This window comes from Neomonachus schauinslandi, chromosome 1, assembly GCF_002201575.2.
Source record: "Neomonachus schauinslandi chromosome 1, ASM220157v2, whole genome shotgun sequence".
Taxonomy (NCBI): domain Eukaryota; kingdom Metazoa; phylum Chordata; class Mammalia; order Carnivora; family Phocidae; genus Neomonachus; species Neomonachus schauinslandi.
Genome location: NC_058403.1, coordinates 97,504,143 through 97,648,321, shown reverse-complemented (window position 1 = coordinate 97,648,321; position 144,179 = coordinate 97,504,143). Strand labels below are relative to the sequence as shown.

Below are 144,179 nucleotides of genomic sequence, written 5' to 3'. Positions count from 1 at the left end.
TTAGAAATGATTATCAACAACTATATGCCAATAAACTGAGCAATCTGGATGAAATGGAGGCCTTCTTGGAAACCTATAAGCTGCCAAGACTGAAACAGGAAGAAATTGACAACCTGAATAGGCAAATAACCAGTAACGAGATTGAAACAGTGATCAAAAACCTCCCAAAAAACAAGAGTCCAGGCCTGATGGAGTCCCTGGGGAATTCTACCAAATATTCAAAGAAGAAATAATACCTATTCTATTGAAGCTGTTTCAAAAATTAGAAACAGAAGGAAAACTTCCAAACTCGTTCTATGAGGCCAGCATTACCTTAATCCCCAAACCAGGCAAAGACCCCATCAAAAAGGAGAATTTCAGACCGATATCCCTGATGAATATGGATTCCAAAATCCTCAACAAAATCCCAGCTAATAGGATCCAACAATACATTAAAAGGATCATCCACCGTGACCAAGTGGGATTTATCCCCGGGATACAAGCGTGGTTCAACATTCGCAAATGAATCAGTGTGATAGAACACATTAATAAGAGGAGGGAGAAGAAACATATGGTCCTCTCAACTGATGCAGAAAAAGCATTTGACAAAATACAACATCCTTTCCTAATTAAAACTCTTCAGAGTATAGGGATAGAGGGAACATTCCTCAAGTTCACAAAATCCATCTATGAAAAACCCACAGCAAATATCATCCTCAATGGGGAAAAGCTGAGAGCCTTTCCCTTAAGATCAGGAACACGACAAGAATGCCCACTCTCGCCACTATTGTTCAACATAGTATTACAAGTCCTAGCAACAGCAATCAGACAACAAAAAGAAATAAAAGGTATACAAATTGGCAGAGAAGAAGTCAAACTCTCTTTTTTCGCAGATGACATGACACTTTATGTGGAAAACCCAAAAGACTCCACCCACAAATTACTAGAACTCATCCAGCAATTCAATAATGTGGCAGGATACAAAATCAATGCACAGAAATCAGTTGCTTTCTTATACACTAACAACACAACTGTAGAAAGAGAAATTAGAGAAACAATTCCATTTACAATAGCACCAAAAACCATAAGATACCTCAGAATAAACCTAACCAAAGAGGTAAAGGATCTATACTCTAGGAACTACAGAAGACTCATGAAAGAAATTGAAAAAGACACAAAAAGATGGAAAAATATCCCCTGCTCATGGATCAGAAGAATAAACATTGTTAAAATGTCTATGCTACCCAGAGCAATCTGTACCTTCAATGCCATCCCGATAAAAATTCCAATGACATTTTTCAAAGTGCTGGAACAAACAATCCTAAAATTTGTATGGAATCAGAAAAGACCTCGAATCGCCAAGGAAATGTTGAAAAAGAAAAACAAAGCTGGGGGCTTCACGTTGCCCGATTTCAAGCTATATTACAAAGCTGTGATCACCAAGACAGCATGGTACTGGCACAAAAACAGATATATAGACCAATGGAACAGAATAGAGAACCCAGATATGGACCCTCAACTCTATGGTCAAATAATGTTTGACAAAGCAGGAAAAAACATGCAATGGAAAAAAGACAGTCTCTTCAATAAATGGTGCTGGGAAAATTGGACAGCCACATGCAGAAGAATGAAACTCGACCATTCTCTAACACCATTCACAAAGAAAAACTCAAAGGGGATGAAAGATCTCAATGTGAGACAGGAATCCATCCAAATTCTAGAAGAGAACATAGGCAGTAACCTCTTTGACATCGCCCACAGCAACTTCTTTCAAGATACATCTCCAAAAGCTAGTGAAACAAAAGCAAAAATGAACTTTTGGGACTTCATCAAGATAAAAATCTTCTGCACAGCAAAAGAAACAGTCAACAAAACAGAGAGGCAGCCCACAGAATGGGAGATGATATTTGCAAATGACACTACAGATAAAGGGCTGGTATCCAAAATCTATAAAGAACTTCTCAAACTCAACACCCAAAAAACAAATAATCAAGTCACAAAGTGGGCAGAAGATATGAAAAGACACTTCTCTGAAGAAGACATACAAATGGCTAACAGACATATGAAAAAATGTTCATCATCATTAGCCATCAGGGAAATTCAAATCAAAACCACACTGAGATACCACCTTACACCAGTTAGAATGGCAAAAATGGACAGGGAAAGAAACAACAAATGTTGGAGAGGTTGTGGAGAAAGGGGAACCCTCTTACACTGTTGGTGGGAATGCAAGTTGGTACAGCCACTTTGGAAAACAGTGTGGAGGTTCCTCAAAAAGTTAAAAATAGAGCTACCCTATGACCCAGCAATTGCAATCCTGGGTATTTACCCCAAAGACACAGATGTAGTGAAAAGAAGGGCCATATGCACCCCAATGTTCATCGCAGCAATGTCCGCAATAGCCAAACTGTGGAAAGAGCCAAGATGCCCTTCAACAGATGAATGGATAAAGAAGATGTGGTCCATATATACAATGGAATATTACTCAGCCATCAGAAAGGATGAATACCCAACTTTTACATCAACATGGTTGGGACTAGAGGAGATTATGCTAAGTGAAATAAGTCAAGCAGAGAAAGTCAATTATCATATGGTTTCACTTATTTGTAGAACATAAGGAATAACATGGAGGACATTAGGAGAAGGAAGGGAAAAATGGGGGGGGGATTGGAGGGAGACATGAACCATGAGAGACTATGGACCTGAGAAACAAACAGGGTTTTAGAGGGGAGGAGGGAGAGAGGATTGGTTATCCCGGTTGATGGGTATTAAGGAGGGCACATACTGCATGGAGCACTGGGTGTTATACGAAAACAATAGATCATGGATCACCACATCAAAAACCAATGATGTATTGTATGGTGACTAACATAACACAATAAAATTAAAAAAAAAAAAGAAAAGAAAGAAAGAAAGGGAACAAACCATTTAAAAAAAATAAATATCTCTCAAGAGCTATACAGAGAACATAGATACATTCACAATCACAGTTCAACAACTGGCCATACCTGTGTTCTTTTAGCTTTTCACATTTACTATGTGGTCCCTGTCCCTATATTTTCTGTTCACAATATTGACACAGAAGCATAATTAGATCCTGAAGGGTCTTCTGCATTAAGTAATCAATTGACTCACTTAACATGAAAAGTGTCTTCACCATGAGCCCCAGCACTGAATGGTGACAGAAGATTTCTGATCTTAAGATACACATATTTTTCAATATTTGGAAATTCCCTTTGTCTTTCAAAAACCAAAGCAAAATATCATATTTATACAGGGCCTACTTTCTAAAACACAAATTTGACTAACCCTTTGAGTTAAACATATTTAGAAGCTCTCTGTAATTTTTTGGGTTAAGCAAAAAGTTCATAGTTCAATGCATAAGACCATTAATGATCTAACTCAGCTGCTCGTCTACATGCCCTCCTCACTCCAGTTTTTGGCCTATCTGCATCCTATTGGATGCTATAAGTAACTTCATTTCATTTACCAGTTTCCACAGAAATTTCTTATGAATGAAAGTCAGAGGGATTCTTTTCAGGAAACAAGGAAATTTTAATGCCTGTGTTTATCAGTACCACCTAATACCTGGATTTTTTCCTTTCTTTATGCCTCTGTCATTGCCTACCAATTCACACATGTTCTTTTTCCTTTTCTTTTTCTTTCTGTTTCTATATTTTATTTGAAATGTATCTTCCTTTCCCAGCAAGAACAATGAGGATGTACAAGAATAAAGAACCTTATAAAATCAGGTACAGAACACTGGCACACTCTGGAGAGTACACATTCCTCCTGACATTCCTAGTAGCCAACCTACCATAATAGCTAGACTTCTGAATTTCAGTATAATTTGCAATGTAAGAAATTCAAAGATGTCAACAGAAAAGATTTTACAGTTGTGGATTCTGGTAAAAGAAAGAACATATTGAATTTTTTTCTGTTTTGAAAGTCTTGGAGTTTTGAATATTTGACCCAGGTAGTCTACTTTCAATTAACCATATTAAGTGGAATAATGCTATGGCTCCCCTAAATGAAAGTATTAGGCAATTCATACAATATTATATATAGCTTGGTGCTATTCCAGGAAAACAGTTAATTTGTGTTGTGCATGCTCTGAAGGTGATCATATCATGATAAGGAAATAAGGTAGAGATATTCATCCTTTGGAGCCAAGCAGTTATTGAGGGAGAATAGGCAGAGTAGAGGTAAAAGTAAGTCATAAATAATGCACATATATAAAATCCAGAGTTACTTATATATACTTTATAAATATTAAATTGATCACATGCTTTGAGAAAATAATATTATCCTAAACGGTCCTAGGAAAAATTACCTTTGAATATGTGGTCTAGTTTTTTTTTAATAAAATTATTACATGTTTATTATAGATTGGTCTAGTTTTCATAAATTATCTCAATGGGTGAGTGAAAAATTCCTAATCCTAATAGAGCTTGGTTTTCCTTCACACCAAATATATTCTAACTGGTCTGCAAGCATACTATTTTTACACCTGAATAACGATTGCTGTAATATATAAAAATTCATGTAATATTTTTTGAGATCCCAGGAAATGATTCTTGCTTATTAAATTTTGATTTAAATTAGTATACCCTATCACCCGAAACTGTGTTCACCTCTTGGTGGGTGTCCGGCCAAAAGACACAACCAAGCCAAAGAATAGGAAAAGGAAGGGTTTTACTTGCAACAAGTAAAAAAGAACACCAGGTGTATTTCCCAAAGCAGCGTGTCCTCAAACAACAAAATTGGGGAAGTTTCAAGTTAAGAGGGCATACATATTCATGAAGGGGCTTGCCCAATGGGGAATTCATCATGGAATTGGGGCAAAATTATCTTAAGGTGAGAGTCCAGGTCAGAGTCATAAGGGCCCACAAGGGTCTATGTCATCAATTCTCTGGATTTAGTTGTCTGAGTGCTCAAAGGGGTTTAGATCCTACAAAGATAACTCAAGAATATGTCACAGGTCAATCTTCACTTTTGAATTAGCCCTGGGAGTTTTACCACTGATTTATTGTCCTTGATATGATTAGGCTATCTCCTGGCTTGATAGAGGCTCTTTGTTCTTAACTTTTTTCATAAGATGGCTGGCTGTCTAACATGACTTTTCTGCCAAGAAAGCTATGTCTGTCTTTCTTCTTCTGGGAACCCCTAACTCTTTCTGCTTACATCACCTTTAATGGGTCATGTTTTAGTTCCATTTACGTTCATTCCAATCATGAGCTTTCCTTATGTCAGATTTCTTTTTTTTAACTGTCAGCCTAGATTTCATCACAAAATAATTTCAATATGTGGCCTCTAAAACACCCTTGTGATTCCATCTTCTCAGCTTTCTCTCTCAGAGTTAAATTAATATGTGAAATTATTTGACACAAGTCATGCAGTGAATTAGTGAACCGGGCCTAAATCTATAGCTCAGATTCCTGATTCATTTTATCTAACCTTTTAAGCAAAACTTAAGTACTTTAAACTTCTATTTTTTGTTCCACCTTTTATCAGAGCATTATACTAGTTATCGTCCCCAAACATAATCTGTCCCCTATAATTAAATGCTGAGATAATGACTACTATCTCCAAAAGCTACATTTTACTGTTTTTAAAGAACATTCCTTTGTGGTTATATTTGATTTTCACTTCTGTGACCTTGTTCTTTTTATCACAAATGTGCTAGCTGTCATAGGTCATTTTATACCCTTTTCACCAAATGTATTGCTGTCTTTCTAATTTCTTTCTATTGTCAAGGACATTTCTGAATGTCCTCGACAGTCATAACAGACTATATAAATTACTGAAATTAAAGTGTATATAAATAAATACTTTCAACTCCAGAATTTGCAAGTAGTAAAAAGACATAGAAACTTATTTTAAGCTATGTATATGTCTCAATATTTTTTGTTTTATGTTTATATTGAGTAAAGTATATGACCACTTCCCTAATTTTTCAGTGTGTAAATACCAAAATGTATAGAAACAAGCAGATAGTCCATAATCAATATGAAGTGGAAGCTTAAGGAACTTAGGACGACTTGAACTTATCCTGCATCCTTTGGCCTCAATTCATAGGCAAACCTAGAGCAACATGAGTCATGCAGAATATAGTTTAACGGTTACTTTTTGGTGTAGAAAGAAAAAAAAAATTATGAAAAATTGGTAGTAGGAAGAGAAAAATGAAGGGGGGCAATAGGAGGGGGAGACGAACCAGGAGAGACTATGGACTCTGAGAAACACAGTGGGGGTTCTAGGGGGTGGGGGGGGGGGGGGACGGGTTTGCCTGGTGATGGGTATCAAAGAGGGCACGTTCTGCGTGGAGCACTGGGTGTTATATGCAAACAATGAATCATGGAACACTACATCAAAAACTAATGATGTAATGTATGGTGACTAACATAACATAATAAAATAAAATAAAAAGAATTGGTGCAGAACACCAGTTTACAAAGTGTTTTCTTCTTATTATTTTTGATGCCAGCATTTTTTTCTATTAATCTAAAACTGCTTGAAGGTAAAGGTTATCCTCATTTTTTCCCACCTTCTCTAAACATCCTTCCACTATCACAATATGTACTCTCCATTTTATCAAAGCCAGTTTCTAGACACTCCCTACCAGTACACGACAGTGAATTTATGGTACTTTTCATCCCCCCAGCATCCTCTCCATTTGAGAACTTCTTTTTCTCTTTGAGCTATCAATCTCATGAACCTATTGTTCCCAAGAACTGGGCTGTCCACTTGGCGAAGAGTAGCTATCAGCAAATTCTGTCCACCTGATCACAATGATTGGTTCAGGAATAGTCAAACCACGGGAGTAAATCAATCAATACTGCGCTGGTGCCATTAAAAAAAAAAAATGTGTACTCTCTTTTCCCTGAGATCATTAATCATAAGGATAATAAAAACCTTGAAGATATTCGTGACTTCTTTTTACTGTCATGCATAGAAAGCTTGACTGAAATAAAGTTAAGAAAAATAGGAAATCCTTCTGTTCTCAAGAGGTACCGGGAAAAGTATTCAATATTGCTGCCCTACCAGCTACTTCGTGTAATAGGCAGTTATGTTCTGACCTATGTTATGGCATGAAAAACGCATAAAATCCCAGATGTCTCTGGGAAATTATAGGGTGGGGAGAAATTATAGGGAAATTTCTATATGTCCTAGAAAACAGAGGCTCACAGATCAGCTGTAGAAACTATAAAAAGTCTGAATATTCTTCAACTGTTTACATTCTGCAAAGATTTATTTTATTGTTATGAAACATTTCTGTTAAAAAAATAATAATGGTTCCATGATCATTGTTTGCATATAACACCCACATGCCCTCTTTAATACCCATCACTGGGTGTTATACGCAAACAATGATCATGGAACACTACATCAAAAACTAATGATGCAATGTATGGTGATTAACATAACATAATAAAAAAAGAAAAAAAAAACAGACAAAAAAAATAAAATATATTAGAATAAATGTTACTTGGGGAATGGTAATGATTCTGTGAAACTGAAGTTATAGGGAAACTATTTAAAAATGCAAAAGGCTTGACGAACTGATGAAGTTATCATGCCATGAACTAAAAAATGTGATTAACTCAACAATCTGTAAAGGTGTAAGGGTATAAAGGGGGAAACAAAGAACTGGTTTTATATGTTTGGACACAGAAAAATATTCAAGTTATGTTGTTAATTAAAGAACAATATGCTTTCATTTAAAAAAAAATAATAATAATGGTTCAAAATGAGTCTTCACTGAAAAATCCAATTCCATGCTTTTGCAGAATGTAATTTTGTGAAACAATGGAATCATGAATAAAGAAAACTTATTTGAAAAGTTTAGTCTTATATAAAATATTTACTGAAAAGAAACTATTCTGAGTGGGGGCAAAAAGTAGTGCCTGTGGAAATATTTGAGCTAAAATATTTACACATTTCAATACAAAATAATGGACTTAGGTGTATACTCCATTTAGCAGAATTGGCTCTGAGTTTACAAGTTCCTGAGAACCTGTAGGAGAGTGTTTTAATTAAAAATGCTATTTTCTACAGAGAAGAGTCTATGAAAGGTATGAACAATTTCAAGTTTAGAAAATAAAATGTAACATTAAAAAAAATTGTAGAAGGAGCACCTGGGTGGCTCAGTCGGTTAAGTGTCCAACTCTTCATTTTGGCTGAGGTCATGATCTCAGGGTCCTGGGATGGAGCCCTGCGTGGGGCTCTGAGCTCAGCAGGGAGCCTGCTTGAGATTCTCTCTTCCCTCTGCCACTTCCCCCCAATAAATAAATACATCTTTAAAGAAAGAAAAAGATTGTAGGAAATTTTATGAGAAACTAGAATGAGGCTTTGATGGTTAAATTTATGTGTCATCTTGTCTAGGTTATGGTGTCCAGATGTTTGGTCAAACACTTCAAGTGGCATCTAGTCCGGATGTCACTGTGAAGATATTTTATAGCTGTGACTAACATTTACAATTAGTTGACATTATGTAAGGGAGATCACCCTTGATAATATTGGTGGACCTCATCCAATAATTCAAATATTGGATTGAGACTTAAAAGGTAAAATAGTTTTACTGGAGAAGACATTCTTTCTGCCTCCAGACCATAGTATAGAAATCCTGTGCTAATTTTCAGTCTGGTGCCCTGCCCTACAGATTCTCCAGAAAGCTTCAAGAAGTAGTTGTATTTAGAACATGGCCTAAGAGAACCTTATAGACATTTCCTATTGCCCAGTGTAAACTGAAAGGAACAGAAAAATTCCCATATCCTCAAGCATAGAAAGCTATAACAGAAACTGGCCAGAACTCAATAGGCCAAAAGAGAGAAATAAAGGATGCTGAGGAAAAAACTGTCCTTAGTCAAGACCAAGGGAAAGTAGATGACTGGGCTGATGGCTAAAGGGATAGATGGCATCCATTATCAGACTGAGCTACGTTCATAATATGAAAGGCCCCAAAACTTAGATGTGATGTTGGAAAACTTAGAAACCGAACTTGCTGAGATAATTGTTCTCAACTGATAGCCAAAGTTATCACTTAAAACAGAAATTAAACTAATTTATAGATAAAACATTTCTATGTTTACATGTATTTGTAGACAAAATTGATGTAAAAACTGTAGGCTCTATTCAACACCCACTCATGATAAAAATTCTCAGAAAACTGGTTATGGGGGGGAATATCTTCAACTTCATAAGAAACACTTAAAATAAATAAATAAATAAATAAAATAAAAATAAAACCTGCAGGGAATGTCATATCTAATGGTAGAAAATAGATACTCTCTTACTAAGATCAGGAAGAAGGTAAGGATGTCCCCTCTCACCACTGCTATTTAATATCATATTGGAAGTCACAGCTAATGCAATAAGGAAAAAAAAAAAGGAAAACAAAGTATATAGATTGGGAAGGAAGAAATAAAATTGCCTTTGTAAGCAGATGACATAACGCCTATGTAGAAAATGCTAAAGAATCAACAAAAAGTTTACTGGAAATAGTAAGTTCTGCTAAACATTTAGAATTTAGTTGAAAGCAATTAAGGATCTGCTAAATGCTTTTAAGGATTACAGTATGTGAACACTGTACTTATGACATACATTATGAAATTATATGTAACTACCACTATATATTTCTCACTAATGCTTCATATGTAAATTGGAGTAGAATCATCTTAGTCTTTTTTTTTTTTAGATTTTATTTATTCTATTCATTTGAGACAGAGAGATACAGAGAGAGAGAGAGCATGAGCAGGGAGAGAGGCAGAGGGAGAGGGAGAAGCAGGCTCCCCACGAAGCCAGGAGCCAGACATATGGCTGGATCCCAGGACCCTGGGATCATGACCTGAGCCGAAGGCAGACGCTTAACCATCTCAGCCACCCAGGCGCCCCGGAATCATCTTAGTCTTATGACACAATTATATTTTTTAGCTCTTGGAGGATACTTAAGAAATTCTTCCACTTCTTATTCTTTCACTCTTTACCTAATAAAGGGGGAAAGAACCCAAAGGAAAATACTAGAACTATGAAAAGAAACAAGTTTTGATATTTTTTTAAAGATTTTTATTATTATTTATTTATTTGACAGAGAGAGAGAGCGAGCGAGCAGGGGGGGAGCAGGAGAGGGAGAAGCAGGCTCCCCGCTGAGCTAGGATCATGACCTGAGCCGAAGGCAGCCATTGAACCAACTGAGTCACCCAGGCGCCCCAAGTTTCGATATTTTGACTGTACCAGCAGGCATCAGTTCTCTTCCTTTTAGTATTCACCTCTCAGTTTCTGTTCTTCGACTGTCCACTGTTACCCAGATTCCTGTAGCCAAAGGTACATGATTCCTTTTCTGCTTTTCAATGGTATAACAAATGTTATACAAAAAAGTGGTGTGCAAAACTATGAGAAACTATCTTATAAATGATGGAAGATATAAACATGATCTGATTCAGAAAATGTATATTTCTGATCTGCTTTCCAGAAACTTAAAATGCATTAATTCCTGCCTACGAGGAAATTAAAAAAAAAAAAAAGGTGGAATGAATGGATGCAGATTACTCCACTGAGATGAATTTCTGGTACATTCTAAGTAGTTATTGGGGATAATGGGAGATTCCTTGAGTGGAAAGTGAAAATCTTGTCACTGGTACAGTTAGACATTTGCATAAATACAGACATTCACATATTGAGCCCTGCCTCATCACTTCTACAAAAAGAAGAAGGAATATTTCACCATTCCAAGCTTTAGGACAATACTGAACATAGTAGGCCCTCAAAATATTTTTTTTATGTCAGATAAAATATAAAATTTTTTTGATAACTGGATAAGACATCTAGACAACAATAATTGAGAAATAGTATAACTAACATGTGGTTTACTTACATTACCTTCTATGATTTATGGCAGCTACTAAAAGCGACTGATTCCTAGATCATATCTCCAAAATAATAAAAAATGTAATCAAGGGTTATAATCTAAATGATGAAGGCAGGCATGGAAAGAATAGGGAGAGCATTAAAATAAACTGTTAGTGCTAAAAGTCATGGTGCCTACCTACTTCCTCTTAAAAACACATTGTATTAGTTTCCTAGGGCAATTGTAACAAACCAAGTAGCTTAGAACAGAAACTTGTCCCCTCTGGTGGCTAGAAGTCTAAGATCAAGGTATTGATAGGCTGAGAGGGAAAATCTCCGTGTATCTCTCCTAGCTGCTGGTCATTTGCTGGCAATCTTTGTCATTCCTTGGTTTGCAGATGCATCATTTTAGCCTCAACCTTCATCTTCAGATCACTTTCTCCCTCTGTCTCTTTTATGGTCTTAACCTCTGTGTGTGCCCTTTTCTGTGTCCAAATTCCCCTTTCGATAAGGACACCAGTTATACGCATTATGTTCCTCCCTAATGACCTCCATTTAAAAAAAAAAAAAAGAATATTTATGTATGTATGTATGTATGTGTTAACATAACAGTGTTATGTTAGTTTCAAGTGTACAATACAGTGATTCAACACTTTCCCTATATTACTCAGTGCTCATCAAGATAAGTGTACTTTTAATCCCCTTCACCTCTTTCACCCATCCCCCCACCCACCTCCTGGTAACTATCTGTTCTCTAGGGGCGCCTGGGTGGCTCAGTTGGTTAGGCGACTGCCTTCGGCTCAGGTCATGATCCTGGAGTCCTGGGATCGAGTCCCGCATCGGGCTCCCTGCTCGGCGGGGAGTCTGCTTCTCCCTCTCCCGCTCCCCCCTCTTGTGCTCTTTCTCTCTCTCACTCTCTCTCAAATAAATGAAGAAAATCTTTAAAAAAAAAAAAAACTATCTGTTCTCTATAGTTAAGAGTCTGTTTTTCGTTTTTCTCCCTCTAATTTTTTTCATTTTTTTGGTTGCCTAACAGCCTCATTTTAATTTGATTATTTCTATAAAGACCATATTTCCAAATAAGTCACAATTTAAATGTATCAGGGGTTAGTACTTCAGCATATCTTTTTGGGGGGGAACACACTTCAACTCATAATAATATCATTTATTGTATCCTTATATTTGAGGAAGCAAAGCTAAATTAACAGTCAAAAGAGTAGAAAGGGCACTTAACCTGGAGCCTGTTCCTGACAAACCATAAACCACAGTAAGAACTCAAACCAGCAAAGTGTCATTATAAAGGTTACTCTAGAATGTATAAGAAGGCTAGTGATGGCAAGAAATGTTATGGGGGTAAAAGAATTAAGCAATTCAAACTTTAATTAGGAGGGCCCATGGGGTGCCTGGTGGCTCAATGGGTTTATCATCTGACTCTTGATCTCAGCTCATGTCTTAATCTCAGGGTCATGAATGAGTTCAAGCCCAGGTTGAGCTCCACACTGGGAGAAGAGCCTACTTAAAATTAAAAATATATACATATAAATAAAAAAGGGAGGGCCAGGAAGAATGGCATACATAATATCTCTTTGAGATAGAGTCTTAAGCTGCCTCACCCAGCCAGGTATCGAGGCAGAGCTGTCCCCCAAAATTATAGAATTAACTTTTTCACTGGAGTGAAGAAAACTACTTGTATCCTCTCCTCCAATTTATATATTTAAAGTCCAGTGACATTTATGTTCTTTTTTGATTTTTCACATATTCTTTATGAAAATTATTCACATACATCAAGTTCAATCACCATTTCCCCAAAATTCTGCTAATTCTTTATAAAGAAAACCTCAAATTACCATTTTTTAATCCTTTTTGAGAGTTAATATCTGATTTTCTATACGTTCTAACCCTTTAGCCACTTGCTTCCCAAACCATGGTGTTATAACATCTGTTCAGCCCTGAATCTGCATTCATGCAGTCTGTTATTACTGGTTACTCTTTTGAATTAAAATTTTGAATTTTATTGATATATCACCAAATAACTTCCTTACGATGGCTAAATATTCTTCATATTCTTTTACAATGTTGTTTATCAGATGTCTATATATTTTTACCACAAAAATAAGGGAAAAAATGTGTCATAAACTACCTCAAAACTCTATATACCCTTTTCCAGTTATTTTAAGCAGATAATAAAATTATTTATACTCACCTTAATTTTCTTTGTATTAATTTACACAGGCATTTCTACTTCTTTATCATTCTAATTAAAATAAGAAAATTCAGGAAAGGGGCTCAGGCAGTGCAGGCCCTGGGGTGGGGGAAGTGGGGCAGCATCCACCTCACGTGCACAGGTCTTGGGGCATAGTGTGTGCTCAGCTGGTTGGCCATGGCCACCAGAAAAAAAAGAAAAAAGAAAAGAAAAGAAAGAAAAGAAATTTTTAGACTACTCAGATATTATTTATTTTTAAGATTTTATTTATTTATTTGAGAGAGAGCACATGAGGGGGGAGGGTCAGAGGGAGAAGCAGACTCCCCGCTGCGCAGGGAGCCCGATGCGGGACTCGATCCCAGGACTCTAGGATCATGACCTGAGCCGAAGGCAGTCGCTTAACCAACTGAGCCACCCAGGCACCCTCAGATATTATTTAATTGCTAAGAAATATTTTCGGTTCAATGATGAATTTTTTAAACAAGTATGAAAAATAGTTATTTTTTTCCTGTTGAGTTGAATTTGTGGACAATACCGATAAATGAGGAATTATTAGGTAAAAAAAACTCACCCATTTATATGCTCCTTTTAAGGAAAAGTCATATTTCCTTCCTACATCTGTACATGACCTGAGTTATTTTTATAATTTTTAAATAAGTGATTCTGCTTTAACTCTCAAAAAAAATTCAGCATTTTGTATATTTTTTTCAAAGGTCTAAGCAATAATCAATGTAGTGTTACTGTTTTATTTTATTTTTTAAGATTTTATTTATTTATTTTTGAGAGAGAGCGTGAGAGAGAGAGAGCACAAGCAGGAGGAGTGGCAGACAGAGGGAGAGGGAGAAACAGACTCCCTGTTGATCAGGGAGCCTGACGTGGGGCTCGATCCCAGGACCCTGGGATCATGAGCTGAGCCAAAGGCAGACACTTAACCGACTGAGCCACCCAGGCGCCCAGTGTTACTGTTTTAAATATGAATCAGCTCATTCCCTCTCCTGTTAACCATTATTTTTTTTCTTTTCAAATTTTTATTTAAATTCTATAGTTAAAATACATGGTAAAATTGGTTTCAGGTGTAGAATTTAATGATTCATCACTTACATATAACATCCAGTGCTCATCACAAATGCCCTCCTTAATCCCCGTCACCCATCTAGCCCATCCCCACCCTCACCCCTTCAGCAACCCTCAGTGTGTTCTCTATAGTTAATAGTCTCTTACGGTTTGCTTCCCTCTCTTTTTTTTTTTCCTTCCCCTTTGTTCATCTGTTTTGTTTCTTAAATTCCGCATGAGTGAAATCATATGGTATTTGTCTCTCTGACTTATTTCACTTACCAAAAAGACTCTAGCTCCCTCCAAGTAGTGGCAAATGGTAAGATTTCATTCTTTTTGATGGCTGAGTAATAGATAGATGATAGATGATAGATAGATAGATAGATAGATAGATAGATAGATAGATAGATAGATAGATGATAGATAGATAGATGATAGATAGATAGATGATAGATGGCTGGGTAATATATATCACCTCTTTATCTATTCATCTATGGATACATAGGCTCTTCCCATAGTTTGGTTATTGTAGATAATGTTGCTATAAACATCAGGGTACATGCATCCCTTCGAGTCTGTATTTTTGTATCCTTTGTCCTGTTAACCATTATGGTTAGGACACATACATTCTTGTTACTCCAACCCAAAACACCTTGCCTGAAATGGCCTATGCCTACCTTTTCCACTATCCTTCTTATTCTCTGCTCCTCACTCATTGCTCACCAGACACTGTGGCCTCTCTCATTCTCAAACACCACATGCTGGTTCTTTCCTCAGGGCTTCCACACATACTGTTCCAGATTCCCCTCAGGTTGTTGCATGTTGTCTCTTTCCTATCATTTATTTCTCAGTTCAAATGTCACATTCTCTTGGTAGTTTCTCTTATGAGTCAGATCTAGTTTCTGAAGCAGAGATGGGAAATTGACCCCACACCATTTTCCAGGTTCTGCATCTCTTCAGTACTCTATTCTTTTTATTTTTTATATTTTTTACTTTTTTAAAAGATTTTATTTATTTATTTGAGAAAGAGAGAGAGCGTATGCATAAGCAAGAGAGCACAAACAGGGGGGAGCCAAAGAAGGAGAGAGAGAAGCAGGCTCCCTGCTCAGCAGGGAGCCAGTGAGGGGCTTGATCCCAGGACCCTGGGATCATGCCCTGGGCTAAAAGCAGACGCTTAACTGGCTCAGCCACCCAGGTGCCCCTCATCTATTCTTTTTAGACAAGGTTTAGAGAACAAAACATATTTGTAGCAAGATTCCTTGGACTACCAACTTGCCATTTCAGGATAAAATAGGATGTTTTGCAACATGGGAAGGATCAAAACAATGGACACAATTCAAATTTTGATTAAGAAGGAAATGATTAAAAAATATGCAGTCACTAAATATCAAAATGTTAATGATGATGAAAAATAATCATTATATTGTAAATAAAAAGAAACAACATGATAGGATGTTTCTAGTGGCTGTGCACAAGATGTAAAGAAAAACAAAACTATCACTACCTACAGTGTGGTTACGTCTATATGAAAGAATTATAGATGGCCTTACATTTTATTGCTCTTTGCTCAATTTTTATTATAATAAGCATGTGACACATTTAACCTAAAAATGCTTAGACCCTTAAAACATAATTCAGCTCAAAATAGTTTATATATTTCTGCCAATCTAATAAATGTGCCTATATATGCATGCTTAAGTTAAATGTTTTATTTTCATTCCAGAATTTATTCAAATAAATGAGTTTTAATTATTGTACACATAATATTTGTGAGTTTTTCTAAGCTCTAAATATCTTTAGATATTACTATCCTTTTTAATACTGATAATTATTACTTAAAATTTATTTGCTTCAGGGGTGCCTGGGTGGCTCAGTCAGTTAAGTAGTGGACTCTTGGTTTTAGCTCAGGTCTTGACTTCAGGGTAGTGAGATTGAGCCCTGCGTTAGGCTCCATGATCATCACAGAGTCTGCTCCAGATTTTCTCTCTCCCTCTCCCTTTGCCACTCCCCCTGCTCACTTATGCCCACTCTCTCTCTCTCTTTCTCTAATAAATAAATAAAATCTTCTAAAAATTTATTTGCTTCATATTCTTATAATGAATTTTTAGAAATGGTATTGCTAAAAATACAACAATCGTGTAATTTTTATGTCCCTTAAAAACAGGCTCAATTGGACATTTCTCTTTACCACATGGCTTGTGCCTTTTCCAACTTCAATTTCTACCCAGTTTTGGCTTGTCATCATGATGACTGACATCTTCACAATCTTTTCTTTATCACAACATTGTTTTGAGTGAGAACTCCCTCTTGCCTGGAAAATTCTAAAAGTGTCATTTCTATTTGAAATGTTGTGTAAGGTGCCCCTGCATTATCCTTAACGTCCTATTTTAAGCATACTGTAAATTATATTTTATCAGCATGCATAGGGTTTCTTTGTAAAAATGTCTTCTTAGCTGATATTTTAATGCCCTCAATTTTATCCCCCATCTCAATTTTATGCCACCAAATTCAGTTTATCTTCATTTGTAAATTGACATTACAATGTATGAATTATTTTTATATTGCTCTCTAATGACTATCCCAAATCTCTTGTTTTTCTGCTTTATATCTTTCTTTCTTTTCATCCAAATCAATAATTAAGATGGGAGGGTTCTATATTTAGTTCTTTCTTGTGTGCATCTTTATAATCTTTTCTTTTGCTAAAATTATGAGAAGTTACTACCATATGTTAATTGATTCATTCATTTGGTGTTTTTTGAGTCCCCATGTGCCATTTAATGTTAGTTCTGAACTCATTTTAGTCTGTGTTCACTACTTCAGTTTTTATACATACTGTTCTAAACCTCAAATTTCCTTTGAATTTTTTCTTCATTTCGTCCCAGAATACTTAGTTTTAGTTTTCCTCTTTAACAAATAATTATCTGACTCTACGTCCATCTTCCTATTTTCTTCTATATTCAGCATACATAAACAATAATCAATATACCTGGTATCATATTTCTGGTTCTTTCACTTTATTTGTAAATATTTATAAGTATTGATATTTTAGGACCCTCATCAACAAGATGGATTTTTTCCTCTGGAAATAACTGTTTTAGATTTGTAGAAAGTGAGGAAGAATAGAATTTATAAATGTTAATAGATGAGTTTGTGAATTATCATTTCAAGATAAATTAAAAATCTGTCTCCTTGATAAGTGTACTCAACGATATGGTTCCTTATTATCATAATTTAGACTGCACCATGTCTATTCAACATATTTCTTTCTCAGAGGGCTTTGAGTCATTAGCATTATATGACTTAGGATTCATAAAGCCAAATCCTTTGTGTTTATAACGAGTTTCTAAACTCTTCATTAGTTTTATCTTCTAGTCTCAGTAAGTAAACAATGTAGAAATAAAACTAGTCTTATACACTTTCATAGAGGTTCCATGTAGAGTTCTGCAAGGTAGATCTTCAACATAGTTCATCTATAAGTAATTTCCATAGCACCTAAGCTCACGTACAAGCATACACACACACAATTTCTGAACATAAAACAGTACACAATTTTCCATGGCTATGAGACAGAATAGTTAGAATTGACAGTTCCTAAACAATGCTATTACATTACGGGAAATTAAACTAAATAGTTGAATTAAATTAAAACCCATGTATATTGTTTTCAAGAACAATGCAGTCGTATTTGCCAACTCACATTTTTTTCCCATAACCCAAAAGAATGTTTCAGTTTATTTAAGAAGTACCTAAACCAATATGATTCTATGTTAAGAAATATTTTACTAAGTTGGGGCGCCTGGGTGGTTCAGTTGGTTAAGCGTCTGCCTTCAGCTCAGGTCGTGATCCCAGGGTCCTGGGATTAAACCCCGAGTCGGGACCTACTTCTCTCTCTCCCTTCGCCCTTTGCTTTCTTAATGTGTCCTGTAAGAGATACTGCTTTGGAGATGTGCTCCTTATAGAGGGAGAAGGAAAGAAGAAAGAAATAACTTGGTTAAAATATCCTGGAATCAAACACATGTCATAGATGTAAGATAACATACTCATTCCTCTCTGAAATCCTAAAGTTTAAAAAATGTTTAATCATATAAAATCCATTTTTTCTCTTGTTGAATAAAGAAGCAATACTGAGGAATATACACACCTGCCCAGTGCATATGACTCTTCATAGATATCTTATTGTAACAGATTCCCATAACAATATTCAAAGAATCAGAATAAAGTAACAGATGGAAAGCACCATCTAGTATTCAATGGCAATGAAAAAAATCAATGTTAATTCGAAGTCTTCTAATAGTTTGCCATGTTACTCTGAAATGAGAAGTCTTAGCTTTCCATCTGTAAAATTGGAAAATCATAATATTTTTACTAAAATATGTTATGATCAGTTTAGAAAATGACACTCTGAATCATGATGTAATTATATCTTATAGGAAATCATAATTGTAAAGCTAATCAAATTTGGCTATGAAAATAATTTGTGTAATCTAGGAAATAAAAATAGGAATTTCAGAAAATAGGTTACCTTGCCTCCACAAAATTGGTATGGTACAACCCAAATCTAGAGAGAATAAGTAAATTTTAAGAAAGGGACTATACTAATACTCTACTAATTATATTATTTGGAACAGTAATCCCACTGTATGTTAAAAGATGTTTTGGAAAATAGATTTGATGGACATGTAAGTTGAAAATTGCTGTGAAAACTAATTTATATAGGTTTTAATATTTCAGGATTTCATAGTACATTTCATATGCTAATAAAATTTTAATTACCATAAATAATTTATGCATAGAATCTTTCCATTTTTTTCTAAGTTCATCTCCTAAAACAAGAATTGTGATTAATCATTATTTATCAATTAATCATTATCTATCAATTCTATCAATTATATTAGGTTAGATAATTAATCCTATATATTCTAGAATCAAAAATTGAAAACAATTGCATTTTACTACAGAATGAAAATGAGAAAAAGATATTTGGGGCCCTTAACTATTTTAAGAAATAGACCCTATATATCTAATTAAGCTCTATATAAGATTTCACTGCACATAAGAAACCATATATGCAATGATTATAAGTTAATGTTATTGTAAAACCTTATCTTAAACATGACAGATACTGAAATAACACCCCCAACATGGGATAACCATTTTGATTTTCAATCATTTTTCACTATGAATGAGTAACCTAATTATTACTCCATGTTTGCTAACTGGCAGTTTACTCAATACTATTGAAATTTTATAAACTTATAAGACCTATATCTATTTCTAGTAAACATTTGTTATATAGAACAAAATCAAACCTCATGGGAGTAAATATTGCTAACATAATAACCAGAGGAAAGAAATCACCTAAGCAAACAAACCAACAAAAAGAAAATGGAGTCTGCCTCTGAAAATTTCAGTTATTTTTCCTTTTTCTTCATTAGAATTTCTTTAAATTTTCCTTTCTTTTTTTTTTATTGGGTAAATGAGCATTACAGGGCAAATGGTATATTTATATTGAAATAAATTAACTACACAAAGTAAAAGAAGATGTTAACAATCTGGGATTGGCTATATAATAGCTCGAATTTGAAGTTAAGATGGTTACTCATATATTTTAGCAGTTCTCCTATTCCTTAATGAAATTAAATATAAAATGTTTACTTTCCCTAAAGAGATATCTTGAATTCTTCCTGGGTTATTATAAATTTGATAAGAATGACCAGAGTGTTTTTGTCTATAAACTGCTCATTTGGGGTTTGAAAATGCGGAGACTCAGAGAAGTTAGTGATCCTGCTGGAACTAGATTGCATGTTTAGTTTTCAGTCCACTTATTATTCTTTTTCACACTATACCATTTCATTATTGAAGTCAGATAAAATGTTTTGTTTTCTTGTTTCATACACCTCTCTGATGACTTTTTCTCATTTGAAATGAGATTGTTTACTTTCTTTGACTTCAGGAGATCACTGCCTCTGTTTTTTATTATCACCCAGACTAATCCTAAATGATCTTCCAAAATTTATTTTCCTTTCCCAAATATTAAATGTTCATCTTTTTCAGAGTTCTATCTTTATCTTATTGTTTTCTTATGTTACATGCCCTTTAAGGATTATTTCATTTACACACATGATTTTAACCAGTATACTGGATAAGATACCGACTTTTGAGCTAGAAAAAGGTGAGTTTGAATATTTAACTTCACTTCCTATAGCTGAAGGACTTCGGGCAAGATGCTTGATTACTTTCTACCTGATTCTCTCCTTCCTTGCACATCCAAAAAAAAAAAAGGTTTGCTAATTTTAGCAAATGCCTGTGGACTTATCTGCCCAGCAACTCTTCTGCTGTACTCTGGAATTCCCCCCTGTTTTCTTACTTCATCATCTCAATATTTCAGTTGATGATACTACCATCTTCCCAGTTATCAAGCCACATAAGAAAATCACATAAGCATTTGCTGAAACAGCTTTTCTCCACAGTTACTCTTCCTTTTGATGCTCAGCTCCTGCAATAGAACATCTGTGTGCTGCAATTCTTTACACCACTGAAATTCTCATTTCTGCAAAGTAAAATGTAGAGCAACTATGTCAAAGCGGTTTATAAAAATTCAAAACATCCAGATATTATTAATCTCAGAGCTAGCAGACTTTATTCTCAAGCACAATAATAAATTTATCTGATGGTTCACGTTCCTAAAATTTAAATGCACATTTTTGAGATCTCTAGTAAGAAGAAAGTTGGCCTCTTTGCCCCTGGTGATTCAGAGAAATCACTATGTGTAGGCACAAGTGAATGCTGCCTTGAACTATCCAAGAACCAGAAACTGCCCAGCAGTCTTGCAAACTCAAGAGAAAGAATTTTATCAGGTCACCAAGAGTGCATGTATTTTTCTCAAGCAGTCTGAAAAGTCAGAGTTATAGCTTTCTTTAAATAATTCAAGGCAACTTCTTGAAATCAAGCCAGAAGTACAAATATAAATATCTGTAATGAAATGTCATAAAAACTTTCATTTGCATTCTTGGTTCGGACAATTCATGAATGACTGGGAAAGTCTATGGCAATTTGCAACTTTCAAGTAGAACAAATTCAATCATACACATGCTGGAAGACTTATATGTGGAAAGGAGACATTTATCTAGGAATTGAGCTTAGCTTATGACACAGCATTAAAAATTCAATGCAGTTTCCTCTTCTACATGTGTGTCTGCTCCCTCATTAATCTTAATGTGAGGCTGAAGGGTATTACCTAAAGATTACGTTGATAGTTTGGATGTATAAAATTTGGAAATTTGAATCCTGGGAATGGGCTTACAAATGTTTGGTTCTTAATAAAGATAAGAATTTTTAAAACCCTTCTCTGAAAAAAAAATCAAATCTCAATTAGGAATAAAAATTTATTGTCTATAAAAAAAAACCCTCTCTGAAAATACCATACACACACATACACACACAAACACACACACACACACAACATGTTGTGTTAGGAAAACTGTAGTCTTTTGGTCATTTGAAGGTAAAATCAAAGTTAAAGTGAAAGAGATTTTTTTCTTTTCATAGAATAAAAGAATACAATCTTATCTTTTCTAACACCTTCTTAATGACAATCTAAACATAATCGTTTAAAATGACAATTTCAAATAAAACTGTGGTGTGGTAACTTCTATAATTACAAGATTATACATTTTTCTAAGAGAGTACTAATTATAAAAGGTGTAAGAACAGAAAATAGGATATAAAAGCTATTGGAGTTTTTATGTTGCAACAGTAACACGGAAAATTAAACATTCTATAAAAAAAACAGTTTTTGGGGTTTCTCTGTACATATAAATATTGAGATTTCTAGAATGGTGGTCATCAAATGTAAATTACAGTCATTTTGGGGTGGTGTGATTTGGATAATTTAAAATTTTTCTCTCTGGTTTTATGCTTTGCTTAATTTTAAAAATGGCAATGCAGTGTATTTACTTGAATAACAGACAATTAAAAAAAAAAACAGAAACCCTTTCTATTATAGAGTCATTCTAAAGATGATTTCCTTTATTGTATGATTTTATCATGCACTAAATACAGTAGGAAGCCCAGATTTCAAGTCAATTGAGTTCAATATGAGATAGTTTTCTTATTGAAATGGGGGTAGGAAGAAAAGTGTTCTTCATTAATTATTTCTTTTAATGTTCCTTCTCAAGATAAACCTAGGCTTAAAATGTAATCACATGCCCTGTTTTACATTTCATATATTCCTATTCAGCTTTCACTTACTGATGGACAAAACAAATTAATTTGTCTAATCAGAAGATATGTATTCATTTTAAATGTATTATTTGTGATAATAATTATTGATAAATTGACCTCAATATATTGATCACTTAATGTGCCAACCATGTGTTATCTCATAGGTGAATGGGTCTACATCTTATAGCTGATGAAAAGAAAGGCTAGAGGATTAATTTAGCAAATGTCTAGAACTAATAAGTGACACAATAATCAGAATTTAAATCCATGCCCACTCTTGCATGTATTACTATTTTAATATTTTCTTCTGAAATTAAAACAAGAACAGCTAAGCTATATTAAGCTTTTTCTGTGTATCAGATTTCCTTGAAATTATTTCTAAGGATCATTTTCTTTAATCCATACAAATATACAAAGTAGATATTATTATTATCCCCTCTTTACAGATGAAAATAATTACATTATTTGCCCAGAGTCATACAGCGAATATTCCCAATAATGCTTATTCATATTCACTTCCACTCCTGTCTTTCTAAATTCTCACCACAGGGTCATTAGGTCTGTAAACATTTCCCAGACTTTGTTGTCAAAGGATTCCTGTTAGAAGAGTTTGTATTTAATACAGAATCCAAGAGAGAAGTAATTATTCCATAGTGACAGCTATAGGCTGATGCATGGACATCTTCAGAAAGTACATGCAGGATTCTGCCCACAGTGATTAGACATCTTCCTGAGTCAAAGTTACAGGCTAAATTCTAGATATATACATTATTAGCATTTCTACTCTAAAATATTACACATAGATTTGAAAGTTCTATATATGAAAACAACAGTTCTGAGTGTCATTTGAGGTTATACCTTAAATATCAGTGTATTAGTTCTTTACAGCTGCTGTAACAAATTATTACAAACTTAAACTTAGAGTATTAAAGTGATAAAAATTTATTATCTTACAGTTCTGGAGCTCAGAGGTCTGAAATGAGCCTTACCAGCTAAAATCAATTTGTCAGCAGATCTTCATTCTTTCTGGAGGCTTCAGGTGAAAATAAGTTTTCTTACTTTTTTCACCTTCCAAAAATTGCATGTATTTCTTGTTTTGAGCCCTGCTTCCATCTTTAAGGCCAAAAATGGCCAATCACATCACTCTCTTCTGCCTCCCTCTTCTACTCATAAGAATCCTTGTGATTACATAGGGACTACTCAGATAATCCAATTTTTAACTGGATGATTATCTGATTTTTGTGGTCTTATGCTTGGGCAAATATAGCAACTTTTTCCAAAAAATAATGCATTTGCTGTGGTAATTCTCATGATGGTAGCTGTCTGTGGCAGTGTTTTGTAGGGATTTCAGTATTATAAATATAGAATGTAGCATGAAGTTTCCAAAGTTTTCATTTCATAACATAATTCCTAGGAAGGAAAATTTTATTCCTGTTAAACAAAAGTCTATTTTAAAAGTTAACAATATTTGAAGAGATAAAACACATTTCTGAATCCCATTTTAAACCAATTTACACCTATTAGGATGTGTTGAACTGAAAAAGGAAGCATCCATATTTTCAGTGTGTCGAAGGCAAATATTTCCTGTATTTTGATGTTTCAGGGGTGAGAATGCTTCTCAGGTCAGCTAAATTTTACCTCATACATGACTAATTAAATGTAGAAACCCATCAGTGCCAAGGTAAATAATACTGATTTCTGTTTTCTTTTAAGATACATAATTTAAAATGGATAGAAACAGGCAAATGGAGTGCCCAGGAATGCCCATGTAAAATAATCACTCTGTTAGAGGAAACACTTGATTTTCCTGATTCATGCAAGTACACATGAGGGCATCAAATCAGAATGTTTAGTAGCCAAACAGCTGAGATTCTAATCCCTGTTCTGTCACGTTCCTGCTGCCTGACCTTATCAGTCAGCTTCCTCATTTTAAAAATAGAGGTAAAAATATAAACTTTGAGTATTGTCAGGGGGAGTTAAATAAGATCAGCTAATTCCTCCAAAACCATTTATTGAGTGCCTACTCACTGGCAGGCAACCTTCTAGGAGTAAGGGATAAGGCAATGAGCAAATAAGCAAGCCCTGCTCTCTAAGAGCTCTCATTCTGGGTCAGGGAGGCCAGGTAATACATGGATACATAAATAAAATATATAGTGTGTCTTATGGCAATAAGTGCTGAAGATGAACCATGGAAGAGGGACACAGAGAAAGTGTGGTACAAACTCACTGAGAGGCTGATGCTTGGCAAAAACCTGAAAAACGTGAGGACGCTAGATATGCTATTACCTGGAGAACAGGATATGTCCAAAGGGAAGAGTATGTTCAAAAGTCTCAAGTGGGAAGAAGCATGGGATTTCTAGAAACACAAAGAAGGTGAGTATAGGGTGCCTGGGTGACTCAGTTGGTTAAGCGACTGCCTGCGGCTCAGGTCATGATCCTGGAGTCCCGGAATCGAGTCCCGCATCGGGCTCCCTGCTCGGCGGGGAGTCTGCTTCTCCCTCTCCCACTCCCCGTTTGTGTTCCCTCTCTCGCTGTGTCTTTCTCTGTCAAATAAAATAAATAAAATCTTTAAAAAAAAAAAAAGAAGGTGAGTATAATTGGAGCAGGGAAAGTAAAGGAGAGTCTGACACAAGGTAAGTACGGAGAACTAAATCGATAACAAATCCGAAAGACTCCTGGGCTCGTGTTAAGGGTTTATTTCTACCCTAAGAGTAAAGGGAAGGTAATGATAGGTAAGCATGGTGGTAATGTAACTGTATTTGCGTTTTATTAAAAATCACTTTGACTTCTACCTAGAGAATATATAGGGAGAGGGCAGGAATTGAGGAAATTGAAGAGGTGGAGTAGTTAGTGAGCTCTTGGGGTGTTCCGGATGAGCATGAACAATGGCTCGTACTATGATGGTAGCAAGAGAGATGAAGAGCGGGAGACAGAGTCAAGAAAGATTTAGGAGCTAGAATTGACAGGATTTGGTGACACATTAGATCTGAGATATAAAGGAAAAGTCACTGTCAAAGATGACCCCCAAATTTGGCAAGAACTACTGGAAGAGTGGTGGGGTCATATTTTGAAATAAGAAGGAGTAAATGAAGAGCTAATTTGGCGATTAACTTATTTTATTGCAATCTCGTTTTTAAAGTAAAGTGTTAGTCACTACATACTGTTAATATTCATATCAAAAGTAAACCAATATGCATCCCCATAGTAAACAGAAAGCTACATCAAAGAACCTTAAAATATTTACTAAAGTGACATTAAAGAGCATGAATAACATATGTCATAGGAGGAAAAGCTTAACCAGGCATTTGGCAGGAACATAAGGCAGGGATAAAATGTGAAAGCCTGAGTGACTAAGGGAATAATTACTTGATTGAAAAGCTGATAATTTCAGGTCCTATACAATATGTTGAGTTTAAAAAGGAACAAACCTATATCCAGCTATTTGGAGAATTGCCAGAATTATTGAAATACCTAAGAATATGAGAAGGAGCTATAAAAACAAACAAGAAGCAGAAGGAAAACCATTTTATTAAAGAATACTTTTCAAACAATTTTTCAAACTAATTAAGGACTTGGAATAGAAAGTACAATTTCATTAAAAGAAAATGTAAGGAGAAAAATATTTAAATTTTGAGAGAACACTAAAGATATAACAGAACATACATGGGCAAATAAGATAATTAATAACAGTAATTAATAATATTAATTTAGAAACATGCATCCATAAAAAATTTAATTGACCCAAATACAAAAGCACCTCAATCTCCTCAGTGATTTGTCACCTGCTCAAAAGATGAGTCTCAACATTTCCTACTAGTTGAACCAAAAGAACTCCAAGGGAGAGTCCTCAGTGTGCAGTGTGCATCTGCTCTCACATCTTTGATGTAAGTAAAAACATTAACTTCACATAGACTAAGTTAAACATATTTTGTTCCCCACAGAGAGTATAATACTGATTGGTTTGCTCCTCCCTTATTCTTGGATTTCTCCTCACCTAGCATAACTTTCTGAAATCTATGCAAGCAAACAAGCAAAAACCATTGTCTCTTTTTTAACTTATTAAAAATCCCATCTATTTTTTCCTAGTCCATCTACTGACCAACAACTGTTTCTATTTATGTCACATGAAAACTTGCCATTTGAGTGACCTGGTAATCAGAGGAAAATACATGAGATATAACTTAATTTCATGTTGTGTATGAAGGACAATCAGAGGAAACAGAAATGTGCACAGTATTTACATAGCTCAGATTTAATTTCCATATCATTGCCTCTTTTACTTTGTGTGTGTGTCATTCTAATGTTTTTACCCTCAAATTACTTAAGGAGATTACTGATAATTAGAGTACAAATTAATTTGCTAATAGTGGAATCTTGCTTAATATATATAATGCCCTATGTAATTTCTCCTAAATATAAATCCCAGTAAAATTAATACTGAGAAGGCAATGAAGATTTTCAGTGCCAGCAGTGAGGCAAAGAACAAAAAGGAGAAGCTGGAGGAAAGAATACAAAACTCACAGATCTGGTAGCTTAACAATTTGCCACTCCAACAGGGAAAGAGTATATTCTTTCAACTCCTTAAATCTGGTCTGTGACTGTTTTTACTAATTGTATTACTTCTACCCCTTGGAGCTCTGAGCTTCCATATAGGAAATCCAAGCAACTCAATTATAAAGAGAGGCCATGAGGATGAACAATGAGACACCACATGTTAGTGAAGGTGTCATCTTGGATTTCTCAGCAATTGAGCCTTCATATGACTCATGTTCCCACCTATATCGATGTACCACATGACACACCCAATGCAGGCTCATAAAACTGTGAAAGATACTAAAATTGTTTTTTTTTTTTTCAATCACAAGATGTTGGGGTGATTTTTCACATAGCAACAAATAAACAAACCAGTGGGCAACACCATTTTTTCTTTGGGATTGAAACCAAGAGAGAAGTTGGAACATAGAAGTCATGAGTAAGCAGAGGAAAATGAGAATTGCTAATTTTAACCAAGGCTATACAATGTACAGATATAGAGTGTGGTATCTAGAGTCAGATGGATTTTATCTCCAATATTTACTAGATATATGAACTTGGGCAAGTTACTTAACTTTCTGTTCCTTACTTTTCTCATTTACAAAATTAGGATGATAATATCATGTACCTATTAAATATTAACAGAGAAAATTAAGATTTATAAAGTATCTCATACAAAGTAAATGTTTTAACTATTAATATAGCCTATGATCATACATCTAGTATTGTGTAATATCAATGCTAAAACAAGAATTCTGACTTCACAGCCGACAGTCCTTAACTTCCTATGCCACAGTTTCTCGGATTGCAGAAAATCTTTCAGGATAGGCTAACAATATTGACTTTAATTCTCTTGGGAAAAAATGCAAAAACTGTCAAATATGCTGAGAAGGAAACAGAAATTGTGAAAGTGACGTTTGGGAATAATTTTTCTTAGGTGGTGTCCTGGATAGATTACAGGATGGAGAGATTGAAGGCAGACAGACTACAAAAGAAGTATTTCAATAATATAGAGTTTGAGGTAATGAGGATCTTCATTAGGTGATAGTTATTGCAAAGAAAAGAAGGGACAAGACTGGCAAATACCGTGGCGTAAAAGAAAAAGAAAAAAATAGACAAGTCTGGAAAGGTGAGGTGGAAGAGATTATAGAAAAATAAAAAATGGTGTCAATGTTTTCAAATATCTGAGTACAGAACTGTAACTCATTCAATGAAAGTAAGTTAGGAAGGGGGACTTTTGGGGGAAAATGTGGGAATGTATATGCTTTTTGTCCTGTAAACATCTTTCCAATACTCATTTTGTGAGTTACATATGTTATGTGTTCAAATTTTAATTGCGTGAGTTTGAGAAGAGCAAAGTACCTACCAGTCTGACCACTTCCGTACCTTAAAAGGTGGTGGAGGTGGGTAAAGGGTATATAAACAAATGTGCTTCTCTCTCTATAAAATACCCACAATGGTTTATTTATTTGTTTATTTCTTTTTAAAATTTTTTTTAAGATTTTATTTATTTGACAGAGAGAGACACAGCAAGAAAGGGAACACAAGCAGGGGGAGTGAGAGAGGGAGAAGCAGGCTTCCCGCGGAGCAGGGAGCCCGATGGAGGGCTCGATCCCAGGACCCTGGGATCATGACCTGAGCTGAAGGCAGATGCTTAATGACTGAGCGACCCAGGCGCCCCCCTACAATGGTTTATTTAAAAAAAAAAAAAAAAGCTAATACATTGCTTGGAGGGGAAATGAGTAGTTAGTGCTGGGTATTTGAGACTAATTTCACAAATTATGTGCTTTTTGATTTTCAAGCCATATTACTATATAAAACTACATTAAAAAAATATACCCCAAAGGCAGATTGAAATTTGAGTTTGGGACTGAGCAGAAAAATGTGTGCTCCCAGATACGGTAGTTGATCTCATTGAGAGGATACTAAAACCAAAAGAATGAATAAGATCATCACGAGAAAGAATCATGAAAGAGACCAGCAGAAGACTATTAACTGAAAACACCAACATATTTGGAACAATTAATTTATAAAAAGAAGCTCTGCCGGGATTGTATTGCATGTTTTATTGTATGTATATCTGTATTCTATAGTTATTGCTGTAAAATATTCCTTATCCTAGGTAGAACAGTTCTGATTATGTAGGATTATGGATCAAGCCTTTTTCACATAAGACAGAGACTTCTCTAAGAAATAAAATATAGGGGGGTGCCCGTGTGGCTCAATCAGTGGGGTGTCTGACTCTTGATTTAGGCTCAAGCCATGATCTTGGTGTTGTGAGCATGAAGCTCAGTGAGGAGTCTGCTGGAGATTCTCTCTCTCCCTCTTCCTATGCCCCTCCCCCTGCTCACACTCTCACTTTCTAAATAAATAAATAAATAAATAAATAAACTAATTAATTAAATATTCTTTAAAAAATAAAATATAGGAACTAAATCAAAACCATCAAACATGTTTCTAATTATCTCATCTGTGAAGTCCTTCAATTTTTAAAGTCAACTATTGACAGGTACATATAAAAATACAAATAAAAAGCTAAATGTAGAACTAAAATAATTTCCACAAAATTAAGTCACCTTTGGAACTAAAACCTGACTAAGCAAAAGAACATTAGCAGCACCCAGAAACCACATTTATGCCCTTCTGGTCACAATCCCCACAAAAGTTACCACTATCATGGCTTCTATCACCAATTGATTGGTTTTGCCTGCTTTTTGATTTTTATATACTTGCATTCATATTTATATTTACTTTTGTATATGGATTCTTTATTTATTATGGTAAAATTTACCCTTTTAAGTATGCAGTTTGCAACTTCTCAGAAATACATACCTCATTGTAACTGTCACCAATTTCATTGAACATTGAACAATTTCATTGCCCCAAACTAATTCTCTGTGTCTCTTCGTCCTTCCCCCACCTCATGTCCCTGACAACTCTGGTCTGACCTTTGCTTCAGCTTTGCTTTAACAGAATTTCAAATAATATGAATTTGTTTGAGTTCCTATACTTAGTATAATGCATTAGAGTTTCTTCTATGATTTAACAAGTCTTAGTCATTTATTTCTTTTTTGAGATACATATAATTTATTTATGCATCCTGTAGTTGAGGTATATTTGGGTATTTTTCAGACTTTGGTAATTATGAATAAAGTCACTGTAATATTTCCATACAAGCTTTTTGTGGACACAAGTTTTAATTTAATTTGAATAAATATATAAGAGTAAGATTGCTGGGTCACATGATAGGTGAATACTTAACTTTTAAAGAACTCCAAACTGTTTTCCAAAGTGTCTATTCCATTTTACCTTCTTAACAGCAATGTTTCAAAGTTGCGGTTGCTCTTCATTCTTGTCTGCATTTGATGTTGTCAGTTTTAAATTTTGTCATTCTAACAAGTGTGTCATGGTATCTCATTGTGGTTTTAATTGCATTTCCCTGATGACTAATGATGTTGGGCATCTTTACAAGTGCTTATTTGCCATCCATATACACCCTTTGATGAAACATTGCTGAATATTTTGTTTTTGTTTGTTTATTTATTTATTTTGAGAAAGAGAGTGGTGGGGGGGGAGGGAGGTGCAGAGGGAGAGGGAGAGGAAGAATCCCAAGCAGTCTCCATGCCCAGTGTGGAGCTAAGATGTGGGGCTCAATCTCATGACTCTTGAGATCATGACTTGAGCTAAAATCAAGAGTCGGTCGTTCAACTGACTCTGCCACCCAGGCACCCCTTTTTTGTCCATTGTTTAATCAGCATGTTTATTTTATTGTTATTATTGTGTTTTAAGAGTCCTTTAAATATATTTGAATAAAAGTTCTATATCAGATACATAATTTCTAAATATTTTCTCTCAGTAGGTAGTTTGTCTTTGCATTCTCTATACAGTATCTTTAACAGGGCAGAAGCTATTATATCTTCATAAAAAGAAATTTGTCAATTTTTTTCTGTGTTATATTGTGCTTTTTATGTTATATCAACAAATATTAGGCTAATACAAGGTGACAAAGTTTTTTTTTTGCCTTTATCCAAGAGATAAATTGGATAAATGTGGTTGGCAATTGTTCCAAAACCATTTGTTAAGAAGATTAACATTTTTTTGAACTGTACTTTCACCTAAATAAAAAATCAATTGCCCACCTACTAGTGGGGCTATTTATTCGCACTTCACTTGTATTAATACTTTATATACTTTTGTGCACATATGTGCATACAGTCACATAAGTGACCTAGACTTTCTCCAAAGATGTACAAATGGCCAATAAGCACATGAAAAGATGCTCAACATCATTTATCATTTTGGATGCAAAACCAAAGTAAGGTACTACTTTACACCCCCCGCAAGATGGCTATAATCAAAAAGACTGTATCAAGTCTTAGTGAGGATAGGAAGAAATTGAAACCCTCATATACTGCTGGTAGGAATGTAAAACGGTTCAACCACTTTGGAAAAATTTTGAAGTTTCTCAAAATGCTAAACATGGAGTTACCATATCACTTAGCAATTGCATTCTTAGGTATATATCTAAGAGTATGAAAACATATGTCTTGTACACAAATCTGTATGTCTTTATTACGGTAACATTACTCATGATAGCCAACAAGTGGAACTAATTCAATGTCTGTCAATTGAAGGATGGATAAACAAATGTAGTATATCCATAAAATGGAATATTATTCATTAATAAAAAGGAGTAAATTGCTGATATATGTTAAAACGTAAATGAACCTTGAAAACATTATATGAAGTGAAAACAATCCAGTCACAAAAGATTATGTACTGTATGATTCTATTTATATAAAATGTCCATAATGAATAAATCTATAGAAAGCAAGTAGATCAGTGGTTGCCAGGGGCAGGAAGGGTAGAATGAAGTGTGGATGCTAATGTGTAGGGAGAATTTGGGGGATGATAAAAACAACCTAAAATCAGATACTGGTGATGGCTGCCGAATTGTGTGAATATATAGTAAAAACTACTGACCTGTACACTTTAATGAATTTTATGGTTTGTGAATATCTCAATAAAGATGTTATAAAATGTATCAACATTTGCAAAGATGATATACATTGAAAATCAATAGATTTCAAATTAATTTACTATTAATATTCTTTCAATCTCCAATATTTATCGTGTAAGAAATATGCAAATTTCATCTCAGAAAATAAGAGATTTATTATGGATTGCTCTTTAGTCTCTCCCCTAGACATAAGCAAACAGTGGTCGTTCAAGGACAGAATAGCTTGCTTGCTGATATGTACTTTCTCTTTCATCTGTTTCAGGTCCTGAAGACCCCTTAGTTTTGCCGGCACATGAGTCTCCTTTGTGTCTTTGTCTCCTTACCAAAGCGGTTCCTTCCATCGGCTCTGGTACTGATGTCTCTGCCTAGAAGTCTTGGATTGAGTTTCCTTTCAATTGTGTCACTGGGCACAGTGGGACAGTTTTATTACTCAGAAACTAAAAGAATCTCAGGAGTGCAAGCCGCGTATTTGCTTTTCAAGTCTACAGCTTCCCATCCCTCATGTCAGGCCTCTGCTGAAAATCAGTTTCCTCCCCAAATTCCCAGTGGGTATGGAGTGAGGAATTCTTCCTTCTTTTTTCCTTATCTCACAGTATAAAATATCCTTTTCTTCACTCTGAGTTTTTATGATACTGTAGTTGGGAAAATGGCACAAGACTGCTCTTTTTTATTTTCTTTTTTTAAACTTTGTCTTTTTTATGGGCAATTTTCTGGATCTCAAAAAAAGTAAGACATCATATAAAATCTTCTGTATCTTCTTTTCTGATTCTGGACATAGGAAAAAGCCTTAATAGATTATTTGTTTATCTTCTCTACCATTCAACTATTAAGAGCTTAATAACATTTTTTACTTCCTTTTTTTTTTTGCCTTTATTCAACACATTTATTAACTACTATGTAATGAGTTAGACAGTAGACGATGGGAGGCAATCCCAGTTCTTTGGCCTCAAAAGCCCATAATCTACTTGGAAAATATAAATAGCCAATTTCAATTTCAAATTAATGTGATACAGAAAGTGCTATGGGAACATTGAGGGAGAGAGAACTAACTTTCCTTCAAGGAGTTAGAAAATCATGCCCATTAATTTAACAGTGAAGCTTAACTATAACCTAACAGGAATTTGTTAAGAGAATAAGGCAGAAAGAAGCAACATGCTAGGTAGTGAGGGAGGAAGAAACACAATGAGTATGAGAGATTAAGATAAAATTAAACCTCTTTATCAAAAATAAGGTATTTCTTTCCAAAACATTTAATTTTTGTCATGTTCTTTAGTAGAACTTTACATTTTATTTAACCTTTCAGTTTGAACCTTGCATATGACAGTTAAGAGTTTTGGATTTTATCTGAGGGGAATCACTGAAGAAGTGTGATCAAGAAAGTAAAATGATATTTGTAGTTTAGATTTTTACTGTATTGTGTGGTAATTGGGAAAGATTGGAGGAGATTAGAGGAGACGCAAGAAGAGATATTTAGGAAGCTCTAAAAAAAACGTTTCCAGATTAGAAATAATGGGGACATGAACAAGAATAGAGGGGAGATAATAGACTGGAGAAGGATTTGAAATATAAAATATAAGGCTTTTTAACATATTGGTCATTTTATTTCGGATCACTACAAAGTAAGTCTCCTTCATGTAATCACCAAATTAATCTTCTTAGCCCCTTAAATCAGATTTACAACATTGATTTTGTGAATCACTAAGGAAGATAGTGAATGTCATGTATTTTCTACTTTATAAAATAACTTGTATGTTTTGAAACACAGCCATTAGTCCCTATTTATGAACAATGAAGATTGCCAAGATTATGCATCAGATACCACCCACTACATGTGACACCATTAAATGTTGGAAGCTGAATTTAAACTCATCTGTTTTTAAAAAATAAATTAAAAAAATAAACTCATTTTTTTGACTCACAATTTTATGTTCATTGGGTAGCCAAATGCACAAGTCACATAAACCGGAGCTAATATGAATGAAATGTGGATGGAGTAGAAGATTTAGCCTGCTAAATCTTTCTCTATTTATCTGGAGGCTTTACAGAAATGTTAGGGTTCGGGGCGCCTGGGTGGCTCAGTTGGTTAAGTGACTGCCTTCGGCTCAGGTCATGATCCTGGAGTCCCTGGACCGAGTCCCGCATCGGCTCCCTGCTCGGCAGGGAGTCTGCTTCGTCCTCTGACCCTATCCCCTCTCATATGTTCTGTCTCTCTCATTCTCTCTCTCTCAAATAAATAAATAAAATCTTTAAAAAAAAGAAAAAGAAAAGAAATGTTAGGGTTCTGTTGGGGACTGCATTTCTAAATCATTAGTCTATACTTCTCTGTATTTTGTATATTACCTCACTGGCAGGAACATAAAGCAAGTAAAGTTACTTTAAGTAGATAAAGAATCATAATTTGAACATATTATATATTCAGTGAAACAGTTTTTAATTGCAGAACACTCATTTTGAACATTTTTTTCAGTGTTGATAATATGTGCTGGTTTTCTAAGGAATAAGGAACTGATTATCAGTACATGTTAAGTTTCTATCTCCACCTGAAATTTGGTTCTAAATGCCAACATGATGTCTTATGCAGTTTTGTGTGTAATCAGTGCTGCAGAAATACTTATTAATTGATTATGATAGTGCTTAATATAGTTTGTTGGGTACGGACATACTTGTCTTTAGTGTATGGTTTTTAAATCCTACTGGATTCTTATTTCTTTCAGTTTGATAGCATTCTGTTTGGCACATGGATGAGTTTAGGAATGTAGCAGGCAGAATTTCAGATGACTTCCATAAGCATCACCTACTGGAATTCACACCTTTGTGTAATTTCCTACCCTTGAGTGTGGACAGGGCATGTCATTTATTCTAATCAATGAATTATGGCAAGTGGATGAGACATAATTTCAGTGATTATGATATGTCACACAAGACTCCACCTTTACTAGCAGACTTCCTCCAGAAATTCTCCTTGCTGCACTAAGTTAAGTGGCAATGTAAAGGAAGCCTACATAAGGAACTGTGGGTGGCCCCTGGGAAGTGAGGTTAATATCTAGAAACTGAGGGCAGCCTGTAGCTGGCCACCACCAAGAAAGTAGCTTCTCAGTCCTACTGATGCCAGAAAATGAATTTTGCCAACAACCTAACTGAGCTTGGAAGTAAATTCTTTCTCAGTCTAGTCTCAGGATGAGAACATAACCCAGCCAACCTTTTGATTTCAGCCTTGTGAGACCTGAGCAGAGGCGCCAACTAAGCTAGGACCCACCTCCGGACTCTTGCAAACTATGAAATTATAAAACTGAATTCTTTTAAACTGCGAGATTTGTGATAATTTGTTACAAAGCAATAGAAAACTAATGTGCAAAAAGTTGTTTTGATATCCTGAAGTTCCCCAGAGTAAATTAGTTCTTCCTTGCCTAGACAAGAGGAAGTTAGCGTTTGTGGAGGATATTATAAGGTGAAACAGCAGTGATGCAGAACAGAGCCATAGATGGTCTCAGGTTGTTTAGGAGAGGCAAATATAGGCATCTCGTTTTTATGTGAACGGCTACAAGTAACTTACCATTGCCTCTTAAAATGTATACTTGGAAGCCTCCACACTCTCATATATGAAATATGACATTGAGAACTAAACAATTGCTGCAGGAATAGTTACATTACACAGATTAGCTTTATATTTAAAGCTAACATACTTTGACTGGTTTCATCATGGGACCAAAATTTCTTCTTACAAAAAGTGACTTAGGATCCGTAAAAAGTATTGTCACTAAGAACTCCACTAGGACAGACACTATCTCTACTTCTTTGCTACCAGAGTCAAAAGTGATGCCTTTTATATTACTGTATTTTTTTTTTCTCTAGGACGTGGAAGGAATGGAATAGGACTGCAGCTGCAATTGATTTAAAAAAAAAAAAATCAATCATATTAGTCCAGAGAAGCAGGTGTTGGGTATTTTTGTGATTTAGAGAGTGTTTTGTTTTTTTTTTTTAGATTTTATTTACTTGACAGAGAGAGACACAACGAGAGAGGGAACACAAGCAGCGGGAGTGCAAGAGGGAGAAGCAGGCCTCCCGCAGAGCAGGGAGCCTGATGCGGGGCTCAATCCCAGGACCCTGAGATCGTGACCTGAGCTGAAGGCAGATGCTTAACGACTGAGCCACCCAGGCGCCCCTAGAGAGTGTTTTTATTGTTTTCTGTCCTCAAAAATGATGATGGAGTAGTCTTGTTTTTGTCTTGCTCCACTGTGGTTTAGTGTCTGGGAAAATGTTTATTTTCAGTAGAAAAATATCATGGCTTAATTTTTAGAGCCAAACCAACTCCAAGCTGACAGCTGGCAATGATGATTTTTTTTTTTTCTTTTCAACAACAAGCAGCAAATATGCTTGTATGTACCTCTTTGTTCACCTCTTTTAAAGTATCTCAAGATTGGAACTCTGAGTCAAAGGGGATACATAAACTTAATTTTACTGAATACTACATGATTGCCATTCAAAAATGGCTATGCTTATTTATAATCACATCTTTGGTGACTGGATTCCTTGCCAGCACCTGATTTTATTATTTATAATCTGTTTGTAAATTCTCCTCAATTTCTATAATATTTCTTAGCAGTAAACTTAATTTACTTTTATTGTTGTTATCATTATTATTGCCATTATTATCATTATTATTGTTTTCCCTGGTCCTTGTATTCTGAGTTATGAATTATCTTAAATATTCCATAGTAACAGTATTCTTTTTTTTTTAAAGATTTTATTTATTTATTTGACAGAAAGAGACACAGTGAGAGAGGGAACACAAGCAGGGGGAGTGGGAGAGAGAGAAACATCCTCAGGGAGCCCGATGTGGGACTCGATCCCAGGACCCTGGGATCATGACCTGAGCCGAAGGCAGACGCTTAACTGACTGAGCCACCCAAGCACCCCAATAGTAACAGTATTCTAACATTTTTCTTTTCTATAACCTTTGACCCTCCTCTCCCATTTCTCTTATCGCCCCAGGTCTCCCCCACCTCTGGCAATCATCAATCTGCTCACTACATCTATGAACTTGTTTTTTGTGTGTTTGCTTGTTTTTAAGGTCCACATATAAGACATTATACGGTACTTGTCTTTCTCTGTATGATTTCTTTTACTTAGTATAATGTCCTTGAGGTCCAACCATGTTGCCACAAATGGCAAATAAGATTTCATTCTTTTTTATGGCTGAATAATATTCTGTTGTGTATATATATATCACAATTTCTTTATCCATTCATCCATCAATTGACACTTAAATTGTTTCCATATCCTGGCTATTGTAAATAGTGCTGCAATGAACATGAAGTGTATATATTTTTTGAGTTAATATTTTTGTTTTCTTCAGATAAATACCCAGAAATAGAATTGCTGTATCTTATGATAGTTTTATTTTTATTTGAGGAGCCTCTATACTGTTTTCCATAGTGACTACACCAATTTACATTCCCACCAAAAGAGCACAAGTGTTCTCTTTTCTCCACATCCTCAACACTTGTTATTTCTTCTTTTTTTTTATAATAACTATTATTGTCTTTATTATTGTTTCACCAGTCTGTATTCTGAGTTATGAGTTGTCTTAAGGATTCCATTATAACAATATTTTAATTTTTAATTAGAAAAAATTATATCAAGTTACAGATATTACTTAAGTAAATTCGAAGAAACCTAAGTGTTAAAAATACTAATGAATACTATTTTATTTTATTTTATTTTTTTAAGATTTTATTTATTTGTCAGATGGAGAGAGCACAAGCAGAGAGAGCGGCAGGCAGAGGGAGAAGCAGGCTCTCCACTGAGCAAGGAGGCTGATGTGGCACTCGATCCCAGGACCCTGAGATCATGACCTGAGCTGAAGGCAGACGCTTAACCAACTGAGCCACCCAGGCGTCCCATGAATACTATTTTAGACCATGATTTAGAGTCTTCCAACCTACATGAATGTGCTAGAATGTTTTATTTAACCAAATAAATAGAATAAACTTTAATACATTTTCTCTAATTTAATAAATTAAATATTTAATATTTAATATAATTTAAAATTAATATTTTTTAGCAGAGCTAAAAAAGAAATTTGAATTTCTGCTATGGACTGAATGCTTAAGTCCCTCCAAAATTCTTTGGCTGAGCCCCTCATCTCCAGTATACTAGCATTTGGAGAAGACACCTTTGGGAGGTAATTAGGTCATGAGGGTGAACCTCCATGAGTGGGATTCGTGCCTGTAAGAACAGACAACAGGGAGCTTGTTTCTTTTCTTTCTGCTCTTCACCATGTGAAGATAACAAGGGGAAGATGGCCATCTGCAAAACCAGGAAGAAGGTCCTTCCCAGACACCAAATCTGCTGGCACCTTGTTCAGACTCCCGAGCCTCCGGAACAATGAGAAATAAATGTTTATTGCCCAAGCTACTCAGTCTATGACAATTTGTTACAGCAACCTAAACTAGGACAATTTCCTTTTGGAAAATAAAGAGAAATGTATACTTTCTATGCTTATATACATTTTATTTTCTGTTTTTTTAATTAAATGCACATACTAAGAATTAAATCTGATGACAACTATTGTGACATGACTTAAATTTACTAAGCATTGAAGAAAATATTGTATACAATTACACAAAAAAATTCATTTAAAAATCACCTGTTCTAATGTCTTAGTTACACACATATATATTTAGTACCTAGTTTGTAGTTTTGGCTGATACTTAGCAAGGTAACTAGAACTATTTAAATCCTGCTCAATATGTTAAAAAACTGGATCCAGAATACATTAATATAATAAAATTAGTATTAATATTATTGTACATTGTGGAATAACTTTAAATAGATGTTATGAAATTCATATTTTATACAATGTAAGAAACCAACAAAAAGAGAAAACTATAAATACAGTGAAACTTAAATCCAGGTGTTAATTTCCCTTTGACAACTGGAGTTGATGGTGATCTCATAACCAGATGATTTGTATTGGTTCATCTAGAGTAACATTATTCACTGTCAGATCAATATTTAATATCTAAAAACAAAGTAAAATGGTAATTATTGTTTAATCAGAACAGTGCTGTTTTTTAACAAAGATTATTTCCATATATAAATTCTCTCTAATTTACAGAATAGTCTGTTTCTCTCTTGTTGATGAATTTTTATTCCAGAGCATTCGCAACTATTTCAGTAATAATCTCACCCAACCCACTCATTATACAGATAAAAATAAATCCTAGAGAGGTGGAATGGTTGTTAAAAGACTGTGAAAACTAAAACTATTAACCAATTATCTTGATTTCTATTATTTTATTCTTTCTTCATATTCCTAAACATGGAATTATTTATAATCGCATTACATAAATCTCTATGCTTCTTGCCCTCAAATACTAGGGCACATTTATACACAAAAATTAGACTGGAAATATTTCTTTCGTATCAGTCCCAAAATGCTTTAGGATGCTGAATTTATTGCTAATAATTTCAATTTTGTTGTGTTAGTTTCTTTCACTGGACAGAATCTCAATTAGACCATGTAGGGACTAATTATGGAGGTGACTAATTGAGCAGCTGTAGTCAATCATCTGTAATATTTTTATGATATGATGATTTCATTAGACTTTACCATTGCTTTTTCTCCAAAGCACTCACATGACTTTCTTTTTTTTTTTTAAGATTTTATTTATTTATTTGACAGAGAGAGACACAGTGAGAGAGGGAACACAAGCAGGGGGAGTGGGAGAGGGAGAAGCAGGCTTCCCGCTGAGCAGGAAGCCTGATGTGGGGGCTCGATCCCAGGACCCTGGGATCATGACCTGAGCCGAAGGCAGACGCAACTGAGCCAGCTGGGTGCCCCTCACATGACTTTCTGTGCCTTAGCTCAGAAAATTTAGATTCAATTATCAAATATGCAAGAGAAGAGGAAGAGAATCAACATTCCTTTTCTGCTTACTGAATACCAGGCACTTTCTTAGGGACTTTATAAAATATACTCTTCACTAAAGCACAACATTCTAGGATTTATTTCCCACACTGTAGAGTAGAAGAGTTGAAAAAGTAAAAGTTAAATAATTTTTAAAAATACATATTAACCAGATTTGTAACTGACCCTCTTACACCAAAACCTAACCTAGTTCCTTTATATCAAAAGTGAAAAGCAACAAGTACATCAGATAATTTTAATGCCTGCACATAAGGCAAAAAAAATAATTGTTGCTAGGAACATGTTTTAAAAATTCTATCAGTAGAGGGGCACCTGGGTGGCTCAGTTGGGTAAGCATCTGGCTTCAGCTCAGGTCATGATCCCAGGTCCTTGGATAGAGCCCAGTGTCAGGTTCCCTGCTCAGTGGGGAGTCTTCTTGTCCCTCTCCTGCTGCCCCTCCCCCTGCTCATGCTCTCCCTCTCTCTCTCTCTCTCTCTCTCATAAGTAAATAAAATCTTGTATCGATCCAGCAATTAAATCATGCTTTGCATGTAATTCCCACACCGATGGAGAAGGGCAACCAGGATAAAGAAGTTGACCACTCTCTACTTTTAGCATGTATCTATAAAGGTTGGGAACACTAGGTGCTCATAAATACTTGTTTTATTAAATGAATTTAAGAAGGAACTACTCAATTGTTAGTAGTTAAAATTAATATCTTCTTTTGGAGTCACTGAGGTAATAAAATATCATAAAAATTTCTTCTTAATACTTAAAATTCTTTGTGAATTAGTTTGGAAGCAGTGGAATGAGCTTTTTTCTATAAATGATGTGTTTTTATATCAAGTATCTGGTCAAAATGAACTTGAAATAATACTTGATATGTTAAAATATCTAATTTAACATTGTTCACCTGATTGTATTCAGTTTATTTTTATAGTAAAAGTTAGGAGCTTTATTTTTACCAATGTAGTACTAAATAAAGAGAAATAAAATATATATAGCAAATTATCCTTTTTAATCTGATTAAATTTGGCCAGTTCAAAAACACTGATTGCTAACTGTGATCGAAAACCATTGACTATCAATTCCTGGAGAATTAATTTTTCCCTTTGAAGGACTCAGTTTCTTGGTCTGCCATATGAGACCCCTGGACTAAATTAGTGATTCCCTTACCTTGCAATTTTATAAACCGGTGAAATTTTAAAAAGAAGAAAAATGGGGGTAAGGCACTGAGTTATCAACTTTTATTTTACCAAGGATGGACATTAAGGACATAAAGTATACAAAACTTTAACTTCCCAACCTTGATACAATTTAAAGAAATAAAAGCATTCTGATGCCAATATAGTAATGAAGACATAGTTCTATATTAAAGGGGAAATAACACTGGCCTACAAAACAGCAGTAACAATAGGACAGCTATTAAGTTTCAACTGGATGGAATGACCTTTCAGGTGCTGTTCACCTCTCACATCTGTAAAATCTATGAGGACCTAAGACTGTGGTCCAAGATACAATTATTAATTTTTTAAGTTAAAGTCAGTCAAACAACTAGCTGTTTTATAAGTTAGGTATCTGAAGTGACTGCTGATTAAGAGCTAGGTATTTTTATCAAGCTATAAACCCTACCAGGTACATACACACATACAGTTTTAGTGGTAGAGACATAGCCTTGTACTTGGATCATTTGTAACAGTTAGCTGTTGACTAGAATATATGTTATTTTAAATCTACCTTTTTGGGACACAGATTCCAGAATTTAGAATTGGAAGGAGCTGAAGAGATTGTTCACTTGCATATTCTTATTGAATTTGAAAGGAAAAGGAGGCTTAAAATTATTTGTTCTAAGTAAAAAACTAATTACCAGCAGCAACTGGACTTTAACATAAAAATCCCAGTACCTTGTCTATTGTATGAATCATACCCTTATACACCTGTATGTGAAATAATTCATGAGTGCCAATAGACATTTCTATTAATTGTTCAAGGATTCCCAAATATATTTTATCCAAGATGTATTAAATATTTAAATGTAAACATTCTATAATTGAAAAATATATATATATTTTGAGGCACTTTACCATATAGGGATAACAATGACTTAGAGGCTTAAGGTAAATTTAATCTTGCTTTGATTATGTCAGGAAAATTGTAACACAGATGCCACTAGGTTGATTCGTATGACAGGTTACTAAGGATGATAATATGGAGATCGATTTGGAAGTTTAAGGAAAATGAATAAACAACAACAGAGGTCATAGGCAACCCATAATTATGTTTTGTTAGGGTTAGGTAATAGAAGACATCCATATAGATGTTTTGAAAAACTCCATTAAATTTTTTTTCTCACGTCACTTACCTCTTTGTCTGGTTCTTGAGTAAATTTAACTACTTCTGTATTTCCATTATATATGAGTTTAACCTCATTAACAGAAGTCCTCCCTTTCCCCCATATGGTGATGAAGCCAAGCCTCATTTCATTTTTGTTTATGTAACCATTTTTCAGTATAGTGCTTGTCAAGGTATTCTATAAAGAAAAATAAGTAATTTAAACCTTTCACTTTCCAAAAGCAATTAAATCTTTTAAAGCATGTATCTGTTAACCAAAATGTATTTCATAGTACAGCAAATTATTTATTCATATATTTGAAATGAGGTATGTTATACAATAAATATAAAATATGGAAATATAAAATATGGAATAAAACTTCAAGTATTATTTAACACAATTGCATACAAATGATCTGACATCAATACATACCTGGTTTAAGTTAAATTGTGCCGAGAAATATAAGCCTTTTTCATAGGTGTCTGTAGAGAGAAAAAAAGGTAACATATTTATATTTCCAAAGAAGAAAAATAGTAAAAGCAAGAATATTTTGTTTCTCTTTCCTAGTATAAAGGGTATCAAATACCATCAAGTCATATCTCATTTTTCTCTAAGTTTACTTAACTTGTTCAAACATAGTCCAAGGAGCACTGAAATATGAAGGATGAATCATCAGAGAGGTCCCTAGAAGGACAGGGTAGGTTGGTGTGTGTGTGTATTTATGTGTAGGAGGGTAACAAGAAGGAATGATAGGTCTAAAATCACCTTAACACAGCTCTGGGAGAGTGAAAAAAGTCCAAGAATAAACAGAATTGGGTGGTGATAGTGGTGGACACTTACTGGCCACTTCATTGACACACAATATAATCATATCTAACAAGCAAAATGAACATGATGGAAACTTATTCTAGTGTCATTTGAGAAAAATATTCAGTTGCTAGGGATTATTATAGGTCTACTGAAATCAAACTGATAAAACAGAGTTTATATACATTTCTTTAAGTATAATCTTGCCATATTTAAAATCAATTTTTAAAATAATTTTACAGCTAAAATTTAAGTGCTTACTATTTGTCAACTTTTAAGTACTTTATCACACTGCTCTAAAAGGTATGTCCTTTTATTGTTCTCATGGTTGAAGAGGAATGTGACTTCCAGAGAAGTTAAATAAATGGCTGAAAGTGAATCACATAATTATTAACGAAATCTGGACTCAAGTGCAGCTTTCCCTGAATTCTAAGACTGTGTTTGTATGTAAAACCAAACAAGCATGGGTAAGGCAGAAACAAGTGTTAAAATAACATTGAGGGGCACCTGAGTGGCTCAGTCGGTTAAGCATCTGCCTTCGGCTCAGGTCATGATCCCAGGGTCCTGGGATGGAGTCCCACATCAGGCTCCCTGCTCTGCAGGAAGCCTGCTTCTCCCTCTCCCACTCCCCCTGCTTGTGTTCCCTCTCTCGCTGTGTCTCACTCTGTCAAAAAATAAATAAAATCTTTAAAAAAAATAAAATAAAATAACATTGAAAAAGTAACAAATTTTAATTGTCTTTTCCAACTTATACATGCCAGCACTGTATTAAATAATTCTTTGAAAAATTGCTTAATCTGCAACTAATTTTGCCTACACTAAAAATTAAATTATATTCTGCCTAAAACCTTTTTTTCTATACACTAATGTATGCATGGTTTATTTGATACGTGTTTTAAGGCAAATATTTTAGTCTAATTTTTAAATATACAGTTATAGCTTCAGTTTTTAAGAGCAATTTTTTAAAGTATATAACTATGAGATAAAAGAACACAAAAGTGAAAGCTATTAGGAGGATATGGGCAGTTTTGTTGTTGTTTTAATAAATAAGCAAAAAATACCACATATGATCTCAGTCAAGGGTACACATATATCTATTTCAAAGACAAGTAGGACAAAATAAGATTTTACCAATCTACAACATTATTATCTAGAATGGTCAAACTTTACTTAATATACACAAATTTCGAGATAAGTTTACAATAGTCTCCCTTTAGGTGGGGGAGGTTAGATTCTAAGACCCCCCCATTCGGTACCTGAAACTACAGACAGTACCAAGCCCTGGATATACTAAGCTTTTTCCTATAATACTTACCTCTGATATAGTTTAATTTATAAATTAGGCACAGTAAGAGATTAACAGTAACTAATAAAATAGGACAATTATAACAATATACTGTAATAAAAGTTATGTGAGTGTGGTCTCTCACTCTCAAAATATCTTAGTGTGCTATATTCATTCTTGTTGTGATGATGGGAGATGATAAAATGCCTACATAATGAGATGAAGTGAGATGAATGACTTGGGCACTGTGACGTAGCATTGGACTACTACTGACCTTCTGACACTATCAGAAGGAGGATTGTCTGTTTCTCCACCGTGGTTTTCCACGGGTAACTGAAATTGCAGAAAGCAAAAGCATGGATAAGGGGGAACTGCTATATTTTGTCTTTGATTCTCTTTGAGAGAAAAAAAATATGTCAGCAAATAATATTTTATAAAATGTGAATGTACTTAAAGGAGGAAATAATCCCATGCCTATCAACTAGATTGATGGGCTTGCTGAGAGAGAAAACTTCTTTGGAGATTCTGACCTGCTGAATCAGACACTCCATAAGCATTTGTTGTATATTGTTGTTGCTATTTACTCAAGAAACTTCAAGGGATTATCTGAAATCTTAGTACTTAATTACAACAAATATAATAAGTTTGTGAAATATAATCAGAAAACCCCAAACTGGCCAGAATAATTTTGTATGCTTACATGGAATGATCATAAATAAATATTTGAAGTATGTTGTTACTTTCCAGTGATTAAAAAATAAAATCTCCCATGAAACTTTAATAGGGTAAAGATCATACCAAGTTATTTCATCTGTATCTTAGTTTAATAGGGAGAGCTGGAGAAAAAATTTCTAAGAGAAGCATTGTCTCCCTTGCTGTTCAAATGAATTAACTCAATTTATTGGATAGGTAAATTCAAAGGTTCCAAGACAAGGATGCAAATTATGCATAACTCAACTTTACAACCCTGGGAAACTGTGAGCAAATTCAAAGTACAGCCTGCTGGGCCCAGGTGAGAAAGGCTGCAAACTTTGTAGAACCCCAGTTAATGTGTTAACAAAGGTCAGGACTCTAAAAACATAGGATTTTAACTGATAGAGGTTGATTCTTCACCTTAAATCACAAAACACTGGGAAAAGGTTTTTGTTTTTTTTAAGAGTCTTGCTTTTTACCATATGATTCTTGTATCAACCTTCTGATATACTTTATTTACTAATAAATAGATTCCCGTTTCTTAGGGTTGCAAAATATTAACTATGATTTACCTAAAAAGATGAAAAATACATTTCTTGCCTAGTAATGAAAGATCTGTCTTCTGTGGATAATTTATTTAAATTGCACTGAACTGCCCCATGAGAACATCAGCTCCACACAGATGTTAGTTTTTATGTTAGTATTTATGTAGTTTTATTGTGTTAAGAGAATGTTCAGAACTCCCATCTAGTAGAGTGGCATTGTTAATGACAGTCAATAAACCTAATCCACAACTCGTGTTTACTTAACAACATAATAATCACCTGAAGGTGATACCTGGGCTTCTCCCCAAATTAATGGAAATTAAATGGTTCTCAGAATCTGCATCCTTAATAAACTACTCCAAGTGATTCTGATGGCAATGGTCAGCAAAGCACACACTGCTGCAAGCCTAGCAGTTCTGTCTGATCTTAAGAAACAGTCATGGAGTAAACATAGATCTAAGTTTAAATCCTTAAACTTTTCATGTAAAAAATATTGAATTTAAAAAACAAATAGGAATGAAGTACAGAGACCAAAGTTGAGTCTTGTTTCTAGGCTATCTCATATTTTAGAGGCACCCTTTATGCATTGCCACGTGCGCGTAGCATTTCAGCTCAGATGACCTCACACGTACTGAATGTCTGTCATGTGAATGGCACGGGCCACCTTCTGGGAGTAACAGATGATCAATATACATTCTCTGTCCATATACATCTCTTAGTTATTCCGACATTTACCATAGGGATTAACTACACTTAGGGTAAGAGGAAAGTCTTTGATGTTTTTAAGTTGATTTAGCTAATTATTCAGCTACTTCACCTTTGGATAATATTATTAGCCTTTCATTCAGCTTCCAATGTACTAAAGTAGATAACATAAAAGCAATGTGAGATAATATGTATGTCATCAATTACATTTATTTACTAAATGGGACACTTACCTATACTTTCTCCATCATCCCAAAACAGAGATCCCTGTGCCATCTGATTAGTATCTGCAGCAACAATGAGCTTCATGTAATTTTGTCGACTAAAAAAAAGAAATATAATTTTACCTATGTGTATAGAACAGCGTATGTATAGTTATGATATGGTATCCATATAAGTATCCAAAGGAAAACAAATAAGAATATCAACTAAGGAGAATACAAACTGTTTTAGACAAAGAAGGCCTTCCCTTAATAATGAGTTACTAGGAATGATATAAACCGTAAAATCCTTCATATTTAATAGAAAATATCATGCATGTCTTTTGATCTCAAGAGATCACCTACTTAACAGATCAAAAGGGGACTCATTTATAATAGTTAAAGCCATATTAAGTTTATTGATATATTTATTTATTATTCTCTCTGCTAATCCTGAAACTGACCATTAAACATGAAACTATATTAATAGCGTTTTTTATCTATTATAATTTAAGCCTTTTTCACATTTCCATACATAAATCACTGAGTTATCATTGGAAATTATCAATAAGAATGTGAAGAGTAGCCTGCAAGTTGTAATTTCTAACCTTAAAATGGGCAATACCTCCCAAGCTTTTGCCTACATAGGCCCATCTGTGAACTAATTATCAGCTTCCTTCCTCACTGTACGAGTGATTCGGTTTGACAGCCTCATATTGCTAAGGAAGGATTTCTCAGACAAATTATGCTTAGATATAATTGCCTTTTCCAGTCACAAATGTTGAAAGTTGTACTGCCATGGAAGTTCCCTAAAATATCCAGAACATCTGGAGTTCAAATCTCTATAGCAACTTGGTATTGTCCATGTAAAGATGTTATCATGTCTCAGCATGACTACATACATATATGTATATGTATGTATGCATTTCAGTTCATAGTTGCAGGGTAAAAGATAAGTATATCTTATTAGCAACATTAAAAATCTGGTTTAACCTACAATTTTCCAACATATTTAAAACTTAAGATTAAAAAGTGTTTCACAGTTTACATTCTACCCTATCTATATACCTAATCCTGATATCCTATTTACTTTGCCCCTCTACATACACACACACACACACACAGTGGCCTCTCTACTTGTCTCTTACAACAAAAGGATGCTTCAAGGCCCAATTTATAAATGGTCTCCTCCACGAAGCCCTCACTTCTCAAATATAATTATTTCTCTCCTCTTTAATTGATATCAGGGTAGAATATTGAAAGAAATGGATCTGGATTGTTCCAGGAGATAGAAAAAGTCCATTCATGCCAAATGGGGCTGTCAGCATGTAAATCACCAAATGAGTGGATATAGCATGAGAAGAAAAGAGGAACAGAGACTGAGTCCTCTAGAATCTGAATGTCTAAGCCAGGAACTTAGGCCACTCTGGTAAAAGGATTTACTCTTACATCAATCACAAAAAATCAGTGGACCCATGATCTCTGGTAGGTTGGGCATATTGCTGAATGAGAGGGAGAGAATACCAGGTAGGGGTCCTAGGGCAAAGAAGAGAAGGTCTTAGCCAGATCATCAGTTATGAATGGTAATGTGTAGAAAATATGAATTAATATGAATTATCTTTCATCTTTATATGGGACAAGACTACAAAAAACAGGTCTGGTTCTTCTGTGGACAGCAGTGGACTTGTAGTTTGAAGAAGCAGTGATATTGTCAATGGATACCTACATTTTCATAGACCAAAGTGAGTTGGGAAATACTTCACAGGACTGACAGAAGAAGGTAGAAAGGGGGAACAGAAAAGGTGGAAGGAAAGAGAAATCTTCTGAGCAATATTGGCTTAAAGTTTATAGAAAGGTTCATTTAAGAAATCATGTTTCAATGAAGTACATAATATTTCTTTCCACATGTCAGAGGCATCAAAAATGATGAGTACTTTGGTAAAGCAGCCACTCAAAATACAAGACATTCATTTATCAATATCTTTGCATATTTATACAGAAGACATGAAGTTTTAGTTGGTATTTTGATCTGGGGACCTTTCTTACTATTAGAAGGAATATCATGTTGGAAGACAATTTTTCGTGAGTCTCAAATATCTACATATCCTTGCATATGGGTGGGGAGAGGCAAAAGGAGAGGGAGAAAGAGAATCTCAAGCAGACTCTCTGTTGAGTGCAAAGCCCTATGTAGGGCTTGATCCCACGACCCTGAGATCATGACCCCAGCAGACATCAAGAGTTGGATGCCCAACTGACTGAGCCACCCAGGTGCCCCTGAACTATATTTTAATGGATGTTTTTAAAGCAAACAGTATTGGAAGATAGGGCAGTGTTTGTTTTTAAATTAATTTTAAAAATTTTTTATTGGCCCATATAATAAAGATAAGTCCCCTTGAAAGCAAAGAATGAACAGATTTACTTACAGCCCATTATAAAGGACTGAGTGCCTAAGCCTGGAGTTCCTTAGCTGACACAAACCTCCTACATTCGCAGCATCTGCCTAGGCCTAGTCCACTCCATGTCATCCCCATGGGACTTCAGGGACAAGGAAAACTGGAACAAACATGAAATTCAAGTCTCTTGTTATGCCATGAGTAAGAAAGACATTTGTCTCTTACCCAACATCCATGACACTGTGACAGACTAACTTGTTCATTTGGAAATAGGGTAAAATCTCAGACCCTTCCAGTTCTTGAGAATTCTAGCATGACGTACCTCAAAATTTAATCTGAGCTCTTGTAAGCACTTCACTTACCTGTAAAATGTGTTTTTATCAGGCTCTTGACATGGTAGGATGTAACCACCACGGACATGTAGGTTTATTGTATATAAAGGAGCATTAAATACATGAAATTCTCCTCTGACACCAATATCTTGGCCCTGGAAATGAGAAGGTTAGAAGGAAGAACATAAGCAGCAAGAAATGGAATCATCAGCAATATTGGTGTTTGATGTATCAAACAAAAATATTGGTATAAGTGTATCATAGACTTAATATAAAAATTAATAAAAACTCAAACACATATTCGGGAAAACATGTTACTTAAAGTATGCACTTAGTTCTTAGTTATTAATAGCTTTGAAAGTAATTCACCACTATTTGTTTTTGTGATGCTCTCATTCAGAAAATATGTGGGTTTTGAAAGGTCACAAAAGTTATTCCTGACTTGTCATATACATTATTCTTGGAAGGACTGTATTAGCTTTAATGATAATTTTGCATATTTGATACAGGACAATGACCTTCTTGTGTACAATGTGCACTCTCTATGTTTATTCAATAAAATAAATCAATGACTCCATAACGAACTATGGCAGAATAAATTAACTCTCTTTTACTGTGTGGTAATTTGATTCAGCTGTAATTAGCAAGAAATATCTTACTCTTTTTAAGTGTAAAGTAAACCAGATATGCCACCAATGAAAAGGTTAGGATCAAACTGTTACTCATATCCTTTTAGTCAATTCCCCAGAATTCCTTAACCACTTACCGTATGATAATCAAACCACCGGGCATCAGGGACATAGCCTTGTACAGTGTCAGCATACTGGAATTTAAAAATACAGTCATTAAAAACATATAGGCCAAGAAAAATAATATTTTGTGAACAAAAATATACGATAAGACTTACAGGTTCCAACACAGGAGTAACCATAAACGCTGGACCCCACAAGAACTGCTTGAATATATCCCAGGTTAGCTTGTCATTAAAGAACCTTGACAAAATATTTTCAAATAATTAAATCAAAGAACTTCATTTCTCCTGAATACCATAAAATAATTATTCAAATCACATTTTGCAGTATAGACTTTTGTGGACTGAAGTGAAAACCAAACTATAAACAAGTCAAAAACAATTCTATCACTTGGAATTTATGTTCAATAAGTAGTACAATACTTTATAAGTTAATGTAGACTATAACTAAACTTCCTGACAAAATACAGAGAATTTGTATAAGGCCAACTGAATGAGAAATCTTTGAAGAGAATTCACAGAGGTACAAATATTAACTTTGCCTAGTAGATCAACAAACTAGGAAGCAAAAATTATAAATACTCTGAAAGAGAATTGTGAGGCACGTGTGCTATAAGAATCTTGACTCAGCAATTTAAAAAGATTTTGCTTCCCAGAATCCATAATAAAAAAAAAAGAAAGAGCAAAAAGGGAAGAAAAAGAAAGAAGGGAAGAAATAGAAATGAGCCAAAAAATTAAAAAAAGATTTTGCTTATTTTATTTAAATTAGAACTCACTGAATAGTGCATTTAATGTATTTCTGAATTTCAGATACAAATGGAAACACCAAAATCTGTTCTCCATAGTTTGAGAATAGTCACTATTAAATGTCCACATTTTTTCTCTAATTGAAACAGAACTGCACATTTTTGTTTGTTTGTTCTTTTGTTTTTGTTTTATTTTTCTACAAACTGAGATTCGCCAAGGAGGACTGCTGAATTTACTGCTTCATGGACTTCCCATGGGAAAAAAAGGCCCAGATGTTCTCAAAAGGACAAGAGTCTGCAGAGTTAATAATAATATTTTTGGTTGGGGACTCAGTCCAGAGTTGATATTCTGACTCTTCTGGGAAGTTAATAGGGACAAGACAGAAGGGGAAACTCTGGAAATAAGAGAGGCAAGATATTAATAAAATTTTACCAGAAATAAAGAATGGATTATGGTACATAAATTAATAAAATAACTGGAGGATAATGTGAATTTAGGAAGACCTATTATTTTTTAAGACCCTATCATCAGAACAGATGGCATATTGATCAACCTATTATTTTTATCATTTTGCCTTACATATTATTATTTAATGTAGTAAATACATGCTGTGTATTTTTACTGATTTATCAATTGTGCAATCTAACAAATCACCTTACTCAATTACTCTGGTAATATAGAGTACACAGAAGTTAAGTTTGATTATTTCAAAGGTTTTGTTATTTTTGTTTGAATGTATTGTTGTTGTTGTTGTTGTTGTGACATCAACAGTAAGAATTAGCTTGTATTTGCTAAAATTTTAACTATGCTCCATAGAATAGAATTTTAAGATTTGATCATATATCAGTTTGAGTCTTAAGAAGTGAATCGAAAACAATTTTCTAAGGAAAATGTTAGAACTGTTCTAGGGTACTCTATAACACACCTCCAAGAAGAGGTGAGATGGTTTTCTTCAGTCAGGCACATATATATATGGTAGATTTACTTAACTGCTATAAACTTCAGTTAATCAAATCATTATATAGAGATAATATTACTTGCCTCCATTTTTAAAATATTCAATATAATAAGGTATGTAAATCTAAACACTGGGTATATAGTAATTATTTCTAAGACTTATTATTTTTCAATAACTGTTTCATTTTTAATATCATCTTGTTTATTAATATACGTTTATGTAAAATGTGTACCAAAATAGCAATGAAAACGTCTCCAATTTCAAATATCCTACACTATATGAGATTATTAAGTAAATTAAATGAAATCTATCTCTTTTTGGCAGAAAATAAGAATTTGCACTTACTCATGCAAAAGGGGTCGAATAACAGTGCCACCATGAGCATGAATTTCATGCATCTGTGTATAGAAATAGGGCAATAAGGTGTATCTAATATTTAGAATATTCCTTGACATTTCAGAAAAAGTTTCATTCCATGAAGCAGGATCTTGTCTCTGAAACAAAGCAGAATGAAATAATCATAAGCTCTTTTCCTTGTTTAAATCATAATTTTCAAATACATGTTTGGAAAATAAAAAGTACAAAATAGTATTCATTCACTGCCATGTTCTGTATACTTTCTTCACAAAAATCACAAAAATCTTATGCAATAATATTTCTAGCTCATATGATGGAGAGAGAGAGAACATAATATTTTAATAAGAAAAATGCAAATTACACTCAGCTTGATTTAGTTTAGATGAACATATGTAAAGAGCAGTTCACATTTGAATAGATGGTAAATACACTGCCAATCATGGTGATAATCAGTGTAGGGATGAAAAGACTGGAAAAGAACTGAAATGCTGAACAAAAGTAGATTGAAATAAACAGAGACATGCAGAGCCCATCGTGGTGCCCCCCACATTGTGTGTTCTCATGAGAAATGGATAAATTATGATATTAAAGAATTAAGATAGGAGAAAGAGAGGACCTAAGTAATGTTGGGTAAAAAAGAAGGACATGCCCTAGAATGCTCTGGAATATACACTCCAGGTAAAAATGAAAATTGACACTGGAAAGATTAAAGCCTTTTAAAAAATGTTGCGTGGCACCTGGGTGACAGTCGGTTAAGCATCCAACTCTTTTTTTTTTTTAAGATTTTATTTATTTATTTAATGACAGAGAGAGAGTGAGAGAGAGAGAGCACAAGTAGAGGGAGGGGCAGATGGAGAGGGAGAAACAGTCTCTCGGCTGAGCAGGGAGCCCTACGTGGGGCTCGACCCCAGGACCCCGGGATCAGAACCTGAGCCAAAGGCAGATTCATAACTGACTGAGCCACCCAGGCACCCCAACTCTTGATTTCAGTTCAAGTCATGACCTTAGGGTCAAGAGATGGAGCCTCACACCAGGCTTTGCGCTGAGCCTGGAACCTGCTTAAGATTCTCTCCCTCTCCCTTTACCCCTCTCCCCACTTGCATGGCTCTCTCTCTCACTCAAAAAAAAAAAAAAAAAAAAGTTGTTGTTGCGCTTACTGGTTAAAAAATAATAGGGAAGGTGATTAGTATTTTATATTTTAATTTGTACTAGGAAACAAACAGGCTGCCACATAACTCCAGGGAGCAATACTTTCAATGTTTTTTGTTGATAACAACAGGAATGATGATATTAACTATGCCATATCTATGCAGATGCCAACTTTTTTAGATTTAGGTAGTAAGAAAGCTTGAATGATGACTGTTATCACTGGTATATGTAACAATGTTAGAGTAGGCAAAACCTTGAAAGTAAAATGGTTCAAAAATTAGTAAGCTGTAACTGATCCTATTGTTACTACTTCCAAAGTCAAGTAAGAAGAAAGAAGTAAAAATCATATCTGTTGCTTACTGACTTCACTGACATTATTTCAGTTTTAACAATACAGGACTTAATTCTAAACCATATATCCCTAAATTCAATTATACTACCTCATAATTAAACTTAAGTTGAAGCTTCTGTACCAAAGATTTTTATTTAGAAATACTTCCTCAGTTTTTTCTGCTTCCATTTCATCTTCTCCAAAACTCCAGCCACCTTCCCATCATGGAGTCTTTCACTTACCCCCTCCACCTGAATTCTCTCCCATATCCTTATATTGGTTTTGGTTGCTGTGCCTCACTCAAGTCTCCATGCTTAAGTCATTTCATCCAAGATTACCTCCCTAAGTACTCCTCCTAAAACTGAGTCCCCATAAATCTCTATCACTTTAGCTTACACCATTTTCCCTCATACTCATTTATTTATACCTGACTATACATATATATATACATATATACATATACACATACACACACATAATTGCTTATTATTTCTATCTTGCCTATATTATATGAATCATGGGGCAGGGACTTTGTAAATACTAAATAGTAGACTCTTCATAAATACTTGTTGAATAAATCCTTGTGTAGGCTTTTATTGATTCATTCCACTCTTCCAATATTATAGCTTCCTAAATTGCATTACTGACAGCAAGTTTTCCTGTTAAAATATTCCTATTCCGTCAAGCTATGTTACTGCCCAACTTTCAAATTCTTCCAAAATGTGGTCCCATACTGCCTTCTATCCTTATATAGATCTTCATTTTTATTTTCATTTTCTAAAATAAATCCTTCCCTCTATTCTAACTAAAATTTCCCAGGAGGGACACAAAGATTTCATAGCACCTGATGAGCTCCACCACTCAGTTACTACTGCTAGAACCCATCCTTCAAAGACCAGCTCTGTCTGCAATTCTTCCATGAGGTGCATTCTGATAATTCATCTTTCCTCTGCACTTTACTAAAAGTATCACAAAATTTAGCACTTAGTTAGATATTTCCTCTAATTATTCATACGTTTCCATAATTTTTAATATTGTCACCTCTCTTTCTCAAAAATTTCTTTCAGACAATTTAGTAACATGGAGAGTTGAGCCACCACACAAGAATTAGCTCTCATAATTCCCTTTTCCTTTTTTTTCCTCAATTTCTCAACTCATTGTCTTAACATTTGCCTTTTAAATCTGCTCATTTTCATACACTGATACTAGTATTTCAAATGACTTTTCACTTCTAATTATTTAGTTTGAAGCTGATTTTTTTATTGTTCTATCTCTGCTGGAAGAAGTTCGGGAAGCAGCTCCCCCCTCCCCCCGGGTATTCCAAAATTATATAGAACAGCAGTAAGTATGTCAGCTAACCAAGTTCTAAATCCCAAAGTATAAAGTAACCCAAATCAGAAAATTCTCAAAGCAATGAGCTCAGATGTCCTCAGTAAATGTAAAGGTTCATTCAAAGTATGCATTGAAAATCAGCCTGGTAGGGTGAATTCTTTTTTTTTTTTTTTAATTTGCAATGATTTTTGTTTATTATTATGTTCAATTAGCCAACATATAGTACATCATTAGTTTTTGATGTAGTGTTCAGTGATTCATTAGTTGCGTATAAGACCCAGTGCTCATCACAACATGTGCCCTCCTTAATACCCATCACCCGGTTACCCTATCCTCCCACCCCCCTCCCTTCTATAACCCTCAGTTTGTTTCCCAGAGTGCAGAGTCACTCATGGTTTGTCTCCCTGTCTGATATCTTCCCATTCAGTTTTCGCAGAAGGTGAATTCTATTTAAAAACTTCTAAGGTTAGTAGGGCGAAAGGAATGAGAGTAGATGCAGTAACTACATACCCTAGTAAATGCAATGTTGTGATATCTTGAGTATGGATAAAATGCTCCAAGTTGCATCCAGCGGGCACAGAGCTCATATTCTGAATTGTTGAAGAAACCACAGATACCTGCTCCAGTCTAAAATATATTGTGATGTTTAATTTTAATCATTTGTTTCTTAATCTTTATAGTTATGCAGATAAAAGGAATAGAGCTACTTACGTATGAGATTCCAAAGAGACTAAATTCCATCATACCTTAAAAAAATCAGGAAAAAACTTAGAAAGCTACTATTTCATATATTTTGATATTTGATTTTTTTCTATTTATGAAGATGTCCTATTTCTAATAACCTAATCCAATGAAACATTTTTCAGATTATTAATATACCTTTCTATCATTTCCTCTTACAGCATTCAAGTTTTTTATGTTATAGTGTTAATGACATTTACAAAATGTCACTTTCAAGATGGTATATTTAGAGCACAAAACAGTTATAAATACATTATAGTATGAGAAAAAAGTGGTAGTATTTTCCTTGGTTTATTTTTTTTTAAATAAAAGGCTATCTATGTAATTATTTAACCATAGGTCTCATCATTTGGAAAAAAAATTATCCTTGTGAAATAAAATCATCTGAGATCACTTCAATAATATAGGACTCATGCGATATCCCAGCTCTCCTTTTAAAGTAATATTTCTAAACACTGATTGTTTTCCTAGAATCCTAATATAAACAATAAAGAATTTTTTTTAAAGATTTTATTTATTTATTTGACAGAGAGAGACACAGCGAGAGAGGGAACACAAGCAGGGGGAGTGGGAGAGGGAGAAGCAGGCTCCCCGCTGAGCAAGGAGCCTGACATGGGGCTCGATCCCAGGACCCTGGGATCATGACCTGAGCTGAAGGCAGACGCTCAACTGACTGAGCCACCCAGGCGCCCCAATAAAGAATTTTTAAAACTAGATCTGAAACTGAAAAGTATCCATTTCCCCTTTAAAATAATAATGTCTTATTTACTATTTACCCAACTATTGTCAAAAAACTCTTTAAAAATTTGGCTTGAAATGTTTCATTCCTTAGTATCTATGTGTATTCTTATTCCCTAGAATCTAGAATTTCTACCCATTTCTATTGTTAGCTCTAGATGTTATCTTTCCCAGTTCCTGCCCTTTCCCAGGGAACTGAGATCAAAAGGATGAAATTATTTTCTCAAAATAAACTAGTTAGATATCATTAGTTTCTATAAAGCATCCCAGATTCTACTTTCTAGCTCACTGTCTTTTCATCATGTTATTTGTCATAAAATATGATGCAAAAAAGCATGTTTCTGAAAAGGACTTATAAAGTATATGAACTAGTACCAGCAAAAGTGAATACCTAAGAGGAAACTTCACCAGAGTAACGATACAGATGGTGACTCACATACCAATGATCGATTTTTCCAAACTGTCCCATTGTGCATAGTTGTCTCCAAACCAATGTCCTCCCCATTGTCCACCACTAGGATATGTGGAACGAGAAATAACAATTCCTCTTTTGCCAGTTGTCTTCTGCAATGCACTAAGATAGATGGAAAGTTTTTACATGAGGTATTTTCAGATATTTCTACATACGAGCACCTCATTAAAAAGGTGTGGTGTGTGTGTCTGTGTGTGTGTGTTTATGGTGTTTTTGTGTTCTCTTACTACAACTAGCTCTTTATAAATGAGTCTTCTCTCATTATACTATAAAATTCTCACAAACATAAAGGACATGTATGTTTCTTCCCTTCCAACATTTACCAGACTGACATGCCTAAGTGGCCTTTGTTTATTTGTTCAATGAATACAAGTTAAGTCAACTACTGAAGTTATCAAATCAACTAACTAATCATATCTTGAGTTTTTTGAATGAACTCATTTTATTCTTACTTAACTGTGTTCTCTTGAATAAAGTTCTAGGCTCTAACTATTGACTGCTCTAATCCTTCTCAATTATAACTTGTCAACACTTAATCTCCATATTACTCTACAGAGAATCTTTGCTACAATACTCTCTATTTTAGAGAGTAGATTAAAGGGAGCAAGTTTTTTGGGTGTTAAAAATAAAACTAGTTGTTCTATTTCAAGCACAGAATCTATCCAAGGCTAGACATCAAGAGAATGAATTTTACAAATTACATCATTTTTTTTCTTTTGTCCCCTCCTCAGTCTTCAATGACTTATTATTCATTTTAAAACATATTCTAGTGCTAAAAATAATATAATAATGCATTATTTTATATTATCTGCATCTCTCTCTCTGTGATATCATAAGAGCATCTAAAGTAGAAAAATATCCCACTATTAATTGCAAGTAAAGTGTTTATATTATTTAAAATAAATTGCATATGAATAAGGACTACAGAACTATTCAGGAAAAAATACTTCAAATAATTAAGCAGACTTTAAAATCATTTTGGATGACAGTGTTTGTACTGATTTCTTTTTATATAGGTTTCTTCAGTAAGACCTTGAGATTCCTGAAGTTAATGTCTTAATCTTCTTTGTATTTTTTGCACCTAATACAGTGTTTGGCATATACTAGTAGCTCAATAGATTTTTGAATTAATGAATATTTCAAATCAAAATTACAGGAAACTGGAAGTATTTTCAATGGACATAAGATGACAAATTGAACCATCTGTTAATAATAAAGACCATATTGTACTTGCTAACTTAAAATTTTCTACTTGCATGTATACCCATCTTTAAAAAGAAAACATAAAAAAACTATTTTCATTGCTTCATTTTCTAGAATAAATATAAAGTGTATAGTCTATTTAGGAACATTAACGTATTTAACATACCTCAGATATATTTGCTGACATTTAACAAGAAATGAATGATTATTTATATAGAGAATAAAAAAACTGATGATCAATCTAAAAATATATGTGAAAATGTACATTCTAAGTTGAGTTAATTTGCAAACAAAATTGATTTTATTTAACTAATACAAAAAGTATTTATAAAGATAGAGCTGTTCCAAATTCTTAATGTGTTCACATTTGAGAAATATATATTCTTTTTTTTTAAATTTTATTTATTTGACAGTGTGAGAGAGAGAAAGAGAGAGTATGAGACGAGCAGGGGAAGTGGCAGGGCAGAGAGCTGAGCAGAGAGCCTGACAGGGGGCTCTATCCCAGGACCCTGGGATCATGACCTGAGCCAAAGGCAGACGCTTAACCGACTGAGACACCCAGGCGCCCCCAAGAAATATATATTCTTAAAGAATTTCTTTTTTTTTCTGCTGTATGTAAACATTTTTTGCTGAGGCTTTAAATCAATAACTGAACATATGCTTTGTTAGATTTCTGATTGAGAAGAATTCTGTGTTAAATATTTTCACAATAATTTTCTCTTAAGGACTTCTTGCATTAGAAGAATCTCCTCTGTAACCGTTCACAGAGTATTTAGAGAATGAAACTTTTGAGAAATCACTTGCTGACACTAAAAATATAATTTAAAAATCCCATCACTATAAATATTTTCCAAACATTTTCAACATGTTCCAACTTTACAAATGGTTTAGTCATAATGAATATAGCTTAATTTTAAGAAACACTTTTCACCTGTAGGACAGCTTTGCACTCTGTTACCAGTTGATTTTGGAAAATCTAATTTATAGAAAGGATTGTAATGCTGTTATGGAAGTATTTTTATTGTGTGTTTATAGTTGCCTACATTAGCATTTTTGAAAAGAATTTTAAAACTTCTAAAAATACCTTAAATTATTGGGAAAAATCTATAGGAATATCTAAGAAATAGATATTTTTTATTCCATTCTAAATTATGATTACAAAAATCTGGGGCATTTACTTAAAAATTACATATTTAACACCAAAGGGAGAATTTCCAAAGGGAGTCAAAGACTTTGATTTTTCTACATTCTCTCTAATGAAAAATATGTAATAATCTTTAAAGTCACTCAGGAATTGTTGAAGTTGAAAATATGGAATATATAGTTATATAATCCTTGAATACTTGTCTGAAATTTGAACGCACAATTTGAGGTAGTTTTAAGTGTATTTATTCCTACTTTTGAAGCATAGGCTTTGTTTTAGTTCAACATTGAATTTTAAATAAGAGAAAGAAATCCACTGAAGACTGAAAGTTTTTGTATGGGATTTACATATGAAACTTCATTGCCACTGGTATCCAAGGTCCTTCCTCTAAAACTGCAGTTTCTCAAGCTGATTATTTATCTCCTGTTTCTGAGCCCACTCATTGTATTCTTTCCTTGGTTTTTCTTGTTTGTGACATATTTAATGAAAAGAACAGTAGCAAGAACTAGTTGCATGTCAAATCTGCACCAGTTTGGAAAGACAAAAGCTGCGTCAAAAAAAAAAGGAACAATAAAATACTACAGTCTGGATAGCTTGAAGAAAAAAAATTTGTTTTTAATCCTTTCACTTTTCTCCAATGATAAATAAAAAGTACTTAGTATCCATCTTTTGCTTAAATGTAAATGTTATTTATTTATGTGTCCTTTTACATTTGTCAAGGTTTTTAAAAATATAGACTATATTTAATCTCTAAAATTTCTGAAGGAAAATTCAACATTTTTTTCTAAAATAACTGAAAAAATTAAATATCAAGAAAATATCTAAAACATGAAAATTCTAGGGTTATGTGTAAATTGAGCTATTTAACTCAACATTTAAAATTTACTAATTTGTTTAATTTAAATAACAAATGTGGTTGAAACTTTTACTGAAGGGGCGCCTGGGTGGCTCAGTTGGTTAGGCGACTGCCTTCGGCTCAGGTCATGATCCTGGAGTCCCGGGATCGAGTACCGCATTGGGCTCCCTGCTCGGCGGGGAGTCTGCTTCTCCCTCTGACCCTCCTCCCTCTCATGCTCTCTGTCTCTCATTCTCTCTCTCGCAAATAAATAAAATCTAAAAAAAAAAAAAAAAGAAAAAAAGAAACTTTTACTGAAAATTTTATGAATAGGAGCAAAATTAACACTATTAAAGAAATGTATTATGACTTTAAATTTAAAAATGTTCTTTGAAAGATTGATCTCTTCCTCATAATGTTTGTTATTTAAGAGTAAAATGTATTTTAAATATCCCTAAATTTCCCTAAATATCTTTGTATATCAACTATTTAGAAATTTACCTACATTTCCTTAAATTTACTAAGCATCCCACAGTGTGCTAGGATTCGTGAAATGTGTTCCAGAAGTTCAATTTACTACCTCAGAGAAGAATTTTTTTTTCAATTTCTCTTAAACTACATAGTTTCATCTCAAAATGCACAAGTTTTGCCAACAAGATTATCAATCAATTTTCAGTATTTTTGTTCTTCTTAATATCTATATTTTTATGATAAAATGAGGTTAGCTGAGGATAAAAAGTGAGGATAATTGCGCTCCAAATTATATTCCAGTGGGGTAAATTTAAAGAAACATTTGTCCCAATAAAAAAAATATTGTTGAAGATCAATTTGTTTACTCTTAAAAATGGTATTTCCTAGTCTTTCTACATGATTTTAGTGTCCTACATTTAAATTTGGGGAACAAATCTGTGGTCATTCATTCATGTGATAATATCTTAAATAATTCACCTCTTCTAGGTTGAAAAAGTTTGGTTCTAAGATAAGGATGTTTCACTAACTGAGGAGATATTACCCATACCCTTTACTCCAAAATGCTTTTCATTCTTTTACCAACTTCAGTCATATATTAGAGTTGTGGTTTTCAACCCTACATGCTCACTGGAGTCACTTGGGAAATTTTTTAAAATTCAGGTCTTAGGTATAGTACAGACCAATTAAATCCAATTTTTTTTTTTAATCTCCAGGTGATTATACTGTGTAGTTAAGAGCCAGTGACCTAGGGGCACCTGGGTGGCTCAGTTGGTTAAGCGTCTGCCTTTGGCTCAGGTCATGATCCCAGGGTCCTGGGATTGAGCCCCGCATCGGGCTCCCTGCTCAGCGGGAAGCCTGCTTCTCCCTCTCCCACTCCTGCTGCTTGTGTTCCCTCTCTTGCTTGTGTTTTTCTCCCTGTCAAATAAGTAAATAAAGTATTAAAAAACAACAACAACAAAGAACTAGTGACCTAAAGCTGCATTGTGTGATATGGTGAACACTAGCCACATGGGACTATTTAATTTAAATTTAAATTTATTACAATTAAATAAAATTTAAAATTCTGTTTCTGGGGATGCCTGGGTGACTCAGTTAAGTGTCCAACTCTTGACTTCAGCTCAGGTCATAATCTCAGGGTCATGAGATCAAGCCCCATGTCAGGCTTCACACTCAGCAGAATGTCTGCTTGAGATTCTCTCTCTTGCACTCTCTCTTTCTCTCTCAATTATATAAATACATAAAATCTTAAAAAATAAAATAAAATAAAACTCCATTTATGAGTCACACTAGCCATATTGTTCAATAGCCTTATATGGATAGTAGATACCATATTGGACAGCCTAAGAATTATAAAACATTTCTATCATTACAGAAAGTCTTATTGGACAGTGCTAATAAAGACTTGATATTCAAAGAATAGTTTGTGTTCCATCATCACTGGCCTCGCATAAAAGTTTTTTTATTGTGGACATTAAATCAAGTTCACTTACACATATTGTAACTTGGTTATAATAGATTTAAATAACAGATTTAACCAAACTTTAATGCCTTAATTAATTACATCAATTATATATTATTTACTCATTTATTCATCCACGACTATTTATTGAACACCTATTATTTATTAATCACTGTGCTTTTATGAGCTATTGCGGAACAAAATAACATTGTTCAGAATTGCTTTTGGAATGGGATGAAAATTTAAAACAATGATAAATAATACACATGAAGAGAGAGGAAGAGAAAGAGAGAGAGAGAAACACAATAATTCTAAGTGCCATAAAGGACCAAGTAAGTTACAACATTGGGAAGGAAAGTGCTACCAGATAAGGTCAGCAGGGAAGAAATCTTGAAGTAGGTAAAACATTAAATCTAATATCTAAAAGATAATGAAGAGTCAAAAAGAATAATTATGAACATTGCTTACTCGTAACTAGGTTTCATTTGTGACCATCCATATAGATTGTGAACATTGTAATGCAAAACAGGTGATCCATCACTAAGAATCTGCTCCGTTTCCATACACATAGTTCTGAAATGTAATCCATTAGTTCTTTTTGTGAGTTCTGGGAAGAGGCAATGGAAAAATATTAATATATTATAAAGTACCCTGTATCCAAATGTATAAATCATAACTATAAATTCTTTTGGCAAAATCATTAATCATTGTTTTAAAATAATATTGATTTTTTAACCATTTGTACACTTTGTCTCTGCTAATTACAAATGAAAAAAAAATCTGCAAGTGTAACTGACTGTAGTTACAATTGTGACTGAAAACTATATGGAAATTTTACTGTACTCAGCAACGAAAATGTTACCAATTAACATGAATTAATAAAAACCTGAAATAAAAAGGGTACTCCTAAATGTCTACTATATTTTGAGCACTCAGATGTGACATACTGATTAAATAGACTTTTATTAAAAATCCACTTGGTAACATAAAGCCCTGGGGATAAGAACTGGGCAAATGCTATAACAACACTTATTTTTTTATCCACTTTTTCTCAGCTAAAGATGCATTTTTTTCAGAGCTTTGCCATCACTTTAGATGTCAACAGTTTATGAACATAAGAGTAGGAGGATGAGTGCTGAGTGACTAGACCCCTTTTTCTTGAGTCAGGAATGACCAAAGAAGTGCTATCCGTATTCTTTCATTTTTTTCCTAATGAAGAAAAATTTAAAAAGAAAACTTCATAAAAGTTTTTTTTTTAATCTTAAGAATTATTGAGAATTTTCAAATCTGGGGAGATTCTCAAGAAAGTCAAAAGTAACAATTTTAAGCATGTTTAGTTAGGAATGTGTTCATATAAATACAACATATTTCTTGATTTTTCTTCTCAAAATAATGTTAAATAGTATTGCTAATGGGTTGAGTTATGGTTCAATGTGTAGATGGGTAGTGGGAATTAGGAATGTGAAACTTATTCCCTACATCATAAGGTGTATAAACCTTATTAATAAATACCGATAACATCAAAGGTGTAGCAACAATATTGTACCTGGGAAATAAGGCGGATAATTTAACTCTGTATTTCTGCATTTATTACCAACTGTTCCATGCACAAAACTTGATGGTTCATTCATGTCCTTAAAAAAAGAGAGAAAAGTGAACAAAAAGCCTTTAGAAGATATATTCTCAAAGGAACTAATTCAGAGAGCCAATAAATTAAAGCAGCATATTTGAGCACATTCACTATTCTAAAGAGCAAAAATATAAGGCATCTCAATACTAAAGATTTAATTTATCTGTGTTTCTTTTTTACATTTCATGACTCCTTTTGAAAAACATAAAGTGTCCTGTTTTTTCTATAGATAAAATATAAATAAAAAAGTGAATTTTCTATGTTTTCTAAACATAAATTTAAATTATAATGGTGTATATTCTCCCATGTCTTTCTCTCCATTCCTGCCCCAGAGCCTTCAATCAATTGCTTTTTTACAAAAGCAATTATATGTGGTTTTTAAAACCACAAAATATAGTTTATACATAGAGAAAACTTTTTATTTCTTTATTTTTTTTACTTTTATTTTTTAAGTGTAGAATTTAGTGATTCATAACTTACATACAACACCCAGTGCTCATCACAAGTGCCCTCCTTAATACCCATCATCCATTTAAACCATCCCTCTACCCACCTCCCCTAGAGCAACCCTCAGTTTGTTCTCTATAGTTAAGAGTGTTATGGTTAGCCTCTCTCTTTTTTCCCATATGTTCAACTGTTACAGTTCTTAAATTTCACATATGAGTGAAATCATATGGTATTTGTCTTTCTCTGACTGCCTTATTTCACTTAGCATAATAGTCTCTAGCTGCACCCATGTTGTTGCCAATGGCAAGATTTTGTTCTTGTTTGTGGCTGAGTAAATACACACACACACACACACACACACCACTTCTTTATCCATTCATCAGTCAATGCACATTTGGGCTCTTCCATAATTTGGCTATTGTTGATAATGTTGCTAGAAACATTGGGGTGCATGTATCCCTTTGAATCAGTATTTTTGCATCCTTCAGGTAAATACTTAGTAGTGCAATTGCTGAGTTGTAGGGTAGGTCTATTTTTAACTTTTTGAGGACTCTCATACTGTTTTTCAGAGTGGCCGCACCAGTTTGCATTCCCACCATCAGTGTAAGACAGTTCCCCTTTTTCTGCATCCTCACCAACACCTGTTGTTTCCTGTGTTGTTAATTTTAGACATTCTGACAGGTGTGAGGTGATAACTTATTGTAGTTTTGATTTGTATTTCCCTAATGATGAGTAATGTTGAGCATCTTTTCATGTGTCTGTTAGCCATTTGTCTGTCTCCTTCGGAAAAATGTCTGTTTGTGTCTTCTGTCCATTTCTCAACTGGGTTATTTGTTTTTTGGATGTTTAGTTTGATAAGCTCTTTATAGATTTTGGATACTAGCCCTTTATCTGATAAGACATTTGCAAATATCTTCTCCCATTCCATAGGCTGACTTTTAGTTTTGTTGATTGTTTCCTTTGCTGTTTAGATGCTTTTTATCTTGATGAAATCCCAATAGTTCATTTTTGCTCTTGCTTCCCTTGCTTCCGGAGACATATCTAGTAAAAAGTTGCTACAGCCGAAGTCAAAGAGGTTACTACCTGTGTTTTCCTCTAGGATTTTGATGGTTTCCTGTCTCACATTTAGGTCTTTCATCCATTTTGAATTTATTTTTGTATATGGTGTAAGGAAGTGGTCCAGTTTCATTCTTCTACATTTTGTTATCCAGTTTTCACAGTATCATTTGTTGAAGACAGTGTCTTTTTTCCATTGGATATTCTTTCCTGCTTTGTCGAAGATTAGTTGGCCATAGAGTTGTGGGTCCATTTCTGGGTTTTCTTCCGTTTTACTGATCTATGTGTCTGTTTTTGTGCCAGTACCATACTGTCTTGATGACTACAGCTTTGTAATAGAGCTTGAAGTCTGGAATAGTGATGCCACCAGTTTTGGCTTTCTTTTTCAACATTCTTCTGGCTATTCGAGGTATTTTCTGGTTCCATACAAATTTTAGGATTGTTTGTTCCAGCTCTGTGGAAAATGTTGGTGGTATATTGACAGGGACTGCATTAAAAGTGTAGATTGCTTTGGGAAGTATAAACATTTTAACATTTGTTCTTTCAATCCATGAGCATGGAATGTTTTTTCCATTTCTTTGTGTCCTCTTCAATTTCTTTCATAAGTGTTCTACAGTTTTCAGAGTACAGATCTTTTATCTCTTTGGTTAGGTTTATTCCTAGGTATCTTATAGTTTTTGGTGCAATTGTAAATGGGATAGGTTCCTTGATTTCTCTTTCTGTTGCTTCATTATTGGTGCACAGAAATGCAACAGATTTCTGTACATTGATTTTGTATCCTGGGACTTTACTGAATTCATGTATGAGTTTTAGTAATTTTTTTGACAGAGTCTTTCAGGTTTTCTACATAGGGTATCATGTCATCTGCAAAGGGTAAAAGTTTGACTTCCTCTTTGCCAGTTGGATGCCATTTATTTCTTTTTTGTTACCTTACTGCTGAGACCAAGACTTCCAGTATTATGTTAAATAACAGTGGTGAGAGTGGATATCACTGTCTTGTTCCTGACCTTAGAGGAAAAGCTCTCAGTTTTTGTCCATTGAGGATGTTATTGGCTATGGGTTTTTCTTATACAGTCTTTATGATGTTGAGGTATGTTCCCTCTGTCCCTACTTTGTTGAGGGTTTTTATCAAGAATGGATGTTATACTTTGTCAATGCTTTTTCTGCATCTATTGGGAGGATCATATGGTTCTTATCCTTTCTTTTATTAATGTGGTGTATCACATTGATTGATTTATGAATACTGAACCACCCTGACAACCCAGGAATAAATTCCATGTGATCATGGTGAATGATTCTTTTAATGTACTATTGGATTCAATTTACTAATATTTTGTTGAGAATTTTTGCATCCATGTTCATTAGGGATATTGGCTCATAATTTTCCTTTTTGGTGGAGGCCTTGTCTGGTTTTGCAGTCAAGGTAATCCTGGCCTCATAGAATTAGTTTGGAAGTTTTTTTTTTCCATTTCTATTTTTTTTGGAACAGCTTCAGAAGAATAGGTATTCTTCTTTAAATGTTTGGTAAAATTCTCCTGAGTAGCCATCTGACACTGGACTCTTGTTAATTGGGAGATTTTTAATTACTGACTCAATTTCTTTGTTGGTTATCAGTCTGTTTAAGTCTTCTATTTCTTCCTGTTTCAGTTTTGTTAGTTTATATGTTTCTAGGAATTTATCCATTTCTTCCCAATTGTCCAATTTGTTGACATATAATTTCTCATACTATTCTCTTATAATTGTTTGTATTTCTGTGGTGTTATTCTGTGGGTTGTTGTTTCTCCTCTCTCATTTGTGATTTTATTTATTTGGGTCCTTTGTCTTTTCTTTTTAATAAGTCTGGTTTACAATTTTATTATTTTTTTTCAAAGAACCAGCTCCTGGTTTCATTGATCTCTTCTTCTGTGGGTTTTTTGTTTGTTTGTTTGTTTGTATATTATTTATTTCTGCTCTAATATTTATTATTTCCCTTCTTCTGTTGGCTTTAGGCTTCATTTGTTGTTTTTTTCTAGCTCCTGTAGGTGTAGGGTTAGGTTGTATATTTGAGACTTTTCTTGCTTCTTGTAGGTAGGCCTGTATTGCTATATACTTCCCTTTTATGACCACTTTTGCTTCATCCCAAAGGTTTTGGACAATCATCTTTTCATTTTCATTTATTTCCATGTATTTTTTTTTTATTTCTTCTTTAATTTCCTAGTTGACTCATTCATTATTTAGCAAGATATTCTTTATCCTCCCTGTATTTGTGGTCTTCCCAATTTTTTTTCTTGTGGTTGACTTCAAGTTTCATAGTGTTGTGGTCTGAAAATATGCACTGTATGATCTCAATCTTTTTGTACTTGTTGAGGCCTGCTTTGTGACCTAATATGTGACCTATTCTAGAGAATATCCCATGTGCACTTGAAAAGAATGTGTGTTCTGCTGCTTTAGGATAATATGTTCTGAATATATCTGTTACATCCATCTGGTCCAGTGTGTCATTCAAAGACCTTGTTTCCTTGTTGATCTTCCTCTTAGATGATCTGCCCATTGCTGTAAGTGGGGTGTTAAAGTCCCTTACTATCATTGTATTATCAATGAGTTCCTTTATGTTTGTTATTAATTGTTTTATATATCTGGGTGCTCCCAACTTGGGGCTATAAATGATTTATAGTTGTTAGATCATCTTGTTGGATAAACCACTTTATTATAATATAATGCCGCACTTCATCTCTTCTTACAGTCTTTGATTTAAAATCTAGTTTGTCTGACATATGTATGGCTACTCTGGCTTTCTTTTGATGTCCATTTCATGGTCAGTGTTTCTCCATCCCCTCACTTTCAATCTGCAGGTGTCTTTAGTTCAAAAATGAGTCTCTTGCAGCTAGCATATAGATAGGCCTTGTTTTTATTCATTTTGACATCCTTATATCTTTTGATTGGAACATTTAGTCCATTTACAGTCAGAGTAATTATTAATAGATGTGAATTTAGTGCCCTTCTATTACTTGTTTTGTCATTGTTTCTGGAGATTTTCTCTGGACCTTTCTAGTCTTTGTTGCTATTGGTCTTTCCCATTCAGAGTCCCCTTTAATATTTCTTGCAGGGCTGGTTTAGTGGTCACAAACTCCTTTAATTTTTGTTTGTTTGGGAAACTCTTTCTCTCTCCTTCTATTCTGAATGATAGCCTTTCTGGATAGAGTATATTTAGCTGCAGATTTTTCCCATTCAGCACACTAAATATATCATGCCACTCTCTTCTTGTCTGGCTAGTTTCTGTGGATAGATTTGCTGTAAACCTTATTTGTCTTCCCTTGCAGGTTAAGGATATTTTTCCCTTGCTGCTTTAAAGATTCTTTCCTTATCTGTGTATTTTGCAAATTTTACTATGGTATGTCTAGGTGTTGGCTGGCTTTTGTTGATTTTAATGGGAGTTCTCTGTGTCTCCTGGATTTGGAAGTCTGTTTCCTTCATAGATTAGAGAAGTTTTCAGCTGTAATTTCTTCAAATAAACCTGCCCCCTTTTCTCTTCTTCTTCTTCTAGGACTACCATGATACAAATGTTATTATATATCACAGAGTCACTGAGTTCCCTAAGTCTACTTTCATGATCCAATGTTTTTCTTTCCCTCTTCTTTTCGGCTTCATTATTTTCCATAATTTTATATTCTATATCACTTATTCACTCCTCTGCTTCTTCCATCTTGTGGTCATTACTTCCAGTCAGGTTTGAATCTCAGTTATTGTATTTTTCATTTCAGCTTGATTGGTTTTAATCTCTTTTATCTCTGAGGTATATGTGTTCCTGATGTCTTCTACACTTTTCTCAAGCCCAGCTAGTATCCTTATGATTGTTGCTTTAAATTCTGGGTCAGGCATATTACTTATATCTGTTTTGATTAGATCCCTGGCCATGACCCTTTCTTGTTCTTTCTTTTTGGGATGAATTTCTCCATCTTGTCATTTTGTCTAGGTTTCTGTCTTCTTCTGTGTTTTATGATAGCCTGTTATGTTTCCTGCTCCTGAGAGTAATGGATTTATGAAAAAGAAGTCATATAATGTCCAGGGCTTGGTGTTCAGGAAGTGTCTCTGGTGTGTGCTGCATGCACTTTACTGCTTTGTTATGGCTGCTCTACCCCTCAGGTCAGTCCTCTGCAGAGTTATTCCTTGCCTGAAGTGGGAAATCTTTAGACTTTGGCCAGAGTATGGTGGGCTTTATCTAGGTGTGCTTTGATCTGCTTGTTAAAAGAGACCTGATGTTGGGACGCCTGGGTGGCTCAGTCGGTTAAGCGTCTGCCTTTGGCTCAGGTCATGATCCAGGGTCCTGGGATCGAGTCCCACATCGGGCTCCTTGCTGAGCAAGGAGCCTGCTTCTCCCTCTGCCTGCCTCTGTCTCTCTCTCTGATAAATAAAATCTAAAAAAAAAAAAATGTTAAAAGAGACCTGATGTTATTTCTATTAGAACTGAAGCTTTACAGAACTCTATGGTCAACAGGTATGGTGCATGCAGGGGTTTGTGCTGGTCTTCTGGGGGAGGGACCAACTGCATTGGTTCTTAGGCACACTTGCCCAAGAAAAGCAGTACCATTGGAATGCAGGGGGTAGGACTTGGTGTAAGCAGTTTAAGCAGCCGTCGTTGGCCCTTTGCTATTTACTAAGGTTAGTTTATGCTGAGTAGCAGGGTAGGGAATTAGCACTAGCCAACTCCTTTGTCCCTAGAGAGGGGATTTAGTGCCTTCTGCTGTCGGGGAGACCCTCTTGGGTCTCCTTGTGTGTTCTAAGCACTTTTCAGATTGTTGTTTTCATACTGTCTGTGTCTAAGTTGCTTGCCTGCTTGGAGAAGCACAGTGCACTTTGGGCTCTATTGCAGCCTGGATGGCCAAGCTTTAAAACTCCAAACTTTAGGGACCTGGTGTGGTGGGGACTTGCATTGGTCTTCTCAGGGAGGGTCTAGAAGTGCTGGGGTTGATGCAGGTTTAACCCAAAAGGGCAGTCGCGCCAGAGGGCAAGAGCATGAGATTTGGAGCAAAGCACACTAAACAGCCAGTGTCTGGGCTACACACCTTCAGCAAGTGTCCTTGTGCTATGTTGAGGGGCAGGGGAGGGAAATGGTGCCAGCCAGCTCTTTTGTACTCAGAGAGGCACTCTCAGAGAGCATTCTCTCAGATGTGCTCCAAGAAGAGGGAACAGCCTCTCCCAGTGCATCTTAGGCAATCTTCAGATCGCACCGTATGTCTTAGTGTTATCTGCCTGCATTTTCTACAGGAGTAGGTCAGTACCCTTAGGGCTCTATCCCAGACACACTATGGACCTCCAAAACTCCAGTTTTTGAGCCCTGCTGGTTGCAAAAACTCATGAAAATCACCCTTTCTCATTTTCCCAGCCAGTGGCTTTGGGGAAGTGTCTTCCTTATGTGATCCCATGTGCTCCTCTCACTTTTGTCTCTCTCAAAAACTAGGGCTCCCTCCCCTTAGCAGCACCTGTGATCATTTCTTCCCCAAACCACATCTCTGCACCTCCTACCTTCCACGATGTGGCCTCTTTTCTCCCTCTAGTTGTACAGTTTGTTCTGTCAGTCATCAGATCAATTTCTTGGGTATTCAGAATGATTTAATATCTATCTAGCTGTGTTCGAAGGATGAGGCAATCCTAGGGTCCTCCCAATACTCCACCATTTCAGCTCCATCCCCTCTTACTACCAACATTTTAAAGTTACATCTAAAATTAGGACATTGTTTGAAAGATAATTTGCTATATTTGTAAGAGATTATGATTTCTTATACCAACAACTGACAGTTAGGTGAGATTTATTCCTACATTGAATAAAATTAAAATAAATGTTTATAAGCATTTATAAATAGTTATAAAGAGAGGTTTTATTTTTGGTTCCTTGGTGAAGTTGAAAATATTCAGGAAATAGCATCCGTACACATAAAATGAATTGCTAACACTGTATTTTACAGTCCTATGCATATGGAAAAGCCTTTCCTTTCTATGGAAAAATGAGTGGGCTATTTTCACAAAAAATACTTTGTTGGAATTATTAGAATCTAGTAAGAATTCTGCATAACAACTACATAAGAAATAAAACAATAACAACTTAAAATATAAATTGCATAATGTTTACTTACAATGCACAAGCCATCAAACTTCATCTGGTTATTATAGAAATCTATAATTTCCCTTGCCCACCACTCTGCTGTGGCATTCTTGAAAAAATCTGGAAAAGCTACATGAGCTCTGGAAGTCTGTAAAATCATGTAGGAAGTCAGAAGAGAGACCTTGCATGTCTAAGTTAGACATTTATCTGTCAGATTCACAAGCTGTGCACAGGTGATAATGAAGGCAACCTGATCCCAACTTTAATTGCATGAATGTATATTATTTTTCTCTAACCAAAAACAATGAAGAGTCAAAAAAGAGAGATATACATGGAGACAGAAGGGAGCAGGTTAGGGGTCCTTATATATTGTCAAAAAAAAAGTTCACAACACACAGAAATATATTTTCAGTGCTTCTTAGAGTTTTAGAGAATTTTTTTCTTTGTATCCTTAGAGCTCTATAATGCAGATTTACTTTTGTGGAGCATGATAGGAAAGGAAAAGACCTCGGTTTAGCCTGTTTCATCTGATAAAAAAAAAAAAAAAATGTTTACCCAGCTTTCTGCCCTTTTAAGACCAATATATTTCTTTACCACCCCAACCATTTGTCTCTCTCACATCTAACCCTTCCCACCCCAGCAGAGAAAAAGTGATTTACTTCTTTCCCTACCAAGAAAATTCCCTACTTGTCACCCTACCCATATAAATTCTGAGGTCAAAGTCTGTGTGCTAGCAGAGGATTGACCTTCTGTAAGTAAATCAATTGCCTGAAAAACATGGCATCACTTGCATGCTTTCCTGTCACACTTTAAGTCTATGTAGTAACTGCCAGAATAGTCTTCTCCATGAATAGGGTAGGGGAAGGCATTGTGCATAGAGAAAATGCCAAAGGTAAGGAATATAGGGATCTACAAAACACATATAGTATGGGCACAAAAAGACACATAGATCAATGGAATGGAATAGAGGACCCAGAAATGGACCCTCAACTCTATGGTCAACTAATCTTCGGCAAAGCAGGAAAGAATATCCAATGGGGGGAAAAAAACAGTCTTTTCAACTAAAGGTGTTGGTAAAATTGGACAGCAACATGCAGAAGAATGAAATTGTACCACTTTCCTACACTATACACAAAAATAAACTCAAAATGGATGAAAGACTTAAATGTGAGACCGGAATCCATCAAAAATCCTAGAGGAGAGCACAATCGCAGCAACTTCTTGCTAGACACGTCTCCAAAGGCAAGAGAAACAAAAGCAAAAATGAACTACTGAGATTTCAGCATGATAAAAAGCTTTTGCACAGCAAAGGAAACAGTCAGCAAAACTAAAAGGCAACCTATGGAATGAGAGAAGATATTTGCAAATGTATCATCAGATAAAGGGCTAGTATCCAAAATGTATAAAGAACTTACCAAACTCAACACCCCAAAAACAAAAAATCCAGTCAAGAAATGGACAGAAGACATGAACAAACATTTCTCCAAAGAAGACATACAAGTCGCCAACAAACACATGAAAAGATGCTCAACATCATTTGGCATCAGGGAACTACAAATCAAAACCACAATCAGATACCACCTCACACCATCAGAATGGCTAAAATTAACAACTCAGGAAATGAGAGATGTTGGCGAGGATGCAGAGAAAAGGGAATCCTCTTATACTGTTGGTGGGAATGCAAACTGGTGCAGCCACTCTGGAAAGCAGTATGGAGATTCCTCAAAAAGTTGAAAATAGAGCTACCATATGACCCAGCAATTGCACTACAAGGTATTTATCCAAAGGATGCAAAGATAGTGATTTAAAGGGGCACATGTACCCCAATGTTTATAGCAACAATGTCCACAATAACCAAAATATGGAAAGAGCCAAGATGTCCATCAACAGATGAATGGATAAAGAAGAGGTGGTATACATATACAATGGAATATTCCTCAGCTATCAAAAAGAATGAAATCTTGTCATTTCCAATGACATGGATGGAACTAGGGGGTATTATGCTAAGTGAAGTAAGTCAATAAGAGAAAGGCAAATACCATATGATTTCACTCATATGTGGAACTTAAGAAACAAAACAGATGAACATAGGGGAAGGTAAGGAAAAAATAATATGAAAATTGAGAGGGAAGCAAACCATAAGAGACTCTTAACTGTAGGTACAAACTGAGGGTTGCTGGAGGAGAGGTGGGTGGTAGGGGAAGGGATAATTGGATGATGGGCATTAAGGAGGGCACTTGATATAATGAGTACTGGGTGTTATATGCAACAGATAAATCATTAAGCTCTACCTCTGAAACTAATAAAGAAATACCTATATGTTATAAATACTTTTGAGCTGATATAATGATATACTTCAATACATCATTTTGCCCAATAATTACTTTTACTTATAAGGAAAGAAGGCTCAATGGGTTTATAGTCAACAAATAATGGTTGGCTCCATAGCTCAGGGGTTAGAGCACTGGTCTTGTATAGTCAACAAATATTGCCTATGCTAGATTGTAATTTCTCCCCTAGATTATAATGAAAAATAAGTAAGAAATGTAATACCCTGTTTTTAACTTCTATTGTGCTCTTTCCACAATTCATTCATTTTTCTGTTTCTTTTATTCTTTTAGGTCGCTGCTCTATTCCTTTAATACAAATCATTAGTTATATCCAGAAATTTCATCAGGTACATATGATCCAAGAGTCTGTATACCTTTTGTGGTAGGGTATCTCAAGTGATTCTACATAAACCACTGTAAATTGAAGGGGCCTTCCAAAATCTATATAAAGAAGCTATGCCTTCCTCTACAGTGTTGCTAATATTACCCAGGAATGATGGGTAGAACTGCAATTAAGATAAAATTCTGACTTTTTTTTCCCTAAACAACATTGTTCAGTAATTTTTTGAGTCAACTCTAGAAATAATTTGGTAAGTTTTAAATAAGAATTTCTCTCTAATTTTTCACACATGAACTTGTATGACTTAATGATTACAATTTAACCTACCTAAAATATTGACTGCCAACTCTTAAGTTTCATTGATTTTTTTCTATTGTCTTGATATTGTTTCATTCATTCATTTCTGGTCTAATTTTTATAATTTCCTTTCTTCTGCTAGTTTGAGGCTTAGTTTGTTCTTTTCATAGTTCCTGGAGGTCTAAAGTTAGGTTATTTGATATCTTTCTTCTTTACTGTGGGTGTTTATCATTATAAACTTCCCTCTTAGTACTGCTTTTGCTGCATCCCATAAGTTTTGGTGTGTTGTATATTCATTTTTGTTTGTCTCAACATATTTTATAATTTCCCTTTTGATTTCTTCTTTGACCCACTGGTTATTCAAAAATGTGCTGTTCTATTTCCATGTATTTGTGAATTTTCCAATTTTCCTTTTGATACTCATTCCACTGTGGTCAGAAAACATACTTTGTATGATTTCAACATTCTTAAATTTGTTAAGACTTATTTTGCAACCTAATATGTGATATATCCTGGAAAACATAACATGTGTTCTTGGGTAAAATGTTCTGCAGCCATTGGGCAGAATGTTCTGTAAATGTCTATTAAGTCCATATGGTCTATAGTGTTAGGTCCATGTTTCTTTGTTGATTTTCTGTCTACTTGCTCCATCCATTATTGAAGAAGGAGTATTAAAGCCTTCTACTGTTTGTACTACTGTGTACTTCTCTTTCAGTTCTATCAATGTTTGTTGCATATCTTTAAGTGCTCTGATGTTGAGTGCATATATATTCATAATTGTTATATCTTCTTGATGAATTAAACCTATTATCATTAATAATGTCCTTATTTGTCTCCTGTGACAGTTTTTGACTTAAAGTCTATTTTTTTGGATATAAGTATAGCCACCCTCCTTTGGTTGCCATTATATAGAATATCATTTTTCACATCACTTCACTTTCAGCCTATAAACGATTATGAGAGACCACTATGAATAATTAAACATCAAAAAACTGGATAACCTAGAAGAAATGATAAATTCCTAGAATCGTAAAACCTAATAAAACTGTATCATAATGAAATAGAAATCTGAAAAAAAAATTACTTGTAAGGAGACTGAATCAGTAACCAAACCCCCCCTAAAAAAGAGTCCAGGACCAAATAACTACATTGGAGAATTGTACCAAACATTTAAGGAAGAACTAATGCCATACCTTCCAAATTTATCCCCCCAAAACTGAAGTGGTGAGAATACTTCCAAACTCATTTTAAAAGGCTAGCATAACCCTCATACAAAAGTCAAAGATATCACAAGAAAAAGAAAAACTACAGAATAATACCTCTTATAAATACAGATGCAAACATTCTCAACAAAATACAAGAGAACTACATTCAGCAGCATATTAAAAAGGTCATACACAATGAACACATAGAATTTAATCTTGTGATGCAAGGACTGTTCAACATATGAAAATCAATTGATGTAATATACCACATTAACAGAATGAGGATAAAAATCACATGATCATCTGAACAAACAAAAAGAAAAAAGTATTTGACAAAATTCAACACCCTTTCATGATAAAAACTCTCAACAAACTAGGAATAGAAGGAAATAACATAATAATGATGATATATTAAACACCCCCAGCTAATATCATGCTCATTCAGAAAAAAATGTTTTTCTCTCTCTCACACACACATGCACACACATACACACTGTTAGAATTAATAAATTAAATAAAGTTGTAGAATATAAAATCAACATACAAAAATCAGTTGCATTTTTATACACTAACAATGAACTATCAGAAAAGTAAATTAGGAAAATAATCCAATTTATAACAGCAACCCAGATAATAAAGTACTTAGGAATAAAAGTAAGGAGGTGGAAGATTTGTACACTGAAAACTACAAAACATTGCTGAAAGGTATTGAAGAAGACACAGATAAATAGAAAGATATCCCATGTTCATGGATTGGAAGAATTAATATTGTGAAAATGTCTGTGCTACCCAGAAGCAATCTGTAGATTTAATGCAACCTCTATCAAAAACCCAATGGCATCTTTTACAGAAATATAAAAACAATTCTATAATTCACTTGGAACTACAAAGACCCTGAATAGTCAAAATAATCTTGAGAAAGTAGAACAAAGCTGAAAGTATAACATGTCCTGATTTCAAAATATACTCCAAACCCACAGTAATTAAAACAGTATGACACCAGCATAAAAACAGACACATAGACTTATGGCACCTAATAGAGAGCATAGAAATCAATCCATACATATATAGTCAACTAATCATTGACAAGGGTGCCAAAAATACACAATGGAGAAAGGATAGTCTCTTCAACAAATGGTACTGGGAAAACTGGATATACATATGCAGAAGAATGAAATTGGACCTTTATCTTACATCATACACAAGAATCAACTCAAAATGGAGAAAAGACATTAATGTAACACATGAAACTGGAAAACTTCTAGGAGAAAACAAAGGGAAAAGCTTCATGACATTGGTCTTGGCAAAGATTTTATGGATATGACACCAACGTCACAGGCAATAAAAGCAAAAGTAAACAGTAACTAAATCAAACAAAAAAGTTTCTTCATAGCAAAGGAAATAAGCAACAAAGTGAAAGGCAAACTACAGAACAAGAGAAAATATTTAAACACCATATATCAGATACAGTGTGAATCTCCAAAGTATATAAGAAAGTTCTACCACCCAATGGGAAAAAAAAAGAAAGAAAAGAACTGTAATAACCTGCTTAAAATAGGGCCAAAGACTTGAATAGACATTTCTCTAAAGAATGCATGCAAATAGCCAACAAGTAGATGAAAAGATGCCCATAATCTCTTATCATCAGAAAAATGCAAAAACCACAATGAGATATCACCTCATACCTGTTAGGATGGCTATTAGCCAAAAAACAAAGACAACAAGTTTTGGAAAGGATATGGAGAAACTGGAATCCTTGTGCACTGTTGGTGGGAATGCAAAGTGGTACAGCCACTTAAGAAAACAGCATAGATATTCTTCAAAAAATTAAAAATAGAAATACCGTATGATTTAAACATGGTCTGGTATAGAGAATTTAAAAGTAAGTCATCTACTTTTTTGAAGAAAATATTTAAATTGAATTAATCGTCAAAATGATCTTTAAATCCAAGTGCTGAATTTCTTTTAGTTATGTAGTCAATCAGTGTAAAACTTACATTAACAGCTTCATCTTCAGTTAGACTTTCATCTATTGTTATGTTGGGCAAATCTGGCCAAACCTACAGAGAAAGAAGGAATGGGAAAATAGTTGAAAATAAATTCAGTATTGTATGACTATATTGTAAATAAAGTATAATAGGGTTTTGGAGGCATATTATTATATGTTGAGACTGGTAATTCTTTCAATTGTTTTTTTTTTTTTTCAGTTTGTGTTTTGGTAAATGTAACATTTGCAAATTATTCCCATCTTTCATATTAATTTTCTCTTTAATATGGCAAATAGGAAAAAGAATGCCAACCTTTGTAGTAGGTAGTGGTTTTAAAACCAATGCATGTAACCAAAAGTTCTAGTCGAGAATAATATGAAGGCACGTACTAAATTTAATTTAATGTGGTATGTTAAAACTGTTTCTGCAATTGTTCCAGCATTAAAAGCTAAAAACAATAGATATATTTTTATTTAAAAGGAATTGAAGATCTGAGTTGGATGATGCCATGCTGAGGCAAACATCTTCTTAGCTTTCACAATTAGTACTAAATACTCCTCTTTCTCCCTCCATATCTTCATCTCTGTCCCTGCCTCCCCGCCTACCAATGTTTTCCTCTACCCCAACCACAAACACACAACTTGAGCCCAAATTCAATCATGCTGAAAGCTCTGAGAATTTGAATCTATGTTGTAAAAGTTAGATGGTTCCATATAAAAAAAGTGTAGATAATTCCCAAGGACTAGTTACCTACAATGGATTACTTGCTGATGGGGAGCAACTCCCTAAAGGAATGGAACAGAGGACAGAAATCTGAGAAAATGTATAGACATATAGAATAAGAAGAAAATAGGAAAAAAAAAAAAAAACCCTTTTTATGGCCAATATGCCATACTCTATACTTGCATGTTTCTTAAGGTGTTATGACTTCTCATCAAGTTTTTTTTCTATTTTATTTATTTTTTTTTCTATTTTAACTTTTTTTTTTCTATTTTATTTTTCCTATTTTATTTTTAACTTTTTATTTTGGGATTTTTTCTATTTTATTTTTAACTTTTTGTTTTGAAATATTTTCAGACTCACAGAAAAACCTGGATTTTTTTCTATTTTATTTTTAACTTTTTGTTAGGATTTTTTTCTATTTTATTTTTAACTTTTTGTTTTGAACTATTTTCAGACTTACAGAAAAGCCACCAACATTATACCTAGAGTTCTCTGTTTCCCCTAAAGTTAAAAAATTTATAACCTCTCTATAATTATCAAAACCAAGAAATTGGCATTAATACAATATTATTAAGTAATCTACAGGCCATGTTTGAATTTCACCAGTTTTATCACTAATATGTTATTTTTGGTCCAAGATGAATAAAAGGATTCTATATTGTATTTCATCACATCTCATGGAATTTTGTTTTTGTTTTTCATTCTAGCTAGGAGTAATGGATTTTTTGTTTACTCTTTTATATGTAAACCAAATCAGGATTTTTCTATAATAATTAATACATCCAGGTCTGAATATTATTGCTTAAATGAAATACAATACATTATATTCCTTGTTCAAGTCAGGAATATAAGTATAGCTCTTGAAAACACTGTCTCTTTTATTAATGAAAGAAGTTCAAACATTTAAATGACTTGCAGTGTAGAATAATGAACAACCATCTTTTTTTTTAATATTTTATTTATTTATTTGAGAGAGGGAATGAGATAGAGCATGAGGAGGGGGAGGGTCAGAGGAAGAAGCAGACTCCCCACTGAGCAGGGAGCCCGATGCGGGACTCGATCCCGGGACTCCAGGATCATGACCTGAGCCGAAGGCAGTCGCTTAACCAACTGAGCCACCCAGGCGCCCCATGAACAACCATCTTATTAATGCTAATTTTATAATAAACACAAGACATTCTAAAAAATGCAATAAAAGACAATTTAAAGATGAAACAAATAGTAAACAAACATATGAGCTATATAAATTCTTTCTCTGTTTCTGATAATTTGGGTTGAAAACAGAGTATATATTATTTTGATTATTAGCTATTAAATCGCTACATTTCTGTATTCTGTATCTCTCTCTCTGAATATATCTTTAACAATTTTTTTTTTGCTCTATAGAAACTTCCAATGAAATAACATTTTTTTAAAGATTTTATTTATTTATTTGAGAGAGAGAGAATGAGAGAGAGAGAGCACATGAGAGGGGGGAGGGTCAGAGGGAGAAGCAGACTCCCTGCCGAGCAGGGAGCCCGATGCGGGACTCGATCCCGCGACTCCAGGATCATGACCTGAGCCGAAGGCAGTCGCTTAACCAACTGAGCCACCCAGGCGCCCCCCAATGAAATAACACTTTATACTTATTTTATTTCAAGATATCAATTCAGTACCTTTGCCCAACAAATATCATTGGTGTTAGGCCATTTGACAAAAACATCTTTCTCCAGTCCTCTTTCAAATGCAGGGTAAGACTTTGTTTCATTTCCTGAAATTGCTGGATCCTAAAATTAAAATGAAATACACACCAGGTAACTCTGGAATGAAAGTATAGCCAGTTGGGTTGCTGTTATGAAACAAAATTTTCCATGATTACATTATCATTTTACTGTGCTCTCACATAGACTGACAAATAGACTGACAGTATAAACTTCAGTGTTCTAGCTAGATTGTCCTTTAAATTCCTTGGAAGGAAATTTTAAGAACTTTTGAAAATGTATTGGCTATGATTTCAAGAATGATTACTGGCATTTTTTTGTTTTGTTTTTATTTCTCCCAGTGGGATTACTGGCTGCCTGTCTTGCTTACTAGAAGATATTGATAAAATATTCTCCCCATTGAATCACTAAATTGAAGTCAAATTTTTAAACATGACAAGCATAAGAAGCAGTCCCATAGAATGATTTGAGAATTGTATAGAAATGGAAAATCCATTATAACTTTGTGAGAGCTTCTACAAATTGAGGCTAGTTTGTAGCTTCAATGATTATTAGAAGACAGCTTGCCTTTGACTTCCAGAATCAATCTTAGATCTCTAAGGGTATACCAAAATGTAAAGGTAGCTTGGTAACAGCCCATGTAAATAAAAGTCTTAAAGGAAGAAAGTTTTAGATTTGGGAAGAATTTAAAGTAATAGTCTTCCCATTTTGAACCCCCCCCCCCTCATTCTAAGAGATAAATTTTTTTTAAAGATTTTATTTATTTATTCATTAGAGACAGAGAGAGAGAGAGGCAGAGGGAGAAGCAGGCTCCCAAGGAGCAGGGAGCCTGATGCGGGACTCGATCCCAGGACCCTGAGATCATGACCTGAGCCGAAGGCAGACGCTTAACCATCTGAGCCACCCAGGCGCCCTCTAAGAGAGAAATTTTAATGAAATCAAGATAACACGACTCAGATAAAATATAAAATATAAATACTAACCAGGATAATAATGTATCTCATTCCTTCCTGTCTTATTTTGTCAACAAACTGAGGAAGGTCACGGAAGTTTTCATCAATTGTAAAGTCTAGTTGCCTTTCCATGTAATCAATGTCTATATATTGAACATCCTAAAAGATATGAAGATTGTGGCAGTGGGGTAAGAATCACAGAAGTCAGTGCATCTCATTCTGTCATCATATAAAAGTAATAGCAATATGAAAGTTTAAATGCCTCTTCACTTAATCCTAAAGAGAATTAATCAAGCAACACAATGCTCAACAAATAAAACTAGTGTATAAAGATGCAAAACAGTCCATAAACAAGTTCATATAAATGTTGTTTGTTAACCGTTCACTTAAAATTTTTGATTTCTAAAAATTCTTTTGGATCAGTATATTTTGTTATGTAATTCCCAAGGGAAATAGGAAGACACAAGAGTAAAGGATTTATGACGCTATGAAATTATGTTAAATGGCAATTTGGAATGTTGTAAAATACATACAGAAATAGGTGTTGTTTTATTTCTGGAAACATAAAGCCAATAGGGGGTAATTTCAAGTAATTCTAATATTGCCAAAGGGGAAGAAAGAATTATTAGTAAATCCATCAATTATAAGATTCTCTTATTATCTAACAAAGTCTTTTTAGAATTATAGTCCAAGCTTAAATAATCAAAATAGTGCTTACAAATAGGTATTTACAAATATGTTTAAACTAATAAATGTTTGAATTCTATCATGACATCCTTTAGACCTAAATAGCAAAATTTTAAATTATTTTTTGGTAATAGACATTAACTCAATTTCTTCTTCTAGGTGTTATAAAAAGTACGGCTCATATAATGGACCTAATATGGAAAAAAACTCCTTTTTATAAAAAAAAAATTCACTTGTATATTTCTATATCATCTACTTATACAATTAATTTCCTCATAATAATGTATTCAGGAATCATATACTTGATTCTATTACATGTACCAATGTCTTATAATGAGGCCCTTCTCAATCTTCTTAGAATGAGTTCTTATATACCAAGCATTCTGGATTTCACTGTTTAAGTGCTCCCAGAAGGACCCCTGGGATTCCTGAATCTGTTTAAAAAATAAAATCACAGGGATGATTATTTCTAGATACTCAGTAATATTTAGTTTCCCGAATATTGAGGGAAGAGAATATTCTGCAAGTGCCCTAATTCTGTGTTCTAACCTTACAACTATCACTGTTCCAGGGCAAAAATCACTTAGCTTCATTTCCAATTTCTTCTCCGTATTTTGTCAGATCAGCTGATGAAGTAGGTTTCTGTGGACTCTTATTCTCATATAAAAAAAAAAAATGGGAAATACACCTGATTACTTAAGCAACCCAAAGTTTATGAGAGAAAAACAAGTGCACAGTGACTTGTTTAGTACAATTCAGGGTCATGGAACTAGAGAGAAAGGAGAAAAAGGAATGATATTACCCTTTTTCCTTCATCTAATAAAGACACTTTATAAAAATCTTATAACCAAGTCATTAGGTGCTACTAAAAACCTAAGAATTATTGTCAAATGATTAATTTTAAAGTATACATACTTTTTTTATTTTGCTTTTATAGATGACATATTTAACACTGTTTTAAAAATTTATATACGTACATAGGGGATCTGAGCAGGCACCATATCATTAAATACTTGCTCAACTTCTGAAGTATTTCTGTACCCATAATGACATAATTGGAATCCCAAAGCCCAGTAAGGTGGCATGACTGGTCGGCCAATTACCTTTGGGGGAAAAAAAAAGAGTTATTTGTGAACTAAGAGAGTTACTTTATATTACAAAGAAAACTTTTTTTTTTTTTAATTTACAATCATACTTCATGGTATTGCTGGGTTGCAACTTCAGGAGTTGGGCCCAAGAACATATAAAAGTCCAAGATTCCTCCAATTACACGGTAAGTTAGAGCAGGAGTTGGCTGAAATGTAACATCTGGAAATCCAAAATATGATTACAATTTTTTATCTATGTATACTAGTTTACTAAAGAGTCATATAAAATACAAGAAATTCAACAAATGATTGTTTTACCCATTGCATTGCTGTTAAGTAAGAGAACTCCATGAGCATAGCCTTCATCTTCCAGAGCCATATAATAAGGATGAAATCCATAGGAATTAAATTTATACTAAAATAAAAAATTAAACATATATAATATATAAGTAATAATAGCATAATATTTAAATAATAGTAGCATATGAATTTTATCAAGGTAATATTTAAATTCATTATAAGATTGAGCCTATATGAATTTAAAGGGTCCTTCTTTGTACACAAAACTATGCTTAAATTAAAATAAATATATCTCTTTTAGAAAAAATGTTTCTTATTATTTGAACCATTACTGCTTTAGAGCATACAAATGAATGTAGAAATTTGTAACACCCACAAATATTGTCATATTAACTGATGTAAAAAACCATTAGTATTAGTGTAGTTGTGTTTCTTTCTACAGGTATGTCTTAATTTATTTATAAATTGGCACTTCTTTTTCAATAATAAAATGTCCTAGAAATGATTAAAATGATGAAAGTATTCAAACCTCTTAAGAACTTATATGGTAATATCTAAGTTTATATGATATTTATGATAATATTTTAAATGATAATATCTTGTTTATACAATATTTTATAAAACATTTAATTTCATTTTAGCTAGATCTTTTCATTTTTCAGAATAAAAATCCTATACTCAGGGTCATGAAATGACTTGCAAAAGTCACAAAACTTTTAAGTTGATGATCCCTAATCAAACTGACAACTTTAGGGGCACCTGGGTAGCTCAGTCTGTTAAGCCTCCGACTCTTGATTTTGGCTCAGATCAATCTCAGGACCTTGAGATGGAGCCCTGTGTCAGGCTCTGCCATGAGCAGGGAGACTGCTTGGGATTCTCTCTCTACCTCTCTGTCTGCGCCCCCTCCTCCCCACTCTTGCTTGTGTTCTCTCTAAAAATACAAAAAATAAAACACACACACACAACAACTGACCTCTTTGACTCACACTGTATCCCAGTATTTGATTAGCATGTGAAAGAAGATTTATATTTTGAGAGTCAAGATTATATTAACCTAATAATGCCAATACTAATGTTGCAGTTTTAAAGAAACACATTTTGTAAAACAAACTTTGAAGTTGATACAAATGAAAAACAGTCTTCATAATCTAAGTTTGAACAATTATGATACAGATAAAAGTTGTTTAAGCACCTAACAATAAAAAGTAATTGCAATAGTATATACATTTATAATCTCATACTGAATATATCCTTTAGATACACATAATGTATGAAAAATGGAAATGAGCTAGTATTTTTATTAAAATGTGTTTTTTCATGATATGCTTAGAATAATTATAGTTAATATGAGTTGTACAATTCATTAAATATTCATGAAATGTATTCCATTAATAAGACAAAACATTGGGAAAAGTGACATAAGCATATAAAAACATTTTCTAAAGATGTAACTAGCAGTATGGCCTCATAAAAATGCACATCTGTAGCTCGGTATCATAAAGGAAAAAGTTAGCATCCAATCAATATCAAAAAAGTAAAAAAAATAATTTTTTTTCAAGGAGAACCCTAGTCAGTTATTTCTAAAAGCTGAGAGTAAAAGTTGATTTGGCAGGGGATTCTGAATCTGAATATTTGTTCTATGCAATTGAGAGGATAGGGTTGGGGTTACAACCTCACTTTTCACTGTAATCAAGGATGTTATCCATCCAGTCCTCTGCTTTCTCCTGTCTCCTGTCTCCGTGGCTTTTTTGTTTGCTTTTTAGAAAATCACTGTAGCAGGTCTGGGGCCCCCTTGTCATTACTTCAGTACTGAAGTCCAGGCCTACAGAGAAGTGGCTGAGATCCTAATCATGGTCTTAGTTGCCTCATGGAGGAGTCAAATATTAATACCTACACCAGGGGGTTGGTCTCTTGTGAACATTCCCCAAGTACGCCAGTTCAGGTCTCTCTTAAATGTTGTGTGTTCCATTTCCCCAAAACCATATATATATCCTGATGGCAGGCGAGTAGATATTTGAATAAACTGGTCATTAAAAGCAAATCCAGGCAGGCAGGAGTCCCAACTGAAAAGAAAAGAAAACAATTCTAATCCTGTAGATATACACAAAGTAGTACCACAAATAACTAATGGTAATTCTTTCTTAGGTGATCTGACAACCAGTAATATTTTTCTCTATGTACTTACTGTACTCAAATACCAAATGAAAATAATTATCCCCATACATTTTTCTTTTGACTAAGCTAAAGAATATCTAAAATATATTTCATTTATTAAGCATTATTAATAAAATAAATTATATGATGAATATGATTATATGTTTATCTTTAGATATATACTGCTTTTTAAAATAAAATTAATATGAAGTTATAAATAATATTGGCCTAGAAGTAATATATGTCCCAGAAATTGAAAGTCCTCTGTTTTCCTGTTCCCTTGAGATACTCACAGTAAACTTTTTCTACATAAAGAATAAAATGAAATCAATATCAAAATAAAATAAGGCATGATGGATATTTAATTTTTTTTGTTTTTTAAATATTTTATTTATTTGACAGAGAGAGAGAGAGTATAACCAGGGGGAGAAGCAGGCAGAGGGAAAAGCAGGCTCCCCTCTGAGCAAGGAGCCAATGTCAGACTCCATCCCAGGACCCTGGGATCATGACCTGAGCCAACAGCAGACGCTTAACGACTGAGCCACCCAGGCATCCAATGATGGATATTTTAATTCCAAGCTCTCCCTAATTACTACTCCCAATCATTTTCTTCTTTTATTTTGTATTTATAAAAATGGGTGTTTTAAAATAAATCCAGAAGAAATGTGTTACAGAGAATGTATTGTTTTTCTAGTCATTTGCAAGAATGTAAAAGAGGAAGAAAAGAAATTAAAGTTGGAAGGAAAAAACAAAGAATTACAAAGAATTTGGAACGTATTAAAATTTTTATATTAAGGATTTTGGAGAAGTATTATTAAAATAATGTTTTCCAAATAAAAAATAATTCATGCCATTGCAACAGAAATTTTTTACAAAATGACTTCACTTCTTATCCTCTGAAATAAAAATATTGTCGTAACAAAGCAATTTTTAAAACAATACAGACATAAGTTTCTTCATTATTTGTATCCATCCTGACAATACCTGAAAACATCCTGACTTCATCTTCTATAAAGTAGCATGGCAAGCTTAAATTACATAAAAGTATATTTTATATACTATAGCTTGTCTACAAAGCTCAACTTTTTACTAAAATAGAAATAATTTTTTACATAAGTTTATTTGTTGTAACATAAAAATATAGAGAGATGTATGTGTATCATAATTTCCTTCCATCATTACCTGGCAGAGATAGTATTAACTCTATCAGATTTCAGAACTAATAAATTTCAATTTCAATTAATTTCTAATTAAATACTTACATATTTCCAACTACTTTTTTTGCTAACACTCACACTTTTCAAGAGGAGTCTTTGTTTTGGTTCTCAACTTGATTAGAAGAATGAGTGTGATAATAATGAAATCAATCACATCCAAAATGTAGATGAAATTTTACTAATCCTTAATGATAGTCCCGTGAGTGTGATAATTATTTAGTTTAAAAATGTTAAAACAGGCCAAGTTATTTAATAAAATTGAAACATTTTTGATGTGATAACTGATACTCTAGCACAGTGAAAATAATCTTACTTTCCCCCTCCTGACCTAAAATCAAAATATTCCTCAGAGCAAATAATGCAATCACTTACATAACTCTTCCTGTATTTCTCCTTCGAATCTGGATGCCAAAAGGATTTTCTTTGATTTCAACATCATAAAGTCTGTTTTCATAAGTACTTGTTGGCATGGCTGGAATGTTTAAAGGTACTGGAACTTCATATCTCTTAGTTTGGAGGTCATAAATCTATTGCAGAGAAACAACGAAAAAATTACGTTTCTCTCTTATTGCTGAAATATCATGTAAATAATCATTAAATAATTTAAGTATAATTGCTCAAACAAGAACATTAGAATTCTTGTTTATATAATTCTTAATTCTTATTCATGGCTCACATAACTAAACAGAAGTCTACATACACACCTTATGAGATCAAATTATGAATTGCATTTTATCATTTTTTATTTTATAATTCATTTTTATAACAATGAGAAATCTTCAAAAAAATTTTAGAGCTAGATATTCTCTTATATAGATACACAAAATTATTTACCAATTCATGGTCAGACTCAGAAGTTGTTTCAATATTTTTGGTCACATGTATGATCCTACAATAAATGTTAATGGTTATGTATGTTTATTCATTTCTTTATTTCTTCAATAAATTTCTTAGAAGTGATAGTGTTAGGTCAGAGAATGTGTAAGGCCTTGATATCTATTTTCCAGAAATAGTTTACTAATTAATGTTCTTACCAAAATGTATACCCTAATATTACTTTATGTTAAACTAAAAGCATTTATTTTTTTAATTGTCATGTATTTCCTTGCTGATAAGGATGAACCTTTTTCTACATGATATTCAACATATAGGTTCCCATTTTTTAAATTTTTTTTTGTTCCTTTTATTTTCAACTAATATAAGTATTTTAATATTTTATCTCTAATTTTTATTTCTTCTGTTAAATGTCTGCTTATGAGGTCTTACTATTTTTCTTGATTGTGTAAATTGAAATCATTTGCTTTTTGTCATGTATGTGGCAAATACTTATCCATTTTTTGTTTGCCTTCTAATTGGTTATAGTGTTTGTTGATGTTGAAATATGGTTAATTTTCATGTAAGAAACACTTGGTTGGGTGTCTGACTCTTGGTTTCGGCTCAGGTCAGTGGTGATATCAGGGTAGTGAGATCAGCCCTGCATCTGGCTCCCCACTCAGCAGGGAGTCTGCTTAAGACTTTCTTTCCCTCTGCCCCCTCCCCACCTCACCCAATAGGCTCGCTCTCAGATAAATAAATACATCTTTAAAAAAAATCTATCAACATTTTTAAGTCTTTTCTTATAAACAGTCAATTTACTCCTATGATTTTTTTATGTTTTTGTTGTTTATTTGATTGTTTTTCTCATTCGATTTTGCCAATGGGACTTGCCTCCATTTCAATTTCTAAATGGTGAATGATAGCATACAGCAAAACATTTTTTGGATATTATTTTACATCCAGTCATTTTGCTAATCTTATTATTTTTAGAAGTTTTCTTAACGGATTCCCTTGGAGCTCTTAAGTAAAAAATGAGAACAAACTGTTGCCAGAGGGGAGGGGTGGAGGCATGGGCAAAGTGGGTGAAGGGGCGTGGGAGATCAGGTTTACAGTTATGGAATGAATACATTAGGGGGATGAAAGGTACAGCTTAGGAAATGTAGTCAATGGTATTGTAATAACATTATATGGTGACAGATGGTAGCTACACTTGTGGTGAGCACAGCATGAAGTATAGATGTCAAATCACTATCTTGTGCATCTCAAACCAATGTAACATCTTGTGTCAACTATACTTCAATTAAAAAAAATAACTGCTAAGAGTACTGTTGCAAGAATTTTCTTTTTTTTTTTTTTTATGTCTACTGCACTGGTCAGAAAATTCAGGTCACTATTTAAAAACAATGTAAATAGTATCCTGTTTTGTTTATTTTTTTCTGTTTTTTTTAAGATTATTTATTTATTTATTTGAGAGAGAGAGAGAGAGCACAAGCAGGAGGCAGAGGAAGAGGGAGAGAGAGAAGCAGACTCCCTGCTGAGCAGGGAGCCTGACCTGGGGCTCAATCTCAGCACCCTGGGATCATGACTTGAGCCGAAGGCTGACATTTAAACGACTGAGCCAGCAGGCATCCCTGTTTTGTTTATTTTAATGGGATTATAACATAGTCCGATTCTAAGTAATTTATGTATTTAGCAAGAATTTGAATTTTTTTTAAATCACCACTACATGTTTAATTATTCACAAGTTGCAAAAATAAGAAGCTTTATTTATTGTGCACCTAGATATGAGCTGTGTAGGAAAAAAAAAAACTTTATTTTTATAAAATCAAAATGTCTCCAATATAATTAATAATCCTTAATATCACATTAAAATTGAAGTATTTAAACTATTCAGAATCTTTTGTCTTGAGAGATGAGTCATGCATTGGGATAGTTTATATTAAACATACCTTAAACTGCAGCACATCATTTTTGTGATATTTCACCTCCACACGAAGAGTTGAGATGGGTTCAGAAGGTAGCTTTATTTGAGCTCTTGTAGGATTCAGTTGGAGGTCAGTCGTTATACCCATTGATGAATAATGAGTTGAACTGACCAAATAAGGGTTGTATTGTCTAGGAAAGTAACAGTCAGGTGCTCGGGAGCTAAGAGGAGGCTAAAAACAGAATACATGTTCACTGCTAGAAATTGTAAACATTATAATATGGACTCTTCAAAAAAGGTAGACATGTTTAATCACATGTATAATTTATGAATTTTATTATTTAATACTAAAATAAAATTATAATCACAGCACAAAATATCTATTGTGCAACCTAAAACACCATAACTAAAATGTTATATATAATATTTATATTTTGACTCTAAAGAGACCAGTAGAGGAAAAGAATCAAATGTCATAGCTTTTCAACAGAAAATAGAATGATCCTATGGTCTTTGCAAAAATTAAGTATTACTCATAAATTTTGATTCCATGCTTATTCTTATTCTTCATACTGACTATTGCCTTTAGTGTGTAAAATGGCTCTACAACAACCCTCGGAAGGTCCTGTACTTAAAGTTCTTTTCTTTTACTTATAATGAAACTGTATCATTCCTTATCTCATGACTGATCCTTATACTGGTCAATTACATCCTGACCAGTATTTAAATAAGGACTATGCAGGGGGAGGGGGTGGCAAGGTGATGGGTATTGAGGAGGGCATGTGCTGTGATGAGCACTGGGTGTTATACTTAACTAATGAATCATTGAACACTACATCAAAAACTAATGATGTACTATACAGTGGCTAACTGAATATCATAAAAACAAATAAACAAACAAATAAATAAGGACTATGGCCAAAGATCAAAACTAATTGGTTTATATAAGAGTGGAAGCTAGGACCTAAGAAAAAGAATGATAAATGGTGGCATTGAGGGTAGTTGCCTTATGATAATCCATTCTCCCATCTTTCTTATTTATTAAATTATTATATTGCTGGGAGAAGCAATGTGCCCATCTTCTAGTCCCAGTCTCTTTTGAGGAAGTTATATATGACCTCCAAAACTTCCTTAAAATAAAAGAGTATACACTGATTAAAATAGGATGCCCGTCCCCTTCCCACCTTTGGGCCTGGAATGAATACATAATGGCAGAAGACATAATACAATCTTGAGGATAAAAAAGAAATGGTAAATATAAGACATTGATGATGTTGAGAGGCCAGCATATCAGGCATGGGACTCTTTTTTTGTAAAAGAAAAATAAATTGTGTCTTGTTTAACCAAACCATCATTCTGTTGAATGGATGACCAAAATAACTGGCTAGAAATTACCCCTCAGTGGAACTGATACTGCCCATCAATTTCAGAAGTTTTAATAACTTGAGACAATGCTTTTGAAAGACTGACTCCTACTGAAATAATATCTTAGTAAATTAAGCTATTCAGCCATAGTCAACATCTAATAAGAGTTCAACCAATAGAGGACTATTTTGTTAAGTAAAATGGGCATACTTTATTAAGTAAAGTGAGGCACACGATCCAAAGTGCCTGGAAAGCAACTTACACATCCATTTAGTCTAGCATTTACTAAAATGTCTTTGGAGAATTAATTAAGATAAAAACAAATTGTCTATCAAAGTCCTAATTTCAAATCCCAAATGTTTCTCTAGATGAATTTAGTTCATATGCTGTAGAATTAAAATTATAATACATAATGCTTACATTGAGATATTTATGTAAAAGCCATACTATGAATTATAATTAAAATTCTTAGTACCGTTTCCCATAAACAACCACGTGCTTCACACTTTTCTTTACTTGCAGGGTCTGCATCTGGATAACAAGTAAACCTTTCATTTACTGAGAAATTTTGATTCCATTGAACAGTAAAGTTTCTTCCAAGGTTAAAGTTGAGATTGTAAATGAGGAGACTCTGAAGACAAAGAAACATTAAAGAATATTTGTGAGCGCTGGCCTACTTAAAAATACTTAACATTTATAAAATGCAGCAACCACGGCAATTCTTCAAATCAAGTCATTGGTACTTTTAATAGGATACTTAACAGATAAGAAAGGAGAAAATATGTCATGCCACTGAAATAGCTAGAACCTCAAAATAAGAAAAGTATGAGAAATTGTAGAATACTGATGAAAAGCATTATTGCTAAATCCAGACATGAGTTCAGCTCTCAGTTCTGCCATTTAATGCTTATGCTTCTTTGGGACAATTGCCTATCCTTTATTATCTTCAATTTCCTCCCCCTGTAAAATGGGGATGTTGGTCCCTACTAAGGGGGGTTGCTATACAGGATGAATGATAAATGAAATTTAAAACACTTAACACAATGCCTAGGACAGATTAGGTATAAAATAAATATTAGTTCCCTCAAGGGTGGGAAAAGTTAATGACTTAGGTTGATATGGAGGCCCCAGTCAGAGGAGAGAAATACTTATTCCTTCAATTCTGTCTCTAATTTGAAAGTTAGGAGATAACATGACATGATGCAATAAAGAAAAAATAAGAAGATAGTTACATACATATATATATATTCTAATACATAATGATTTTTATTATTATATTGCAAAGTTATGTTTGTTGTCTTTATACCTTGAGAATAATATGGGCAAAATTTATCCCAGACTTCTATCTTCATAGCTTACTTTTTGATAACTTACTTTCATACTTCTACATACAGGACTGAAAATTCATATAAAGATCAGTCTACACACAGTAGAATTAAGAAGGCGTGTCTATTAGAGTCTGGGTAATTCTTACATAAGCATAAATACAGACATAGATATAAACTGAAATTACAAAAACCAAATAAAATGATTTTCATATTATACTCTCTTGATAATCTTTGATAGAATCATAAAGTTCTCAATAGGCCTGTATTATTTAATTTTTATTAATTATTATAGTCCTAGGAATATATAAAATTATAGTATATTTGCTAAATAAAAATAATTAACCAATACATATTTTTATGAAAATTGCTAAGTGAAAAACTGGGCCAGAGGGCTTAAGAATTAGAAAAAAAAATGCTCTAAGAGAATATTCTATATCTCAAGTAATTTATAATATATTCTGATATTACTAATAATTTAAGGTTATGAATAGTGGAAAAAAGTCAATAAAATTCATTTCAATGTTTTAAATTATTATGATCTATATTTTAAATACAGTAATTTATTATTCAAAGCAATATTATGATTTAAATATTACATTTTACAGATAAGGAAGCTGAGATAATAAGAAATTAATTTGATATGTTTAAATGCACAGATTGCAAGGCTGGAATTCAAGCCCTATCTTATGACTCCTTTTCCCTCCCTAGTTCACATCTTGAGATTTTATTTTCAACATGGGGCTCAAACTCACTGCTCTGAGACCAAGAGTCCTACATGCTCTCCTGACTGAGCCAGCAAGGTGCCTTTCTAGAACACATCTTAAAAGAGACAAAAATTACAACTGCCCAAGAAAGGAAGAGTATAAACAAAAATTCAAAGAAAAAAATATAAGATTTATCAAGGATAGTGAGCGTTCTTGAAAGGGGAAGCATAGAGAATGACTGAAGAAAGAGATTCAATCGATATCTTAAGATAGAGTATTAAATGAGAAGCTAAAGCATTTAGAACATTTACTATATGCAACAGGTGATTAAATTAAACTTCAGGGTTGGAAAATGGTATGAAAAAATATTAGGAAGGTGTATATAAGTGATATCCAAAATAAAATGAAATAAAGAGAAGTAACAAGGAGTCCTTTTAATGTTGGAACCTCGAATTGGAATGACCTAAAATGGAATATTGATAGCAAAAGGGAAAAAAAAGAAGTAATGTCATGAAGGAAAAAAAAAAAAATCACAAAACCAAGAGACAAAATGGTTACATAATGTTAAATGTGAGAATATATGACAGCTAAAATATTTAAAAATTTTTAATTTACCTGGTTGGAAGCAGTATAAGTAAAATTGTAGTGATCTTTCATTGGTTGATTATCTTCCACCACTGTAACTTGTGTAACAGATTCTATCAACCCAAGGATTTTTATAGTCTCAAATGCTAAAGTGGTTCCTTCCTGGTATGATGAATGTGTGCATATAATATCTAATTTGTTCTGAAAAGAAGTATATAATAGTATATATTAAGTAGAAAGTCTTTGGATACAAACCTGAAATAATACAGGTATGAAACAGAAAAAGAACCAGTCATCTATCCTTCCATTCTCACCAGCTCTCCACATCCAAGTAGCATATATAAATATACTCATTAATAACTCTTTACTTTTTGTATACATGCCATAAAATTTATTTTCAGAGATAACTTGAATTACCCATGATGCACTCACATATATATCTCTTCTCATTCTAGCCTTAATGTTGATGAAGAATAACAGCTTTGGCAACAAAGAATATATGAAGAAATCCAACATCTACTAAAACTATTGCTATTAATTATTAAAATTTAGCCTTGTGTGTAAATTTTTCATCCTTATCAAAATCCATAACAATTATTGCTGTGACTGATATATTAAAGCATTTTCAAATATGTTGCTTAAACAAGACATAACACTTTAAGATGTTTGAAGTTTTGTGCATCAATTTCATTATCACTAAGTTATCTATTACATTTAAATATAAAAAATTAAGGTAACAATGTATTAATAATTTAACAACTTAAATTTAAAAAATTAACAATTTATTTCATTTCTTTCTGTTGAAATCTGAAGGTAAACATCTTTCCAAAAGAAATCCATGGCAAATGCATAACCCAGACATTAGTAAAATACATGTTCAGCTATGTGTCCAAGGAGAATACTTACATTAGAAACTGAAAAAGTATATAAAATGTAGTTGCCATTTTGTATGGTATCTGAAATGGGAAAAAAAAAAAGAGTTACCAGATCAAAATATAATTTTTTATTAGTTAAATTCTCTATTTTTATGATTATACAACACTTAAGAAATTTAAATTAAAGGTACTGTTTATGGGCTCCTGAGCGTCTCAGTTGGTTGAGCGTCCCACTCTTGGCTTCAGTGTCCCACTCTTGGCTTCAGCTCAAGTCATGGTCTAAAGGTCCTGAGATTGGATCTTAGGGTCCTGAGATTGAGCCCCTGGTCAGGCTCTGTGCTCCGTCGGGAGTCCACTTCTCTCCTTCTTCCTCTCCTTCTGTCCCTCCCCCTGTTTGCATGTGCTCTCTCTCTCTCTCAAATAAATAAATAAATCTTTTAAAAAAAATTTTTTAAAGATACTGTTTATTAATGAAGCAAATTAAAAAGCTTATCTTTTCAAATTAAAGTCTTTAACACCTATATACAAAATAATCTTGGTAGTTTATTATCTCAGTAAGTAAAGGTAATGAATACATAATGTGCCTAGTTTAATTTTTCAAAGATGGCTAAAATATTTCTGGAAATTAAGAGAAAAAAAACTTATAGTAAAATGTACATAATTGTAAATTCATTAATGAATGATATTTTATCTCTTTCTAGCAAACCATGTAACTTAATTCAGTTTATCTTTGGAAGATATGGCACATCACAATTTTATTTTGCATCTTTATTCTTTTAAAAGATTTTTTATTTATTTATTTGCCAGAGAGAGACACAGCGAGAGAGGGAACACAAGTAGGGGGAGTGGGAGAGGGAGAAGCAGGCTTCCTGCCGAGCAGGGAGCCTGATGTGGGGCTCGATCCCAGGACTCTGGGATCACGACCTGAGCCAAAGGCGACGCTTAACGACTGAGCCACCCAGGTGCCCCTATCTTGCATCTTTAACTTTTTTTCATTGTTTGAGGAAATAAGGTGAATCTGGAGATATTTTAAAGACCAAAATAAACTTTGATGAGGAAAATGGAAAGAGACAATGATTTTCCACACTATCTATGTAAGAGAACTTTTTATTAACATGTTTCTTTAACAGAGAAACTGAAGATTATGGCTAAAATAATTGGAAAGAAAGTGAAAAAAGTGAAAGGAATCGGAAAATTTATATATATGTTCAACAATATTAATTTACGTAAAATTTTAATCCTAATTAATGAAATAAAAATCATAACCTGAATTGAAGGTAATTTTATTTGTTTATTTACAAGTTGATTATTTAGAAAATTCTGATTTTAACTTTTCAAAGCATATAGCTATAGAGATACCGTATTTGATAACTGATTAAATCATATCTCCTTCATATTTTTAACCATCTTCCTAGATGAAAGTAAATTATCAATATGTATTTTTATATAGAAAGAAATATATTTGGGTATATTTATATAATTTGAGAAATAAGAATAACCTCAAAATCAAGCCCCACATGTTATCAACGCACGTATGATCTCAACAGCATTCTTTAACTGATTATCACAAATAATTTAATTCAGCAGGAATCCAATCTTAAGAAACTTCTATGTGGTAAATATTTGGAATCTATTCTCATGGGAGAGCTCACCCTAGTGTACTTAGTCTCTGAAGTATTTGAGACAGAGCAAGAAGGCTGGTGTGCTGGAGGAGAATGAGAAAAGGAGAGCAGTAGTGGAAAAGTGTGTGTGTGTGCACACATATATGCCAAAATACAGATCATGGTGAGTGGTCTATGTCTTGATAAAGACTAAGGCTTCTCACTGAATAAAATGGAGAATCATTAGAGGGTTTTGAGGGGAAGTGTGATGATTTGAATCATCTTTTTTTTTTAATTTTATTTTATGATGTTATGTTAATCACCATACATTACATCATTAGTTTTTGATGTAGTGTTCTATGATTCATTGTTGAATCATCTTTTAAAAGGATTACTCCACCTGCTGGATTGTAAATAGAATATAAATGGGGTTCGACAAAAACTATAGACAGACCAGTTAGGGAGCTATTATAGGAATTAAAATGAAAGATAGTAATGATAGTGATGGAACTGATGAGAGAACCCACGTCAAGGTAGAACCAAGAGAAATTCCTAGGCTATGAGAAAAAATGGTCAAAAATGGTTTTTGGTTTCTTAGAGAGATGAAATCACCATCAATTGACAAGGGAAGACTGTAGGTGAAGCAGATATATTGTGGTAATCTATATTTTCATAAATAAGCCTTAAAAACATGAATTTTTTCATAGATTCTATATTTTCAAATTATAAGAGAGCACACCAATGCATAGATTCTTTCCTGAAATTAGATTAGAGATGTTTGGATGTTTCATACACATATAAAGACATGTGGGATATTCTTTAATACATCTGAGAAGGAGTGAGCTAAAATAGAAGCTAAACTATAATTTTTTTGTATACAAAAATACAAAACACATACCTAAGAGTCTTCTATTAAAAGAAATGGGATAAAAAAACCTTAACAAATTTATGAGGGTAGTTGTAATTGACTAAATCTAAACAGATAAATTTAGTATGGCATAATTATATATTAGCAAAAAATGGCTCATTTTTTATTCACTTGGGTACTGAATCCTCAAATTTGGGGCTTATGAAATAAAATTAAATACACTATTAATTAAATTGTGAAATATTTAAATGATAACACTCTTACCTCAAATAACTTAACATTAATTAAAATTTTGAATGTTAGTTTCTTTTACAGTAATAAAATTTTAGTTTTTAACCACTACTCTTAAGAGAGTTGAAAATATGATAAAATTTGTATATTTGTGAATTTATTAACTACTCTAATTTAAAAAAATCTAAAAAAGATATCTGTACTTGTCAAAAATTTTACAATGAACCAACAGAAAAAAATATTGTAATTCAATACTTATAATTTAAAGAACGATGTTAAATTTCATAAAGTAACCTAATATCCTAAGATAGATAAAAAAAAGGAATTAAAAAATAAAACTTGTGACATTTTTTAAATAGATGCAATGTTGTATCAATAAAGGCAAATTTTCCCATCATCAGAATGAACATTTAAAAGTATATCACATTAAAACTTACTTTTAGTTTCTCCATCATCCCAGAAAAAGTCTCCTTTTGCTGTGCTATCTTCATTTAATGCAACTATAAGTCCTAGAGGGTTCTTCCGGCTGTTAAGTAAGTTTGGGTGTATATGTGATTCAAAATAAATTTATAATAGTGGACTATCCTATAAATAAGTCAGTTTCAACTTAGCAGATCTGTAGGCATTCTGCATTCATGTGAGAACACTGATATTATTAAATTCATGTCTATATTTATTATTTTTTCCATGAGAGAAATAATTTATATCCTTATAAAATAAATGAAAGAAATAAATATAATAATATAATATGGAATTTCTTGGAGGCAAGATACCAACAAATTTGAAACATTATAATGATACTTCAATTCAAACAAGAAAAATTAAATATACTTTATGAATGCAGAATACATTTAACATGTATTTGCATATCTCAATTAACTCTACCTTGTAATTTATCAAGACTACATCTTATATACATAATAAAGAAGAGTACAATATAAACACATTTTGATGCTCAGTAGAATATTTATTGGCCTTACAAATGAGGCTAATTCTATCATGAGGAATGAGACATGATGAATACAATTTTTTTCTCTATTACTGTAGGTTTTTAAATCTAAAATAGTACCCCTGAGGCTATACACTACAAGTAACTGCTCTGTATAGAATATATTCCATCCTGCATGCTCACAAAATTGTATGCTTCTGTTGTTCAATACAGCTCTAGAGTATAACTGATTTTTTAGAGAACAGTCATGGAACAGTTACAGTCTGAAAATAATCAATTATAGAATGTCAAATAAATTAAGTTACTAGCACACATTCATGCACTCATATATTTGTTCCTTCAATAAATACTTAGCAAAAATGGAGAGCATATTATGGGGCAGACTTTATTATTATTGGTTTGGGGATTAAAACAGGGAAAAGTCCTTGCCTTAATGGAGTTTAGAGTCAAAGGGAGTGGACACATTATATACAAGATAAAGTAAATAATATAATTCCAGATATTCTTAATGTTATGAAGAAATCACAGAAGGCTAAGAAATAGAAAGTGACTATCCCTTGGGGTGTTACGGAATATGGGGAAATATGTGCATTCAATATAACCCCTTCTGTGCTCTTGTCCCCAGAATGAATGCTGCAAGATGGAGCACAAGAATTTTCAAGTTTCTTCTTTTTTTCTTAATATTTCTGGAATTTATTCTTACTGAACAACTTAGTTTCTATCTCATTCTTTCCCTAAACAGAATTATCCACCTCATTTATCATTTAAAGTAAACATTTTAGCAGAAAGAAAAACATTGTGAAATTTATGTATTGAAAATCTAAATATGTAACTGACACTTTCAACAATTATATAACTTACTTTAATTTTTCATATTTTTATTAAGAATAACCAATTAACTTTAATTACACATATTCTATAGAGAATGTCACCACATTTTTAGCATATGAAAAATTATGGTCTAATCACGTTCATTTTTTAAATCAAAAAATTTGTAATAATGTTACATAATTTGAATCTTTTTATAAATGATTATATTTAAGAATTCCCTCCATATGTAAAATATCTTCTGGTGAAAAAACTAAACACTAATTTTGGATTCTTAATAAAATATGAAATATTAAAACTTGAATTATATTTCAGATTTCAGTTAATGATTTTTCATTTTACCTTGCAGTTGTAGTTACAGCAGGTTGTTGAATGGGGATAATATAACCTCCTCTAAGATGTAATCCTATTTTGTCTCCTGGAAGATACATATTAACACGTTGTTTTTTCCATGGCCTTTTTGCACCCTAATATTCGGAAGTTAAAAAGATTTTTTATTACTAGTGAAGACTTTAATCCCATTTCACAAGAATTCAATTTTACACACAGAAATAATTTTTACTGTGAGCAATTCATGTCATCTAAATGCATATTAATATGCTGTTTTCTAACTTTGAAAAATCCTTTTTTTTCAGTTTACTGAATAAAGCAGGAGAAAAATAAGTTCACTTTTTCAAAAAAATTAAAAATCAATTTAGACAAACCAATTTCCCCTCTACAATAATTAATATTCTTTATTAGTCCTATGTTTATTCTTTGTTTTGGTTTAAAATTAAGCATTCTTTAAAAAGCTTTTAAAAATCTTTGTTTTGGGGCACCTAGGTCTCTCAGACGGTTAAGCGTCTGCCTTCGGCTCAGGTCATGATCTCAGGGTCCTGGGATCAAGCCCTGTGTCAGCCTCCCTGCTCAGCCGGGAGTCTGGTTCTCCCTCTCTCTCTTCCTCTCTCCCCACTCCTGCTCTCTCTCTCAAACTCTCTCTCAAATAAATAAATATTTTTTTTAATTAAAATAAAATAAAAATCATTTCTATAAAAATAAAGGGTCTGCTTAGCAAATATAAATGATATGCAAAATAATGCTTTTTAAAATAAATACTTCTCAAAAGGTCTTAGTCAATTAAAAAAAATAGGTTGTATATGAATGCTACAATGTTGCCTTTTCAAGGTTGAAATGAAAATCTTTCCCAAACTTTTGAATGTACCATATAAAAACAAACGCTTACCATTAGCTCAATACTCAATTCTTCTGTCAATAAGATAAATATATAAAGTAGGAAAAGCATCAAAATAAGTCACCACTCCTTCCTAAAATTACTCCTGACTTTTATTTCCACAATTTAAAAATGAATAATATAACTCTTTGTACTAAAGAATATAACTTTATATTAATCACATGCAACAAACATATACTTGCTCACATGCAACAAAACATGTATACCTGCACAAATTTTACACATTATTCAAATTTGGAATTATTCTTTTTTTTGTAATGATAACACAAATGCTGAAAACAGATACGCTATGTGTTGGGAATTAAGTTGCCACATACAGATGTTTAACAGTGTAATACTTGTGAGTCTATTATTATATTAAGGACACTTACAGTTTCATAATCATACCAAGTAGCATTAGGGATGTATGCACTCACAGTATCTGCTCCCTAAAATAAAGCAAGATAATTTATACACTTTTTGTTTACTTTAATACTTATCAGAAGAGTATCATATCAAATATTAAGTTGCGGGGCGCCTGGGTGGCTCAGTCGTTAAGCGTCTGCCTTCGGCCCAAGTGATGATCCCGGGGTCCTGGGGTCGAACCCCGCATCGGGCTTCCTGCTCGGCGGGAAGCCTGCTTCTCCCTCTCCCACTCCTCCTGCTTGTGTTCCCTCTCTTTCTGTGTCTCTCTCTGTCAAATAAATAAATAAAATCTTTAAAAAAAAATATTAAGTTGGGTTTTAATAGTCAAGAAAAAACTTCCTTTGTACTGTTCCACTCCAATATTTCCTATATATAATAATCAAAAGGCTATTTTACTAGGTTGTTTTGTTTTTTAAGATTTTATTTATTTATTTGACAGAGAGAGACACAGCGAAAGAGGGAACACAAGCAGGGGGAGTGGGAGAGGGAGAAGCGAAGCAGGCTTCCCGCTGAGCAGGAAGCCCGATGCGGGGCTGGATCCCAGGACTCTGGGATCATGACGTGAGCCCACGGCAGATGCTCAACAACTGAGCCACCCAGGCGCCCCTTTACTAGTTTTATATAATAATATAAACCACACCGAAAGCAAAGTTGAAATTAATTTAAGTAGCAACTAAAAAAATGCATTTGTATTGTTATAATCTACATGGTAATTGTGAATGTGTGTACACATTAATTTCTGTATATTTCCATGGGCATACAGACTTCTAAATAATAGGTAAAAACCAAAAATCTCACTCCACTATATTTTCAATATTTTCATATGATCGGGGCGCCTGGGTGGCTCAGTCGTTAAGCGTCTGCCTTCGGCTCAGGTCGTGATCCCAGGGTCCTGGGATCGAGTCCCGCATCGGGCTCCCTGCTCTGCGGGAAGCCTGCTTCTCCCTCTCCCGCTCCCCCTGCTTGTGTTCCTGCTCTCGCTATGTCTCTCTCTGTCAAATGAATAAATAAAAAAAAAATCTTAAAAAAAAAAAAATATTTTCATATGATCAACTGGCTTTCAAGTTCCCCTTATTTACAATTTAGCAAAATTTCAATGTCTCTTGACATATGTTAATATCTAGTTAAATGAGAGTTCATTGTTATTACTATGAGATTGATTTTGATTCCATAAATAAAGCTTTCTTTTTTAGAAGAATATTAATTTTATATCATTTTCTTCTCCCCAGTTACATATTATATATTTGAAAAGCATAAATCTACTTAACATTTTTATAATTTTTCAGAATTTCTTCTACATTTTAGAATTCCACATTTATCAGGTTGAAACAGTCAGGTTGAGTAACATATGTTTTTTTAATCTGCATTCTTTGTTTAATTCTCGATGGTTAAAATTTAACTATTGGTGTTCAGAGGACAGCTTTTCGATATTACAACAATGCCTACCATCCACTTCCACTCCAACAGAAAACACAATTGTCATTTCCACAAGCCATGCTAAATAAACTTGCTAACTAAATAAGAATAGATCACTTATCAATAAATGAACCTAGCCCCTCCTTTCATCAGCATGCCAGTTTAAGACCATCCTAAATAGGATTCCTGGAGTAGCTGCTGAACACAAGAGTGACATTTATAACCAAGTCTTTTTTATAGTTTTGTGCGAATTTGGTTATAAAGTATCCTTTAAAAGTAATAAATTTATTAAAATTGTAAAACCTACCTCTTTCAAGACAGGAGTAATAAGTAATGCGGGGCCCCATAAGAACTGAGTATCCTCACTCCAGCTATTCATATCCTCATAAAACCTAAGAATGACAATTTGCTTCATAATGACAATGTTTACAATATAAAGATAAAAAATAAGTTTATCCAAATTCCTTATTTGGTTTATCATTGCAGTTTTTTCCTGGGAATGATCATTAGCTTTAATTTTACTTGTTTGACAAGTCATTTTGAATCTATGGTTCTTATATCCTTATGGTTCATCTGACACTCAAGAAAGAAGAAAGGAAGGAAGGAAGGGAGAAAAGGAAGAAAGGAGGGAAGGGGGGAATTAGTTCATCTGGGCTCAAAAAAAATCTGTCAGATATGATAAGGTTACTTATTATTTGTAATAAATAACTATTCTGTTTAATTCATTTTCTCCTCTAAGTTTGTAAAGTACCAGAAATCTTTCATATTCTACTTTCTTCCCTTAAAATTTTTCATTATAAGTTCCTGTTTTAACCTGGATTTGAAAGGGTCTTTAGTCATTTCTTGAGGAAAGGTCCTGCTTTGCTCAAGATATACAAAGACAGACACAATTAATTGCTCTGCAACTATACTATACTCTTGATCTATAATTAGATGATTTTGACAATATATAGATATGTCTTCAATAACTGCATATTTCATCTTACTAATATAATTTCCCTAATATATCCTATGTATTGTTTTCCTTTTAAGTTCTATTCAATTCCCACATTTCTAGCTTAATCTTGTCCAATAATTAAATTAATTATATTTATTTACTACTATCATTCCATAGTTCATCAAATGATTTATATAAATGTAAAAAAAGCAGAAATCTATTTGACATCTTGATTACTTTCCATTAATTTTTCACTGTATGTTTGAATATAATTTGAAAGTTATTAAAATTCTTGAACATAGTACTCACTCATGAAGAACTGGTCTTGCTACTGTTTCTCCAAACATATGGGCTTTGTAAAACAAAGTATAGAGGAAAGGTAATAAGGTATAGCGAATATTCAAATACTGCCTTGATGAATTAACCAAAAGAGAATTTTGCCCAAAAAATGCTGGATCCTGATGCTATGGAATAAAAACAGACATTAAAATAAAAATGCTAAAATAATGAATGAAAATTATGCATTTAACCTATTTTTGAAAAGCAAGTTATATATATTTTAGGTTGTTTATAAATATTTGAAATTGTTCCTCTTTCATCATCAAAATATATAAGTATTTTTATTTTTTATGTTTTAATTTGGATATATGTTTCAATTAAACTATTTTAAACTGGACATTTTTCATTTAAATGTATTTTAACAAAGAATTTTTCACCTATATTATTTGTGGTAGATTGAATTATTGGCTCTAATATTCATGTTCTCTTGTACACACAACCTTCATTGTGTAATTCTGCAGTTCCTACCGCTAAAGGTGGACTGTACTTCCCCACCTCTTGACTTTGTGCTCAGCTAAGGACATACTCTGGCCAATGGGATCTTAGTACATGTGACATATTCATGTAAAGGCTTGAAATGTGCTTGCCTAAGGACTTACTGCCTTGTGCTTTGTCATTGCCATTAGAAGAAAAAGCCCAGGTAGTCTACTGGCCCAGAGATACAGGGAACAGACTGCCTGGCCAGCACAAAGCCTTGTAACTTGAAGGACAGCCTTCCTGCTGAGCCCAAGCTAGATCAATGGACTCTCAGCACAGCTGCACTGATGTGAGCAAATCTGCTCAGATCTCCTGTTATGGGTAGCAAAATTAACTGAGGGTACCATCTACTGTCCCCCTGGATTCACCATCATTTTACCCTGAAGATATTTCCCTTTGGCTGCTCGCAGCTAATCAATGAGCACGGTGGGGGTACTATTCAGGCTCATTCCTGGAAGATACAGGACTTTTCCAATGGTCAACTTTGCCTTGAAGACTCACCACCACTGGACTGAGTGGAAACTTCCTTAGAATTGGGCTGCAGTATGTGACTCCCTAAAAATCCTCCTTCCTTGCCTTCATCTTCACCAGATTCAGACCCCAGTTGTGATATGAAGGATCTCTTCATTTTTTCCTGCTCCCTCCCCTTTATCCTTCACAAGTATTTCACCAATAAATCTCTAACATGTCTATCTTAGCATGTGCTTTTGGGAGATATAAATGAACACACAGTGTAATGTAATTCATATCAACATCTCCCATGAGCACAAATTTCTTTAAAGCACCATTCAGGTGGATTAGGAAATGACTAACCCCCAATTTATACCTTTTACTTCTGTTCTGTCATGCCTCCTTCCAGGCAGAGCTCTGAGTGATTGTCCCTCTTCTCAAACAGTATTAATGGCTCTATATGTAACCAGTATGTGAACAGTGAATAATTTCTCAACCAACATGCAACAATCAACTTAATTGATTTAATGGTTTCACCTAATTTCCCCATTTCCTCTGAGAAATATGTCTCTGAGAGTCCAGAGCATGCCAAATTCATAGGGGTGGAAGAATAGCTCAGTATGTCCTTGCACTTCTCTTCCCACCAGTTCAGATGCATGTGTTACTTATTATACAAAGTAACCTATCAGTCCAGTTGTACTTATTATACAAAGACTCTGGACTCAAACTACTTTTCAAGTCTCTGAATTTCTTGTGTTTTTTTAATAGAACAAAAGCTGGAAATCCTTAATATTACAATATATTTTTATGAAAGTTACCTGGAACTTGCATTGTCAGAATCCAGACTCAAAAAGTTTTGGCTTTAATTTTAAATATTAAATTATTTAAATTAAAGTGATATAACACACTTGTATATGCTCTAGGCTTAAATAAAATATTTATGTTGTGACACCATTACATTTCATGATTTCCTTATTTGACCATTTTTTAATATATAAAATATTTATTGGCTTTGAGAAGAGGACGTCTAACTCTTCTTTATGAATTATGCTGCAAACTTTCAGACTATATATTCTATAGATACAAATTTAAGTACATTGCTAAAACTAGAATTAGGTTTTATTTAAAAACATGGAGAACAAGAGGCATTTACCTCATATATATCACCATTATGGTTCCTGGAAAATGGATAAAATGCCCCAAGTTGCATCCACCTTCTACAAAGTTCTTCTGTGCTATTAGCCACAAATCCACAGATGTCCGCTCCAACCTAAATAACAAATATATCTATTTCTCATAGTGTAAAGAGTCTCAAATTTGCCCAGAGCATCACATTTTATGCCTCAACCAATTAAGTTCCATTACTTAACAATCTTTTGTTTTATTGTCTTCATATATTCTTCCTTAGCATAGTTTTATATTTTCCGTTTGTGCTTCGTACTTGCCTCTTATTGCATTATTTTACAATTTTTTTCATTGCCTCTTTATAAATCGTTAGTCTCATATATTTACTTTCTCCTTTGATCTAATCATTATTAACTCAGTTTGCAATGTGAAATTATATTATTAAAATGTGTTTTTCTTAATCCAAAACTCATCTCCTATGATTTTATTTTTTTCATTTATAATATATTGCTTTAAATAGGAAAATAGTAAAAAATGTTGCCCAACATGTAGCCATATAAAATTTCATTCCTCTTCCTTCAAGGACCCTCCAGAAAAAACTACTATCCTTAATTTAGTATGTTTACATTTATTTAAATGTTTACAAGCATTTTTTTTATTTTTCTAAATAGTATGTAAGTACCCATAAACAATATATAGTATTGTTTTGTATGTTTATTAACTTTATGTAAATGGCATATTGTATGCATGACACAGCATTTCATTTTTTTCTCAAAGCATTATTTTTGTGAGATTCACTTGTGTTAAATGTGAACATTTAGTTCTAATTTTCTATAATATGGGATCTCATAACTATGAAAATGCTCCTGTAAGTTTTATACATAGGTTTCTTTGTGAATATTAAAAAAAAAAAAAAAAACTTACCCTTCCTCTATGGTATTATATATATCAATATTTTCAAGATTTTCCTGGCTTATTGGAAATACACATTGTTTAATCAAAACTGGTTGTAACCATTTGTAAAAACACTGACAGTACATGAAAAATTCCATTATTCCATTTCTTGTCAATTCCTGTTATTTTCAAACTTTTAATTTTTGCCACCTATATATGAAATGTATACTTCACCAAAGTTTTTACTTGCATTTCTCTGATTACTAGGGAAGTTGAGAACTTTTTCATATTTTTACTGAGTCCATATGGGTTTCTCTTTCTACAGAATTACCTATTTACATTCTTTCCTAATTTTTCTATTGTTTTTACCTTCTACAGATTTATAGTAGATACTTTAAATTGAGTATTAGCCATTTATTGGCTATATTAATTGAAAATATCATTTACTGGTATGTGGGGAACTTTTTATTTTTAACTTTTAAAATAGCCTTTTGATGAACAAAAGTTTTTTTTTCACTTTATTGTAGTCAAATTTATGTTTCTTTATTATTTGTGCCTTCTGTGATCTAAGAAATTATTCCCCTAACCTAACATCACAGAATTATTCACATTTTCTTCTAATATGTCTAAGGTTTACTTTTCACACATAGGTCTTTAATCCATCTCAGATTGATTTTTGTATATGGTGTGAGGCATGGACCCATTTTTTTTAAATGGATAATCAATTGTCCATATGAATATTTGATACTTTCCTCACTGATCTATAATGATAGTGCTATCATTCAACATATTTCATTAATGCATGGGCCTATATCTTATTTTGCCATATTCATCTATTTGAATATACAGAGACAAATATCATTGTGTTTACTACTGTTTTATTGGACAGGGTAAATCCTTATGCTCTTTTCTACTTCTTTATAGTGCATTGTCCTCCACATGAAGTTTAAATAATCTTTGATGTTCCTCAAATTCACTTTATAGTTTAAATTGGAATATCACTGAACCTGGGTAATAGTTGGGGGAGAATGCATATTTCTAATATACTAAGCCTTATTATCTATGAACATGACATATATTTAATTTATTTAGTTATTTAACATTTTCTCAAAAAAGTCCTACGTTTAGTTTTAATATTTACTCCTGGTTATTGTATATTAATTACTTGCTATAACAAATAACACCATATCTTAAAATACATTATAAGATTGCTTATCTTTTCTTCTTTTTCAGACAAAACTGCTGAAAATGCTGTATTTTATTCAAAGTTTCAAAATCACCTTTGTAATTTCATTTTGTTAATTTTTCTCTAGAAACTTTGCTTTTATTGCCTAATGTCTTCTCTTATTTTCATTGCCTACTTCTTTCTTTAGGTTTATTCTGTTTTTCTTTTTTCCATTTTCTTAATCAACTCACTTTACTCATTAATATTTAGCATTTGTTTGTTTTTAATCTAAGGAGTTAAGGTTACAAGTTTTCCTCTAAAATAAATTTAGCTGATAACCCACAGTTTTGATATGAAGCATAATTGTGAGCACTCAGTTCTAAGGATTTTCCCCCCCTCTATATCCATTCAGTTTATTTTTTGACTCAAGAATCATTTGATAATGTGTTTTTTAATTTCCAAAGTCAAGAGTGTGTGTGTGTGTGTGTGTGTGTTTTTCCAAAGCCTGTGTGTGTGTGTGTGTGTGTGTGTGTATGGTTTTTGTTGTGGTTTTTGGTTTTCATTTTGTTTTGTGTATATGAAAGAAAGAATAAGTGATCACTGTAATTTCCTAACACATTTTTCATTATTTCTTTTTATGTAGTGGCCCTGTTTGGTGTTGAATATCAACATTGCATACTTTTTTTGCTTGATATAGAGACATCAGATTTTTTATGTTTAGAATAAACATAGAATAATAATATAGCCTAGAATAAATTTTCTCTGCTCTTAAAATTTTGAGACTTTCTCCGTTTTTATTTTTTATCTTTTCTTTTATTTTCTTATCTTTTAAATAGAGGAAATAGCTTTATTGTTTTTTAACCTAAACTGACATTCTAGTATTTTAAATATATTTAGACTTTTGACATTTACCTTTATTACCAATATATTCAGATTTTTCCCTACCATCTTATCTGGTACTTTATATATATTATGTAAGCTTTTTCTATGCTTTGTTTATATTGATATTTGTTTTGTGTATTAATTTGATTTGCTTGAATTTTATTTATTCTATTTTCTCATTCTAATGGCTTGAATATTATAGACATCATTCCTATTCTTATTTTTCTCATAAATTCCCTAAGAATAAGGATTGAATTTTTCTGCAACATACCTTTAGTCATTTTATTGAAAATCATTAAGATGATAATATTACAGAAGTAAGAGTAATTCACATTTTTTATAAATAACACTGTATGAAATTGCTTACCAATGGTATTCCAAACAAATTGAACTCCAGCATTCCTGTGATAGACTGTTCCATTTGTTCCCATGAAGCAGTATTGTCTCCTAACCAGTGTGCAGCATAGCGTCCTGATCCAGCAAAAGTTGACCGGGTGAGAATAAAGCTTCTCTTATTAGGAAAAACTTTTTCTACAGCTCTAAAAAAAAAAGTAAATTAATAAGATTTATTTTTATATAAATATAAATATTTTATCAATCTTTCATACCAATTTTGTATTTATCTATCAATATTTACTTATTTTAATACATTCCAATCAGACAGAGAAAGGAAATCTATTAGAAGTGGTTCAGACTTTCGTTTTCTTTACCAAATTAAGTAAACATTTTTTTTGTCTCCACTCAACATTTGTTTTTAACATATATGGTCTAAACTCCTTGAAATCTCTTTATAATATAAAGTTTTTGTAAACTGAACTTGAACTCTGTATGCATTTTTGTGGCACGATTATGCTAATGATATATTAATACCTGTATTTTTAAACATTAGCATGTGATGTTGGAATAAAAGTTACATAGTTGAGAGGCATTTTAGTTTGTTTGTTTCTAGAAGTTTACCATCCACAACTACTAGTATTACTCATCTCACCTCTACTGGTAACTGAGTATTATTGGTAATTTTTTCCATAAATGGGAAATATTCAGGAAAAATACAAAAGTTTGATTTAGTATATAAGATTATCCAGACTACCTTAGTAAAACTATAATGTTATTCTCAGGTGGCTATTCTATATTATTATCTTTACAATACTGAACTATAGTATTGCTTTTTGTTTCTAGATTTTATGTATTTATACACCTCGATATATAATGCTCTACTGAGTTTAGAAAGTGAAGTAAACACTATGAAGACAGTGTATAAAAGCTGTAATATGGAATGTTTTGGGAATAGACAAATGTAGATTTGAATTAAACTTGATCATGATTACTTAATTATGAGAAAATTAAAAATGTATTGAGATCAGGATCTGGATTTTATTGACAATTACATTATAGGTCCTTATATAATGCTTGGAAAATAGTAGGCAATCAAGATATGATTGTCCCCTTCCTTTGTTTTTTAACTTGTTTCTTTTTTATACCCAAGTGACACACTGCCTTAGAAAATTAGTTTGGGAGATACTACATAGAAAACTACATTTTAATTGAAACCTTTGATTTTGAAAAATAAACACTTATTTAGAAACACCACTCTCCCAGGCCAATTGTGAAGTTCATGCTTAGAACACCATTATATTCAGAGATAGCAAACTGAATCAAAACTTGAAAGCATAATTTAAATCTATGAATTAAAAAAGAATCACAGTTAAATACATACACCGCATCGTTCTTGGTTAACTGAGTTCCAAACTCATGAAGGTTAGTAAGAGTCCTGGTGTTTTTAATGCCCTAATTTTTTACCATGAAAATACTACCTTTCTTTATTTTCTTATTCTTAGTATTTTGCAACTATATTAGGAAATTATAACATATATTTCTACACAATAAATATGGAGGTTTCTGGGGGCGCCTGGGTGGCTCAGTCGTTAAGCGTCTGCCTTCGGCTCAGGTCATGATCCCAGGGTCCTGGGATCGAGCCCCACATCAAGGGGGCTGTTTCTGTTTTTCCCTCTCCCTCTGCCTGCCGCTTTGCCTACTTGTGCGCTTTTTCTGTCTCTCTGCCAAATAAGTAAATAAAATCTTTAACAAAAACAATGAAAGAGGCTTCTGAATGAAATTGCACTTACTTCTCTGTGGCTATAGCCATGCTGTACCCATAGAGGCTGTGAACATCATACTGCTTTCCCCAGTATTGCACAGCATCCATGCAAATTGTTTTGGAATACAGGAGTTTGTCAAGAATATCTTCAAAAAAATACATAAGAAATGATTTTTAAGAGATATTTTGCCATTGTAAACTTCATAATCCTTAAACAATGTGCTATGTGAGACGATACATAGTTTTTAAAAAAAATGAAAGACAATTGAAGCTAAGTTCTCATTAGGTCTCCACCCTCTGTTCCTGCTGATTAACTGTAAGGTTTGCACTTATGCTAATAAATATTCTGCTTTCAAATTTCAGTACTGTATAAACCCAAAGAAAAAATACTCTTTAAGTATATATATCTATAGCTATATATTTATAAATATACCCATTTGTATTATACATCCTATAAATATACACCCATTTTAAAGATTTATAGCTTAGTTTATTTAAATACATTTTAATTTATACATGCAAATCTGTTACACAATTACAAACCATTCAAATCTCTGCTTTTCAGAAAAGTTTTTTATCGTGCTTTCATTTGCAGGCTTATGTGGTATTGCCATAATTATTGTCGTCTTTCTTCAGATGTACTTATTACTATCTATTCCCCTAAGAGCAAAACCTTTTCTTTGGTTAAATTTTTTACCCATTTTTAAATGGTGAAAAACTTGTCTTTTAGAATATATGAGACATAACTATTCACATTAGGTTCATTCTAAAAACTGCCCAGACTTACAGTATAGTGCTCATGGAAAGAATTTGATCATTTAAATTATAATTTCAAACAAATTTTGTTTCTTTTCATTAATTATTTAATCACGGGCTATTTATCAGTGATAAAGTCAATATGCCATACCAAAATTTAAAATCATCCTCCTTTTCGTAAGCATAAATTTTAGGCCCCAAAGTAAAACAAAAACAAACAAACCAACAAAAAAATAATTGATTTCCGGGTCTCAAAATTGTCTCAAATTTTGTGATTTAGAAATATATTCTAGAATTTACCAGTCAACAAGGAAAATTATTCTCAGTTAATGGTAAGTAAATAACCAAATAAAATTTACCAGGAGTAAAAGGTGGATAATTTAGTTTGTTGTTTTCGCATCCTTTCTTTGAACCTTGAATAAAGCTGGAAACTTCATTCATGTCCTGAATGGATATAATATGAAGAACAGCAGATTTTAAGTAATAACAGAAGTATCTTAGATGGGATTCAGGGGTTGTATATAACCAAAATGTTTTTAATTTACCTAGTTTGAATTATACATATAAAACATTAATTACATTATAAGTATTAAGCAACTGTCTTTTCTAAATAGTTGTATCAGTCTTCTCACTGAGTCCACCATTGTCCATATTTCCAACACATTCATTTATTCAACATGGTTTGCTCATCTCAGCTGACATTTATCTAGGTTCTATGATGTATTTTGCTGGCTGCTAGCTACAGCTCCTTTTGCATACCGTTCAATTCCTACACTGTCATAAGAGAATGAAAGTGAAACAAGGTAAACAGCATTTTAGTATTGTAATGAAAATAGTTACGCCTTACTGAATCCCTGAAAGAGTCTCAGGGAACCCTAGGGCAGCTGACCACATTATAAGAACCAGTGACCTAAACATCACTTGGAGGCAGAGTTGTGTTTATAGATTTTTTTGCTGTGCAAACCTAGGCCCCAATATTGTCTTGCCACAGACTAGTTCTGTGACTGTAACTTTAAATAAAGCCTTTGAATGAAAAAGATAATGTATATAAAATCATATATCACACTACATATGCTCAAGAAATAATGAATTTTTTCTCCTTCTCTGTTAATTGCATTGAAGGACTTCTACACATTTTTGAACTGTATTTTCCACATCTCTGTGATATGCAGTCTCTGCTCTCACAAAGGCTTCACACTCAGTCAAGTCCCTTGTTAATTTTGTTTCCCTCAGAAGAAATATATTTTCTTTATTACTCTTCCCTTCTGCCATCCACATCATGCTCAGATGGAATTAATGTGAAAAATTAAGGTTGCTCAAGGGAGGAACAAAATAAATTTCTCATTGTGATAACAGATATCATGAAATGTTTCCATTTCCCAAATATTTTCCTAATAGTCATAAAGAAGAAAAATTATATAGTTATTCTAAAGTATTGGGGTTATTTTATTGAAATTACCTGGAATATTATATTCAATTTTGTTTTCCTATGTCCAGTAAAATTAATACAAAGAGATACTATAGTTACACAGCCAATAATTTTAGGTGAACTTAAGTATTTTTTCTTTAAAAATCCACCAATTAAATTAAATTTAAAAACAACTTTAACTGCTGAAATTCATAACTAGGAATTGAGTTGCATTTTTTGAACTTTAAGACTTGTTCAAGACTTTAAAACTTTAAGTTTAAAACTTTAAGACTGTTTAAGATCTTTTGTATAAAATTATTCTTGAGAAAATAAAAGGCAAAACATTTAACTATGAAATTTATGTTATTCTATTTGAATTATGTATCTGCAAATTTGCAAAAAAATTCACAAGAGCTTCCAGCATTCACGCCAAATAGACAATATCTATGTAATTTAAGAATAAACAATTTTAAAGAAAAATTAATTTATTTCACATGAAAATTAATCAAATATATTTGTTTAATCATCAATATTACACTGTAGATTCACTAACTAGAATTTTAAAAAAACTTAAAAAAATAAAAATAAAATAAAATATTTGTTTTATCATACAACCATGTAAACAAGATTAAATCAAATGTATTATTTCACCAGTTCACAATAAAAGGGAAGAGAGTCTTGTGTACTCAAAAAAATAAATGTATTAACCTACTAAAGGAAAAAAATAAATGTATTAACGTACTAAAGGAAAAAAATAAAAAAAAACTTTTACACGATTTTAACCATATTTTACAACAAATACAATATTTGCCATTTGATTATTTTTTAAATATCCTGTCTACTTGGCAAGATTGTATTATGAATATATTAAACATACTATACATAATGTAATAGAATTTATTTGTATCTCTTTTAATGTATTTTGTATATTTGCACTTTTGAAAATTCTGAAAACATTTTTTTCTAACTTACATTATTTAAGTGATGTACATGTATTTAATGTCATGCAATGAACTGTATTTAATGTTCATGTAAATGAACTCAATTAGTATTTTTAATATTACATCCAGCAGGTTCAAAGCAATGGAAGCCTTGAGGAAAAGGCCTCAGTGAATTGATAGTAATAAGTACACCTACAGATATTCAAGTGTCATTCAAATTATCCCAAATCGAGTAATGTCCATTTCTAGGAATTGTCAACACCATTTTTAAGGATGTTTCTGAAAGTTCTTTTCTTTAAAATCAATTGAAAATTGTGTATAAAAGTTTGGTGGCTAATAATTTTTTTTTAAAAAATCTGTTGGCATTTCATAGCTCCACATTTAAACTCAATCTAAATAAAAATAGCCCAATTTTTCAAATAATTTTTAAAATAACTCAATTGTTATAAATCCTATAAAAATGTAGAGAGAATATAACCAAATAAGCCCCTAGTTATTTGGATATATGAATTGTTGGAATATATCTTCTCATTGAATTTTAAGTTTCCTAGTGCTATATATTAAATTATTGAGCTTCTTAATGGATGAATTCTGCTTATTAGATTTTTAAGAATGAAATCATAACAACATGATCACAACAATATGTATATTTATTCAGAAAAGGAGGAAGTGATCTTTGAATTTTAAAAACTTTGATTAATGCTTTATTTTGAAATCACAGCTTCAGTCTTAATTATACCAAATACATTAGGCTCTTATTTCTCAAGTATTAGAAGATTATCTCAAGAATGATGCAAAAAAAGATAATTCAAGTATATGTTTATATGCAAAAAGATAATTCAAGTATATGTTTATATGCAAAAATCTACTTTCAATGACCATTAAGCTCACATCATTTTCCGAAGTGATTTTAATATTTGAACTTAAAATTCAAAACATTAGCATGGAATTTAAATTAGAAATCTAGTAAATTATAACACTATTTTTAAATTTGACCTAAAAATAAAATTTCAGCAGTTGAATAACACTTTTTTACTGCATGTTCATTCTATCGGAACAAATAATCTGAAGAAATTGAAAGAATTAAGGAAACAATTTAACAGTAGGATTTGGCAGTTATTCAAGTAAGAGTTGGAAGCAGTATAAGCACTGCTTATACATCATATAAATTAATTCAGTGATGTTTAGTGAGCTTTGAAATCATACTGATCATCATGTGTTTTGTTTTTTAAGCTTAGTCAAATGTGTATGTATTAGTATGAGAACAATTCTGCCTTTCTCAGATGCTCTTCCTCGTGCCATCCCCTCCTCTTTGGAGATGAATCAAGTATTTGTCTTCAGTGGATATAGGAAATGAAGTATTGTCTATGTACAGCACAGATTCTCTTTTACTATTCCTAAAGTGTCATTTACACTGTAACTCTACTCTAATGGCCTCTGTTTCCTAAGCAAAAACAATAACAAAATAAACAAACAAAAAACCCCAGAAACTTTTAACTTATACAATACATTGAAATTGGGACAGGAATAAAAAATAAAAACAACAACAACAAAAAAACCCCTCAAGAATGGAATGAAAATTTTTGTTATTTCTATCAGCAGTTAGGTATTATTGTGATCTCACTAATTTTGTGTCAAATAACTAAAGCCTCTCCATCTTCATTCTATTCATCATAGATAATCCTGAAGATTATGCTAACCTCTAACTCAGTTCCACGTCGTCAGCTAAAAACATAATTTTCCTCTTTGTATTTTCCACAACATACCTGATATATTGATGGTGCAAAGTAAACACTTGTTAACTAAGTAACTGATTAAAGAAATAATAATCACTGAATGAAAAATGAGCAATTCATGAAAGTAGAGATATTGTTGTAACCAAATAGCCAAAGAAAAGTATAGCTATGCCTAAGACATCCATTATCTCCTTCCAAAATTCTGTGCAGTTGTAATACTTTTGAATAAAATCCCTGATGGTCTCTCTGTATTCAGGTTTATTAGACTTTTTTTCTGAGACACAGAATTCTGGGATCACCAAGTAGTTTCATTCCCCAAATATGATTGCGGTTTCCATTAAAAAAAAAAGCCTCTAAATAATTGACTATCACCCAGTATCATTCTATACAATAAACCCAGAAGCAAGCAATCAATAGTTACAGATAAAAAACTTCAAAGAAACTTTTAAACTTTAGCCTTTTTCTTTAATAACTTTACCAGAAACCTAGGATTTTGGTTGTTGCTGTTGTTGTTTATCTTGCGATAAAACACTTAGCCTATTACAATTTTGCTTTGTTCTATCCCATAAATTACGAAAAAAAAAAGTTTCTGAAGGCTGAGTGCTTATTTATTATTATAGCCCATACTGCTGCAATCGCTTGAATACCGTAGACTATAATAAATATCTTTAGAATCGCACTACTTATCTCCAAATCTTGCTAACTGTTTTCAAACATAAATTATGAGTCATAAAAATATATCACCTTAGGGACAGAAATGAAATTTATTCTATAAAGTGTATTACTGAAGAAGAAAACTCTCAATTTACAGTTTTTAGTTTTCATTCTTTTCTAACTCAGGAACATAACAGGCATGAATTTATACATTCTAGAAAAATATTTTAAGAGTTTTTAATTTCATGTTCAATACATAACAAACAATACCTTGTCAACTTAATAATTATTTTATAGAAAAATAATTCTGTGTTAATTTTCTAAAATTGTGGGTTTAAAATAGCTACTTACAATCCAAAGTCCATCATATTTCACTTCTTGATGGAAAATGTTGCATTCATCTGCCCACCAATCTATGCAGTTTGGATTAGTAAAATCAGGGAATACTGTTAATCCTGGCCATACCTAAAAGAATAGATCATTCACATATACACATATAAAAAAGGAAAAATAAATAAGTGATAATACAAAGTTATTGAGTAGAAGATAGTAAAAAAAATATTAAAGTTATAATATTGTACTTCTTTAGGTATATGTGATCCATGTATCATCTATATTTATAATAATATAATAAGTAGGCCTACTTTTAAATGCATTTAAGTGGCAGTAAAGTAGAGAGAGACCATAAAGCATTTAAAAAGGCAAAAAATATAAGAGCGTGGAATGAGGCTGCTCTTTTGACTGCAACTAAGTTTACTTCTTAGCATCCTAACAGGTTAGGTTAAAAACAAATAGAAATTATATAATATATTCATTGCTTGATAAAATAAAATACATTATTTAATTTCCAAAGGCATTTGCTTCCAAGAAATTCAAGTAAAGAAAGTCTTTGTATATTTATTTTTTATTTAATAAATGAGAATATGACACTTGTTATGTGCTGGGTACTGTTCCAAGCATTTTTATAATTATTAGCTCATTTAATCTTTGCTAGAACTGTAGGAGAGAGGTATTATTTTTAATCACCACTTTACAGATGAGTTATTTACTATAATTAAACCCACTTTACAGATGAGAGGAGTGATAAACAGAGAAGTTAAATAGATTTTTTAATATCACACCATTAATATGTGGCACAGAAGGAATTCAAACACAGCAATCATGTATCTGAGTCCATGCTATTAAACACTATATATACTAGGCTGTCTCTTTATGATTTATGCTTCTTCAAATTATCTACTTATTACTTAAAATAATGATAGGCAAGAGAAACTCAATTTCAGATGAACTGAAATAAAGCATATTGTTTTATATACAAATTATGCATATTGGCTATCTGATCCTTCCATATCAAATGGAGCAGGTCTCAACAAAGTATATTCTGTAAGATATTAATAGGCATTATGAGGAAGAAATTCGGCTTTTATTTCCTGATGGAGCTCATAATTATTTGAATAAGACTTTCACCAGAAATTTTAACCTCGATGAATGTAATAAAACATGATGGTTAGGATATTCTTCATTTCTGTAAATAATGCTGGGGCTGGTATGTGCTATGGTGAGCACTGTGAATTGTGTAGGACTGTTGAATCACAGACCTGTACCTCTGAAACAAACAATACATTACGTGTTAAAAAAAAGAAGATAGTAGGAAGGGAAAAATGAAGGGGGGAATCAGAGGGGGAGACGAACCATGAGACACTGTGGACTCTGAGAAACAAACTGGGGATTCTAGGGGGGCGGGGGGTGGGGGGATGGGTTGGCCTGGTGATGGGTATTAAGAAGGGCACGTATTGAATGGAGCACTGGGTGTTATACGCAAACAATGAATCATGGAACACTACGTCAAAAACCAATGATGTAATGTATGGTGATTAACATAACATAAAATAAAATTTAAAAAATAAATAAAAATTTAAAAAAACAAATGAAAAATAAAATTAATTTAAAAAATAATGCTATAATATTTTTTTAATAAATTGACATTATCTCTTACTTTATTTCCTTTGATTAAATTACAGAAGTGGAATTACCAAGTCAATATATCTAGACTTTACAGTTTTTGATATATCTTATAAAGTTGTCTCCAAAGAATGTTTGTTCTGGTTAAAATTATGCATTTGGGATCCAAACTGTTTCCTAACTCTGCTTTTATTAGCTCTGTGACATCAGGAAAGTTACTATACTTTCTCAAATTCACTTTTTTCACCTATAAAGTAAGAATTCTAATCATAGCTATCTCATTATTTTATTGTGAGGATTCAATATAAATCATAAAATTTAATACCCAGCATAAAAGTACTCGATTTATGTAAGTAATTATTTTACATCAAATTATTAGAATTTTTGTAATCTAAATTATATTTTGTTAGTTTTGTTTTAATCATATATAGCACTGAAAATTACCTGTCTTCTTACAGAAACTGTTTTAGAGATCATCGAAATATTTCCGCTTTTTAAAATTTTTTTACACAATTAAAATACTTAAAATAAATTTCCAGATTTGAAAGCAAATACACACACACACACACACACACACTGTCTTACAAAAACTTTGTGGTTGCACAACAGAAAATCTCAACAGCACAACTTTAATGAATATCATAATTTACCTCTCCAATAAGTGCTGTAGTCCCATCTGATTCATTTACCCACACATTTTTTGCATTTCCCCTATCATAGGTCTTATATGCTGCTCCACTGGTAAGCTTATCTATTGAAATTGCAGGGTCCTAATAATAGAGAGAAGAAACTATAGAAAATCTTTCAAGTGTGAATGTGTGAATACTAAAAATATATTAATATATAATGTCATTACCAAGATGATGACATATTTCTGTCCATGGTCATGTAAATCTTGAACAAATTCAGGGAGCCCCTGAAATGCAACTTTATCATAAGTAAAGTCTTTCTTGGCTTCCATATAGTCAATATCAGTGTACTGTGTATCCTGAAAATTAGTAGAGTATATTTCAATAAATAGACTGAAAGAACTCTAATCACTTCAATCTTTAAGTCCAATGAATTTGCATTAGAAATATAATGATTAAAAAGTAAATGTACTTAGATCTCTTTTATTTCACTAAAAACACAGTTGTAATTGTTTATAAAAGTAATTTTTCTAATTCTAAAGTACAAAAGCATTAAATAATTATTCACACTTGTTTCAGTGATGATCACTGGAAATTAATATGTTTTATAAATGGGAATCATTATATAGAAAACAAAACATAGGGGCGCCTAGGTGGCTCAGTCAGTTAAGCATCTGCCTTCTGCTCAGGTCATGATCCCAGAGTCTCAGGATGGAGCCCCGAGTTGTCGGACTCCCCACTGACCCTCCTCTCTCTCATGCTCCCTCTCCCTCTCTCACTCTCTCTCAAATAAATAAAATCTTAAAAATCTTAAAAAGAAAAAGAAAACAAAACATACATATTACATAAAATATTTTAAATATTTTTTTTAAGATTTTATTTGTTTATTTGAGAGAGAGAGAGAGAGAGGGAGAGAATCTGAAGCAGACTCCGTACTGAGCACAGAGCCGACGTGGGGCTCAATCCCACAACTGCAAGATCAGGACCTGGTCCGAAACCAAGAGTCCGACACTTAAACCACTGAGCCACCCAGATGCCCCTAAATATTTTTTACATTAAAAATTATATCGTCTGTAAAAAAAGTCTATATTAAAAAACTGAATGTGGGGGCGCCTGAGTGGCTCAGTCATTAAGTGGCTGCCTTCGGCTCAGGTCATGATCCCAGGGTCCTGGGATCGAGCCCTGCATCGGGCTCCCTGCTCAGCGGGGAGCCTGCTTCTCCCTCTCCCTCAGCCTGCCGCTCCCCCTGCTTGTGCTCCCTCTCTCTGCCAAATAAATAAATAAAACCTTTAAAAAAAAAAAACTGAATGTGATGTTCACAGTTAAAAATGTATTCTGTTCTAGGGGCGCCTGGGTGGCCCAGATAGTTAAGTGTCTGCCTTCAGCTCAGGTCATGATCCCAGGGTCCTGGGATCGAGTCCCACATCGGGCTCCCTGCTCGGCAGGAAGCCTGCTTCTCCCTCTCCCTCTCCCTCTGCCTCTCCCCCTCCTCATGCTCTCTCTTTCTCTCTGTATCTCTGTGTCTCAAATGAATAAATAAAATCTTTAAAAAAAAAAAGTATTCTGTTCTAGTATAACTCATAGTCAGTCCTTACAATTTCAAGAAGACCTGGCCTTAGGGGAAGAATGAAGGGGGAGAAATCGGAGGGGTAGACGAACCATGAGAGACCATGGACTCTGAAAAACAAACTGAGGGTTCTAGAGGGGAGGGGGGTGGGAGGATGGGTTAGCCTGGTGATGGGTATTGAGGAGGGCACGTTCTGCATGGAGCACTGGGTGTTATGCACAAACAATGAATCATGGAACACTTCATCTAAAACTAATGATGTAATGTATGGGGATTAACATAAGAATAAAAAAAAATTTAAAAAAAAAAAAAAGTAAAACTAATGATGTAATGTATGGGGATTAACATAAAAATAAAAAAAATTAAAAAAAAGACCTGGCCTTGTGTATGGATTTAAAAAACACTTCATCATTTAAAGGCAGCTTAATAATCCATACTTATAACATATCATATCATATTATGTATATCGCTGACAATTTCCTACATTTATTTATTTTTTTTTAAGATTTTATTTATTTATTCATGAGAGACAGAGAGAGAGAGAGAGGCAGAGGGAGAAGTAGGCTCCCAAGGAGCAGGGAGTCCGATGCGGGACTCGATCCCAGGACGCTGGGATCATGACCTGAGCCGAAGGCAGACGCTTAACCATCTGAGCCACCCAGGCGCCCTCCTACGTTTATTATTATGTGATAATATTTAACTCGGTGTATATTCCCACAAACCCTTCATCCCACTTACAAATGGTATGCTAGCATTCCGATTTCTTTGTACCACTTCTTTCACCACATCAAGTGACTTATAATTCCAGCGACTCAGTTGGAATCCAAGACTCCAATATGCTGGCATTGCTGGTCGTCCAATAAGCTTGAAATAAATGGATGTTTGATTAATTTCAATAAAGAGTGTTAAAATTATTATTAATATGTTTCTTAATCTGTTATCTCTACTATTTATTTAAGTTAAATTACGTATTTTGAACAAAGATTTAGTGTTATCTGAATTCTGTGTCCTGGATATTCTGTTAGAACTTTATTATAAAACACTTCATGTTTTGTCACTCATCTTTATTTATTTTGTGTTAAAAAGTTAGAAAGTTAGCTCTTAAGTAGGTAGTATTTGCAAAGATATATTTTGCCCAGCATGGAAAGTTAAAAAAGACAATATAAAAATAGCATCAAAGAGAAAAAGAAAATTGTCCAACCACACTCTCACTTCCTGTAGCAACAGAATGAATGAATGAGTGAATGAATGGTCCTCATATAAGAAAAAAATGTTTAAAACTATACAATTTCTATCTTCTTATATTTCAGCGCTTATTTTTCTCCTTTTCAAAATATTAATATTAAGAAATGTTTAATGTTTAATTAATGAACTTTAATTAATATTAATATATTAATAAAATATATGTCCTTTAAGGCTCAGACCCAATTATTTTATCAAGTACTTATCTCATTCACATGCAGGGCTTCTCCCCCATGGGCCAAATAGAGTCTCTTCTCCTCTCATTCTCTGTGGCCCAAACAAGCTCAGCGCACACCAGCAACAGCATACCCATGTGTCACCATAACAGAGGACACGATTTTGCACATGGAAATATGGGTGTAACTAATAGTTATGATTTTCACTAAAACTTAGTATTAGGTTATATAAAGATACTTGTAATATAAGACTTTATTGGCATGATGGGTTTTTTTTTAATTAGGCGCATATATATATACTTCACGATTTCTCTACCATATATGTTTAAAAAACTACAATGTAACATTTTTTTAAAAAATTACTTGTATTGGGTTATTTTATTCTATTCATTAAACATTAAATTTATTTTAAAAATAAATTAGTATCAAAACTCTCAAAAAATTAGCATTTTTAAACTCATTTCACCTTATGTTTCATAGAATTTCACTGAAGATTTTGACATGTAATTGAAATGTCTTTGTGTATTATACATGTATATGACATAATTTATTTTTAATAAAAGTATACAAAATATTATTATATACCATATTAATTCATGTATTATTTATCTTATAATTTATATATAAACATTGTTTTTAAAACTATTTGGGCAGTCAAATGAATTAAATTTTAAATTTTAAAACATTAAGACAGCTAGTGGGTTAGCTTATACAGAAAAAAATTTGTTTTTCTTCAAACAAGAAATAAAGTTTCTTTTGCCTACTCGCTACATAACTTAAACCTCACTTAAATACTGCAGTGATTAATTCTATACCACAATTGTATCTTATTGCTCAAACTCAAGCCTCTGCAAGGCTACCCATAAAATGGTGCAAGCACGTGCACTACTATACATATGCTACATTCATACATCATGCATGACTCAAACTCAACTACTGCTGACTACAGACTTTACTCCGCATGTAATATGCAACAATCCCAGCTCATGTCTCACAAAGCCAATGTAAAATTCTTTCAAAAATGTGCTATTCACTGTTTTGATGGTGTAGTAAGCATACCCAAAGTCTGTATAAAGCTCAGCCTAACACTGTAATTATGATTTAGTATTACAGACTATAAATTTCATGTGCTTTTCTGAAACTCATATTTAATAATAGGAACTTGGGAATTGTTAGACACTGTAAATTATTTACTTGTGTACCCTACCTACTCTTATTTCACATTTTTGGATCCTAACTAAAGAAAGTTTTTGAGAGTAATTATTTCCCCTTTAACATCATTTAGCAAATGGGAATTGTATGTCAAAGATATATCAATAAAACAAGATTTTAAAAATTGGCATAATCCTTAAATCTTATGCCAATAAAAAGAACTTATTTTTCCATACTAACACCAGGAATTATATATACCAACAGTCACAGGAGAACAATTGTATAAAAGAATTATATAGAAGAAATACAGAGTTATATTTTAGAAGCAGGCTCAACGTAAGCCCTGGATTCCTTACCTCTCTAAGACCCATCTTGGACTTAACTTCATGAAAACATTATTTAATAGGAAAGCAAAAGTTGCTTAGACAGAAAATATGACTTCAGACTATGTTTCAAAATCTGACCTTCTATGCCTGAGCATCAGAGCCAATTTGCCTGAAGTTTATCTACTGTGCATTAACAGCAAATTTCACTAGCCTTCCTTGTAACTCACTTGCCTTTAGGATTTTTATCAAAGGGGTGTATGATCAATACATCCGTTGCCTATTCTCAGTCTTGACGATAAGATACTTCCCTTTGCTTTATCTCATAAAACTAGGTCATGAATAAGTAAAGACTTAATATGCAACATTTCAAAGAAATCCTACTCCTGAACTCAGCTGCCTAGAAGCAAGAAACAATTTGATACCAGAAATATAGACATTTAATATATGCATAGGCTTCATGGTATTGGAAAAAACAAAAACCACCTAGTCACACCTGAAAAATGGCAAGACTTAAAAATCCATTCAACTAAGAGGCCCCAGACACCTTAAATAAAATTAGACATGTGAGATGTAAGAAAAGTATGGTAGAAAATAATTTTATAAAATAAATGTGAAACATACCTCTTGATACTGTTGAACTACTTGTTCTGGTGTATCTCCTAGAAAGATGTAAAAGTCCAGAATTCCACCAATAACTCTGTAAGTTACTACTGGAGTAGGCTGGATGAAAATTTCTACAAGTAAAATTGGAGAAGCATATATAAATAGTAAAAATATACACACTGATAAAATAATTGCAGTGTTTCATATTAACCACATATTTTTACACGGCTTTCTAAATAATTAAGGTAAAATAAGATACTGAAAATAGGAAGAATATAGGAAAAAATAGAATGCCACTATATATGAGGTTTATGATAGGATATCTCAGATGTTTCTTTTTACAGATGTTGGCAGAATCTTTCCCTGGATCCCCTGCATAGCAACGGATCAGTCCTTTTACAACAAAAATATTTTTTTTTTCTAAAATTGCATTTCAGTTAGTTATTTTAATTGAAGATTCTCTAAAAGATCTTATTATCACATATCAATATCCAAGAAAAAACTATAAAAGTTTTTACTGTTTTCTCAATGTAGACAATAATTGCCTGGATAACCATATAACATATTGTTCTTGCTGGGACATGGTTCAATTTCGTAGCTTTTTATTCTCACTGATTCATCTGTTAAACATTGGTATTGCACTCGCAATATTTAAAAAAAAAGATTCTACATTACTTGAATTATGATAAACTAAAAAATTAATCTTCCTTCTTTCTCTCGCTATATGGACCTTTCTTTTTTTGTTTGTAGTGGTATATTAACTTATCTTAATAAGTGAGGTTGTGGAAATAGGAATAATCTTTTTCGTGGATGTGTTTCAATGTTGCTCTGAAGGGAAAAGAAAGTGCCTGAATATCACAACATAGTACACTCTCCCCACTGATATGCAAAATTCCATTGTCATACTACTACAAAAGAAAGCTGCTTGTAATAATTTCACATCCTAAATCATTAACAATAGAGTTTACTCTGACATACAGTACCTATGATTGAAATAAGAGAGCGGTTCTAACATTTCAAGTTAAACCTCATTTAAATATATTGCAGATAAATTACTCTTACCCATTGCATTGCTGTTCATTAAGAAAACACCAAATGACTTTCCAGAATTATCTTCAATGCACATGAAGAATGTTTGATGGCCATATAAATTATTATTATTCTGTAAGGCAAAAATTTGAAAATTAATATTTGAAGTATATTTAAAATAAAAAAATACATATTTAAAATAGCCCTTATCTATTCCAATTTGTTTCTCTAATTTATCCTCATATCTCTAAACTAATTTTCTCTACTATACTTAACATATGAAACACTGTAGCAAAAATTAATTTATTTTGATTATTAATATGTTAATACATAAAATATATAACATATTCTTTAGACTATGAATAGATTACTTAACTTTCCTTTATGTTTTATTATGATTAAGTGAGTGTTAATAGGCTATTAATGATAAGAAAATGGCATATTTATTCATTATGCCCCACGTATGCCCAAGGCACTTCAGGAAATTCCAAGATATGTCTATCCTCAAAGAACTTCTGCAGTATGTTTGCTGTGAGCTAATGAGTACATGAAATGGTTGAGACCAATTGCAAATACACTTGAAAGGTAAAAGGAAAAAGAGTTCCTGGCTGGATATGGAAGGTCAAAGGAAAGAATATATGGAAAATAGCGAGGAAGTTCTCAGCCTAGTGTTTATTAAGTGTTCATTACAGATAGTGATGCTATAAAAAAAGATTGGTAGAATCATTATTAGTAGTTTATTAGTAGTAGCTCTCTACCAAATGAAGCTCTTTAAAGCAACAACCTACTTATTCATTTTTGGGGAATGAAATAGTTAGGACTGGCATTTTAAAAATCCCTAAGATGGGCGCCTGGGTGGCTCAGTTGGTTAAGCGACTGCCTTCGGCTCAGGTCATGATCCTGGAGTCCCTGGATCAAGTCCCACATCGGGCTCCCTGCTCTGCGGGGAGTCTGCTTCTCCCTCTGACCTTCCCCCCTCTCATGTGCTCTCTCTCATTCTCTCTCTCTCAAATAAATAAATAAAATCTTTAAAAAAAAAAGAAAATTATTTTTTTTATTGATTCATGATTGCTTTAAGTCAATTCTTAGTGATTTTTAAAGATTTTTTTAAAAAATTTATTTATTTGAGAGAGAGAGAATGAGAGAGAGCAAGCACATGAGAGGGGGGAGGGTTAGAGGGAGAAGCAAACTCCCTGCCGAGCAGGGAGCCCGATGCAGGACTCGATCCAGGGACTCCAGGATCATGACCTGAGCCGAAGGCAGTCGCTTAACCAACTGAGCCACCCAGGCGCCCCCCAAAAAAATAATTTTCTTAATGATAGAGTCTTTGTCCCGAAGAATCTCATATTTTAGAAATATAGACAAATATATACACAGATACTAACCTGTGGTTATTGTCATACTAAAATATGAATAAAGGGTTAGAAAGTAAAGACTAATTCTGCATGGGGAAGTTTGGGAGAAGTTCTTAGGAGGTTAAACTTCAAATTAGCTCTCAGTGACTTATTGTACAAATGATAAAGAACCTCAAGTTTCAGTACTTACAAAGGAAACTGATCCCCTGTGCAAATATTTAAACCTATGGAAGATTTTCATATGTTATGGAAGAGGAAAAAACAGGCATAGATGTACAATATGATGTCCAATGGATAGGCAGACACCATATCATACAAAGTGATATAGAACAGTTAGTATTTAGAATGATTCTAGTGTAATGACTAGCCATGGATAGATTTGTTTTTGTTTTTGTTTCTGTTTCTCAAGTAAGCTCCATGCCCAGCATAGAGTCCAACATAGGGCTTGAACTCACAACTGTGAGATCAAGACCTGAGCTGAGATCAAGAGTCAGACGCTCAACTGCTCAACCAACTGAACCACTCAGGCGCCCTGCCATGGATAAGTTTAAACATAAGAATGACTGAAAAGAGAATGACAAAATATAAAAAGAAAAAGAAAATATTTATAAACTAGATACACTTATTGAAGCATTCATAAAATCTGTTGGTTAACTTTTGAGTTAATTTAGGACTTTACTATAAATCCTCACCCCTAAAGTAAACAAGCTTCTGGATTAGGTATCACTGACGTCAAATAAACAATGGTTTCAAATAGGCTAAAATCATCATCTGCTCCAATAATTTTATTTATTAAAAAAAAAAGTTCCTGATGCAGGATCTAGTTACAATGTAGCTATAAAGTGCTGCTTTGTCTTTGCCCCCTGCTCAAAATAAAGCTGTTACCTTTCTAGCCCTGTCCACCATGGTGCTTAGCAGCCAGGGATGCATGGTCTCAGACATGTTTACCAAGTAAAACACTGACTTGAGGGGCGCCTGGGTGGCTCAGTCATTAAGCGTCTGCCTTTGGCTCAGGTCATGATCCCAGGGTCCTGGGATCGAGCCCCGCATCGGGCTCCCTGCTCAGCGGGGAGTCTACTTCTCCCTCTCCCTCTGCTGCTCTCCCTGCTTGTGCTCTCTCTGTCTCTCAAATAAATAAAATCTTTTTAAAAAAATTCATTGCCTTTGTAGAATTTTAGAAAAGGATCAAATAATCATACTACAGATAAGTAAACTGAAGTCCAGAGGGGTTGTTTGCTGAAGATCAAACAGCTAGTAATAATATTAAGTACTTTTCTAGGGGCGCCTGGGTGGCTCAGTCATTTTGCTTCTGCCTTCAGCTCAGATCATGATCCCAGGGTCCTGGGATCGAGCTCCCTGCTCCACGGGAAGCCTGCTTCTCCCTTTCCACTCCCCCTGCTTGTGTTCCCTCTCTCGCTGTGTCTCTCTCTGTCAAATAAATAAATAAAATCTTTAAAAAAAATAAAAAAAATAAACACTGACTTGATGAATGGAAAAAAAAAAAGTTCCTTACATCACCAGGAAGTTGATCACGGGTGAAAATTGGCCATGTTTTCCAGTTTAAATCATGAAGAAATCTCTTATGAATATGTTCCCCAAAACCATAGACATATTCACTGGGAAGTTTGGTTGAGATCTGTAAATATTGGTCGGAGTATACCAGGGGACCAATGCTGGTGTCAAACCTGTACAATAAAATAAATAAATAAGTGATCTGGAAACATATAAATGTTCTATCAAAGAAGGGTCTATATGTTATCATCCAGAATATTTCATTTTAAATATGTCAGTCTTGAGCTGTGATCATTTCTTGGGAATATATGAATTACGTCATAAACAGAATTTGTTAATTCTATTGACACAATTTGCTTTATCACCACCAATATGATTCTTCGTTCACATTCTTTCTTTGAATCTTCATCACAATCTTAAAGCATAACTACCATTATCAATTCCATTTTACAAATAATACAAATAGGGGAAATTAATTCATGTTTTCTAAGCTGACAAACTGGTAATAAGTAAGCCAGATTTCAAAGCCAGTTCTGCCTTTCTCTAGAGACAAAGTTGTAAAATACAGTACCATACTGGCTTTCACACCTCTAAAATATATGTTAAGATTAAGTTCAAAATGATTTTTCCAAAATGAAAAAGACTGTATGTTTGATGCGTATCAAATATATACCACAAGAAATGTTCAATGGTATTTAATACTTTCATGATTTAACAAAACGTCAATTGTAAATTATCAAACTATATTTTAAGAAAAGTAATTACTAAGATTTGATCTTGACAGCTGCTTAGTTAATCTTCTTAGAGACATGAGAGCATTTATCTTGAAAATTACTAAATTCCTTGCCACAAATGTCCCCCAAAATACATTCATAATGAAGGCACTCAGGCAATATTTAATTTAATATATATTTATCATATATTTTTCATATATATATCATATATGCATATATGAAGTCCTTTAATATTACTATGGGAATTAGCCCCTTTCTGAATAGTAACTACTTTATCCTACAAATTGGCAACAGAATACGATAAACAATGCGGAAAGGACACAATAGGGGTTCTAATTATGTAAAAATATAGGCAAGGCTAAAATTCTATCAGTGAAGCTCTTTACCTTCACTTTTGGTTGGCCCCAATTTGTACATTTTCATTCATTTTCTCATACGTTTCATCCACAGGAAATAAAACCCATTTTCCATTATAATCTTTATAAGAATGTATACACACCCTCTTTGGGGAGGAAAATTATTTTTTCTGAAAATGCCTTAAAATTAAGGCGTTCCTAATTCTGTGATAGTAGAATAAAATTGACCAGTTATTTAACCTTATAGAAATGTAAAATAAGATACTTACAAAGTTCTCATATTGCTTTTTCTAATAACTTTGATGCTAAATGGATTTTCTATAACCTGCACATCATACAATGTATCAGTAGCTGCGGTTCCAGTAAATTCTCCTACAAACTGATGAGGAACTTCATATCTTCTATTATTTGGATCAGTAATCTGCAGAGATTTAAACAAATTAGCATTATTTGAGTCAAAATCATTATTTCACTTTCCAGTTCTGAATTAAGTATTAAATGCAAGTTTTGAATAAAAAATACTAAATTTAGTAACCTAATAGAGGAGCTATTAATCTAGACATAAACTTAATTTTAACATTGTTGAATGCTTATGCACAGAATTGTATAAATTGTCAAGGAATATAGAATTGATTATAAAAGTAATATATATATAATATAAAGATTTTTATTGACTGATTAAAAATATAGAGAAATTAATGATACTATTACTAAACATTTATTTTTGACTAGTATATTTTTGTGAATTTAATTATTCTCATTGCTTTTCAGTGTTCATCCCCTTAGGAATCCCATGAAGATTTTAAATTTTGCTAAAAAAACCCTCTTAATTCCTGTGAAATTGCTTTACAAAAGTACTATACAAAGGATATGTTGTTGTTTTCACTTCCAAATCCAAAAGACAATACAAGTAAACTACTTGCTTAAAAAATAGCAGGAATTAGTTTCTTTAAAATCGTGAATAAAAGTGATACCAGTAAAAAGAACTAGTAAGTAAAAGTCCCATTTATACAGCACAATTAATATGTTTCTCAAATTTTAAACTAATTATTCATCATAGTCTGTGGTTGAAATAATAAAAATGACTAAAGTTTATTGAGTGTTTATTCTTCTCAAGACACTATATCCAATATTTTACATTGACTATATTATGAAATTCTTCAAAAATAACTGCTGGACGAACTGTTCTCATGTTACATTTCAGGAAACAGGTTCAGGAAAGTGGAATAACTAGTTCAATTAGTCCTTTGCTTTGGAATAAATATTCCTTAAGAGGGAAAATGTCTTGGTAAGATGAAGGGTGTGCTCACTACTGCTTTTCATGATTAACTCCCCTATATAAATAAAATCCAAACCTTAAACCGGAAACGATTGGGTGTCTGATTTTGAGTTGTGAAGAGAACACTAGGAATGTCATTTCCAAATAGCGTAGGTGAAGATATCCTGTTTAATGTGGCTTCAAGTCCTTAAAGGAAGAAAAAAGTTGGCATGAGTGATGATTTTGTTTATAAAGATTAATAACTATTAATTAGCTTTATAATTATATTGCCTTTATCACAAATAATGACTTCTTTTATTATTTGGAAGATACAATTATGCAAAAAATAAATCCTTGATATAAGCAATTTAAACATTCTTGTGTACAAACTTCCCATTTGATTCTATTTAAGATATTTTTCCAAAGAAAAATTTTAAATATATTTTTTGTTTTCCACTTAAAATATATTATATTGGATCACCATGAGAACATTTCTCACCAGTACTTGTTGTTGTCACTTTGTCAACATTGTAGCCATGGTTATCTACGAAGAAGCACCAAGGAATAAGAGAGTGATTCCATGGCTTCCAGCAGCAACCTCGCATGGCACAAGCTGCCTGATGAAACATTTATAGAAGGAATCATAGTATTAGTACTGTGATCATGTGTCAGTCCAACATTCATTCACTCCAATAAATGTTTGAATTAGATGTTTGAAAAAACAAGCTTCTTTATTCAAGCATATAATATGTTAAAATATCATCTATTCTCTTGTTCCTTTCATTTGGCAGAAATAGCAATGAATTAATTACATCCTACCAGAGACTGATGCTCTGAGTTGTGATTTATCAAATTAACATGTCAACACACATTATTAGAAACCTATGGTTTTTCTTGTTTGCTTTTAATTTTTTTAAGAATTTATTTATTTTATTTTATTTATTTGACACATAGAAAGAGAGAGCACAAGCAGGAGGGAGAAGGAGAAGCAGACTCCCCACTGAGCAGGGAACCTGAGGTGGAGCTCGATCCCAGAACCCCAGGATCATGACCTGAGCCAAAGGCAGATGCTTAACCAACTAACTACCCAGGTGCCCCAACTTCTATTTTATTTTTTATTTGAGTATACTACTCAAAGCAATCTACAGATTCAATACAACCCATATCAAAATACCAACATTTTTCACAGAACCAGAACAAATAATACTACAATTTGTATGGAACAACAAAGACCTAAGTAGCCAAAGTAACCTTGAGAAACAAGAACAAAGCTGAAGGTTTCACAATCCCAATTTTTGTTTTTTAAAGTTCCTGCCCTGGGGCACCTGGGTGGCTCAGATTGTTAAGCCTCTGCCTTCAGCTCAGGTCATGATCCCAGGGTCCTGGGATCGAGCCCCACATCGGGCTCCCTGCTCAGCGGGGAGCCTGCTTCTCCCTCTCCCTCTGCCTCTCCCCTGCTCATGCTCGCTCTCTCTCTGTATCTCTCTGTCTCAAATGAATAAATAAAATCTTTTAAAAAATAATTAATTAATTAATTAATTAAAAAAATAAATAAAAGTTCCTGCCCTGGGCACCTGGGTGGCTCAGCTGGTTAAGTACAGGACTCTTGATCACAGGTCATGATCTCTGGGTTGTGGGATCCGGCTCCCCGCTCAGCGTGCAGAGCCTGCTTGTCCCTCTCCCTCTCCTCCCTCTCTCTTTCTCTCTCTCCCCCAAATAGATAAATACATAAAATCTTAAAAAAAAATAAAAGTTTCTGCCCTATGAGTAATTATAATCTTTTCTGTTGTCATGTAGTCAACCCAGAAAAATTGAATTCTTTTTTGTGTATCAATTAAGTATCAAACTGCAAGTGAGGCTATAAAGATGAAGACATGCCCTGAATTCAAGCCTACATAAAATGCTTAAGGCAGTTATTTCCAGCCACTTATTAGTTCAGAATTTAAGTAAACTAGTTAAACTAATTTTATGTGCCAGGTGTCGCAACAAGTTGCAGACATTTCATCCAGTGAATAACGCAAAACACTGAACTCTTGAGTAGTTTTATGATCTGTATGGAAAGATTGTGTGAAGTGGAAAAAGTTATATATACTTATATAAAAAGTGGAGCCACATGGTAATGCTGTGTGTTAACATTCGTATAATTAAAAATATACTTAATATTTGAATTTAATAGTGTGACACACTTTCATAATTTGAACATCTGTGAGATGTTTTTTCGTGGTTATTTGCCTTGAATAGAAGTTTATAGCCTACATTTTTAGTAGCTGACATGCTAACTTCTCTCCTACTTTAACATCAAATTAAAATGGCTTCAGGGTGCCTGGGTGGCTCAGTTGGTTAAGCGACTGCCTTCGGCTCAGGTCATGACCCTGGAGTCCCTGAATCGAGTCCCGCATCGGGCTCCCTGCTCGGCAGGGAGTCTGCTTCTCCTTCTGACCCTCCTCCCTCTCATGCTGTCTCTCATTCTCTCTCTCTCAAATAAATAAAAAATCTTTAAAAAAATAAAAATAAAAATAAATAAAATGGCTTCAGATACACATACACATGCACACACATGTATACACATACTTACATGTCCATTGCAAATGGAAGTATAATTGGACCTGATATTTTAGAGGGTCATTATCTATCAGAATATAAAGTATGTGTGACTTCTATCAGGAAATTTTCTTTCTAGTTATAGAGCTTATAGATAAACTCCCAACAATACAAAGAGATAATTACATAAAAATTGTTATTTACAGTAGTATTTTTTTATTTTTTAAAGATTTTTTTATTTATTTGACCCAAAGAGAGAGAGCACAAGCAGTGGGAGCAGCAGGCAGACAGATAAGCACACCCCCTCTGAGCAGGGAGCCCGATGCAGGGCTGGATCCCAGGATTCTGGGATCATGACCTGAGCCAAAGGCAGACACTTAACCAACTGAGCTACCCAAGCACCCTGCAGTATTCTTTCTAAAAGGCTTTTAAAAATGTTGATACAAGGGGCGCCTGGGTGGCTCAGTTGTTAAGCATCTGCCTTCGGCTTGGGTCCTGATCCTGGGGTTCTGGGATAGAGCCCGGCATAAGCATCAGGCTCCCTGCGCAGCAGGAAGCCTGCTTCTCCCTCTCACACTACCCTGCTTGTGTTCCCTCTCTTGCTTGTCTCTCTCTGTCAAATAAATAAATAAAATGTTTTAAAAAAAATGTTGGTACAAAACAAAGAGGTAGGATTACATGTAGATATACTGATTTGGGAAGGTGTAAAGGTGCTAAGAAAAAAGAAATAAGTAAATTACAATCATATTTTGCTAAAATAAAAAAATATACAGTAAAATGGAGTTACATGAAATTCTTCCAAACATACTGTATTGGATTCCTAGGTCTGCTGTAACAGCCATAAACAGGGTTGTCTGAATCAACAGAAATTTATTCTCTCACAGTTCTGGAGTCTAGAAGTCCTACCTCAAGGTGGTAGCAGAACCATGCTTCCTCTAAGGCTCTAGGGAAGACTGCTTCCTTGTCTGTTCCTAGCTTCTGAAAGCTCCTGGTAATCCAGGATTTCTTGATTTGAAGAAACCTTACTCCAATCTCTACTTCTATCTTCACACTGCTTTCTTCCCTATAGTTCTCTCTATGCATCCCCTTCTCTTATAAGGACACCAGCCATTGGATTTAGGCCCCACCCTAAGCCAGCATAAACTCATTTAGCATTTAATTACATCTGCAAAGATCCTATTTCCAAATAAAGTAATATTCTAAGGCTCCAAGTAGACATAAATTTTTTGGAAGACATCACTCGTACCACTACATATACACACCAAAACATAAGTTTAAAAATGTATATCCTCATTGTTGCTTTTAAAATATGAATAATTTTGGTTTATTTTATAAGTATAGATTTTGATACTTGTTATTTATATTGTTATTCTGCCAATTTTTCAAGATTTCAGGTATTTTCCCCTATTATTTTAATTCCTAATCTATTTTTAAGTTTTTATTTAAATTCCAGTTAATTAAGATACAGTGTAATATTAATTTCAAGTGTATATAAAATACAGTGATTCAACACTTCCATACAACACCCGGTGTTCATCACAATTGCCCTACTTAATCTCCATTACCCCACCCACCTCCCTTCTGGTAACCATCAGTCTGTTCTCTATAGCTAGAAGTCTGTTTCTTGATTTGCCTCTCTCTCTCTTTTTTTCCCCTTTGCTCATTTTTTTGTTTGTTTGTTTGTTTCTTAAATTCCACATATGAGTGAACTTCAATTTTCTTTCTTCTTAATTTGAAAAAAACAGAAAGTAAAACAGATTAAATATGCATCAGTAGGTATAAATTTTGGTAGGTAAAAATACATTTGTTTTTTGTTTGTTTGTTTGTTTTTTAAAGATTTTATTTATTTATTTGAGAGAGAGAGAATGAGAGAGAGCACATGAGAGTGGGGAGGGTCAGAGGGAGAAGCAGACTCCCTGCCGAGCAGGGAGCCCGATGCGGGACTCGATCCAGGGACTCCAGGGTCATGACCTGAGCCGAAGGCAGTCGCTTAACCAGCTGAGCCACCCAGGCGCCCTAAAAATACATTTGTCATGTTTTTATTTTTATTATATGTGTGTAAGTATGCATATAGAAATATATGTAATAATAGGTATATTACTATATAGTGGATTGATTGTATTATGGACTGAATTGTGTCCCCCCACAATTCATATGTAGGAAGCCCTAAACCCTTTGCCCCCAGTGCGACTGTATTCGGAGACAGCGCATTTAAGGAGGTAATTAAGGTTCAATGAAGTCATAGGCTGGGGTGTGAATCTGATAGGACTGGCGTCATTGTAAAAAGAAGAGACTTCAGAGCATGGTCACATACACACTCCCTCTCTCTATCTGGGCATGCACAGAGGAAAAACCATGTGAAGACACAAGAATGCAGCTGTCTACAAGCCAGAAATAGAAGTATTGCTAGAAACCAACCCTGGGCGCCTGGGTGGCTCAGTCCTTAAGTGTCTGCCTTCATCTCAGGTCATGATCCCAGGGTCCTGGGATCGAGCCTTGCATCAGGCTGCCTTCTCCGCGGGAAACCTGCTTCTCCCTCTCACACTCCCCCTGCTTGTGTTCCCTCTCTCGTCCTGTCTCTCTCTGTCAAATAAATAAAATCTTTAAAAAAAAAAAAAAGGAAAGAAAGAAACCAACCCTGATGGCATCTTGACTTCTAGCCTCCACAAGAGTGAGAAAATAAATGTGTTGTTTAAGTCACCCAGCTTGGCATTTTATTATAGAAGCCCAGGCTGACTAATACACTCTGGCTAGAATTATAGCTGCTCTTAAATTAAGTTCACCTTCTTTTCTTAAATGACAAATACATGTTAACTGAAATTTGCTAAATTCTTAAGTTTAATTTGTTTCGCATTGAAAACACTCTTTAGCAACCTGACAGGCTGACATTAAAAATAGTAGGCATCAAAACCTTAAACCATTGGCTTTGAAATGTTGTTCCCCTTTAAGATTTTAGCAGCCCATATTGTTCCTAATAGAATTCTATGTTAAGCTTCAATTGTTTCCTAAAGAGAATATACCTAAAGAGAATATCTGGCCAATTATCTTAGCATGTCACAGTAAACACTATTTATCTAGCTCTTTTATCAGTAGGTAGGCTATAAAGACCTACTATTCCTGATGTTGTCCTAAGAAAAGTCTCGTTGTTTTGCAACTTTTCATAGCAAATTAACCAGAAAAGTATGTGTTAACTATGAGGTAACAATGGTAAGATAAGGCTAATAGAAATTTTATAGTTCATTTAGTTATTTTTTTATGATAGAAACAGTGAGAGAGGTGAGATTCAGATATGTCTATTATAGATTTAATATATATTAGATATGCATATTGCATGCATAAAATAATACATAATATACTGTAGATATGCATATTACATTATAATACATAAAGTATAATATTTAATATGCACAGATTAATATATTTACATTATATAGATATCATAATATATTATAGATTGCATATAATATATAGATATTACAAAATATGAACACACACACGTTCGCACACACATACTCTCATTGACCTTTATTTCCACGTATGTTATGAAGACCAGGAAGAGTGAACTTAGGGTTACATGAACCTATTAAGTTACCCTTAATTTTCTCCATTTGAGCTTCCTCTCCCATACTACCAAAAAATTAAAAAATAAATAATAATAATTTTCCAAAAAATCAGTATTACTTAATTTTCCAGATGCTTCTTAATGCCATCATTATAAATACTTTTATGGAGCATTCATATTGTCTCTAAAACGTCTTATACTGTCAAAGGTTATATTTTTTTAAGACGTAGATTTGCAAAGATAGAATTTCTTTAAGATTTTTAAAATTAACAATAGCTTATTAAGCATGGAAAAATATTAACTTGTTAATTTATTGAATAGAAGTAGAGAAAAGCAAACTCATCAATTTCAATTATCTCTCATCTCTTTATATGGAGCTATAATAAAAAGATAAGTGCAGCTTAATTGATGGCTAGATCTTTAAAAATATGGAATTGATCCAATACTGAGCAATTATCTTAATTTAATTAATATATATTCATAAAAAATAATAAAGTCTTTTGTGGCAGACCTGTGTTGGAAATTGTTCTGGAATGCAGTTTATTCTCTCATTGATACGATCATTTAGCTCATTTGGACATTTTCCTAAACCAGGATACGTGGTGGTTGTACGAGTGGTAGGTGGAGTTGAAGTAGAATTACTAATTGCTAGGAAAGAAAGAGGTTAATAAAATAAAACAGGGTGTTAATTTTTTTCAGATTTTGGGGATAATAAATACCTTACATTGAAAGACAAATGAATTTTCATATATAATAAAAATAAAAATAAATTTTACACTAATAAAAGACCCACAAATTCAAGTCCTAGTCACAAAAGGAAAATATCCAAACGATATTTAAAAATTGACTGTGCAGAGCCTTATTGACTGTTTCTGCAGAAAAACAAAATATTTTCACAGAAGGTCTTGAGGTAGATTCAAAAGGAAGCAAAATGTCCATTCTACCACATTTACGAAAAAATGTGTTTTATAGATGAAGAAAGAAGATGGCGTTATATGGATGAGAAAAGAATATAGAGACAAGAATTAGAGTAGAAGAGAAAAGTAGGAGGAAAACAATATTTTGAAGTGAATAGAAGAGAAAGCAAGGAACTGCAAAGAAAAATAAATCCCAATTCTATATAATAAGAACTTTCCAGCAATTAGATATGGGTAAGATAAAATGATCATGTCACAATGTAGTGAGCTTTCAATTTACTAGGAGCAGGTAAAACAAATGACTAATGGCAGTAGAAAACTAACTATGATTAGACTAAAAGATAATCTGTAACAGTCTTTCTAATTCTGATTTGGTCAAGAGAGAATGATGAAAAAAGAGGTTAGGTGGATCAGAGTAGTATGCATTTACTCTAAATTAGGATAGAAATATTCAGAAAAAAAAGATAAACACTTAGTTTTGTTTCACCTTCCCTCTACCTGTTTTTGTTATACATCCTCTCTCTCACTTAAAAAAAAAAATGAGACTAAAATAAAGAGGGTATTCCCCCAGATTTTCCACCCTGCCCCCCAATTTTGCAAGTATCTGAAGGCGAGAGCAAAAACCCATGTCTTCCTATTAATAAGAAGAACCTCACTAAAAACATTAGATGATTATTCCACCTTCCATTATCACTTTGATCCCTTTGCCTCTTCACAATTTCTCAAGCAACACAATGTGGGGAAGGTCATTAATGTCAAAGCACATAAATTGCTTAATTACAAGATCTTCATTGAAATAACTGTAATATAATGGAAAGAAAAATTTGGAATAATTATGTAACTTACCTGAGATCTGTCTTCACATGTTTCATCTCATGTAGATTACTTTTAAAAATTCATAACTATTATGGGGTAAATTTTATTTAACTTCATTATAATGTGCAAGTATTTTTAACATTACTTACCTTCAACAGCAGGTGTCCTAGTTGCTAAAACAGCAATTAGGGCAATAGCTATTACAGTAACTACAGCAAAAAGGACAATCAGAGAGATTTCTAATCCAGTAAATTTCTTCTTTGCCATCTAAAGAAAGAAAATATATATTTCAAATGTAAAATATATAACTACAGTAAGCCACCATCATTATCATAAGAGTATATACATCCCTCTTTTTTTAACTAAGTACAACACAAGCAGAGCTACAGACTTATAATCTAAAATAATGAACATTGGCAAAATGTAAACAACACATGCAATTTTTAATAAATAGAGTTACACATTATTGCAGTAACTAAGATGAAACATAAAGGGAAGAAAAGATCTCCAAGCAGATGTGCCTTGCTCTCTCATGTTAGAGCCTTTCTCAAGTTAAAGAAATCTGACACTTGCACTGTGTCCCCTAATTCTCATTATTTTTTGAAGAAGATGTTGTTATCCACATTTTGCCCATTAGGAACTTCAACCTTAGAGAAAATAAGCTATTTTCTCAAAGTCAAAAATTCTAGTTCTTCCTACTTTAAACACTGTCTCTCGAACTCCAGCACTGCTTTCTTATAATAATATTGAGGAAAAGAATATAAATATATATGGAATACAAATATAAAATATTGTGGAAAATGTATAGGTATACAATATATATTTGGGGGTTGTGACTTCAAAAAAAAAAAGGTTTGAATTAAATCATCTCCAATTCCTCCCTCAAAATGTAAGTATGATATACGAAAATCTCATATCAAACATGTGTATTTATTTTCTGATGACATTATGTATTTGAGTTAGCATACAAAGGATACCTAAATGTAGATTGGGAAGAGCTTTCTTCCAGTAATTATCTTAAATTTTATTTGTTTAGTTTAGTTCTGACTATAACTCTCTTATCTCTCGTACTCTTCAAGTTTCCCTGATTTTTCTGTATTCTATGATTTTTATATAAATCTTATTTCAATAGCATATACTCAGATAGGAATTTGGAATTTCTATGGTAAATGCTTTAATAAATTGCTCATTTTATTTTTTTTGAGTTTTTATTTAAATTCTAGTTAGTTAACATACAGTGTAATATTAGTTTCAGTTAACATACAGTGTAATATTTGTTTCAGGTTTACAATATAGTGATTATAAATTGCTGATCTTAAAATATTTTGGGGGGGCTTCTCACATTAGGCTCTTCTCCTGTAATTTTTTAGGTTAGTTCATATATAGAGTTGCCCCAACCTAAAAACGTATTTTCCCTTTTTCATATCTTTCTACAACACTTAATCATTCAAAAGGCCTATTGGTTCTATCTCCAAAATATTTTCAGAATTATACCTTCATCTTATCTCCACCACTGCAACATCTTTCTTGGGTAACATGCCTTCTTAAGTACATGCTATTTAATCTTCCTTCAACCCATCCACATTTGCTCTTCTAAGTTAGTGCCAATTTATGCCTCAATCAAATGCCATGTTCTTGGAGAGTCCTTTCCTACTACTCTTATAGGCAGAGTTAATCTATCCTTTTTCCATTTTACCATGCCACATAGCATTTCTATTGCCCTTATTAATATATATGTTAATTTCCTTAATTGTATTGTTATATTCTTTTTTTAAAGATTTATTTATTTGTTTGTTTATTTATTTTTGAGAGAGAGAGAGAGGGTGGGAGGGAGGGGCAGAGGGAGAGAGAGTCTTAAGCACTCTATGCTGAAGGCAGAGACCCATGTGAGGCTCGATTTCACAACCCTGAGATCACAACCTGAGCCAAAACCAAGAGTCTGACACTTAACCAACTGTGCCACCCAGGCACCCCAGGATTTTTATATTCTTTTTTTTAAATTTTTTTAAAAGATTTATTTATTTATTTATTTATTTATTTATTTGACAGAGAGAGAGAGTTAGCAAGAGCAGGAACACAAGCCGGGCAGTGGGAGAGGGAGAAGCAGACTTCCCGCAGAGCAGGGAGCCCCATGAGGGGCTCGATCCCAGGACTCTGGGATCATGACCTGAGCCGAAGGCAGACGCTTAACGACTGAGCCACCCAGGCGCCCAGGATTTTTATATTCTTAATAGCAATAATCATGGAAGTAGTTCAGAGCCTGACAACAAGTCAGCACAAATTCACTTTTAAAAATATACTTTATGAATGAATGTTTAAAGACTAGCATTCAAGCTTAGCATATGCTTTCCTATTACACATGTATAAGCTGTTTATTGCATCTGTAATCTTCAAAGAACCCAAATATAAACTAGACTTAATCAAAGTGGCAGGAGATATATGAAGCTGTTAAGAAAATGAAACTGAATTGCTCAATGTTATGTGAGAAAGGACACAGTTGCATTTAATGTTTAACTTAAATAAGTTTGTCTCACTCAAAGTAATATCTTACTTTGGTATCAAGAAGTCAATAAGGATCGTGCCTTTCTATTTTTAAGAAAAGTCTAAAAGCAAAAATGCATATTGTTATGAAGCAAACCTTTTATCTTGAAGAATTAGAACAAAATTAATGTATTAAAATTAAATTACTCTTGTGAGTACTCATAAACAATCAGTACTAAAATTGTTCATATGCTGTAAGTGGTAATTACAGTGATCACTTTTTGGATCACAGTAATTTCAAGCAAAACATTTTCAGGAAAATTATATATTGATGTCCTTTCTGTGTATGTTTATTTTCAAAATGAGTAATACTTTATTAGATGGTAACTTGACTGATCTTTAAAAGTTTTGCTAGAAAAGATTAAATGTTTTATAACTGTTGTATTCTATTCCGCCTATATATATTTTCCTAAATAAAATACATTAAGTCATACTTAGAGTATTTGTACATATTTCAAAATATTTTTGAATCTTTTTTTCTATATGAAGTAATTAAATAAACATGCTTTGATTCAACTTAGTCTGACAAAAATTATAATGAAGAGCTGGGCAAAGAAAATTTTCTCATATCTTAAAAAAAATTAAAAATATTTTCTCCTGTTTTAGTACAAGAGATATATATACATTTAAAATGGCAAATGCATATATGTTATCTTTTCTATTTTAAACAAGTGCCAATAGACAGGAATATTGCTAACATGAATTAAGGGAATAAGTAATTATTTGGAAACATGAAAGAAACAAAGAAATATGATCTGTAAACTTACCTTATTTCATAGCCTGTTCTGTTTGCTCTGTTGTACAAGAGTTGGGTGAGGCTGCCAAAGTAGTGATCAAGGAAACTGTTCAGCTATATATTGAGCTATTCATAAAGTTTTATTGTATCTTCACCAGCCTGTCAGTATTTAATAAACTTCTGTTCAACATGCAGTGGAAAAAGACTTAGCCCTGAAAATAGTTGCATAAATATTTCTGTTTAGGAATCTAAGTTAATTAATAATTGTGCCCTCAGATAGTCTTTGATTTCTGGAAGCTATGAACTAGTCCAAGAACATAAAAGTATTTACTTATATTGTTTTTTTTTCTTCAAAATTTTATTTCTTTCATTATTTAGATGTTGTTTGGAAATTGTTTTACCTAATTATGTGAAATTGTTTTACCTAATTATGTGAAATTTAAACTATCACTAAAAAGTAGAAACATTGGTAAGCTAGGATCTGAAAAACATTTGCAGGAATTAACAATTAGAAGGTAATATTTAACGAAGATATATAAAATAGGTATAAAATAGAAGATAATTTAAAAAGTAACGATTAAATAAAAGTTATCTCCTGCGTCTCATTATTAATTTTAAGGTTGAAGGACTGAGCAAATTCATTAGAATAAAATGTAAAAGAAGAGATATATAAATAAGTAATCTAGAAATAAAACCAACATTTTATTTATATTTTTTATTTAGAGCAAAAATTAAATTATCAAAAATTATACTAAACACCATTTCATACAGTAAAAATTATAATATCAGTTACATTACTGGTTTAAGCCACTATAGTGTTTAAGTGTTTAAGATCAAAGAATTTGATACAAATTTATTTACCAAAGATAAATAAAATATGATTTCAATCAATGTGGAATACAAGAAACAAAACAGACAAACATGGGAAAAAGAGAAAGGGAGGCAAACCTTAAGAGACTTTTAACTATACAGAACAGAGTGTTGAAGGAAGGGAGGTGGGTGGGGAGATGGGCTAAATGGGTGATGGTTTTAAGGAGGGCATTTGTTGTGAGTAGCACTGCCTGTTATACGTAAGTGATGAATCACCAAATTCTACTCCTGAAACTAACATTACACTCACAAGACACCTAGGTACAAATGCCACCTCTACTACATATTCCTAAGAAACTGGGGGCAAATTTGTTAATGCTTTAAAGCCTAAGTCTCTTCACAGAGAGGAAATAAAAATACCTACCGGTAGAGTCATTATGAGATCAACCCTAAAACTGAGGTTAGTTGTTTTCCCTGCAATTTAAGTTTTCTGACTGGTTCAAAATAAAGTAACTAATTAGCAAATTGTCTACCCTTTTTTCCTCTTTTAAGAGTGAGATCAAACACTACAGTTTCTCACCTCTTTGAACTGACACTGTAAATCTGTCAAGTTTTAATTAATCATCTTTTAGATTTACTTTTATGTGTAGAAATAATTTAAGTAATAGTGTTTGTCCTCTCAATTTAAAAAGCTTTATGTGATTTGAAATTTTCATGCCTTCTATGTCGTATTCAGGTTTCCATGTCTGGTGCTGTGAGCTGGCCTTTGCCTTGAACAGTTTCTTTTTCTCTCTTTGGTCCATATCCTCCCGCCCTAACTCTGGTTCTACTCATTAACTTTAAGACCAGGGAAGTAATGGACTCATGAACTGCTTAGAGGTAAATTCAGACAAAACTACAATATAAAGGTATTCAATTATAGACATAACGAAGTTATATATAGTAATGAAAAAATGTGTTTTAACTTAAAACATATTGTTTTTATCTAAAAATAATTGTGAGTTTTAATTTTTCTTACTTATTAATATAAAAACTGTGCAAAAATTTAAAATGGCATGAAGTAAATTAATAAAAGTTGAGTTAGGTAGGCAATAGGCAGAAAAAGTTGTAAACGCCAGCAGTGACACTGAACTATACTTAAACTATACTTTTACTAAACAGGACAGGTTATTGTTCAACTACTCTCTTTATGGACTTTGCCCTCTTTAGACTTTGCAATGTGCATTTCAGAATTTCAAACATACGGTAGTTAAATCATACACATCAAACATACACTTTGGGTTAAAAGTTATATGATTTATAATCCAATTTACAATAGCACCAAAAACAATAAGATACTTAGGAATAAACCTGACCAAAGAGGTGAAAGACCTGTACCCTGAAAACTGTAAAACACTGATCAAAGAAACTGAAGGTGACACAAAAAAATGGAAAAACATTCCATGCTCATGGATTGGAAGAACAAATATTGTTAAAATGTCTATACTACCCAAAGCAATCTTCACAATTAATGCAATCCCTATCAAAATACCAACAGCATTTTTCACAGAGCTAGAACAAATAATCCTAAAATTTGTATTGAACCACAAAAGATGCTGAATAGCCAAAGCAGTCTTGAAAAAGATATATATATCTATATATAAAGATATATAGATATAGATATATATATATATCAGCCATAAGGATTAATGAATTAATGAAATCTTGCCATTCGCAATGACGTGATGGAGCTATTGCATATTATGCTAAACAAAATAATTCAGCCAGAGAAAGATAAATACAATATGATTTCAGTCAATGTGGAATACAAGAATTAATGAAATCTTGTCATTTGCAATGACATGGATGGAGCTAATGTGTATTACGCTAAACAAAATAATTCAGTCAGAGAAAGATAAATAAAATATGATTTCAATCAATGTGGAATACAAGAAACAAAACAGACAAACATGGGAAAAAGAGAAAGGGAGGCAAACCTTAAGAGACTTTTAACTATACAGAACAGAGTGTTGAAGGAAGGGAGGTGGGTGGGGAGATGGGCTAAATGGGTGATGGTTTTAAGGAGGGCATTTGTTGTGACTAGCACTGCCTGTTATACATAAGTGATGAATCACTAAATTCTACTCCTGAAACTAAAATTACACTATATTTTAACTAACTAGAATTTAAATTAAAAAAATTGAAACAAACAAGAAAAGACCTATCCATCCTAGATCATTAACCTTCCTCTGAACTATAAAATGAAAGAGAGGGAGGAAGATTTAAGATAGTGGAGCAGTAGGGGGACTCTGGGCAGCTTCGTCTCTCAAACACAGCTAGATCAACATCAAATCATTTTGAACAACTAGGAAACTGATCTGAGGATTAAAAGAGCAATCTGCACAATTTAGAGGAAGAGAACGTAGCAGCTGCAAAGTTTAGAGACATGAATTGGGGGTGAGAAAGACCATGGTGCCATGGAGGGAAGGGAGCCCTTTTTGCAGAAAGAAGATGGGAAAGGAGGGAGAGAGGGGAAGAGAGAGCAACGCATGGGGATCACGCAAGAAAAATACTCCCCCAAGACCACTGGCTGGGGAACTGAGAGGAACTGACTATGGCAATTTTTTTTCGCAAACAGTGGCACTCAAGTTCTGAGGTTTTAGAAGGCTGCGCCATTTGCCAGAGTCAAGCCAGGCAGGCAGTGGTGCTCCGGAGAGGGAGGGTAGAGGCCTAGGAGCAGACAGTGTGGTGTGGGGATGCCCTGGGTTGCCCTGGGACAGAACATTCCCCTTCCTGTAGCACATTTGGAAGAGGGTATATTGCCTCTCCAATGACAAGGGACCCCGTGGGCGCCATTGAGTAGCCACTCAAAAGCAGGAGACAGAGGTGCACAGAGGGCAGATAACCAGGTAGTAGCTTTTCACTGTGCTTCACCATAGACTCCAGGCACTTGTGTGGTCATGCAACTGCTTCTCTGGGTCAGAACGACACCTGGTGCAGAGCTGCAAGGCTCTGGGTTGGGTCCACACCTTGCCAGGTCCTTTAAGATTTGGAGTTTTGAATCCCAGCCACATGCCAGAGATAAAACATAGGAGCACTGTGGTACTGGATGTGCCAAAAGCCCGGGCACAGACAGGCTGAGGGCAAAGGGCTGATGGAAGCCTGGAATAAATAAAGGAGGGGAAGTTGTTCGCTTTTCTGTTTGGGTTTCCTGAACACCAGTGGTCATGAGTTCCCTCCCCTGGCACAAGAGGGCAGGATGATGCCATTTTCCACCCCTGTCCACGGGCACAGTAGGACTTCAGCGAGCAACACAGCACCCCCAGTAGAGGCTGGAACCCCTTACACCAAACCACATCCCTCTGAGATCTGCATAGGCATCTTTACTAGGGCAGGTCTGAATGTGAGCCAGTGCATTGGGTCTCTCCCCCAGAGGACCAATACAGGTC

The 144,179-nt window shown here is 33.3% G+C and overlaps 1 protein-coding gene and 1 non-coding gene across 2 annotated transcripts; one reads left to right on the top strand and one right to left on the bottom strand.

The window, feature by feature from the left end:
• Positions 1–38,808: 38,808 nt before the first annotated feature.
• On the bottom strand, positions 38,809–136,931 carry SI (sucrase-isomaltase). The gene is made up of 47 exons (XM_021702632.1): positions 136,814–136,931; positions 135,443–135,579; positions 129,328–129,445; positions 128,926–129,035; positions 127,840–127,991; positions 126,482–126,653; positions 123,647–123,746; positions 122,603–122,715; positions 119,824–119,949; positions 117,746–117,877; positions 117,540–117,659; positions 115,279–115,392; positions 110,548–110,632; positions 109,461–109,578; positions 107,702–107,873; positions 104,422–104,538; positions 102,312–102,466; positions 101,373–101,457; positions 99,616–99,672; positions 98,356–98,480; positions 96,674–96,762; positions 93,568–93,617; positions 92,692–92,862; positions 90,520–90,675; positions 88,705–88,911; positions 86,312–86,466; positions 84,463–84,631; positions 82,587–82,683; positions 82,376–82,488; positions 82,158–82,283; positions 80,524–80,652; positions 79,496–79,606; positions 77,127–77,189; positions 70,989–71,105; positions 63,292–63,379; positions 62,214–62,352; positions 56,602–56,735; positions 55,394–55,428; positions 55,193–55,309; positions 51,859–52,007; positions 49,965–50,049; positions 49,824–49,880; positions 49,088–49,212; positions 46,366–46,454; positions 42,530–42,579; positions 42,128–42,295; positions 38,809–38,877 (listed from the first exon to the last, which is right to left on the bottom strand). The coding sequence occupies exons 1-47, from the start codon at positions 136,929–136,931 to the stop codon at positions 38,809–38,811; spliced, it is 5,484 nt and encodes a 1,827-aa protein (XP_021558307.1).
• Positions 125,780–125,910, top strand: LOC123323189. Its single transcript, XR_006539265.1, has one exon. It is a non-coding gene; the product is annotated as a small nucleolar RNA SNORA63 (small nucleolar RNA).
• Positions 136,932–144,179: the final 7,248 nt, after the last annotated feature.

What these genes read in the sequence shown, in the direction of transcription:
- SI (XM_021702632.1), bottom strand. Translation starts at nt 136,931, where the DNA reads ATGGCAAAGAAGAAATTTACTGGATTAGAAATCTCTCTGATTGTCCTT. An exon ending in ATGATATTTGTTGGGCAAAG is followed by an intron (nt 77,190 to 79,495) that starts GTACTGAATTGA and finishes CTTTCTCTGTAG; the next exon opens with GTTTGGCCAGATTTGCCCAA. An exon ending in ATTCGACCCCTTTTGCATGA is followed by an intron (nt 50,050 to 51,858) that starts GTAAGTGCAAAT and finishes TATTTTGTCAAG; the next exon opens with GTTCTTTAATGACAAGCTAA.